The sequence below is a fragment of the Hyla sarda genome, chromosome 6 (assembly GCF_029499605.1).
Source record: "Hyla sarda isolate aHylSar1 chromosome 6, aHylSar1.hap1, whole genome shotgun sequence".
In the NCBI taxonomy this organism is placed as follows: Eukaryota; Metazoa; Chordata; class Amphibia; order Anura; family Hylidae; genus Hyla; species Hyla sarda.
The window spans coordinates 197122432-197266610 of record NC_079194.1 but is presented as its reverse complement, the minus strand read 5'-3'; the positions used below and the strand labels follow the sequence as shown (position 1 = coordinate 197266610).

At 40.7% G+C, this 144179-nt stretch overlaps 1 protein-coding gene across 3 annotated transcripts; it reads left to right on the top strand.

The window, feature by feature from the left end:
- Nucleotides 1-49353: 49353 nt before the first annotated feature.
- MAF (MAF bZIP transcription factor) lies at nucleotides 49354-123605 on the top strand. 3 transcript variants are annotated; one of them, XM_056526133.1, is made up of 3 exons: nucleotides 49354-51275; nucleotides 69991-70051; nucleotides 99667-99682. In XM_056526133.1, the coding sequence occupies exons 1-2, from the start codon at nucleotides 50203-50205 to the stop codon at nucleotides 70022-70024; spliced, it is 1107 nt and encodes a 368-aa protein (XP_056382108.1). In that variant the 5' UTR covers nucleotides 49354-50202; the 3' UTR covers nucleotides 70025-70051; nucleotides 99667-99682. The 3 variants fall into 3 exon arrangements, with proteins under 3 accessions (XP_056382108.1, XP_056382107.1, XP_056382109.1); XM_056526132.1 differs by lacking the exon at nucleotides 99667-99682 and adding an exon at nucleotides 122079-123605 and having other exon boundaries at nucleotides 49355-51275; XM_056526134.1 differs by lacking the exons at nucleotides 69991-70051; nucleotides 99667-99682 and adding an exon at nucleotides 53535-55264 and having other exon boundaries at nucleotides 49362-51275.
- The last annotated feature ends 20574 nt before the right edge of the window (nucleotides 123606-144179 follow it).

Sequence of the window (144179 nt, the reverse complement as noted above, 5' to 3'; positions counted from 1 at the left end):
TCCCTACAAAATGAATAAGGTTTAGCTCTGCATTATCTGGTTGTTGAGGAGCAGGATCTTAAAGGAGTTGTCCATTGAAATGTAATTTAACCCATATCCACAGAAGAGGGGATAAGTATCTAATTGCAGGGGGTGCCACCGATTTTACCATCCCCCCCCCCCTCGACTCTCAGTTAGAGCAGGTGTCACCGGAGATGCATGAGTGCTAGACTCTGGCATCTTTGACTCTCCCATACAAATGAAATATAGCACGGGCTCTCACTGAGAGCTGTGGACCTGTTGTGGAGATCGTGGGGAGTTACTTATTTCCTATCCTATAGATGCATACAGCTGGTGCGCCAATACTCTTGAATCCCAATCCAGTTGGCTAATTCTTAGTTCTTTATGATTAGAAATTAGCAAATCGAGTTTGGTCAAACAATACTCGGTTTTGCTAGAGCTTGGACTTCAGGGGGTTCGGTTTGGCAGAACCTGCTAAAATAACATCAGCCACATGGCAGAAAGTTGAAGGAGAAAGGATCATGTGATCTCAGGGAACCCCATAATGCCTTCCAAACAGCTCTCTTAGCCAATCAGGGGGCAGTAAAGGGGTGATTACAGAGCCACTATAAAAGCCTATGCACATAGCTTCAGCAGCCATTTTAGAGATAGCAGGCATTAGATTTCTGTGAGGGACACTAAGGCTATGTTTACACTGCCGTTGGGCTCCGTCTCGTTTTGGGTCTGTTACTCTCTGTTTTTTTTTGTGCACCAAATCTACCCAAAAGGTGTGGGAGCGCAACTGACACCACCAGGCTTCAACAGATACTATTGACTTACGGGGCTATTCACACGTACAGTATTCTGTGCAGATTTGATGTGCAGGATTTTATGCTGCAGATTCCAATGTAAACTGAATGACTGAATACAGCTTCAAATCCTGCACATCAAATCTGCACATCAATTCTGCACAGAATACTGTATGTGTGAATAAACCCTAAATGGGACATGCACTTTTTTTTTCTGCACTCAACTCCTGCAGTTCTGACTGACTAGCTGTCGGAGCTTCATTTACCACAGCACAATGGAGGCGTGGATGAGCCCTAAGCAGTGAACAGCACAGATAAGAATAGGAGCATATATATTAATTCTAGTAAAGAAGCACTGCGGAGAGGGTTCTGTATGTGTTCTGTCAGCACACAATCTGTTTTAATTAAAAGTAAAGTGTGCCAGTTTTTTTTTTTGCTTTACACTACTTGTGAAAAAGCAGTGCAAAAAGGTTTTGTGTCACTTTTGTGCTTTTTTGGATGCCAATCCTGTTATTACATCCGAAAAAAGAAATCATTTTTTACAGCTTGTAAAAAGCCATTGCTTCTTCACTTTCCAGGCACAAAACCCGTCACTTCTCCCAAAAAAGAGATGATTTTTGGGCTACCTGGAAAAAATACATTGCTTCTTTGGAAACCTTTGTGTGCATATAAATGAATGTACAAAAATGATCCATGTTTGGAGGCAGATGTCTGCTGCTGTTTATATGCACACAGCGGTATCGAAAGAAGCAGTAACTTTTTTCAAGTGGTCCAAAAATTATCTCTTTTTGGAGGGTATCTGCCTCCAAACAGAGATCATTTTTGGACCACTTGAAAAAAGTTACTGTTTCTTTCGATACCTCTGTGTGCATATAAATAGCAGCAGACATCTGCCTCCAAACATGGATCATTTTTGGACATTCATTTTAAAAAGCATAAAAAATATGTTAGTGAGGTGTGTTTTTTTTTAACCTCTTAGATCTGTTTACCTATAGACATGCATGTTGCTGTAACATTAAAATTAACTTTGCTTTAAAGCGGTACTCCACCCCTGGACATCTTTTACTCTATCCAAAAAATAGGGGATAAGATGTCTTATTGTGGAGGGTCCGGCTGCTGGGGCCCTTTTTGTTCAGAGCATTGGGTTCAGGTGGCCGTAGTCGTGATGTCGTGCCATGCCCCCGCCATTCATGTCTATGGGAGGGGGCATGATGAGCAACCACAGCTGTTACACTCCCACCCATAGACATGAATGGAGGATGCATGGCTTGATGCCAGGACCACGGCTGCCCTAACCCAGCTTATGGGGTGCTGTCCTGAGATCGTGAGGAATCCCAGAGGATGGGTCTCCCGCGATCAGGCATCTTATCCCTATGGTTTGGATAGGGAATAAGATGTCTAGGGGTGGAGAACCCCTTTAACCCCTTCCCGACCCATGACATACTATACATCATGGGTCGGTGAGCGGACATGGTGCAGGCCTGCTGGTTGGGTCCGGCCGTAACCGGGAGATGCCCACTGCTATCAGCAGCCGACATCTGCCGGAAATGACGGACATCGGAGATTGCTCCTATGTCCATCATTTAACTGGTTAACTACAGTGATCAATTCATATCACAGCATTTAAACATTAAATGCCACTATTTCCTGGTGTCTAGTGGTCCCATAACCCATGACCCCTCCCCCCCCAACCCCCCACGATTAACACGAGCTTCTAGGGAAGCTTGAGGCCTTACCTGGTCCTTGACATCTTCCCTGGCTTTGTGATTGTTAAAAGAGTAGTCCAGTACAGGAAAACGTATCCCCTATCCTAAGGGATAAATTTCAGATCGCGGGGGGTCCACCTGCTGAGACCCCCCACCATCTCCCGTGTGGGGCCCGGCTCTCCGGTCAGATAGCGTGTGTCAACCACCGCATGAAGTGGCGGCCCACACGCCCCTTCAATACAGCTGTATGGCAGAGATTGCCAAATAGGAGATTGCCGAAGGCTGCGCTCTGGCTCTCCCATAGAGTTGTATTAAGGGAGCGTAACAGCCATCGCTTTGTGTGGTGGTTGACACGCCCCCCCCCCCCTCCCACAGACTGCTGGGGCCTCATACAGGAGATCGCGGGGGGGGGGGGGGGGGGGGGGTGTTTCCAGCAGATGGACCACTCGCGATCTGAAACTTATCCCCTATCCTTGGGATACCGGATAAGTTTTCCTGTACTGGAGGCAGTAGCAACTGAGCACAGATTTCATGAATCAATGTAATGCAATGTAAGCTATGTAAATCATAAGCCATCTAATGATGGCTTATAATTGGCCACAAAAAAATGTGTAAAAAAAAGTGTTTTTAAAAATATAAACAAATCCCTTCCCTAATAAAAATTCAAATAACCCCCCTTTCTCATTTTTTAAATGAAACACTGTATTGCCGGGCTGTCCGGGCATGCTGGGAGTTGTAGTTTTGCAACATCTAGAGGTCCGCTGGTTGAAGATCACTGTCCTATACTTTACATTGTGTTCTAGAGTTTCCTCCTTTAAAATTGGGTGCATCTTATATGCTGGAGCGTCCTATATGGCGAAAAATACGGTAAGTTACAATAGACTCGACTAATATATGTTATTGTTCGGACCTATAGACTTATAGTTCTATCAATCTTATAAATTTATTATGGTTTCCAGATTTGCCTGTAAAACTGTTACATGTCGGCAACTTTTGGATATTTTTATCAAAAGGGAAAAAAAAAAAAGAAAAAATTAGGCTGGCGATCCTGATGACAGACATACTGACACCTAAAGCCCTGAACTAAGCATAAATAAATTTTAGTTTTGCCCAGATTGTTCCTTTAAAAATAATTTCCTTAATTCTAGACATTGATACAATATGTTCCCCTTTTTATCTACTACATACACTAGAACAGTGTTTTCCAGCAGCTGCAGCCCTTTTTGTACCTATCTTCCACAGACGGAAAAAAAAAAAAAATCAGCATAAGCCAAAAGGACAGAGTTGTCTGCTGTATTTAATCATCATTAAAGTTTTACAATCGTTTTCCCATTAAGGCAAAAATGCCAGTTCCCAGCACTTGTGTATGTTTTGCTTTCTGTATTTGATGTATTTTGTTTTCAGACTGTTCAATAATCAGTTATTATTCCCTGCTGGTAATGCTACTTCATTTGTATCTTAAAGGGGTTTATCTACGTTTTAAACTCGATTGACATGATCACATGACTTGACCATGGACATCATTACCTAACCATTACTACCTACCCATCACCTCCTGTCACTATCCAAGCTTTTAAAATGTTTTAGGGTATTCTGAAATTAACCCAAATATCAGAGTAGTGAAAAGTGCATCAGCTCACCTGGGCTTGTAGTGCACAACAATCCATTCACAGATATCAGCAAAAAACAGAGCGCTGGGCTAGCGCATACGATAAAAAAAAAAACATGATTTTAATTATTTAATTCCATATGCAAAGTCTTTAGCAAAATGTCAGCACCATATTATACACCAAAAGAGAAAAGAGATACACCATGCAGCGAACACCCAATTTTATATACTGTATTAACCAAACAATTTTATTACATATCCACAACCACCCCCCCCCCCCCCCCACGTTGTGTAGTGGCCTTTGTGCCTTTTAATTTGATTTAACTGTTTTGTCTAATGTGTAATGTAATTGTGGATGTGTAATAAAATATTCAGGTTTATATATCCCCTTAAGGACCCAGCCCAAATATACCTTAAGGACCCAGCCATTTTTTGAACATCTGACCACTGTCACTTCAAGCATTAATAACTCTGGGATGCTTTTACCTTTCATTCTGATTCCGAGATTGGTTTTTTCGTGACATATTCTACTTTATGTTAGTGGTAAAATTTTGTTGTTACTTTCATCATTTCTTGGTGAAAAATTCCAAAATTTGATGAAAAAATTGAAAATTTTGCATTTTTTTTTAACTTTGAAGCTCTCTGCTTATAAGGAAAATGGATATTCCAAATAAATTATACATTGATTCACATATACAATATGTCTACTTTATGTTTGCATAATAAAGTTAACATGTTTTTACTTTTGGAAGACATCAGAGGGCTTCAAAGTTCAGCAGCAATTTTCCAATTTTTCACAAAATTTTCAAAATCGGAATTTTTCAGGGGCCAGTTCAGGTTTGAAGTGGATTTGAAGGGCCTTCATATTAGAAATACCCTACAAATTACCCCATTATAAAAACTGCACCCCTCAAAGTATTCAAAATGACATTCAGTAAGTGGGTTAACCCTTTAGGTGTTTCACAAGAATAGCAGCAAAGTGAAGGAGAAAATTCAAAATCTTCATTTTTTACACTCACATGTTCTTTTAGACCCAGTTTTTGAATTTTTACAAGTGGTAATAGGAGAAAAAGCCCCCAAAATTTGTAACCCAATTTCTCTCGAGTAAGGAAATACCTCATATGTGTATGTCAAGTGTTCGGCGGGTGCAGAAGGGGGCACAGAAGGGAAGGAGCGACAATGGGATTTTGGAGAGTGAATTTTTCTGAAATGGTTTTTGGGGGGCATGTCACATTTAGAAAGCCACTATGGTGCCAGAACAGCAGAAAACACCACATGGCATGCCATTTTGGAAACTACACCCCTCAAGGCATGTAACAAGGGGTCCAGTTAGCCTTAACACCCCACAGGTGTCTGACACCTTTTCGTTAAAATCGGATGTGTAAAGGGAAAAAAAAAATCACACTAAAGTGCAGTTTTTCCCCCAAATTTACCATTTTTACAAAGGGGAATGGGAGAAAATGCCCCCCCCCCCCCAAATTTGTAACTCCATCTCTTCTGAGTATGGAAATACCCCATGTTAGGACGTAAAATGCTTTGTGGGCGAACTACAATGCTCAGAAGAGAAGGAGTCACATTTGGCTTTTTGAAAGCAACTTTTGCTGAAATGGTTTTTTTGGGGGCATGTCGCATTTAGGAAGCCCCTGTGGTGCCAGAACAGCAAAAAATACCCACATGGCATACTATTTTGGAAACTACACCCCTCAAGGAATGTAAAAAGGGGTCCGCTGAGCCTTAACACCCCACAGGTGTTTGACGACTTTTCGTTAAAGTTGGATGTGTAAATGAAAATATTTTTTTTTTTTACAAAAATGAAGTTTCTCCCCTAAATTTTACATTTTTACAAGGGGTAATAGGAAATGACCCCAAAAATTTGTAACCCCATTTCTTCTGAGTATGGAAATACCCCCTGTCAGGACGTAAAATGCTCTGCTGGCGAACTACAATGCTCAGAAGAGGAGGAGCGCCATTTAGCTTTTGGAAAGAGAATTTGTTTGGAATGGTAGTCAGGGGCCATGTGCGTTTACAAAGCCCCTCGTGGTGCCAGAATAGGGGACCCCGCCACATGTGACCCCATTTTGGAAACTACACCCCTCACAGAATTTAATAAGGGGTGCAGTGAGTATTTACACCCCACAGATCTTTGGAACAGTGGGCTGTGCAAATGAAAAATTTAATTTTTCATTTTTACGGACCACTGTTCCAAAAATCTGTCAGACACCTGTGGGGCGTAAATTCTCAATGTACCCCTTATTACATTACGTGAGGGGTGTAGTTTCCAAAATGGGGTCACATGTGTCGGGGGTCCATTGTTCTGGCACTATGGGGGCTTTGTAAACACATGTGGCCTTCAATTCCGGACAAATTTTCTCTACAAAATCACAATGCCGCTTCTTCTCCTCTGAGCATTGTTGTTCGCCCGCAGAGCACTTTAAATTCACATATGGGGTATGTTCTTACTCAGAAGAGATGGGGTTACACATTTGGGGGGGCTTTTTTCCTATTTTCCCTTGTGAAAATGAAAAATTTAGGGTAACACCAGCATTTTAGCGAAAAAATATAATTTTTTTTCATTTTCCCATCCAACTTTAATGAAAATTCGTCAAACACCTGTGGGGTGTTCAGGCTCACTATACCCCTTGTTACGTTCCGTGAGGGGTGTAGTTTCCAAAATGGGGTAACATGTGGGTATTTATATTTTTTTTGCGTTTGTCAGAACCGCTGTAAAATCAGCCACCCCTGTGCAAATCACCAATTTAGGCCTCAAATGTACATGGTGCGCTCTCACTCCTGAGCCTTCTTGTTTGCCCGCAGAGCATTTTACGCCCACATCTGGGGTATTTCCGTACTCAGAAGAAAATGCGTTACAAATTTTGGGGGTCATTTTTTCCTTTTACCGCTTGTGGAAATAAAAAGTATGGGGCAACACCAGCATGTTAGTGTAAACATTTGTTTTTTTTTTTACACTAACAGGGTGGTGTAGCCCCCAACTTTTCCTTTTCACAAGCGGTAAAAGGAAAAAAAGACCCCCAAAATTTGTAGTGCAAGTTCTCCCGAGTACGGCGATACCCTGTATATGGCCCTAAACTGTTTCCTTGAAATACGACAGGGCTCCGAAGTGAGAGAGCGCCATGGGCATTTGAGGACTAAATTAGGGATTGCATAGGGGTGGACATAGGGGTATTCTACACCAGTGATTCCCAAACAGGGTGCCTCCAGCTGTTGCTAAACTCCCAGCATGCCTGGACAGTCAGTGGCTGTCCAGAAATGCTGGGAGTTGTTGTTTTGCAACAGCTGGAGGCTCCGTTTTGGAAACCCTGCAGTACAAGATGTTTAAAAATTTTTATTGGGGGGGGACAGTGTAAGGGGGTGTATATGTAGTGTTTTACCCTTTATTATGTGTTAGTGTAGTGTTTTTAGGGTACATTCACACTGGCGTGTTATGGTGAATTTCCCGCTAGGAGTTTGCGCTGCGGCGAAAAATTTGCCGCAGCCCAAACTTGAAGCAGGAAATTTACATTCACATGGGGGGGCAAACCTCCAGCTGTTTCAAAACTACAACTCCCAGTATGTACTGACAGACCGTGCATGCTGGGAGTTGTACTTTTGCAACAGCTGGAGGCACACTGGTTGGAAAACCTTCCGTTAGGTTCTGTTACCTAACTCAGTATTTTCCAACCAGTGTGCCTCCAGCTGTTGCAAAACTACAACTCCCAGCATGTACTTATCACCGAAGGGCATACTGGGAGATGTAGTTATGCAACAGCTGGAGGTACCCAACTACAACTCCCAGCATGCCGAGACAGCTGTTTGCTTTCTGGGCATGCTGGGAATTGCAGTTTTGCAACATCTGGAGAGCTACAGTTTTTAGACCACTGCACAGTGATCTCCAAACTGTGGACCTCCAGATGTTGCAAAACTACAACTCCCAGCATGCCCAGACAACAAACAGCTATGTGGGCATGCTAGGAGTTGTAGTTTTGCAAGATCTGGAGGGATATAGTTTAGAGAACACTGTATAGTGGTCTCAAACTGCAGCCCTCCAGCTGTTGCAAAACTACAACTCCCAGCATGCACAAACAGCTGTCTGGTACGGGTCTGATGGTACGGGTCTGATGACCCCCCTGGGCATTTGCGCGGGGTGCCTGCTGATTGATATCAGCAGTGACCCCGGCCCGTTCCCCGCCCGGCGCGCGGCGGGGACCGAAATTCCCACGGGCGTATGGATACGCCCTGGGTCTTTAAGTACCAGGACGTCAAGGGGTATCCATACGCCCTAGGTCCTTAAGTGGATATACAAATTGGGTGTGCGCTGCATGGTGTATCTCTTTTCTCTGGTGTAGTGTGTGTGCATTGATACACATAGTGGCACCCCACAGTAGATTATTGTAGCTTGTAGCTTATTGTAGATTATTGTTTCTTATTTAGGATGCGAGGGTACCTAAAATCAGCAAAAGGTTGCCTTTTTTTTAATGGTGTTCACTGTTATAGGATACAAAGTGTTTTAGTTAAACAGTTTGGGCATTTCTATTTGTTTTGCAGTTTCATTTATTTATTTATTGTTTTTTTTTTTTTAAGGGACAATGGGGTATTTGGAATTTGTATCATATGACATTTGTTGTATATTTTTTAAATACTTTTAGTTATCCCCGAGACTTACACATGCAACAACTTGATCACTTATACAGTACACTGTAATACCTACAATCTCCCAATATCATATTACATCCTGCTTATCTGAGAAATACATAGATATTTTCTCTGTGTGTCCCAGGAGATCAGCCAACTTGTCTTTCTCCCCACTCCTTCATGTGTAAACAAACTGGCTGCAGCAGGAGCCTCCCCCTCTGCCCTATCTGGCAAATTATACCACCCATTAGATAGACAAGATACCAAATGGGCAGAACAGATTTAACAATAGTTGGTACAGAGGTTACAGTCACACCAAGGCAAGGCCCCGGTGACTAAATGAGCCCATCTGCCACATATAAATGAACCAGTTTAAAGGGGTAGTCCAGTGGTGAAAAACGTATCCCCTATCCTAAGTAAAGGGCCCCGGCTCGCTGGCCAGATAGCGCGTGTTGACCACCGCACTAAGCGGTGGCCGACACGCCCCCTCAACACAACTCTATGGCAGAGCTGGAGATTGCTGAAGGCAGTACTTCAACTCTGCCATAGTATTATTTAGGGGGCGTGTCAGCCGACGCTTTGTGCGGTGGTCAACACGCCCCCTTCCTCTGGGCTGTAGGGGCCCTGTACAGGAGATTGCGGGGGCCCCAGCGGTCAGACACCCCATGTTCTGAAACGTATCCCTTATCCTTAGGATAGGGGATATGTTTTTCACCACTGGACTACCCCTTTAAACTGGTGCATTTATATGTTCCAGTAGGCTCATTTAGTCACCAGGGCCTTTCCTTAGGATAGGGGATAAGTTTTTCACTACTGGATATCTCCTTTAATAAACCAGAATGCCAGATGAGGGGGGGGGGGGGGGGTGCACTGTAACAGATTCTGACTTTGGATGTTTGCCTCTGGGAGGCCATCCCATGATAAGTGCATTTATGAAGGAGTTGTCTGTAGGCACACATGACACATTTTGAAATGATAATATGATCCATTTGCTGGCAGCATTACAGACATTTCATAGAAAGATTGTGCAGCTATGGAAGCCAGGTGAAGTGTTAGCATATTCCAGGAGAGCTGTACACATGCTGCAGGGTGTCTGACTCCAGACATGCTGTAACGTGATAATGATCTTGTTGTGAATAATATGAGCGACATGATACGGCATGTAACCAGACATCTGACATTTATGTTAGCTCTTGTATGACGACATGGTGTGTTCAGTAGGAATTAATAGGGGATTATTTGTTTTTAGAAAGTAACATGTTTATTTAATAGCTCGCTGCTGCCTTACGCTCCGCACAGAGGATTATGCTGTAACATAGAATGGCATTATTCTGAAAGTACAGCTCGAAAATCACGTGACAGGGGGTGTCTGGTCTTTCAATTTTACAAACTTTGCTAAAACTCTTTCTGGCGATCAATAGTTCAGCCTTAAAGGGGTACTCCGGTGAAAACCTTTTTTCTTTTAAATCAACTGGTGGCAGAAAGTTAAACATACTTGTAAATTACTTCTATTAAAAAAATCTTAATCCTTCCTGTACTTATTAGCTGCTGAATACTACAGAGGAAATTCTTTTCTTTTTGGAATGCTCTCTGATGACATCACGAGCACAGTTCTCTCTGCTGACGTTATTATAATAATAACACTTTATTTTTTGTTGTCCTTAGTGGGATTTGAACCCAAGTCCCCAGCACTACAAGTCAGCAGTGCTAACCACTGAGCCACCATGCTGCCCTTTGCATACATCTGCTATGCATGGCTGCTAAAATGGACAGAGATGTCAGCAGAGAGCACTGTGCTCGTGATGTCATCAGTGTTCCAAAAAGAAAAGAATTTCCTCTGTAGCATTCAGCAGCTAATAAGTACTGGAAGGATTAAGATTTTTTAATAGAAGTAATTTACAAATATGTTTAACTTTCTGCCACCAGTTGATTTAAAAGAAAAAAGTTTTTCACCGCAGTACCCATTTATCTATTGAAACTTTCTAACATATTTGTGCCCAAATCATCATCTTTGTCAAAATCTCTTTTGCTGTGACTGCATTCAAATATTAGTCCAGATTTACTAAAACTAACATAGGGGGACATTTATCAAAGCATTTAGTAGTTTTTTTTTTTTGCTTAAAATTGTCACAAAAAAGTCGCATGTGCGACTATTCTATTTTTTGTGCGACTTTTTGATTGTGCAGTGTCCTAAGCAAAGCAAAAAAGAAACTTGCTTACCAAAGCAAAAAGTGACTTTTGACTTGCAGTGGTCAGAGATTTATCAAGTGCGAAAGTCGCAAAAAATTCACATCACATTAAAAAAACCTACTAAATTTACTCCTGCTCAGATGTGGAGCAGAAAAAGCCACTACCAAAGCAAAAAAAAAAATGTTCTTACGTGAAAGAAATTTATCAACAGGCTGAAACCAGGTGATAAATAAGTTGCACATAAGCAAAAAAAATTGTAAGAAAAAAAAAAAAAAAGGAATACATAAGCAAACATTGATAAATGTCCCCCATGGTGTAAAATTAGACTAGACAGTCTTAGAATGCGCCAGATTTACTAAAATGTGTCAGGCTGTTTGATACCCCTATCAGATTTAGCCTTAAAATCTGCCTGACATCTGACTGGAACCCAAGCCTTATTGATTTTAATGGGACATCATATGAGGATTTTATTTCCTCTTTAAGAATTGATATATTGATTCTGGATAAGAATCTAGTGTGGAATTATTCCCTTGCACTTGAAATTCTACCAATTCGGCTTTGACGAAGAATTGAAATGGATTTCGAGAGAATTTCTGGCAAAGAAAATAGGGAGATTTTGGTAAGGATTTTAACTATGATTTTTCTTCATCAATTCCTCTGGAAATTTTACGTGGCCATTTACACATTGTAAACATAGTTAAAAGCATACCTGTCATATTACAGGAAAAAAAAAAATCTTCCTTAAAGGACATCTGCAGCGGTACAAACACTTATCCCCTATCATCAAGATAGGGGATAAGTGTTTGATCGCGGGGGGTCCGAACGCTGGGGCCCCAGGCGATCTCCTGTACGGGGCCACGGCTCTCCCATGCAGGGGGCGTGCCAGCCGCAGCCTGACGTTGCGGCCGGCATGCCTCCTCCATACATCTCTATGAGAGAGGCGGGGAGGCAGCATTCGTGCCTCCCCGCATCCCCCATAGAACTGTATGGGGATGGGGAGGAGATGGGGCGTCACCGTCGACCTCTAGGTCGACGCTATGTCACCATGGGTGCTAATGGCGGCGCGCCGTTAGGGAGATCGAGGGGGGTCCCAGCGGTCGGACCCCCCGCGATCAAACACTTATCCCCTATCCTGTGGATAGGGGATAAGTGTAATTCCGCTGCAGTTGTCCTTTAAGTGTAACTCATTACCTGATTCAGATTCTTTACATGTTTTTTTATGTCTGTACTAGCTGAGTACCCGGCGTTGCCTGGTTTTTCCTTCCTAATCCTTGTTAAGGAGGAAAATCAACAGAGGAAGTTTTTGACTTCATATCCCGTCCTCATATATTGTTGTCATATCCCAACCCCATATCCCATCCTCATATCTCAATCTCATATCCCGTCCTCATATCCCTACCTCATATCCCATCCTCATAACCCGTCATCATATCTCAACCTCCTATCTCGACCTCATATCCCGTCCTCCTATCCCATCCTCCTATCTCAACCTCATATCCTGTCCTCATATCCCGACCTCATATCTCAACCTCCTATCCCGTCCTGCCATCTCGACCTCATATCCTGTCCTCATATCCTGACCGCATATCCCATCCTCCTATCCCGACCTCCTATCTCTACTTCTATCCCAACCTCCTATCCTGACCTCATATCCGATCCTCATACCCCGTCCTCATATTCCGAACTCCTATCTCGACCTCATTTCCCATCCTCGTATCTTGACCTCCTATATCGACCTCATTTCCCGTCCTCATATCTCGACCTCCTATCCCGACCCGCAATATGTGTACCAGGTATTATTGAAATATTTCCATCCGTAAGGAAGTTATGTGGGAACATACATTTCCCATTGATTTGCATGGGACTTGAAACAAAAAACACAACCTTCACAAATGGGGGTAGTAAAGGGTTAAATTAACTATCCCATATTTTAAGTGGACATATAAGTAACATGTTACCAAGTATTATCCAAATATCTCCAGCCATTTGGAAGTTATGCAGTAACATATATTTCCCATAGACGTGTATGGGACTTTAAACAGAAACCTCGACCCTAGCAAATGGGGGTGAGTAAGGGTTAAATTACCTATCCTATGTTTGCTGTTGACATATAAGTAACATGAGTGCCAAGTTTCATGTTAATATCTTTAGCTGTTTGAACATGATGCTGAAACATACACACACACACATACATACATACACACATTGGCCCTCATTTACTATTGCAAACCCGACATGTTTTGTCGGGTTGTGCCCCAGATTCTGTCGCATTGCGCCAGAAATTCTGTCTGTGCCAGATTTTGCTCCAGAATTTGCGCCAGAATTTGCGCCAGAATTGAAAAAACCCTGACTAACTCTCCATTTTGCTAAGAAAACCCGACAAGTGGGCATGACCACCGGGAAAAGGGGGTGTGGTCTCCAAAAGGGGGCGTGTTCCTGACATGTTCACAAAAACCCAACATATTTACTAAGGTTTCCACATAAAATGTGGTGGATTTGAGCTGAGGAAAACCAGACAGATCAGAGCATGTGTAAAAAAATCAAAGTGTAGGGAAAGTGGAAAATGTAGGGAAACCTTAGTAAATACCATGGAAAATAAATTGTAGGGAATTAAAACCCACAAAGAAACCTACACTCCACTCTTAGTAAATAAGGACCATTATTGAGTTTAATATCTATAGATTTGCCTCTCAAATCGCTCTGTTCTCATTCTAAGATTCACTGCTCAGGAAAGGACATGTCCCCATCAAGCACTGAGCCCGCCCTCACTCGTCATACGTTTACTTCCTTCCTGAGTATACTGTTAATGGCTGTTCAATAATATAATTGTGTGCATTATCAGCTGTGTTTTCATTGAACTCAATAACTGAGGGCAATAACTGCCCATCTTTTGTACATCAAAACAGCCAAAAAATTGGCAAAAAAATATGTTTGAACAAAGCCTAAAAAATTGCAGTGGCAGTAATTCTAAAAACTGCCATGGTAAAAGCCAGCCTAAGGCTAGGATTCCACTTGGGTTTTTTTCTGGCAGTTTTTGGAAAACTGCCACTGCAGTTTTTGAGCCAAAGTCAGAAGTGGATCCATAAGAGAGGAGAAGTATCAGTCCTTCCTTTATATGTCCTATTCCTTTTGAATACACTTCTGGCTTTGGCTCAAAAACTGCTGTGGCAGATATCCAAAAACTGCCAGAAAAAAAACTAGTGGAATCCTAGCCTTAAGAGTACGTTCACACAATTGTAACTCTCAGTAGGTTACCCACTGTAAAAAATTGACTGCAAATGACTTTACCATGCACCTTAACGGGTCTACCAGCAATCTGCAAATCTGAGAAACATAAAAATAGGAAAATGGATCTGAGCTGCAATAAAACACATAACCTAAGGACAGGTGTAGTGCTGTTTTGGGAGAAATCATCTCTGTATTCTAAGCCTGGATAACCCCTTTAAAAGAGCTCCAAATTCTGTAAATGCCTAGTCTTGAGTGGAAAAAGCTGTACCCAGTCTAGACTGATACATTTTACCTATACTGATCCATTGTGACAAAGACAAGAAAGAGATTTGTGCTGCTGATGAATGTAGCTCATGCAGGATTGTCCATACTGGATATATTTGCAGGTAATACTTAGCAGTGGAAACTATTAGGACTATATATTTAAGCCTCTAAAAATAACCAAAAATATTCCTTGTCAGTGACAGCATGCAAAGAACTTAAAGGGGTACTCCGCCCCTATGCATCTTATCCCCTATCCAAAGTATAGGGGATAAGATGTCTGATCACGTGGGTCCCGCCACTGGAGGCCCCCGCAATCTCAGCAGAGGCACCCCAGACATCCAGTGTACGGAGCAAACTTCACTCCTTGACGGATTATTGGCGATGCGTGGCGGAGGCTTGTGACATCATGGCACTGCCCTACTCGTGACATCAAGGCCATGCCCCCTCAATGCAAGTCTAGACTTGCAGAATTGCATTGAGGGGGCGTGGCCGTGACGTCACGAGCGGGGCCATGATGTCACAAGCCTCCGGCGCTGCACCCGACGCTGCAAGCGAATGCCGGGTGCAGCAGAGACCCACGCGATCTGACGTCTTATCCCCTATCCTTTGGTTAGGGGATAAGATGACTAGGGGCAGAGTACTCCTTTAGCAGTGATGAGGAATTAAAGGAGCATTCACAGGATATGGAATAAGTGTTATTGCAGGGGTCCGACTGCTGGGACTTCCCAGGATCTGAAGAACGGAGACCCCAGTCTTCTGTCACACCCCAGCTCCATTCATTGTCTAAGACAGCTGCTAGACATAGCTAAGTGCTATACTGATCGATGACCACTGCAATCAATCACTTGCCACAGTGGTCATGTGATGTATGAACTGACATCCTGATGAATCTTAAAATGGTCTGCTTTTCTTTCTTTCTTTTATTGCTTTCATTGGGTTTCCATTTCTTTTGGATAATAAAATTATATAAAAAGTGGAAGAACCCTGCAAACAGCTCCCTATATGTATTTCTCAAAAAAATAAAGGGAACACTAAGATAACACATCCTAGATCTGAATGAATGAACTAATCGCATGAAATACTTTCGTCTTTACATAGTTGAATGTGCGGACAACAAAATCACACAAAAATGATCAATGGAAATCAAATTTATCAACCCATGGAGGTCTGGATATGGAGTCACACTCAAAATCAAAGTGGAGAACCACAATACAGGCTGATCCAACTTTGATGTAATGTCCTTAAAACATGTCAAAATGAGGCTCAGTAGTGTGTGTGGCCTCCACATGCCCGTATGACCTCCCTACAACTCCTGGGCATTCTCCTGATGAGGTGGCCAACTCCTGGACAGTTTGTGGTGCAATGTGGCATTGGTGGATGGAGCGAGACATGATGTCCCAGATGTGCTTCAGATCGGATTCAGGTCTGGGGAACGGGCGGGCCAATCCATAGCATCAATGCCTTTCTCTTGCAGGAACTGCTGACACATGCCAGCCACATGAGGTCTAGCATTTTCTTGAATTAGAAGGAACCCAGGGCCAACCGCACCAGCATATGGTCTCACAAGGGGTCTGAGGATCTCATCTCGGTACCTATGGCAAGCACATGGAGAGCTGTGCGCTCCCCCCCAAAGAAATGCCATCTCACACCATTACTGACCCACAGCGAAACCAGTCATGCTGGAGGATGTTGCAGGCAGCAGAACGTTATCCACGGCGTCTCCAGACTCTGTCGCGTCTGTTACATGTGCTCAGTGTGAACCTGCTTTTATCTGTTAAGAGCACAGGGCGCCAGTGGTGAATTTGTCAATCTTGGTGTTCCCTGGTAAATGCCAAATGTCCTGCACGGTGTTGGGCTGTATGCACAACCCCCACCTGTGGACGTTGGGCCCTCATACCACCCCCATGGAGTCTTTTTCTGACCGTTTGAGTGGACACATGCACATTTGTGGCCTGCTGGAGGTCATTTTGCAGGGCTCTGGCAGTGCTCCTCCTGCTCCTCCTTGCAAAAAGGCGGAGGTAGTGGTCCTGCTCCTTGTTTGTTGCCCTCCTACGGCCTCCTCCACATCTCCTGATGTACTGGCCTGTCTCCTGGTAGCTCCTCCATGCTCTGGACACTACACTGACACACACAGCAAACCTTCTTGCCACAGCTCACATTGATGTGCCATCCTGGATGAGCTGCACTACCTCAGCCACTTGTGTGGGTTGTAGACTCTGTCTCATGCTACCACTAGAGTGAAAGCACCCAAAAGTGACCAAACATCAGCCAGGAAGCATATGAACTGAGAAGTGGTCTGTGGTCACCACCTGCAGAACTACTCCTTTATTGGGGATGTCTTGCTAATTGCCTATATTTTCCACCTGCTGTCTGTTCCATATGCACAACAGCATGTGAAATTGATTGTCAGTGTTGCTTCCTGAGTGGACAGTGGGATTTCACAGAAGTGTCATTGACTTGGAGTTACCTTGTGTTGTTTAAGTGTTCCCTTTATTTTTTTGAGCAGTGTATTTTCCTCATGGACCACTGTGTAAACAAGGGTTAAAGTGGGATACATACGACCCTGTCTGTGAATTACTGCATACAGCTGAATTTACTGAGGGAAGATGCCGCTTGCCTATTACTTCCCTGTAACATTAGTATTATATGTGGCCATCTAAATAAATGGCCCGTCCATGTCATATACGGATGGGACAAGTTTGTCAAAGCAAGAGGCTCTGCTTATTAGTATGTCTCTTCCCTGGGTCATAGGGGTGCTGACCGCGAGATCGATGTATCTTACAAGAGCATATGACCATCAAGATGAGACAACCCCTTTAACTGGAACCAAACCTGAATATTCTTTAAGTTTGTTCTTATGGCTCAATCCTTCGCTATTATCAGGAGAGGAAATGGCTAAAGATTTCTTTATGGCAAATTATTCATTTGTAAACCAGCTTTTTGCATAGAAGCCCCCGAAATCCTTGTCAGTGAATTGTCAAGAGCCGAATCCACCTTTAAGACATGATCAAAGGCACACTCATCTCGGCTTGAGTTAGGGATTCAGACAGCAGTCTATAGCTTCTCACATTCAGGAGTATTAATGAAGTTGCTCTAGGAGGTCTTAAAATCTTCCCGTAAAGCTCATTGTGTGACAGTTCCAAATCCTTGTCAGTCTTTGCATACTCCTCTCCTTCTTATCACTTCACTTTTCGGGACAAATCTGGGCTTATTTACCAAATAACGTTACATAATGCACATCGATGAGAACGTTTCATTGTCATGTCTGTAAGAAATATCTGGATAAACATCAAATTCTAAAAAGACGAGCAGCACTACATAGCCGCTTCTCTTCTATACCTGCAGAACAGTCTATTACACATCAATGTTGAACCAAGCTCCTTCTCCTGTGTCAATTGTCAGACTTGACTACCAAGACAAACCATGGTATTACTCCTTATGCCCCGTTTTTAAACCAGCTGTTTATTGTGCCCTATGTTGCAGCAAAAAAGAGAAGTATTCTGTGTCTGTGCCTTTATTTTGCGGGAGATGGGTTTCCAAGGTAAGAAGTTCTTATCAGTTGCAGCAGTCATTGTAATAGATATCTTAGCTGCTTCAGAACATCATAATACCTAAACCAGGGGTCAAGTCCCAGGAGAAAAAAGTGTAGGAACTCACCAAGATTTCCACTCAAGGGCTGGTCCTGAAAGACCTGTGGAAAAAGTGCAGGAACTCAGTTCCCACGCGTTCCTGCAGAACTTGAGCCCTGACCTAAACTAATGCAGAACAGAAATCTCCCAGTTGTGGAGAAACTGGGTGTATAAATTCGATACACTCCAAAGCAGTGTTATTCAAAGTGTGAAGTGCCTCCTAGTTGTTGGTAAGGCACAGTTGAGGTCCAGGGGGTTATGCCCTCATATGGGTCTGTAGGTGGAAAAAGAGATGGATTTTAAAAGGGGAGGAAGAAAAAACAAAAACACAAAAATGAAAATTGGCTGTGTCCTTAAAGGGGTACTCTGTTGCCCCAGCATCACGCCATGCCCCCTCCCATAGACTTGCATTGAGGGGGCATGGTGTGACATTTGAATAGGGTATAAGATGTCCAGGGGCGGAGTACCCCTTTAAGAGCTTAAAGGGTTATTCCAGGGGAAACATTTTTTTACATGTCAAATGGCTCCAGAAAGTTAAACAGATTTGTAAATTACTTCTATTAAAAAAATCTTATTCCTTCCAATAATTATCAGCTGCTGAAGTTGAGTTGTTCTTTTCTATCTGGCAACAGTGCTCTCTGCTGACATCTCTGCTTGTCTCGGAAACTGCACAGAATAGAACAGGTTTGCTATGGGGATTTGCTTCTACTCTGGACAGTTCCCTGGGCAGGTGTCATCAGAGAGCACTTAGACAAGAAAAGAACAACTCTACTTCATTAGCTCATAAGTACTGGAAGGATTAAGATTTTTTAATAGAAGTAATTTACATATATGTTTAAATTTCTGGAGCCAGTTGATATATATAAAAAAACGTTTTTTCCTAGATAACCCCTTTAACGACGCAGGACGTATATTTACATCCTGCGCCAGCTCCCGCGATATGAAGCGGGATCGCGCGGCGATCGCGCATCATATCGTGTCGGTCTCATCAACGGCCGGGACCCGCGGCTAATACCACACATCGCCGATCATGGCGATGTGCGGTATTAACTTTTTAGAAGCGGCGGTCAAAGCTGAAAGTGACCCGGCTGCTCAGTCGGGCTGTTCGGGACCGCCGCGGTGAATCGCGGCATCCCGAACAGCTTGCAGGACACGGGGAGGGCCCTTACCTGCCTCCTCGGGGTCCGATCGGCGAATGACTGCTCCGTGCCTGAGATCCAGGCAGGAGCAGTCAAGCGCAGATAACACTGATCACAGGCGTGTTAATACATGCCTGTGATCTGTGTAAAAGATCAGTGTATGCAGTGTTATAGGTCCCTATGTTAATAAAGGTCATTTAAACCCTTCCCTAATAAAAGTTTGAATCACCCCCCTTTTCCCATAAAAAAATATAAAACAGTGTAAAAAAATAAATAAATAAACATATGTGGTATCGCCGTGTGCGTAAATGTCCGAACTATAAAAATTTATCATTAACCGCACGGCCAATGGCGTACGCGCAAAAAAATTCCAAAGTCAAAAAAAGCGCATTTTTGGTCACTTTTTATAACATTCCAAAATGAATAAAAAGTGATCAAAAAGTCTGATCAAAACAAAAATAATACCGATAAAAACTTCAGATCACGGCGCAAAAAATGAGTCCTCATACCGCCCTGTACGTGGTAAAATAAAAAGTTATAGGGGTCAGAAGATGACATTTTTAAACGTATACATTTTCCTGCATGTAGTTATGATTTTTTCCAGAAGTGCGACAAAATCAAACCTATATAAGTAGGGTATCATTTTAACCGTATGGACCTACAGAATAATGATAAGGTGTAATTTTTACCGAAATATGCACTGCGTAGAAACGAAAGCCCCCAAAAGTTACAAAATGGCGTTTATTCTTTGATTTTGTCGCACAATGATTTTTTTTTCCGTTTTGCCGTGTATTTTTGGGTAAAATGACTAATGTCACTGCAAAGTAGAATTGGCGACGCAAAAAATAAGCCATAATATGGATTTTTAGGTGGAAAATTGAAAGGGTTATGATTTTTAAAAGGTAAGGAGGAAAAATCGAAAGCGCAAAAACTGAAAAGCCCTGAGTCCTTAAGGGGTTAATAGCGGATACAAATATGAACCTTATTTTGGAGTTTCCTTACATGATTAAAAACCCAAAAAGTTTTTAGGGGTTAAAAATTGTAAAGAAAACACCTGAATAGAAGAAATATTTTCTAGGAGCTGCTTTTGCAGAAAAGTAATGCAGCTGCTGTCTCAGTTTGCAGTATGTAGTAGTGGCGTGAACCCAGTCTAAGGTACCCACCCACATGGTTGTAGCTGTACAGCAAGAACAAGGGTTTGCTGTGGTCTGAGGCTCTTTTCACTTATCTTAAAGAAGCAGTTCTAAGAACATTGCCACAAGCCTGAATAAACCGGAACATGTGATCATGCCCCAAGGTGCAGAGAATCAACCACAAGCTGTAAAGAAACAACGAGACACCACGTTCCCTTCACTCTCTGATACAGATGAGTTTTTCTCAGAAATAAGGAGTCACGTATTGTCTATAGCCATTGCCTATGGTCTCTTAGGCAGAAGATCTGTAACATTTAGGCCAAGGGCAACCGGAGGAAAGTGGCATATGGCATGACTATCAATCCCATCATTGCCTTGTTGCCCAAAGTATAGTAACAAAGTAAGATCCGTATATTTCTGCCCAATAACCTTGACAATGTTGATGTCCTGGAACTGTACAATTTGCAGTAAGGCCCTAAACTACCATGTGCCATTTATAATACGCTTGTCTTCTTATGTAGCAGAGGGGCTTTTGGACCCCCATACGCAGCAGAGCCTGAAGGCATCTGCCATTTCATACTGATGCCCCTGATTTTAGGATTAGATTAGCTACCATATTTTTCACTGTATAAGACGCACTTTTCCTTCCCCAAAACTGGGGGGTGGGGGGAAAGTTGGTGCGTCTTATACGGCAAATACACATTAAAACCGGCGGTCCCTGCGGCCATCAACGGCCGGGACCCGTGGCTAATACAGGACATCACCGATCACGGTGATGCCCCATATTAACCCTTCAGATGCGGCGATCAAAGCTGACTGCCACGTCTGAAGCGAAAGTGACACTAACCTGGCTGCTCAGTTGGGCTGTTCGGGACCGCCATGGGGAAATCACAGCGTCCCAAACAGCTTACAGGACACCGGGAGGGACCTTACCTGCCTCCTCGGTGTCTGCTCCGTGCCGGGATCCATTGCATGGCCGGCGCTCTCCTTCGTCGTCATCACGTCGTCGCGCACGCCGTCCCGTCATCCAATAGGAGCGGCGTGCGTAGCAGCATGCATAGCGATATGATGGCGGCGATGGAGAGCAAGGATACCGGGCAGCAGAGACGTTCCGGAGCGACGGGGACACGGCGGACGCGGCGACAGCGATGGAGGGCGACATCCAGGGCAGCGGAGAAGAGCAGTGATGGGTCCGGAGCCGCAGGGACACGTGAGTATTACCTCCTATACCAGTGGTCTCCAACCTGCGGACCTCCAGATGTTGCAAAACTACAACTCCCAGCATGCCCGGACAGCCAACGGCTGAAGGTCCGCAGGTTAAAGATCACTGTCCTATACTTTACATTGTATTTGGTTCAGAAACTTTATTTTCTAAATTTTTATGCTTTAAAATTGGGTGCGTCTTATATGCCGGAGAGTCTTATATGACGACAAATACGGGTATATGGGGCTTTCTTATTAGCAATGCATTATATGTAAATATAGATTTTTTCATTCTGTTGCTCTACAGTTTTTATGGTTTTGGAGATATAAAATATTTCCGTATTGTGTGTTAGTCATTTATATGCCAGTACAGTAGCCAATGCACTACTAGTCCGATACTGCCTAGACTGGGCACAATTGTAACAAAGTCTCAGCTGTGACAAGTATCGTGCCAGAAAAGGTCTGTAAAACTAACAACAAGCCGGAACCTCCCCTAGACTTCATAGAAAAGCTTCGACTGGTGTGGCAAGAGAATAGTTAAGCCAATCGGCAGGGAAATGGTAGCTGGATCAGAGTTGCATGCCTCCAGGCTTGTATCATTTCCAAAACCATTATCTTGTTGGTACATGTTACTGACAGAGGTTTCTTTCTTTACTGTGGTTATGAAATTAAACACGGACCTGAAATAATAAAATAAAATGTTTTACAGCTTTATGGCTGTTTACAACTGTTCTGTGAGAGTCAGGAATTCACGTAAGGAACACTAAGGTGCTGCCATGGAATCCTTTGCACCTCTTTTTTTATTTTTTTTTATTTTTTTACCGACTGTGATAAGGAATTTTCCATGCTGTGAAATGACCTTCTATGCAGATAATTCCGTGGAGCCAGTCACTTCCATGTCAGGGTAACAAGGAGACATATATCTAATATTGGTCCGAGCCGCTCCGGCAAAGGAAAGGTCCTTCTTGTATTAATCTGGGAGCTCTCTACAAGGAGTTAAGGTTAATTATCAGCATTTACCAGATGCAAAATGCAGCCTGATGAATAATGTAACAAGGTCTTAAGGCGCGTGTTCTGTGGGTGCAAGGGCTGCGTGTGGGAAACTACTTGCTAAGGGTTTAACCATCTCGCATCCAGGCAAACACACTGAACATTCATTCATAGGCAACAATAGAACTGCTAGGCCGGGTTCACACATAATATTTTGATCAGCATTTTAAACTATTTTCGTCCTAATTTTAGTGTTTTTAGCCACAACCAGGAGTTGAACTGACACAGAAGAAACTTTAACCCCTTGGGGATTGCAACATTTTTCATTTTTGCACTTTCGTTTTTTCCTCCTCCCCTTCTTAAAATCATAACACTTTCAATTTTCCACCTACAGGCCCATATATGGGCTTGTTTTTTTTTTATCATTTCACCGCAAAATCTATGGCGAAACAAAAAAAAATATATTTGTGAGGCAAAATTGAAAAAAAACAAAAAAACATTTTGTTACTTTTGGGGGCTTTCAATTCCATGCGGTGCACTTTTCAGTAAAAATGACAACTCATATTTATTCTGTAGGTCCATACATGTTTCTTTTAAAGATGCCGCAATCAACTTTGATTGCGGCGTCTAAAGGGATATTGCTGGGCATCACCGTGATCGGTCATATCTGGTATTAGCCACGGGTCCCGGCGGCAGATAACCGCTGGAACCCCCCTGCTATGACCCGAGCTCAGCTCAAGAGGTTAATGGGAAGATTTGTATCTTTCCTTTCCCACTTCTGGTTTTGGCTAAAAATACTAAACATGTAAATACTAAATGTTAACTCAACTTAAAGGGGTACTCCACTGGAAAAAAATTATTATTTTTTTTAATCAATTGGTGCAAGAAAAATTAACTGATTTGTAAATGACTTATATTTAAAAATCTTAATCCTTCTAGTACTTATGAGCTGCTGTATGTTCGAGAGGAAGTTCTTTTCTTTTTGAATTTCTTTTCTGTCTGACTACAGTGCTCTCTGCTGACACCTCTGTCCATTTTAAGAACTGTCCAGAGTAGGAGCAAATCCCCATAGCAAACCTGGGGAGCATATAGCAGCTGATAACTGCTACTGGGTACTGGAAGTAATAGAAGTAAACAAACAAATCTGTTAACTTTCTGGAACCAGATGATTTAAAAAAGAAATGTTTTCCAGGGCAGTACCCCTTTAAAGGGTACCATGCACAGATACATAGTATGATTGAAAATAGGCACATGTTCATCAAGTTCAAACAGTTTTCAATAACTGAAATTGTCATTCAGCTGTCAGTTATCTCTCCTGGCCTCCCCATACACATGAACATTCACCCCATCCTAATGTTCATGTGTTCCCAGCTCTGACACCGACTTATCCCTCCAAAAACACAAGAGTCATCAGGCAGGAAAGATCTAGCACCTGATCCTAGCTATACACCTTATACTGTCACCCAAACCTTTCGGTGGCAGTTGATTCACCCTCCTTAAAGTGATACTCCGTCCCTAGACATCTTATCCTCTTTCCAAAGGATAGGGAATAAGATGTCTGATCACGGGGGTCCCGCCACTCGGAACCCCAGCAATCTTTCCTGCAGCACCTCGTGTCATCTGCTGCACGGAGCGAAGTTCGCTCAGTGCGTGATGAGGGACGATACAGGGGCCAGAGTATTGTGATATCCCTCCCCCGCTCCCTCGTGACATCACGCCCCGCCCCCTCAATGCAAGTCTATGGGAGGGGGCATGGCAGCAGTCACACTTGTTTTGAGGGGGTGGGGCGTGACATCACGAGGGGGCAGGGTCATGACGTCCCAATACTCCGGCCCCTGTATCGCCCGTCATCAGGCACGGAGCGAACTTTGCTCCGTGCAGCAGATGACAAGGGGTGCTGCAGGAGAGATCGCGGGGGCAATCAGACATCTTATTCCCTATCCTTTGCTTAGGGGATAAGATGTCTAGGGGCGGAGTACCCGTTTAAGTAAAAGGTATATGGGTACTCGAGGCGTCACACACACAACCATATTATGACTCTATACATCTCCTAGTTGTAGAGTATTGAAATTTGTGAGAATTTAGTATACCACCATATGTGTCCAATTAAAATTGTGTTGCTACACACTTTGCTGAAATGGCTTTATCATGAGCATAAGGCCTTAAAAGAGTGTTCCCATCTCAAGAACTTATCCCTCATTCTTCAGATAAAGAATAACAAGTTGATTGTGGGGATCTGACTGCTAGGACCCTAAATGGGCCTAAGAACAGATGTGAAATGTCCTTCATAAAAAATGTAGAGCACTGCACATGTACAACCAACACTCCCTTTATTCTCTAATGGACTTCCAAACATTGCAAAGCACTGAGCTTGGCAATGTTCAGAAGCCCCACAGAGAGGGATGGAGTGTTGGTCATGCAAACAAGTTGTTCTCTGTTCATTTCAGGGACAATTTTTTCTGTTCTCAGGACCAATTAGGGTCCTAGCAGTCAGACCCCATTATTAACTTCTTAATGACCACAAAAATGACCAGTGAATTTTTAAGCAGGTGCTTACTTCCATTTATTGCTCCATGTAAAAGGTGTTGACCAACTTGTACTTAACCAACTGGCACTTGTATTGGGCAGCTATTTGCCTGTATAAAAGACCCCTAAGGCTAAGTTTCCACTTGTTTTTTTTTCCTGCAGTTTTTGGATATCTGCCACTGCAGTTTTTGAGCCAAAAGTCAGAAGTGGATCCATAAGGGAAGAGAAGTGTAAGTCCTTCCTTTATATTTCCTATTCCTTTTGAATACACTTCTGGCTTTTCTCTCAAAAACTGCAGTGGCAGATATCCAAAAACTGCCAGTGAAAAAACCAAGTGGAAACTTAGCCTTAGGAATACTATACATCAGCCCCCCCCCCCCCCCAAAAAAAAAGAGAGAAGTACTGATAAGCATAAGCACTAATGCTATGTTCACATGGCAGACTTTCAGTGCTGAATTCCGCATAATAATTCATCATAACAAAGAATGAACATAGTGGCACTCACCAGATTCGTTGCTTATAGGTTACTTTTATTCCATAAGAAAGTGCAATGACATGGATGGCATCTGATCCAGCCGGACCGGGACGCCAGTGCGTTCGCTTGCTGGGTTACAATTGTTTCACGCTTGCGCGCTTCAACGGACTCTACCTCTCACCGCTTCCCTCACCTGTATATCACCACCTACACCAGGTGACGTCAGAGGCGGAAGGGATTACAACAAGCAAAGGTTTAAAAACAGTTACAAATAAAACTTATATTAAAACAAAAAACAGTTACAAGAAAGTACCCAAATCTATTCTATCATTAAGACCTGCATTGCCCTGCGCCCGTGTTTTTAAAATCCAGCGGGCCTCTAATTCACGTAACTCTTTTACTGTGTTCACTCCTTTTTGCTGTGTTAACCGTTTAATACCGTTTAATTTTCGCATAATAATTCTGCACAGAAATTCCGCAGCAGCAGAGTCTCATTGATTTCAGAGGGATTCTGCTGCACTGCGCATATGGCGGAAATCCCAATTTCGGAGTTCGCAGAAAGAATAGACACATCTATTCTTTCTGCGGAGTCCGCACAGAAATGCATTGCCGTCTATGAACGGCAAATTTCCGTGCGGTCCTAGCACCCATGTAAACATAGCCTAAAGGGATGTGCTCATCATACTTACAGCATTGTAGGTATCATACACACAGCACACAATAGTTTTCTAAAATCCATACTCTACGACACACACCTGCTTGCCCCCTAGGCAGTCACCCACTCCTCTTGCATTTTATCCCAGCCCTGTTAGTTACCCAGTCTGTAGAAAACACTATACATAGGAAGGGGCACTGGCAGTGTATGGGTTACTGATAACATGCCACGTGTCTCAAACTTGCAAACAAATGGAGTTTTGTTTGCCAAAGGTGGTCAAAGCTGGCAGGGTAAATAATTAACGAGTCATATGGGATTAATGCAGCCTGCCAGCCTTTGCTACATTACATAGTATTTTATATGCTCCGATCTGACTATTCGGCATCTTTGTCTTGGCATCAGTCATGTACTCCACTTGTGCCCAGTGCTGCCACAGCGTAATATTCCAGAGGCTTTCCCTTGCATCAGTGCACAGTAGAAACCTGCATTAACAAACAGCAGAGGTAACGGAATTAATACGGTATATTATGTTTTTGCTTAGGGTATATGGATATGGAGAGCAAGGCCTCTTGCTGGGTGGCACCCAGGCCCCTTTAGTATGGAATCATCAGTTAAAACACAGGGATAAGCTCATTTTCCACACACTAAAAACCGCAGCCATTAATGCCAAAGCTGCGATCTGGGATGCTCAGGTCTCTGGGATTAGCGAACTGCAATAGTCAGGATTTCCTGATTTACAGTTTCTTTTCCCACTTCTTTTCAAAGCTCCCCTCTATTTTTTTCCTTGGCATATTCCGAGAGGGATTTCTGAAACGCATTGTGCCTATGTTTATGCTAAGCTTTAAAAAAGCCAACTACATTTAAGTAATTCATGAGGTAAGTGAGTATTTATGCAAATGAGGTCAATATATATTCTCCAGCATAATACATTACATAAATATGAATACAAAATGCTCATTTATGAGGTAAATACAGGTAATGAAATCCATAAATTATCCCTAATAATACGGAGCACGGATCTTCAAAGGCACCAAGGCTTTAACTTCACTTGTCAAGACATTTAAAATAGGCAATCAATTAATTTCGCTTCAATTATCATACAGGTTATTTGGCTTCGAATTTAGGGACGACTAACAATCCGTCTTTTCTTCCCGCCAGTTACCCAGAGTCCTTTGCTGTCTATTTATCTTGCGTCATAAATCAGCAGTGAGATAAAATGTGGGAACATTGCAATTGTGGGTTCAATAGTACACGGAAGAGCTGCTAAGTATTTTCTCATTACGGCTGTCTGCTTCACAGCTTTGCTCTAATCTCTCAGCGCAGAGCAATATTCTGCAATGAAGAACTGATGCAGCAGAGCTGGCTTCATCCTTTCTGTATGGCAATATATATGTGGCTATTCACGGAAATGATGTGGCTACACAGGGTTAAATAAAAACATTCAGCTCTGCTACACCTTTACAATAAACTTAAAACAGAGATGGCAGAGAGTGAGTATAACCTGACATGATAGAATGTGCCGGGCACAGGCCTCAATAACTTTGCTAGAACTTAATACTTACAGTCAGGTCCATAAATATTGGGACATCAACACAATTCTAACATTTTTGGCTCTATACACCACCACAATGGATTTAAAATGAAACGAACAAGATGTGCTTTAAACTGCAGATTGTTAGCTTTAATTTGAGGGTATTTCCATCCAAATCAGAACGGTGTAGGAATTACAACAGTGTGCATATGTGCTTCCCACTTGCTAAGGGACCAAAAGTAATGGAACAGAATAATAATCATAAATCAAACTTTCAATTTTTTATATTTGGTTGCAAATCCTTTGCAGTCAATTACAGCCTGAAGTCTGGAACACATAGACATCACCAGACATTGCTGGGTTTCATCCCTGGTGATGCTCTGCCAGGCCTCTACTGCAACTGTCTTCAGTTCCTGCTTGTTCTTGGGACATTTTCCCTTCAGTTTTGTCTTCAGAAAGTGAAATGCATTCTCATATCTGATTCAGGTCAGGTGAATTGGTGGTTGCTTTTGCAGTAAGCTTTGGGTCATTGTACATCTGCACTGTGAAACACCGTCCAAAGAGTTCTGAAGCATTTTTATGAATATGAGCAGATAATATTGCCTGAAACACTTCAGAATTCCTCCTGCTGCTTTTGTCAGCAGTCACATCATCAATAAATACGAGAGAAGCAGTTCCATTGGCAGCCATACATGCCTACGCCATGACACTACCACCACCATACTTCACTGATGAGGTGTAAGCTTAGGATCATGTTCCTTTCCTTCTCCATACTCTCCTCATCACTCTGGTACAAGTTGATCTTTGTCTCATCTGTCCACATGATGTTGTTCCAAAACTGTGAAGGCTTTTTTAGATGTCGTTTGGCAAACTCTAATCTGGCCTTCCTGTTTTTGAGGGTCACCAATGGTTTCCATTTTGAGGTGAACCCTCTGTATTCACCCTGGTGAAGTCTTCTCTTGATTGTTGACTTTGACACACATACGCCTACCTCCTGGAGAGTGTTCTTGATCTGGCCAACTGTTGTGAAGGGGGTTTTCTTCACCAGGGAAAGAATTCTTCGGTCATCCTCCACAGTTGTTTTCTTTGGTCTTCCGGGTCTTTTGGTGTTTCTGAGCTCACAGGTGCATTCCTTCTTCTTAAGAATGTTCCAAACAGTTGTTTTGGCCAAGCCCAATGTTTTGGCTATTTCTCTGATGGGGTTGTTGTGTTTTTTCAGCCTAATGATGGCTTGCTTCACTGATAGTGACAGCTCTTTGGATCTTGAGAGTTGACATCAACAGATTCCAAATGCAAATAGCACACTTGAAATGAACTCTGGACCGTTTATCTACTCATTGAAATTGGGATAATGAGGGAATAACACACACCTGGACATGGAACAGCTGAGAAGCCAATTGTCCGATTACTTTTGGTCCCTTAGCAAGTGGGAGGCACATATGCAAACTGTCTTAATTCCTACACCGTTCACCTGATTTGGATGTAAATACCCTCAAATTAAAGCTGACAGTCTGGAGTTAAAGCATTTTGTTTGTTTCATTTCAATCCATTGTGGTGGTGTATAGAGCAAAAAATTTTAGAATTGTGTCGATGTCCCAATATTTATGGACCTGACTGTACGTAGTATTTAAAACAGTGACTCTAATGTCAAATAGAATTTTTAAAAGACTGTAAAAGTAGAAAACATCTCATACTGAATGCAGTGACTATATTTTTTTTCCAGTTACTTTGAGGGAATGTCTTCCCCGATTATTCCATTTCTTCATTCAGCCCAGACCACTATGACAACATCAGCTTCTGAGCCTCACTTTTTAGTATATCCGTACCTACAATACTAAGAAAATTGCTCATACAGTGTCCTGCATAAGTATTCTACATTTTGGATTTAGATGATTGGTTTTCTACTTTTTATCCTAGTATAACCACAGATATTCATTTATGGCATTGGCATTTTATGTAATGGACCAGCAAATAATAGTCCATCATTTGGAAGTAGGGGGGAAATGTTACATAATTTTTAATATTATTTACAAATAAAAATCGAAATAGTGTTGCGTGTGAAACCCAAAACAAAGATGTAATACGACCAATTGACTTCACAAGTCATATTTGTAAGGCGCAAAATTAGTTAATAGAGTCCCTGTCTGTAATTTAATGTCAGTACAAATACACTTGTTCTGTGAAGGCCTCAGAGTTTGTAAGAGAGCATTATTGAACAAGCAGCAGCATAAAGACCAAGGAGCTCATCAAACAGGACAGGGATAAAGTTGTGAAGAAGAACAAAGTAGGGTTAGGTTATAAAAAATATTCCAAGCTTAATACATCTCATAGAGCACCATAAAATACATAATCAGAAAAAGTTGAGGTAATATTGCACAGCCACAAACCTACCAAGACAAGGCCGTCCACCCAAGCTGACAGCCAGGCAAGGAGGAAATTAATCAGATAATATGTAAGTGGTTCCACACACTGCATAACAAATAATGGTACCTCATACGTTGCCCCCTAATGCTTTATTGCCACACACTGTATCCCCTGACTATATCACTGCATTAAAATATCATCTCTGTAAATAATAAGGACAAACTCCGCCTCCTGAAAACAGAGATACACTAGAATAAGTTAAAAAATTGTTCTACGCATTTTGTGCCCCCTAACTGAAAACTACTACTCATCCTTTTCCCTGAAAGAAACAGTACAATACACTATGAGCCCTGAATTAAATGATATTTTAAAAACTTTATCTACCCTCTGAAATAAAGAATAACATACACTGTGCCCCCTGACAGAAAGAATTATATATGGTACATTGTGCCCTCTGCAATAAAAGGGCTGCAAATGTAGATGTCCCAGGTGGGGCCTAGTCATGAGAAAACAATAGACCACCATTTCTACAAAAGAGAATAGCAGCATTACATATTACATGCACACAGTGTGGAGACTCAAAGGATGAATAATCAGACTACACAGGACTAAGTCACTGTTTAATGGATATTGAAATATTATATTATATATTGATTCGATACAAAGCATATGCAAAGCATATAGCTAGCATCCATTAGATACTGAGGCAGGTCATGGAAATCAGTGGTGAAGAGCTACTAGTAAATGTGGCAATAACATGCCAACAAGCCAAAGTGCCCTCAACAGGGAATTTAGATACAGAGCTAGGGTAGTGTAGTAATGCCTAGGCTTTGCACAAGGCCCTCAAGAAGTTGACATTTTGGTACCATTTTTATTATATAGATGAAGATGCAGGGTGTGACCATGATAAATAGGAATAATATTAAATGGGTATTCCGACTTTATACATCTTATTTTTGATTGCAGGGGTCCCGCCACTGGGGGCCCCCGTGATCTCGGTGCAGCCCCCAGCATTCTGTGCCGGGCACTGCCTCGGAGACATGGACGTGACACCATGACCAAGCCCCTACTGATGTCATGCCACGCACCCTCCATTCATGTCTTTGGGAGAGGACGTAAAGGCCATCACGGCCCCTCCCATAGACATGAATGAAGGGGGCGCGATGTCTCTAGGGGGCATGCCGTGACGACACGTCCCCGTCTCGGAGGTAGCGCCCGGCACAGAATGCCGGGAGCTGCACCGAGATCACGGGGGTCCCCATCGGCGGGATCCCTGCCATCATACATCTATGTATAAAGCTGGAATACCCTTTTTAATATCAATGAATTATAAATAGAGCAAAAATATAGCAAATAATATAGAAAATAAATACAAATAAGACATAAAAACATAGAAAGCAAAGCAATTAAAAAAAAGGTTTTCTGTTTAGGAAATACATTGAAATGTTCTGCCACATTTCCTTTTAGCAAATGATTTTGAGGAATTATTTTGTCAGATAGATCCATCCAGTATTGCAGTATGAGCATCTGTACCTGACCTCGTGGGAGCTGGCTTGCCTTTTAGTGCAATGAGTTGAAGATTTCTCAGTCATGAGTGTTGTGTGCCAGAGATGGTTATTCTGTTAATGGTTGTATACATTGTAATTAATGAAATTTGCCTCTCTCCCCAGTTAGTTAAATAAGACGTTTCCAGAGCAGGTCTCTATGGCTCAGCTCTTTACACCAGGGAAGAAGGATACAAAGACTCTCACAATAGAGTTGGCAATTAAAGTGCATCTAGTGCTTGTTCTCATTAATGCAGACAATTGGAAGAGATGGTGCTGGGATTGGGTGGGGGAAACAGATAACATAAATGGAAAAGATGGAAACAATCTTTAGCAATTAAAAGATATATTTAATGTGTAGGCCTAGTTTATAACATTGATTGCACAGAGTCTCCTTGGTGGCCACTACAGTTAAATGGTGGTGGAAGTCTTCTGATAAAACTGCTGGGTCTTTAAAAGGGAAGCATAGCTTGAACTATTCAAATGTCTTACCTATTATTCACTGAGTATTTACCCCCCTCCCCTTAGGTAGGACCCCAGTAGGTAGGATCCCCTGTAGGAAGGCCCACCTGTTGGTAGTCTGCCCCCCTTTTGGTAAGACCCCTGCTACTAGAACCCCCTGTTTGTAGGACCACTTATAGGTAGGGTTCATTAGGTAGGACCCCCTGAAGGTACTTTTCTCCTCGCAGGTAGTTTTCCCCCTGTAGGTAGGATCCTCTTTGAGGAACTCACTTATATAGTTCATTCTGTCTGCAGGCCCATTCTGTTAAATTGTAACTCTACTCTTCTTCCCCGTTCTCCAGTGTGCTGGTTGGCTTCCTGTTCATGTCATGGAGTCCTATGCAGGGCTCAAGTCCTGCAGGAACGCATGGGAACAGAGTTCCTGCACTTTTTCCACAGCAGGAACCCTATTCCCATTAGCAGGAGTCCTGCAGGACCAGCCCTTAAGTGGAAATCTTGAGTGAGTTCCCACACTTTTTTTCCCCAGGACTTGACCCCTGGTCCTATGGAATTGCAAGTGATGATTCCCAACACTCTGCTTCCTCCATAATGCTACACTGCACAGGTGCATGGAAGGAGGCAAAGTAACATGTATGCTCCTCATGTGTTCATATAGAATGAGTTATGCCTCAGTACAATCAGATATAGTGTCAAAAAGAAAAACATGTACAACTCTACAGAATGTGTTATTCCTATACAGTATATGAGTGTTATTGCACTGTTCAGGTAGATCAGCTCTGTAACACTAAACAAGCACATTAAGGGCTGCAATTACTATTGCATCTACTACTATAGATACAGATTTACTGATCTCCATTTAAGACATTTAAAATCTATGTATGCCTTCTGTTAGGGGATTATTTGAGATTATAGGGGGGAGAACCATCACCAGTACCTACAACTAATATATTTATGTTTTTATATGTTCATTGGGAGAAATGCATGTTAGTAAATTATAGTCATGTCCAATGATTATTGTAAGAAACACACAGGCGGAAAGTATATTGCATAGTAATTTTAATTAGTTGCATGTACAAACTAATCAAATTAGAATAAAGCACTCTTGATCCCTTTACTTGTGCTCAAGTAGGATCCCACTCCTTAGAATCATAGAGCAAAAAAACTTGGCACTCAAATGATGCGAATGTGAGGTTTATTTCATATGCAATCCAAAGTTTAAGATAACATTTTGGTCAAACATTGACCTTCATCAGATCTAGAAATACATGACAAAAAGCAATAAGTGCATGTAGGTGATATATCATAATACAGAAACAGTGCATGAAAACTTGGAGAAGTCAGAGTAGCATATAAGAAATGGATATGACATGAGGGCCGTATGGTGAATACACGTGATATAACTGGTATCTGGATCAAATAATAAGGAATAAAGAAAAACTGAAGCATCAATATACTGGTAGCCTGCTTTACAATACATCAATGGGGTAATAGGAGCTTAGGTGGTTGCATCTTCAAAAGATCACAGACCAAATCTTAGATGACATAGACTATTGAGGCCTGTAGAAGTATAGATAGTTACATATGCATAAGAACAACAAGCCAGATCGTAGGTGACATAGATTCGTGACATAGATAATTGAGGTCTGTTAGCGTATGGGGGTACAACATTGGACCCCATTGCCGTGCCCTATATCTGAAGGAAGAAAGAGTTTTGAAAAATAAAGAAATTGTTATATAGAATTTATTATTTTTTCCACGTCTTTTCCCTGTGCTTGTTTCTTCCTAGCACTACTACCTAGTCTACATTCTATCGCCTCGCCTTTTTTGCCAGATATCACTGCTCTCTTATCTTGCTCCTACTTCCCTTCTTTTGTTGCTTCATTCAAAAATGTTTCACTTTATTCCCCCTTTTTTCCACTCTTTTTTTTCCATCTTTATTCCCCTTTTCCATATTCCACTTTACTCTCCCTTTTATCTCCCCTCTATATTATTACATTTCTTTTTCTATCTTTTTTCTACCACCCTTTCTCTGTTGCCCTTTTCTGTTAACACGATCAGTATTTTGGCTTTTCCCTTCTACTTTATTGGTTGCCAATAGTCTCTTGCATATAGACCTATTATGTTTATTCCTCATTTGTTTTTCACTACATCATTGGTCTATTCCACAGTGTCTCTGATGTCATCACGCCACGGTGGAACACACCACATCCACTTCCAGACTCTCTTACCTACTCCATTTTTTATTTCCACCTTTTCTGTCACCTCTATATACTTCCACCGATACATGTCCCTCCCATTCCGCCTCCTATATTATCTTTTACTCTCTTTCCCCGTACATTACTCTCGGACCCGAATCGGAAGTGATGTTGGGCATCCGCGACGTCACTTCCGGTCGCTCCGTACATATGCTGGCACAATGCTCTTCACATCAGATGCTTCTAGCGACTAGGGTCGCGCTTCCGACATGCCACTGCCACTGCTTTAGGCCATTTCACATACTTTACTCCGCAGCAATCCAGGGTAAGATATGCGCTCATATGACATATGACTGTGATATTTGCTCCAATGTTTCAATGCTGGTATTTGCTCCTATGTTTCTATGCTGCTGTTATGATGTTCTACCCCACAGACCTCAATAATCTATGTCACGAATCTATGTCACCTATGATCTGGCTTGTTGTTCTTATGCATATGTAACTATCTATACTTCTACAGGCCTCAATAGTCTACGTCATCTAAGATTTGTTCTGTGTTCTTATGAAGATGCAACCACCTAAGCTCCTATTACACCATTGATGTATTGTAAAGCAGGCTACCAGTATATTGATGCTTTCGTTTTGCTTTATTCCTTATTATTTGATCCAGATACCAGTTATATCACATTGATTCACCATACGGCCCTCATGTCATCCATTTCTTATATGCAACTCTGACTTCTCCAAGTTTTCATGCACTGTTTCTGTATTATGATATATCACCTACATGTACTTATTGCTATGTTTGTCATGTATTTCTAGATCTGATGAAGGTCAATGTTTGACCTAAACGTTATTTTTACCTTTGGATTGCATATGAAATAAACCTCATATTCGCAAGTTTTTTTGTTCTATGTATGTATAAACTGTTTGACCAATATTTTATGGTGAAAATATCATTTGTATTTTTGTAAATTTATAATAACATTTGTTTAGACTGATCTATTTTGTTTGTTTTATATTTTTTATTGCATTATTTATTTTTGTAAAATAAATACAATAAAAATAACAAAATATTTGTGGAAAATGGTAAGTTAAAATCCCCTCCAATCAGCAGAGTGGCTGGGGTAGTTTTGTCAATTTTGCCAGAACTCTTGTGAGGAATAGAATTTGTGATGTGTTTGGGGCATATAGGTTACATAGGTCTATGGGTATATTGTAGAGTTTTCCTGAAATTATTATATATCTCCCACCTGGGTCTAGTAAGGTATCATAAATCTTGAGAGGACATGAGCGGGAAACAAGAATGGCAACACCCCCTCTTTTCTTATCTTGGATCGCTACAAATACCCGTTTAGCCCGTATCATCATGGTGCATCTTCTGTATAAAGGCAATATCTATTTTCTCTAAGGAGAAGACGGCATTTCACAGGTGTGTTCAGTCCCTTTACATTCAGGGTCATTAGACGCGCCATGATGATATATAGGGGTGGAATATATGTGTGTGAAGTAACACATACCATATGGTGTCATGTCTTGACTGTAAGGACGCTTCAAGGATGGCTGGGGTCAGGCAGGTCCAGAGGGCGGCAGGGAAGTTGATTCAGTGTCCTTGTCAGGCCAGTGTGAAGGTGTGAGGGTGTAGGAAAGACCAAGTTGGCTTTGTCATTCACCGTCAGGCGGGAGACAACACAAGGAGGGCCATTGACCTCATCGACATATTAAATAAGTCCAAGTCTTCAGGCCTTCTTTTGAGCCTAGATGCAGTGAAATCTTTTGACCGGCTTAGCTGGCCTTTCCTGCTGTCTACACTTCAGAATTATAGTATAAATGGTATAAATGGTCCCATCCTTACTGCTGTATCCCAATTATATACCTCATCTTCTGCACAGATCAAATTACCACATGCCACCCCTTCTAGATTCCAAATTTATAATGGTACACATCAGGGGTGCCCCATCTCACCACTCCTATTTGTGCTCAGTATGGAGCCATTAGCAGCCTCCATTCGGTATTGTCCTTATATACAAGATATAATGGTTAGGAATTGGTAATTCAAAATCTCGCTATTTGCGGACTATGTCCTTCTGACCATTCGCAACCCCTTAATATCCCTAAACAATCTCCATGTGACATTAACTGATTATGGGCATTTGTCAGGTTACAAGATCAACACTTCAAAAACAGAAGCCCTCCCAATTAATATCCCCCAACTGAGCTCATAAATTTAAAATAGTCTTTTCCCTATAAATGACAGGATATGTCCTTGGGTTACCTAGGAGTACGTCTTACCCCCACATACTCTTCCCTATATAAGCAGAATTTCCCACGTCTCTTTCAAAATATACAAACACTGTTACAAAAATGGGCCCCAATATCACTCTCTCTGTTAGGAAGAATAGCAGCTGTTAGAATGTCTATTCTACCAAAATTCCTGTATCTTGTAGAAGCTTTACCCGTCCACATTCCCAAAAATGCCATTAGAAAGTTCCAAGCTATGTTGCTTAAATTCATATGGAAGGGTGGGAGGCATAGGTTCTCAGCAGTTGTCCTATCTGCTAAAAAAAAACAGTTCGGAGGCCTGGCCATGCCTGATGTCTATAAATATTATCTGTCTGTGCACCTCCGGAGAATTCCCTCATGGACCCGATTTTTGGCGTATAACAGGTGGACTGAAGTCGAGACGTTATGGATTGCTCCTATACATCCATCATCTATGATATGGTCATCTACCCCTTGCACTATCACAAGGAACCTTCTAGGGTCAATGAGACTAACTATTAAAATCTGGAATGAGGCCTCCTCCACATATCCCCTTAAATCGCCGACATCTCTACTCACACCGATGTTGTTTAACCCTAATATCCCAGATAGCGATTACATCTGGACTATCTCCCCCTGGATCACGGTCAAGATATTTTATCTAGCCGACTTGGTTGACCCCATCACTCGAAAGCTTCTAACCCCACAATCTCTTGGTGATAAATTTCACATGACAAGAGAGTCCCTATCTCACTACCACACCATTCAGGAACATTTAGGGATTAACCCATCCAATCCCCCCTTCCCCCCTCCAACTCCCTTTGAATTTATTTGTTAATGAGACACCACCATGAGAGGTCTGATCTCAAGAATTTATGATATTCTAATATCTCCAGAGGACACGTCCCAACTACAATACCTGTATATGACAAAGTGGGAATCTTATATAGGGAAACCCCTCACCTTCACACAATGGCAGGTCATTTGGTCATGGGCAGCTAAGTCCTCAACTTGCATCACACATAAGGAGAACCAGGACAAAATTTTACTACATTGGTATCACATGCCTGAGATACTGCACTGCATCTTCCCACAACTTTCACCCTCTTGTTGGAGGTGTAATAGAGATATTGGTTCTATACCACAAATATTTTGGGATTGCTCAATTCTAAGACACTTTTGGCTGGAGGTGCAATCACTAGTTAGGAGGGTTATAGGGTCCCACATTCCACTGTCAGCAGAAACATATCTTCTAAACATCCCACTCAGCGGAATTAGTAACATTCATGCTCTTTTTACATATGCTCACTGCAGCCAAGTGTCTTGTGGCTCAATGGTGGAGGAAAACTAAAAGCCCCCCATTCCAGGTGCTACTAGATAAAATCGCAGATATACGGAGAATGGAAAATATGTCCACTATGGAGGAAAACAGACTGGATGCTTTCCAGACATTGTGGCGCCAGTGGGATGAATATGTAGAATCCCTGAGAGTGGTCTGAGGACCTTGAGGAGCTGGAGCCGAGCAGATACTTCATCTTTATTCTCTTTATCTTCCCTACTTACCTGTCTCTTTCTCTATATAACTTTCCCCCCTTTTCTCCCTTTAAAAACCTTCTACCTACTGCTTTTTATGTACATCATTTTATATCTTCTTCAATGCATGTTACCTGGATTATTGACCATCAGCTGAGGTGTAATAGATCCGTATTGTGAGGAACTCTAGAGATATTACTAGTACCCACTAATACCACTTCATAAAATCCTAGCTTCATTATTTATCGGATAACAGCTTCTATTTATGCTCAATGTCCCTGACGTGGGGCCTTCCCTGGATACTCACAGGGCCTACCTGAGAAAATCTGGACTTTACAACATCTTGACGGCCGGCTCTATGCAGATTACTATATTGTAACCTGGTCTTGTTAATATGTAGTGACCTTTGTTTATTATTCTACGCACTTATATTTTCTTTACTGTTAAATATCTTTTTTAAAGAAAAATTCTTAAAAAAAACTGTAAAAAAAACTATTAAATAAGTAAACGAATGAATTAATGAACTAACTAAACAGATAAATAAACACATTGAAAACACAAAACAACAATACATTAATTAATATAATTAAAACAATGATTAATTGGTTAAATCAACAATTATATATATATATATATATATATATATATATATATATATATATATATATGTGTATATATATATATATATATATATATATATATATATATATATATATGCTATATATACTTTACAAAATCCCCAATTTTTATATTTTTATATAGTTATTTTTCAATCTATCCTGTAAATGGAGAGTTACATCAGGCAATATTTAATCCTGTTAATAGTGTATATTGTTTGGGCTATCTCAGCACAGTAGTAAGAGTAGAACGTCTCCATTTGAGTGGGTATTTAATAATTCATTTACTGGTTAGGATAACCCAAAACATCAATACGTTCTCTACCCACTTCAGTTCCTTCCTCATTCCCCAGGAGGAATAAATATTCACAGCTTAAAGATACTGTCCTACCTATTAACATCCCCCATTACAGGCCCCACTATCAGGGTCCCTATTTGTTCTGAGGCCATCCGGAGGGACAGCAATCCATTTAAGCCGAGGTCGCCATTAAACCACTAGTCATTTTCCTAAAACTGTCTAAATTATTCTAGGAAATTTGACATCAGAAACCTTGCAGGTAGAACTGACAGATCTTGTTAAGGCAGAGAGTGTGACGAAGGAAACCTCAAGATAAGGATGGAGGAGGAATTGAGCCTTAGTCATAAAAAAAATGCAAATTGATATATTGAAGAAGTCACAAGTGCATTTCAGAGGGTGCTTTTAAGGTGCTTTTAGCTGCATCTGGTTTTTGTTAGGATACAATTAGGATTAGTGTTTTTACTTCAGTAAATACATCTTCAGGCTCAAGAGCAATTTAGAATGTTCTACATGAAATGGGTAATTTAAATGTATGTTGTGCTAGGGTAGGATTTTCCTGCAATCATCGGTGGATATTTCTCTCTTGACTGCACACAAATTGAAGGTTGAATGTGGTTTTTAAATATGTAACGGTACTGTATTCGGAAACCAAAGAGCCGAAGAAGGTTTATACTGCGACGGCTGATCAGACAGCAGTTGTACACAAGGGGTTAACTTTTGCTGTACCTTGGGATTGCTATACGTGTTTTTAAAGAAAGTCTAAACTGTATCTTGATGGAAGGGCAATCGGGGTTACAGTAGTTTGTAGTACTCTGGGGGAAAGCACAGAAAATATCTACTGAGGAATGGAAGCCTGTCCGAGGTGGAATGCACTATAATAATGCTTTGGAGAAAGATGCTATCTGCAGTCAGTGCTTGCTGCTCCTTCTTATGGTGTCTTCGACTTACCTGTCTGTTATGTACCATGGTATTCATGATCATATTATGGCTCCACATAAGTTTATTGACCCATAATACAGCAGCCATAGAAGTCTATGGGCCATACACTTTCATTGTCTCCAAACAGTGGCAGGTCAAGGGGTCAAGTCCTGGGGAAAAAAAGTGTAGGAACTCACCCAAGATTTCTCCTAAAGGGCTGGTCCTGCAGGATTCATGCTAATAGGAACAGTGTTCATGCTATGAAAAAGTGCAGGAACTCAGTTCCCATGCGTTTCTGAAGGACTTGAGATCTGGGCAGGTCTATATGATTTCTTCCATTAGCCATGTTAATAATAACAGCACCTTATTTCTCAGATGAGATGAGGCCCTTAAAAGGGGTACTCCACCCCTAGACATCTTATCCCCGATCCAAAGGATAGGGGATAAGATGTCTGATCGCGCCAGAGGCTCGTGACATCACAGGCGTGCCCTGCTGGTGATGTCACAGCCATGCCCCCTCAATGCAAGTCTATGGGAGAGGGCATGACGGCCGTCACGCCCCCTCCCATAGACTTGCATTGAGGGGGCATGACCGTGACATCATGAGGGGGCGTAACCGTGACATCACAAGCCTCCGCCCCGCATCACCAGTCATCCGGCACAGAGTGAAGTTTCTGGGGTGCCATACCCGCGATCAGACATCTTATCCCCTATCCTTTGGATAGCGAATAAGATGTCTGGGGGCAGAGTATCCCTTTAAGTTATGAGCTCCCTAACAGATAGAACATATGTTATCCCGGTTACGCCTAGAAACACCTACAATCTAGAAACACATAGAAACTATCAGCAAGCAGGCTTGTGTGCTTATTATTAGACAGGTACCGTACCTTATACCTTATAAAGCTTCAGAGCTCCAGGAGTGGGTTTACATCATAGTCTGACCATATGTGTCACATATATGTTGGCTTTTTGCCAAAATGGGATGCTGACATATACAGGCAAGTAGTGGCAGCAGATCATGCTTTTGAACCCTGCAAAGTAAATGTATATAGGTGAGAAGTGGCCCCCACCTGGTCACTAGCTGACTACTTACAGGCCAATAAAGGAAAGAGGACCGCTGCCAGTATGCACACGTACACATCAACAGCCCATTTTGGCATGATGCTAACATATAGATGACATGTATGCAGGGGTCAAGTCCTGGGAAAAAAAGTGTGGGAACTCACCCTAGGTTTCTACTTAAAGGGGCACTAGACATCTTATACCTAATCCAAAGGATAGGGGATAAGATGTCTGATCCCGGGGATCCCGCTGCTGGGGACCCCCAGCATCTCCCTGCTGCTCACAGCGTTTGTTTAGAGTGTTGGGTTCAGCGCCAGAGGCTCATGATGTCACGGTCACGGCCCCTCAATGCAAGTCTATGGGACAGCCGTCACGCCCCCTCCCATAGACTTGCATTGAGGGGGCATTACTGTGACATCATGAGCCTCTGCCCTGCATCACCAGTAATCCGGCACGTAGCAAAGTTCGCTCCGTGCACCGGATGTCTGGGGTGCAGCGGGACCCCTGCAATCAGAGATTTTATCCCCTATCCTTTGGATAGGGGATAACATGTCTAGGGGTGGAGTAACCCTTTATGGGCCGGTCCTGCAGGAATCTTGCTAATGGGAACTGCATTCCTGCTGTGGAAAAAGTGCAGGAACTCCGCTCCCATGAGTTCCTGCAGGACTTGAGCCCTGCATGTATGGTAAGTTTGTGATGTGGACCCACCGTAATGAAGGTTGTTTGGTTAGATTCCCCAAGAATTTGAGTACGGTATTTTTATTCTCACGACTTATATAGCACCTGCAAATTCCATAGCACTGTACAGAGATTAACATTCCCCTTCTATGTTAGTAGCCAAAATGAAGAGAATGAATTCCTAGGGTACTTCCTCCAATACAAGGTAAAGTGTCACATAAATCCTATGCAGAATTATGTCATAACCATACATATGTAGCAAAACTGAATTTGTCATCTAACTGTGTCTTTTGTAACAGCTCACTGAATTGTGTGGAAAACTGCACCTAATATATAATACATTCTTATAGTAGCAAACTCAGCTCTGCTACATCTACACAAGATAACATTAGATTTGTTGCTGCCATTCTTCGTATTATCTTGGCAAATGGAATTGGTTGTGCTTGGCAGTGCATAGCCTATTAAAGTCCAGTACAAAGGTCTCCGAACTGATCCTGCGGAGGCATTATTAACGCAAAATCTGTAATGTGGTCCCCAGTCTTCTATGTGGTGTTTATAATGCTGACCCTTCAGGCCCTCTCCGCATCACAGTTGGGTGTGACTGCTACCTCTGCTGCTATCCCCCTGTATAGTTTACCGGTTCCGCCATACCCTGACAAGCATGATGGGAGTTGTATTTTGACACCAGATGAAGGACCACGGTGCAGAGTAATATTTTGGTCAATACCCAAAAGTCCATAAGGTGACTGACTAATCTCTAATGTCTATGGACATCCTACAGCAGTGGTCTTCAACCTGCAGCCCTCCAGATGTTGCAAAACTGCAACTCCCAGCATGCCCGGACAGCCGTTGGCTGTCCGGGCATGCTGGGAGTTTTAGCTTCGCAACATCTGGAGGTCCGCAGGTTGGAGACCACTGTACTACGGTATTCCCCTGGGAGCTCTTATTTACAGCATAGTCCCCGAGTGGTGAGAGCAGTGCTCTTCTACTAGCAGGGGGATGGGCAGGCTGGATACAAATAGTAAAGTGTGCAGCGAAAGAGAGCAATGTACAAGAAGTAAGTTTAATATATGACTAAATGACAGAAGTTAGGTTTCTCAGAATTACTTCTCAGATAAACAACTTTATTGCAGGGCACTTAATCTTACTTACCAGCGACATCTCATTTATTACTAAAATTACAAGGAACTTTAATGCAATTGATATTGCCATTAATTCACCTCCAAATCATCGCTGGCAGCTCTAAAGCCGTGAGGCCTATTATTTTCATAGCACAATGTATATGGGGCCTAGAGGAGCAGGGACATGTGTTTGGGCAGTGCGGGGGTAGCTATAATACCCATCTCTGTGACTAAGGGGGGCATGACAAGTGGAGGACCCTGTAACAGATTTTCCATTGAGGTCCAGACCTTGAAGGTGCCCCTCTGAGTAGGGGTTAGTGCTGAATTTAAAGGGGTTATCCAGGAAAAAAAACTTTATATATATATATATAAATATATATATATATATATATATATATATATATATATATATACATGTATATGTATATCAACTGGCTCCAGAAAGTTAAACAGATTTGTAAATTACTTCTATTAAAAAATCTTAATCCTTTCAGTATCTATGAGCTTCTGAAGTTAAGGTTGTTCTTTTCTGTCTAAGTGTTCTCTGATGACACGTGTCTCGGGAAATGCCCAGTTTAGAAGAGGTTTGCTATGGGGATTTGCTTCTAAACTGGGAGGTTCCCGAGACACGTGTCATCAAAGAGCACTTAGACAGAAAAGTACAACTCAACTTCAGAAGCTCATAAGTACTGAAAGGATTAAGATATTTTAATAGAAGTAATATACAAATCTGTTTAACTTTCTGGAGCCAGATTTTGAAAACTATGCATGTATAGCAACTCCCTAATACAGCCATTGGCTGTCCAGGCATGCTGGGAGTTGTAGTTTTGCAACAGCTGGAGGCACACTAGTTGGGAAATACTGCCCTTATGTATAGATATTATTAGACTGTAGTATTATTGCATGTTAATCAATGCAGCTCATGGGTTAATTTCTACTGTTGTCCTGTAAGACCACCACACACCATTAAAAACCACCGGAATTTCTACCCATAGCACAGCAGGTGCAGACTGCCATAAAACAGCCATTGTGAACTGGATTGACAAGTCACAGGAAGAGAAACCAATAGGAATTAAAGAAGTTGTTTACTATAAGAAAAATATGGCTGTTTTCTTCCAAAAAAAAGTGCCACGTCTGTCTACAGGTTATCTATGGTACTGCAGCTCAGTCCCATTTACAAAGGCAACTGAGATCCAATTTTGTTTTGTTTCTGGTTGAAAACAGCCATGTTAGTTTAAAGGGGTACTCTGGCGCTAAGACATCTTATCCCCTATCCAAAGGATAGGGGATAAGATGCCTGATCGCGGTAGTCCCGCCGCTGGGGACCCCTGTGATCTTCCACGCCGCTCCCCGTCAAGCCCCCTCCATAGGCTTACATTGAGTGTGACGTCACACAGGGGCAGAGCCGTGATGTCACTATGCTCCGTCCCCGTGATCGCCAGTAATCAGACCCGGAGCGAGCACGCTCTGGGAGCTGATTCTAACGGGGTGCGGTGTGGTAGATCGCGGGGGTCCCCAGCGGTGGGACCCCCCCGCGATCAGGCATCTTATCCCCTATCCTTTGGATAGGGGATAAGATGTCTTAGCACCGGAGTACCCCTTTAATCTTAAACTTCTAAAATATACTTATCACTGGCTTCCACTTCTAGGGTGCCTCCAGCTGTTACAAAACTACAACTCCCAGCATGCTGGGACAGCCGGGCATACTGAGAGTTGTAATTTTACAACAACTGGAGGCGCCCTAGTAGGATAACACTGATCTAAAAAAAATGTTCTTGTACATAACATGAGCGGTTTTGACAATACATGATTTTATGGAATTGCCTTATGTGCGATATCTTAATATGTGAGAAGATTCACCTATGATTTCGTTTTATCTGCTATCACATGTGGAGGACGAGTTCAATGCATCTGTGGGATTACTATAAAATCGATAAATATATTATACTGATTCCTTTAATCCAGCATCTGTTAATACAGAAAGGCTGACAATCCTATGTGCTCGGTAGTGATGAGTGGCATAGTCCATATTCGAATTTGCGATATTTCATGAATATATGGACGAATATTAGTCATATATTCGCAAAATTCGCATATTCGTTTTATGCGTGATCACGTGATCACTGCATCCCTCTCTGCCCTTCGCATATGTGCATATTGGCGAATATTGAGCCCTCCCTTCTTTAATGGTATAGGGAACTAATGGGCTAGTGCAGTGGTCTCCAACCTACGGACCTCCAGATGTTGCAAAACTACATCTCCCAGCATGCCCGGACAACCGTTGGCTGTCCGGGCATGCTAGGAGTTGTAGTTTTGCAACATCTGGAGGTCCGCATTTTGGAGACCACTGCACTAGCCCATTAGTTCCCTATACCATTAAAGAAGGGAGTGCTCATTATTCGACAATATGCGCATATGCGAAGGGCAGAGAGGGATGCAGTGATCACGTGATGTGTACTGTGAACAAAGAAAAAAAAAGCGAATATTCGTAATTGCAAATATATGGTGCTATATTCGCAATATTCGTGAATTTCCAAATATGTGATATTCGTGATTAAAATTCAAATTTCGAATATTCGTGAGCAACACTAGTGCTCGGCTTCCAACACAGTTATACTGGTAGATTTTGAGCTTGTCTCCTAAAAGCTTTGTGTCCCTAAACAGATTTTCTATACTTTTCTGTCATTTTTATGTTTGATAATCCGGTGTAGTGCCATATTTTGTGTTTTGCTGTGGAATGTGTTACATGACGCAGCACTTTCAAGTGCTGGACTAAGACAGCTCCATTGGCTGACACGCGCACACTCGGCCCCTACCATTGGTTCCTGGGGGGGCGCATGTCACGTGACCACAAATATGCTGTCTCAAACACCGTTCCCTTCAGTATGAGTTCTGCTACCACAGCAATAGAATGTCTCCTGCTGTGATAGCCAAAGCGCTGCGGCTGTAATGTTATTCGTTCCCTGCTATGGGGACCGCATTATTTTTGTTGGTGCTTTAAAAATAAAACAGAAGAAATACCTACTTGCCTTGATCCCCAGCAGCTGGCATTCTGATGGTTCCTGGTCCCCAATGCTTCCCACTGCACCCCATGTCCTCTGACCTTCAAGGTCAACACATCACAGGAAATGGTAAGCAGTGGGGACCGGAAGCCATTGAAATGGCAGCTGCAGGAGATCGAGGCAGGTGAGTATGCTTTCTTTATTACAGCACCACACTGTTTTTCTTGGTTAGAATACCCCTTTACCTTTACTTTATTTATTTATACAGCTCAACTCTAAGCATCATAAAGGTATACCCCTTTCAGTGCAATCCCATTCAATTACAGGAATGCCACATTGGGAATGTGAGACAAATGTACCGTATTGTTTAGCCTTCCAAGTATTATATTGGAATATTGTGGATTTTGTAATGGCTTTATATTTACTGTATATAAGAATGCTATGAAAGCTGGGTGATGAACAACATGGCTGACATTACTGCCCCCGGAACTTCTATCCATCTTTCTAAGACAACTTTGCCTGGCAGCTCTACATCCCCATTTATGAGATTCCGAGACAGATTTGCCTTTCAAGGATCTAAGAAAGTTGGGTGAGAACATCAGTGAGTAATAAAATGGCATTCGTAGTTATGATGAAGATGGATCAGGATAAATGTTTGATGGGTGGGGGTCCCGGGGTTCGAATCCTAATGGGGGTGTCTAGCTCATGTATTGTGGCCATCTGATCATTTCTAGATCTCCAATAGATCTCAGTGGTCCGGTATGACATATGCATAAGTAACTCTTCAGCGGGAATCAGAGACTCCATCTACTTTTTCGGAAATAATTGGGGTCCCAGCAAGCTCCCATCAATCACTCAATCACATATGATAATAAAAATAAAATACTTATTGCATGTGTGCTCTACACACAGGATAACCCATCCTGACTTATGTCAATACAGAGCCCCCTCTGCCCCCAAATCCCAAAGCTGAACCTGCTTGACTTATGGACACTACTGAGACCAACTGTTTTAAAGTGCAGTCTGGAAAAAGATCAAATTATCCCACTATTGGCCAATAGGTGGCACTGTGGAGTTTCATAAAAGACAGTAAAGTCATTTTTCCTTCTTTTCAGTCTTCACGTTTGCTTTGTAAATCAGGACATCAGCAGCAAAGAAAACACAGAGAATGTGATCAAGTGAACGGATAAATAATAGGGCCAACCCTGTATGGACAGGCAGTACCTGTGACATAAATAACACTGTTAACCCCACATTTACCAGGAAAAAAAATGATATATATATAATGTAAATGTAATTCTAATGTTATATATTTCCCATTGTTTATGAATGATATTCACGTGTTTCATTAATGTCATGACAGGAAATTCAGTGTTAACCTTTGACAACTGACTATTGACAATAGTATTGATTGCTACCAACAAAAAGCAATATATTGCAATTTTCAGTAAAGAAAACATTTAGTGACATAAGGAAGGTCAATCCACAATCCCATATTGTATTAATGGAGGCCAGTTTGGCATATATCTGCATAATGCTAATTATAGGAGATATAATATTAACACGTGTAGAGACATTGCTGCTAGAGTAATGGTGGTAATACAAGGGTTAACCATAATATTAAATGATTAAAGATCAGAATACATAATGGATAGATAGATAGATAGATAGATAGATAGATAGATAGATAATTTCCTAACCAGACATGCTGGGAGTAGATAGATAGATAGATAGATAGATAGATAGATAGATATGAGATAGATAGATAGATAGATAGATAGATAGATAGATAGATAGATATGAGATAGATAGATAGATAGATAGATAGATAGATAGATATGAGATAGATAGATGGATAGATAGATATGAGATAAATAGATAGATAGATAGATAGATAGATAGATAGATAGATATGAGATAGATAGATAGATAGATAGATAGATAGATGGATAGATAGATATGAGATAAATAGATAGATAGATAGATAGATAGATAGATATGAGATAGATAGATAGATAGATAGATAGATCTGACTGTGCATGACTTGTGTATTGTGATAAAAGTCCCAGTTTTAAAATTTCTCAACTATCTGAAGTTCTGCAGTATAAGTGTGGATAGAAGAAGACAGATGGGTGGATAGATGGATAGATAGAGAATTGATAGATAGATAATTGATAGATAGATACATAGATAGATAGATAATAGATAGAGTAGATAGATAGATAGATATGCGATGATAGATAGATAGATAGATAGATAATTGATAGATAAAAGATAGATAGACAGACAGACAAATAGATAGATAGATAGATAGATAGTGTAGATGGATAATAGATAGATAGATAAATAGATAGATAGATATGAGATAGATAGATAGATAATAGATAGAGTAGATAGATAGATAAGAGATAAATAGATAGATATGCGATAGATAAATAGATAGATGATAGATAGGTATGAGAAAGATAGATAAATAGACAGATAGATGATAGATTGATAGATAGATAGATAGATAGATAGATAGATAGATAGATAGATAGATAGATATGAGATAGATAGATAATAAATAAATAGATAGAGATAGATAGATAGATAGACATGAGACAGATAGATAGATATGAGACAGATAGATAGATAGATAGATAGATAGATCAAACATGATTTTGGATTGTGATAAAAAACAAATAGCGCTCTAATCAGAAGTCGTGTGCCAAATGACAGCCTGAACACTTCTATCTGTATACATTGTACATTATATTCCATTACAGTTTGGAGTTATCCTATTTCCACATGGACTGACCTCAGGAGGGGCCTTGTTGTGTAGAGGAGGCTTTAGTTACTGTTTCTTGTCACGATTAAGTACAAAATAGTTAACTCAAATGTGAAAGTGCAAAGGGCACAGAGCTCCAGCAAGATTGATCAGGTTACAGTGTGGAAGAGTGCAGAGAGGGACAGGGAGGCAGCCGAGCCCTGTGCTCCCCCACCCTGCACCGTCCATGGAGCCCGCACCCTATACATCCACTGCTACAGAGCTTACATCTCATTACCCACAAGCTGCTCTACACCTTACATCAGAAAGGTGTGCACTACACTGTCTACCTAGTCACTGACTAATGTATATATATATATATATATATATATATATATATATACACACACACAGAGATGGATCTATAAGTATAGCAGGCGGCAAATGAGTTATAAAATAAGGCAGTATGTAGGGATGTTATATGACTGTATATATATATATATATATATATATATATATATATATATCTCCCACATGTTTATGTAAACAATCGCCCGCTGGAGTATATCCAGTATGTTTGTAAGTGAATCCTCTGCACTGTAGATGTAGCAGAGCTGACTGTGTCACTTGTAGACATATCCATCTAGACGCTATGGATACACTCAGGACTCCGTATACCAGTGTTTGCCAAACAGGGGGCCTGCAGCTGTTTCAAAACTACAACTCCCAGCATGCCCGGACAGCCTTTGGCTGTCCGAGCATGCTGGGAGTTGTAGTTTAGCAACAGCTGGAGGCACCCTGGTTGATAAACACTGCCGTATACAGACAACGGTGCTGACCCCTCACATAACTTCCACATCCCGCAGCAGCTTCTCCCCCCTCTCCTCTCAGGCTGTTCGGATGTTCCAGTTGGAACTGGGAGCAGAAGAGTTAACACATCTGTTCTGCACAGTAACCCTTTCCGTGCTCCAGCCAGAATGACAGTGACGCGTATAACGCCTAGTCCCTCTCTCTGGCAGTGAAGGGGTTAAAGTGTGAGCCTACACAGCCTTAGCCCCCAGCTAGAGAAAAAAAAGAAAAAAGCCGAAGCCGCTAGGGGCACCACAAAGAGTTAATCCAGGTCGGTCCCAGCTGACAGTCAGCTGATCGTCCGTGATTGACAGCCCCTCCTTCTCCTTCTTTTTGAAAGTTTTATATACTATTATGCTAATGAAGCCTGGGGATCCGCGCTCCCATTGGCCCGCCGTCCCCCGTCCATTCGCCATTGGGTCTGTGACGTCAGCGCAGCTATAAAACTCAGCAATGCTTTTAAAGTGAATGATCCTTGAAAATCCCCGGTCCTGCCTGACAGCGGTGCTCCCTCTCTTCTCTGTCTGCACTGGGTTCTGTCCCTGGGACTTCTTTGCAAAACTTTGAAGATGAAGTGTTAAAGAGCCGCCCCCCCAAAACTTGTGCGGTGCCCAGAAGAAGAAGACGAGAAGGCTGCGGAGCTGGTGCCGCGGGGGCACTGCCGAGGATATGCGCCAGGGTTAGCGCCAGGGTGCAGTGATCGGCGCAAACTCGGCGCAAGCTTTTCCGAGCGCAACTTGGGGGCAAAGCAAGCAAGCTGGCTCTCCCAGTGGTGCCAGTGCCCAGCCAGAGCAGCCTGGTGTCCCCTCTGCAGCCCGTGTGGAGGACTGTGCCCAGCAGCAGCAGCAGGAGGATGGCATCAGAACTGGCAATGAGCTCGTCCGACCTGCCCACCAGTCCCCTGGCCATGGAATATGTTAATGACTTCGATCTGATGAAGTTTGAAGTGAAAAAGGAACCGGTGGAGACCGATCGCATCATCAGCCAGTGCGGACGCCTGATCGCCGGGGGATCGCTGTCTTCCACCCCGATGAGCACGCCCTGCAGCTCGGTGCCCCCTTCCCCGAGTTTCTCAGCCCCCAGCCCCAGCTCCGGGAGTGACCAGAAGAGCCACCTGGAAGACTATTACTGGATGACCGGCTATCCCCAGCAGATCAACCCGGAGGCTTTGGGGTTCAGCCCGGAGGACGCTGTAGAAGCCCTGATCAGCAGTAACAGCACCACCCAGCACCCGCACCAGCAGCATCCGCAGCAGCAGCAGCAGCTCCAGGGCTACGATGGCTTTGCAAGGGGGCAGCAGTATGCATCCTCGGCTGGGATGCCCGGGGAAGACATGGGCTCTGCAGCTGCCGTGGTCTCTGCAGTCATAGCAGCTGCTGCAGCAGGGGGTGCCCACCACCATCATCACCACCACCACCATCCTGGAGGAGCAGCCGGGGTGCAGCCTGCAGGAGGAGGTGGAGGAGGCGGTGGAGGAAGCAGCAGCTCCCCAGCTTCTTCTTCATCGTCAGTGGTCGGGGGTCTGCACCAGCAGCCCCCCCACCACCATCACCACCACCACCACCACCTGCACTTTGAGGATCGCTTCTCCGATGAGCAGCTGGTCACCATGTCAGTGAGGGAGCTGAACCGGCAGCTGAGGGGGGTGAGCAAGGAGGAGGTGATCCGGCTGAAGCAGAAGAGGAGGACCCTGAAGAACAGGGGTTATGCACAGTCCTGCAGGTTCAAGAGGGTGCAGCAGAGGCACGTCCTGGAGTCCGAGAAGAACCAGCTGCTGCAGCAGGTGGAGCACCTCAAGCAGGAGATCTCCAGGCTCCTCCGGGAGAGGGACGCCTACAAGGAGAAGTATGAGAAGCTTCTGGGAAGTGGCTTCAGAGAAAACGGCTCCACCAACAGTGACAACCCCTCATCTCCGGAGTATTTCATGTAAGTCACAGCTCCTGGCATCACTTATCTGCTCTCTTACAAACTTGTGCCCCCCGACTCACCTACACTGCAGATGGTGCCCATCCAAGTAGTGAGGCATGGGATCTAAGTGCACATCTGGGGTCTAGGTAGGGGGGGACAACATGCCAAGCAGCATGGGGACTGTTCAGATGGGACTTGCAGCCAGACACCACTAAACTTGGGGGGGTCCTAGGAGACCTTGGTAGTTAGGACTTGTCAGAGCACTAGTTAGGGCATGCCTGGCATCACATACTACAGGGGTAGGACATGTCACCCTTTCAGGCTAGACCTTGGGTCATGCTCATAGAAAGTGCAACCAAATCTCTTCTAGATCTTTGGAGGACATGTCAGCTAAATAACACTCTGGACATGTGATGTCTTTAGGTGGAGATGGCAGTTTCCATCTTCTAGACTAAACTGGGGACCAAATTACAGAGACATATACTAGACATGGGGTCGTTGTAGGATCACTTGCCAAACTATTTATCCTACAAGGGCATGTCACACCATATACATTAATCATTGTTTCCCAACCACGGTGCCTCCAGCTGTTGCAAAACGACAACTCCCAGCATGCCCGGACAGCCTTCGGCTGTCCGGGCATGCAGGGAGTTGTCGTTTTGCAACAGCTGGAGGCACCCTGGTTGGGAAACACTGACATAACTAGTTTAAGGTTTACACTGTACCACCTTTTTCTACACTTGCTCTTTACAACCTTTGTTCCCTCATCTCTATCATGGGCAAAGGTTATCTTCTTTATTTTCATGTGTAATTGTAATCTATTGTACTGTCCTCATCTCCTCTATCCACATGTCTTGGGTGGTGGACTATTTGAGGCTTGGCCATACATAGGACTTGTATATTCTATTCTATGTATATTTTTCCCACCCGGAATTGTTTACATTCTACTTGTTTATAAATAACCCAATATATATGTTATAGATATGATTTGTTTCAAAAGACTAAAACGCGTGACTGCATGGTGGAATGTTATCTCCATTGATGCGTAGGATCTTCCATGGTCCTTCACACCATCTCAATAGTAGAATCATTTGGTCACTATGACCCAGTCATCCTATGTATGGCCAACTTTTTCGACCAACTTTTGTTAGTAAAATCATCCTCTTCCGAAGCTGCCTCAGGTTCTTTCTACCTATACCCCTTCCTTCTTCTGTAACTTAGGAGTAGTAGTGAACACTTTCACACCCTTTAACCCATCGTATTCATTTTCCATGTTCCATAGTGTATCCAAACTATTTCTATGTGCTTTTATTATGTTTGTTCCCCCTTGTATATTCTTTAGCATGCAGAAAAGTTTATTCCTTCATTTCAGTATACGGTTCATACAATCGCATGTTATATTTCTTCGCTCCTTGGTGCACAAAGTGATATGGGGAAGTTATAATCCATTACTCCCATGTTTAAATACTACAAGGAAGGGGGCTACACCTTGGTTTTGGTTTTCTCAGTACGGTAACCTTGGCAGCCCCCACTATATATATATATATATATATATATATATATATATATATATGTATATATATATATATATATTTAATAAAAATAGAAATATATATATACATTAAATTCATATGAAAACATATATATGTATACATTAAGTAAAAAAATATATAATATATACATGAAATAAAATAAAAAATAATATATATATATATATATATATAATTAATATGAAAAAAAAATATATATACATTAAATAAAAAAAATATATAAATATTAATATTATATATATATATATATATATATATATACATTAAATTTATATATATATACATGAAATAAAATAAAAATAATATATATATTTATATATATGAAATTAACATGAAAAAAAAATATATATATATATATACATTAAATACAAAAAAAAAATATATATATATATATATATACATTAAATTAATATATATATATATATGTATATATATATATATATATATATATATATATATATATATATGGCACTGTAGTTTTTTTTTTTATACCAGTGTTATATTGCTGCTTTATAGTTATATGCTTTATGTAGTTGTGATAAAGGTTATGGGGTTGTTTGGAGTAATGTGATGTAATATGGGAGATATGGAGGTTGCATGAACTTTTCTATGATCACTTTGCTCCCCATGCTTGCCTTGCACCCATGTAAGCCCAATGCACTCATATGAAGACTGCACTTTAAAATTTATCATCCACTTTATGCTTCCTATTTGTTTTGTTTTTAAGGTCATGAGTTTATGAGCTTGCTGTGTCAAAGCCAGAGAGAAAACAGAGAATTGTTGCCATCCCGAGTTCTTCATATGAGCTTGCAATAAAAAACAAAAAAAATGTGAATTTTTAGACTATTTCGCAGAATTTTGAGAGTTGCTGAACTAAAACAAAAATATGTAAGAGGAGATGATGATGATATAAAGCAACCTGCCAAAATGAAGCCTGCATCAAACTCCATATGACTTTATGGCCCAACATGAATGAGACTGGCCCGCCATTAAAATCCCATACTCATCTCATGCATTACGCTTGCTGTTGTGTCTTGGCAACAAAGAACTGTAATTGTTATAAGACTTTATGGAAAAGAGACATTATATTAATAAGAAGGCCCTGCATGCTGGACATGTATGGTATAATTATTATTTTTGTTTGTTTGTTTTTATTTTTTATTTTTTGCTTGGAAAAATGGACTTCTGGAAAATATGGCATGACATTCATTTTTTTTATGTGTTCTTCATCACTTTTTTGAGTTGCAAACAAAAAAGTGCAACCTAGTTCCCCCTTTGAATAAAGTTTGCATCCGCTATAAAACAAAAACTGCTTTTCAGAAATATGCAAAACGTCAATTTTATTATTATTTTATTATTATTTGAATGCACTGATTGCTTTCCTTCCAAGGTGACAGAATGGAATTTATGTGGCAGAATTAAGAATGATAAAAAAAAAAAAGAGAGAGAGAGATGTATTATAGAAGTAACTTGTCTTGGGACTAAATGCTGTGAGCTATTGACAGTCGAAAACAAATTTATTTTGTAAAAATAAGGCAAAACGAAAAAAAAAAAAACACCCTTTTTGCATTTGTTTTCTATCAAATGTGGAATGCTATGGGTTTGTAGTACATATTGTTCCTTTATTTTGTCAATTGCCCAGTTACATTGTATCCTTCAGATTTAGGAATGTCTTAGATTCATTGGAACGAGTTAGATCCGTTTTAGGTATAGAACATTTTTTTTTTTAATGAATGATGCACTAAGTTGCACTGAGATATTTTTTCAACGCATGTGCTTGCAACTTATATATAAGTTGGGTATATGTTAAACCCATGCTTTACCACTGACTGTATTAGAAAACCAAAGTATTAAAGGGGTTTGTAACCTTATGTATTTAAGGGGTATTTTCCATTAAAACAAAAAAAAAAAATGTTAATTTCTTTTTTATTTATCTTATTTTTATTTTCTCAGAATTGAAGTATTTGGGACTGAATTGCACTAAGATATAACCTGCAAGCATATAATTCAAATGCAAAACTGTTTAGAACGCTAATACAAAATGTATGCAGTTATAAACAAGGAGAAAACGGCATTACTGCACAGTTTAAAAACAATGCAGTTTTTCTTTTTATTTTTTTAATTTACAGTATAATATTGTGGTGCAGAACTGGATTTTCTGTAGCTTCACAAATTCCACAAGTCTTAAAGGCAATAACCAAGAAAGAAAGAAATATTATTATTATTATCAGGGACTGATAACATGTCTTTTACAAATAGTTACCATCATAGATTTTAAATATGTGTCAGCTATTATGTTATTTTTTTTTTCCTATCTATATTTTGCTGTGCAAAATTGTTTTATATTTTGAGTTACTAACGACGTGTTGTATTTTGTGCTCTGTCATTTCACTTCTATGGTCATATCAAAAGGAAAAAAAAATTATCTACCATAATAAACTGCAGTTTTTGATTCTGTATGGGTCTTGGATGTATGTTTTCTATAGGAGGTTGGTTGTAAATGTAGCAGGTAAAACAAAGCCATATTTACAATGGTGACTATTATAATCTATGCGGCTGGCTAGGTAGAATCCGTTATAGTTAGGTTTGGAAATCATATTATATATATATATAAATTTAGTTATTTATTTTTGAATTTCTTAAATATCCTCCAACTCATTTGTGTCTTGCTGTTCAGGAATGGTGTGCCACTCTCTGGCCACTTTCCTGACCTGGTCAGATAGCCCTGGTGTTTCCCTGTACTATACAATCAATTAAAAAAAAAATTTGTAAATTAAATGTATTTATTTAAAAAAAATAATAATAATCCTCTTGCGGGCCAAGCGCGCTGTGCCTCTAGTGTAGCTGGCAATTGTGTTAGTGATAGAATATTCAGTGACAATCTCGCAGCCTCTAATTGCAATAGTAATTAGTGTCATGATCGCCTGTCAATCTCCTGACGTAGCAGATCTTACCGGAGAATCATTTGGATTCCACGTTATTATTCTAGGATGTCCATGTCCAGTGTATTAGATCATTTTATATCATCACCCTAGAACCCCCAGTGTTTGTAAACCAGACGCCATTGGTCCTGGAATGATCCAAGAGCCAATGCCCTTTTGCACTTGACCCTTTGTAGTAGAGCGTTGTTTGGATAATGATTGCAGATCCATATTCTAGTTAATTTAGGTTCATATTCTAGTAAATCTTTAGTGGAAGGATAAACAGAGATGGGGGCTTTGGAGACATCTGTTCAGTGGATAGGACAGAACACTGAGAAATGTTTTCCCATATTATTGTTAGAAACATGCTGGCCCCTTTCAGCCTACTAATATGGAGAAGCAAGGGTTAAATGTTATAGTGTAGCTTTTTCTGCTCCTGGTCGGTGACATTTCTGATGTCCATACATAGAAGGGTAATGTAGGTATCCTGTTTTGCTGCAATAAAAGAAAGACGGCATTAACCCCTAAGTTACCACAGCAGAAGCAGTCGCCCTATACTGTTACCCGATGAGATTTATAAATGTAATATCAGTTATATATGTAAATTCTTCTATATTGAGAGTAAGATCATGTCTCTTGACATCTGTCTCCTCATCCCACAAGCTGTGTTTGAGTTTCCTCCACTGCAGTTTCTTATCTTAAGTACATGCAATTGTTAAATATCTTCCTTCCTCTAGTTGGTCTTACTTTTTAACCCTTCAGAAGTTCTTTGAAATAAGCAAAATACATATGTGGGTGCTTTGCTGCTTGTAGACGTATACACAATTGTACGATTGTATAGGTGTACTGTGTATAGCATCGAGATAGCTTACTCTGGATAGTATACACAAAGCATATGGTGGCATTTGGCATTATGATGTTGTAATGTTTCATTGTCATTGAGGATTCAGATTGCAGACTGTAGCAACTGAGATATAAGTCTATAGGGGGGCTTACCTAGAATGAACCTATTCAGTGTCCTTATACCAGTTGTGTTATATGGGAGGTGTGTATATATATATATATATATATATATATATATATATATATTGGGCTGTATATCTTGATGTGTTTTGCATAGGGCTTCAGAAAGTCATTATAGCACTTATGATGCAGACCCAAAGAGTTAACAGACAACAAATTCCACCCTGCTACATCTGCATATGTTATGAAATCCTTATAGATTTTTGCTACAGTTTTCAATCACACAATGCTACTTAGTGATGTCCCAACAGAGGACATGTCCTCAATGACAAAAGGGAGACGCTTAGTGTCATATGTAATGGCACACCATGTGTAATTCAGAAGTTCATATTACCGTCTGAATAGCCATACGGCAGATATGGGATCGATATGTTTTTGCGTATTATGTTGTAAATATCGTAACACATTTCCTGCCTTCTGCATTGTCACCTTGCTATTGCAGGTGTCCTAAGTTGTGGAGGGTAGAACAGTGTGGAATGGTTTTATCGTCACCGGTGATACTACCTATCGGTGATAGACACTAATTACATTTCACAGTTTTCCTAGCAAGCAATTAATACGTGACCCTTCCTAATGGTATGAAATCATTTAACTGTTTCCTGCTGTGCCGTAATAGTGTGGTGGCTGCGGTGTCTCCTTAGGGCCTTGTATTAGGGTACACTCAAAAGCGGCAGAATTGTCTATGGTTCAAAACTAGCGCATTCATGTGAATGAGGTTACTGTGACGAGCACATTGTCTTCTACCACAAATCTGCTGTGTGTGAATAGCCCCTTAGGGTTCCAGCTATGACTTTAGTGAGCTATTCTGATCAGGCAGGTGTAACAACAAGTCATATTCACGTGCGCACACACATATAGATGTGCGTATTGGTTTAACATAAACACTAGCACGCCTTTCGAAAATATCCTGCAAGACATCTGCTACTTACCACAGTATTTTGTCTGTAGCGTTTTAGCCTTTGATGTCAAATCATTCATAATATTTGAGAAATATATCCTTGAACGCAAATGCAGTATCAGATATTCCCCGCTTCCTGTACTGAGTTGGTAAATTATGTATAGGGTGCATTAGAATGATCTTTTCAGATGCCACAGATTGCTATGCTCTAAGTAAAGCGCCATTCGAAAGGAAATCCTTATAAAATAACTTAAAAGTTGTTAATTTTAACTCGTATTAAACAACACCTGCAGAGAAGGCCTGGAGAGCGTCCAAGATTATGCCACAGAAATAACATTTCTTATTTATTTTGTGCAAATAGACATATTTCTGAACACCAGGCAACTGCTCGGAAACAGTTTCGCACATTAAGGCAAAAGAAATAAATAAAAAAAGAAGAAAGAAAAGTGAACAGTTTTTTGTTTCTCTTGTAACTTTCTCTTTTTCTAAAGCAAAAAGAAAATCTAACTTTTACCATAATCCGACCAACACTATTATGTTTTATTTTTTTTGTATCCCTATTTTATTCATTTCTTAATTTTTTGGCATTTTATCTATTAATAATATAAGTGAATTATTTACTCATGCGCAAAAACGTGTTTTATTTAGCAATCTACGGAACGCTAAAAAGTTTTTTTATTTGTTGTAAATAAATTATTTGTCTCCCCCCATAAAATAAAAAACATCGTAGTGTAAAAAGAGATGAATATATTTTCCAGTATAAACCTGTTAATAGGAGTCGTAAATTAATTCAGTATTTATTTTATACTAGGAAGTAGCTGGCAAGCTCTCCACGATCCAGAGATTAATGTTAGCCAGATGACATGGAACGTGCAGAGAGATATGTAGCTGCCGAATCAGCCAGTCAGGTTGTTTAAAGGGGTACTCCAGCCCTAAGACATCTTATCCTCTATCCAAAGGATAGGGGATAAGATGCCTTATGGGACCCCCGCAATCTTTCATGCAGCACCCCGCGATCATCAGCCTCCGGAGCTAACATCGCTTCGGGTCTGATGAATCACGATCACAGGGCCGGAGTGTGGTGTTGTCACGGCTCCGCCCTGTGTGACATCATGCTCCGCCCCCTCAATGCAAGCATATGGGAGGGAGCGTGACAGCGGGGTACTGCATGAAAGATTGCAGGGGTCCCCAGCAGTGGGACCCCTGCGATCAGGCATCTTATCCCCTATCCTTTGTATATGGGATTAGATGTCTTAGGGTCGGAGTACCCCTTTAATGCTTCATTCAATACAAAATTCCCTCTCATCCTTTGTCTGATACACATATAGGTAGAGTTATTTCCCTTTTGTGTATAATTACTCTTATAAATCCATTAGAAAAATTGATAAGCAAATACATACAGCCACGTAGCCCCGGCCCCTGATAAGGAGCTCTCATTTATATAAGTTACATTGTATGTGCGGCCTAGAGATTTACAACAAGTGCTCCTCTTATCAAATGTAAATAATAGCTGGTGTTATATCATAGCGGAGGGCAATAAGAATACATACACTCAGGCGAACCCTTATCTACTACATTATAGAAAAAAAAACGTCCACATTGTACCTTCAATGCAAAACCAACATTAAAAGACTGGTGCAGCATTCAGTGTGGTATGTCGGTTTATTATAACAAGCTACAGCATTTTTTAGGGAACCCAAGTAAGTTATTATTATTATTAATATTATTTATCGCTGAATGCCATTTTTATTTGATACCACTACTGTTCAGAAAGGGCCATTACTTGACTGCTAGAACAAATTACGTGTTATTATGTTGAGTTTTGTCAGGTCAAGGCACAAAGGCAAGTCAGTGTTAATATTTGTTTAAATAGTTATTTCCGTATTATTTATTAATTAATTTATTTTTGTATGTATTCATTTTTGTATTTTGAATATCTCCTACCACATTCATTTTTGAAAACCCAGGATCAGGAAATTGAGGTATCTTGGTGTGCTGGCCTACAACATTGGCTGGGCCATGAACCTGCTTAAACTTCCTATATGAAAAGTCTATAGTTCACCTTGGACCTTTATGAGAAGGTTGAGGAAGAATGTAAGAAACAATGAACATACATCATCCTTTTACTTTTGCCTGTGCCGGTGCCAATAGTCCAAACCACTACCTCCTTTGCTAGGTCATGCCTTTTACGGTAGAATGTTTTTCCGTTTTACTATTTTCTTAGTACGCACTAGAGCCGTTTATAGTAGATTATTTCTCCGTCTTATTATTCTCTTAGTACTTTTGTACATTTTTGTATTTTTACTATATTTCATCATATTGAGCCCCAGAAACCCAGCGTAGGATAAGGACATCGGGGTAGCTCACTGATCTACATAATGACTGGGCCATAAACACACTTTAACTTACTATATCAAGATTTTACAGTTTGCATTGGACCTTTAAAAAGACTGCGAAAGAATCAGAAACTATGAGCGAACGGTGTTCCTCTGCTTTTGCCAGTGTGTATCAAGTGTCCACAGCACAAGCTTTTTAATGCATTACTCGATGATTCTTTAGAGAAGTTAGAAGGCTACCATGTTTAAACTGGATTTGTAATATTGAACTGATATTTTTTTATGTTACATCCACCCCTTTAAAAAATATTGGCTTCGTGGCTTCACCCCTTCCGTGTTTTTCATTGATGAAACTAGATATACCAATGTGGTAGAGACATAGCAGAGCTGAGTGTGATACTTGACATAGATCTTTGTATACGATATGTGATCTCACAATATGCAACCATTACCATTCTAGATATTCTGCATTTAAATCTAGTTAAAGCAACATCACAGAGTTAAGGAACATCAAAAATATAAATATTTTTTATTTATTTTTTTTAGTTTTTTTTTAAATGGCATTAAACAGACTTATATGTGCATGGTTTTAATTTTACTAGGCGTTCTCTTCAAGATACTTCTAGTATGTATTCATCCCTTGAGTGCGATTTTAATCTTAAAAGGAAATGGGGGTTAACACTGCACCCTGGCATTAGGCCTAGACTATACCTTAGAGAGGGACCACATAGCTCTATCTTAATCAGTAAATCACATTTCCTTTTAGTCTATGGCTGTTGACAGTGTATGGGGATATATATATATATATATATATATATATATATATATATTGCAGGCAGATGAGTCAAGTTGCAGAACTAGAAAATGCATGTGAGCTTTAATGCACAAAAAAGGCAACATGGGGCGATATGGGGGAAGGGGGGTCATGGCTGATCATATAGGGGAGAAAGGCTAATTTACAGTAAACTGGACGTAAGCAGAATTTAGCATATAATGAGATTTTCAGCAGGCAGGTCTACAAGGTGTTTTCCCCTGTTTAAAGATTCAATACACTTTCTTTGGATTATATCCTCACTGTCAGGCTGGCAGTTTTAGTAGGCTTGGCAAGGTCACGCTGTCACACACTAAAGAGCACATATGTTTCTTCATAATTATTCATCTGCAGACAACTTTCTCTTATAATTTAAAAAAGGAGAAGCGGCATTTACCCCTGCTCTCCTGCTTAGAGGTGGAACTGGCTATTTTATTTTTATTTGATTTATTTATTTAATTTTTTTTTTTTGCTACCAATTTAAATGTACCTGCAATAGCCTTTTTACTTTGCATTATATATCCTTGTAAAATTTAATTGCGCTGATGTTTTATGTATGGGGCGCGGATAGTTGAAGCACGTTAGTTCTTTAACAGGAAATTTACTTTTATTGTGATGTGATAATAAAAGTAACGGAGAAGGTTACCGCAATTTAGAATTGTATCACTTACGTTCTTAAAAGAAGAAAAATAAATAAATAATGCAAAGATTAAAATATAAAGGCAATGGGTTGGGGGGGGGGGGGGGGGCACACTAACACCAAATAAAAATCTTTATAACACACACACATATATATATATATATATATATATATATATATATATATATATATATATACATACACAGTCAAATAAGTAGAATGGCTGGACTACGTGAATTTTTTTCCCATTAAATTCTGTTTTCCTTTTAGAAAGTTTATTGGTATACAAAATGAAGAACAAGCGTATTAACCTTTTAGTGTGTAGTATACCGTACTTTATATTTTATACCCCAGTGGAGGTGAACTGTTTAAACTATATATATATATATATATATATATATATATATATATATATATATATATATAATGCTTTAAAAAAAAAATATATATATATATATATATGTTTAAATATTATTTTCCCTTTATTGTTATCAACAATACCCAGTGAAAACCCTTAACGCTTAAAAACATTTTATATATTTTTTGTATTTCATGCTTAAACTAGGACTCTAGACATCAGTATTGAGTATATATGGATACGTTTAATTACAATGACATTATAGTTATACAATGACATTATAGTTATACCTATAGGTGAACCTGTCCTAGGTATGGATGAAGTTGATAGAAGATACAATAGTTAGCATTTTTTTTTTTTTACTTTATTAAATAGAAAGTAGCTAGTACTAGTAGATTTGTTGCTGAAATTTCCACCAAAATGGAGTGGTTTTTTTACCAAGCACGTGTCCTATTCAGAAAAACCAGACCTGCCACACGTGGATATTTAAGAATAATATAAAAAAAAAAAAAAAAAAAAAAACTATAATGTTTTTTATTTGCTGTTTTCAAATTATCAATTTTTTTTAATAAAAAGCTTTTCTTACTAAACCAAAGTTAGCCTTATTATTATTATTATTTATTTATTATTATTATAATTTTTTTTTCTTTGCATAAAAGATGTCTTCATTGCAAAACTACCTCTAGCTGCAGTTCATCCTGATAAGTTGGGACACTGGAGATTTTTTTTCTCAATATTTTGCTGTTGAATTTGCCTATCATCTTTTTTAATTCTAGTAATAATTTTTAAAATAATTATAATACAATTCCTTTAGTTTGCCAAAAAAAAAAAGACATTTGGTAGAATTGGCAGGTGAACAGCTAGAATAGCTATAGACTCCTTTGGAGGAGCTGAATTTAAGGTTGTGAGATCACAATATTTTGATCCGGTAATCTGGAAATACCGTGTATCTATCTAGATGAGTATTTCCCAACCAGTGTGTCTCCAGCTATTGCAAAACTACAACTCCCAGTACGCCCGGACAGCCTTCGGCTGTCCGGGCATGCTGGGAGTTGCAGTTTTGCAACTGCTGGACACACTTTGGTTGAGATTAGATTATTGGAATTTTTAATTCTTCCTATGATTTATTTTCCAAAATTCTCCGACTCGCTTGACTTCAAAATTCTTGCCAAGTGTCTCTACCGTTGATATGTTTCCTATGAGATTTGCAAGTCTGCCCCCAGGTAGCTGATCCATAGCTCTCCAATGAACGCAGCCTATTACAGTTACACCTAGTCCGGAGGTAGCAATGTCATTCTGCCGAGGCATAGACCTGGATGTTCTCCCATTTAACCCTTCAGTTCCTGCTGCCTTGAAGGCCTCACTGGCAGCGAAAAAACGCAACCATAAAATGAGGAGAAGGTCTATGATGACTTCTTAATTAAATGCCTGATGCTAACTAGCTTCGGTTGGGGAATAGCTACTCTCATGAGGAACGTTGCGAGGAAATAACATCTTCCAGAGAGTGTAAGCGTGTTTGGATAGGATGGTAAGGTAATCGTCTCTATTCAGTCTTTCACACCACCTATTTGCTTTTCTCCCCCTAAAGGCCTGTAATCTGATTCAGTATATAATGAAGTTGCCGTATTGTACAACATTGCAGCATCTAGCTAAGATCGAGCTGATGCAAGTCTATCTCGGATCAGGATGCTTGAAAGAATTTGAGGTGGACAGTGAAGACATCTGGAATGTTCAACATCAAAAAACATATTTTATAGTGGCTCCATGGAGTGGTTTTACAGTAAATATCAAAAATGTATAGGGGGTCCCCAATTTTCACTATTATTATTTATTATTATTAATAATTTTATTTAATATTGTATTTAAAAAAATTTTTTTTTGGAATGGCCTTCTGATTATAAAATGACCATCTGAAAGGGATACCCAGCAATGTTCCGTTTTCCTGCAGCACTGCCACAGGGGAAATAAAGCATTTTACAGCCCTCAATAATATTAGCGGGCTATAAAATATGAATTTTAGGTCCTACAGAGTGAGATTGCATTTTTGTAACAGATTTGTAAATGACTTCTATTAAAAAATCTTAATCCTTCCAATAATTATCAGCTGCTGAAGTTGAGTTGTTCTTTTCTGTCTGGCAACTGTGCTCTCTGCTGATATCTCTGCTTGTGTCGGGAACTGCTGAGAGGTTTGCTGTGGGGATTTACTTCTACTCTGGACAGTTCCCGAGACAGGTGTCATCAGAGAGCACTAAGACAGAAAAGAACAACTCAACTTCAGCAGCTCATAAGTACTGAAAGGATTAAGATTCTTTAATTTAATTTACTAATCTGTTTAACTTTCTGGATCCAGTTGATATATAAAAAAAGTTTTTTCCTGGACAACCCCTTTAAGATGGTAACAATAGAGGTGCTATCCATTATTTGGTGATAACAAGGGGTGGTTGGCCTATTTGCTTAGTATCTGCCATTAAGGTATCCAGAAACTTTATTGGAACTTCAGTGTGACTAGCTGACTGTCTAAAGTGTATGGGGGGAGGGGTTCTGACTTTCTCCAATGATAATATCAAGAAAGTTGGATTTCAACTGCTAGCTAGCCTGTTGGTACAGGTGTGTAGTGCGGGTGACACCGATAATAACCATACATACTTTGTCCCGCTATCTTGCTCCATCTCTTCCAGCTGCTGGCCTGAGGCATGGGCAGAGCTTCCTAATGTCACTGCTGCTGTTTTTCTGCTGGTCCCTGCTGTTAGCAGGCCTAGGGAAACAGCAGAGGTGATGTCAGGAACCTCCCCCCATGCCCCAATCCCGCTGCTGGAACGGGACATATGGAGCAAGATAGCAAAGCCACAGATCGGGGACAGGTAGATATGGTTATCTTCTGTGTCACCTGCACTGCACGCCTGTACCAACAGGTTAGTGTGGTGACACTGATGACAGTTTTCCCTAAGAACTCACAAAGCTTCAACCATGTCAAATGTTCATGTTTATAAGTAGATCTGGAGATATTACTGTTGGTAACTATGGAAGGTGTATGACCACCTTACATTTCTTCAGGATTATTCTCCAGTTGCATTGAGCACATTTCAACTGGTTGGCGAGATTGGTAAGAAGACAACAGCCACTTAGTTGGGTAGTTTTCTACCCAACTATGATATTTTTGTAATGCCCATGGAAAAATTTTGGTCAGCAATGATAATAAATGAAAAGAAATAAAGACACCAGGTTCCTATACAAAAGTGGTGGCTGAATTAGTCCTCAAAATCTACCTCCTGTGCATGTTTTTCTTTTTTACAACCATCGTAATAGTAATTGTGGTGGCTATGACCTATGACCCTATTCTCAGTTTTTTTTTTTTTATAATTATACAAACTCCAGTTAAGAGATCACAGGGGTCTGATACATTGAACAGATGTCAATCCAGATTTATGTGGCAGCCAAAGCAGCTGGTCAGTCATCTCTGCTAACAACTATTCACCACAATATATATACAGTCACGATAATAACATTTCTGCCTTATGGTTGACTTGTCTAGAAAGTAATTCAGCTGAAACTTACAGGTGAAGCAGAGCTTGATATAGTAAAGCTGTGTTTGTCATTTGGAAGCACATGTGGAATTTATTTAGGACCAGCATTTTATATGCCAGCCTTAACAGAGAACGCCATAGCACAAGATGTGCTATTTGTATTAGGAGCCACTGGCCACTTAATAAATCTGGCACATTGGTGACTGTCCAAACACCCACTATGAAATCTATGCCAGCTATAATCTATGCCAGTTTCTGGTGTAAATTGTAATGAATGTGCCAGGCTCCAGGAAGCCATGCCTCTATATGCCCAGCCCTGCCCACTTAAAAAGTGGTGGGTTTGGTATTAAAGTGCAAAAAGACTTTTGCAAGTCAGAAAAGTAACAAATACACTTAACAGAAATTAGCTTATTATTACTAAAGGGACAATTAATTGACAGATTCTGTACTGCAACATCGGCCAAATTTTTTTTTCTTTAATACTTTTTACCATTGGCATTAGGAGACAATCAACCATGTAAACATATTGTACAAATGACTAGGGGGGAGATTCATCAAAACCTGTGGAGAGGAAAAGTTGACCAGTTGCCCATAGCAACCAATCAGATTGCTTGTTTCATTCTTAAATGCCTGTGAAAAATGAAAGAAGAAATCTGATTGGTTGCTATGGGCAACTGGTCAACTTTGCCTCTCCACAGGTTTTGATAAATCTCCCCCTAGGTCTTTACCACACACAATCTGAGGATAGGTGTGGCGCCATTTTTTAAATAAGTTAGCTCTGTTTTCCTATTCTTTTATAACCCCTTTAATGACAGGTAGCTGACACTCTCAATTATCTCTATGTAATGTGATCTGATGATATAATGTGTAAAGTCTTAAACAGAACATACTGTATTAATCTTGTCTATTATGAATGCACTGACAGTTCTTAGTGACTTGTGATTTACTTGTAGTAAAATAATAATAATAATAATAATAACAACAAAAACAATGTGGGATAAGTACACTCTTTCCTCTTCCCTCTCTATCGCTCTCTCTCCTTCTCTCTCTCTCTCTCTTTCTTTCTCTCTCTTTCTCTTTTCTCTCTCTCTCTCTCTCTTTCTCTTTCTTTCTCTTTCCCTCTCTCCTTCCCTCTCTCATTCTTTCTCTCTCTCTATCGCTCTCCCTCCTTTTCTCTCTCTCTCTCTTTCCTACTCTCTCTTTCTTTCTCTCTTTCTTTTCGCTCTCTTTCTCTCTCCCTCTCTCCTTCCCTCTCTTTCTTTCTTTCTTTCTTTCTTTCTCTTTCTCTCTCTCTATCGCTCTCCCTCCTTTTCTCTCTCTCTTTTTCTTTCACTCTCCCTCTCTCTCTCTCTCTCTCTCTCTCTCTCTCTCTCTCCTATCCCTCTCTCTTTCTTCTGGCTCTCTCTTTCTCTATCTCTTTCTCTCTCCCTCTCTCCTTCCCTCTCTCTTTCTTTCTCTTTATCTCTCTCTTTATTGCCCTCCTTCCTTTTCTCTCTCTCTCCCTCTCTCTCTCTTTCTCTTTCCATCTGTCCTTCCCTTTCTCTCTCCTTCCCTTTCTCTCTCTCTCCTTCCCTTTCTCTCTCGTGCTCTCTCAATATCTCTTTTTCCCACTCTCCTTCCCGTTCTCTCCTCTCTCTCTCTCTCTCTCTCTCTCTCTCTCCCCCCTCTCTCCTTCCCTTTCTTTCTTTCTTTCTTTCTCTCTCTCTCTCTCTATCGCTCCCCCTCCTTTTCTCTCTCTCTTTTTCTTTCTCTCTCTCTCTCTCTCCCTCCCTTCCTCTGTCTTTCTCTCTCTTTCTTCTTGCTCTCTCTTTCTCTCTCTCTCGATCTCTTTCTCTCTCCCTCTCTCCTTCCCTCTCTTTCTTTCTTTCTCTTTATTTCTCTCTTTATCGCCCTCCTTCCTTTTCTCTCTCCCTCTCTTTCTCTCTCTTTCCCTCTCTCCTTCCCTTTCTCTCTCTCCTTCCCTTTCTCTCTCTCTCGCTCTCTCACTCTTTCCCTTTCTCTCTCTCTCTCTCTCTCTCTCTCTCTTTCTCTCTCTTCTCCCCTCTCTTTCTCTTTCTCTCTCCCTCTCTCCTTCCCCTCTCTCTCTTTCTCTCTTTTTCCCTCTCTCCTTCCCTTTCTCTCTCCTCCCCCTCTCCCCATCTCTCTTTCCCTCTCTCTCCTTCATTTTCTCTCTCTTTCCCTCTCTCTCCTTCCCTTTCTCTCTCTCTTTCTCTCCCTTTCCCTCTCTCCTTCTTTTTCTCTCTCTCTCTTTCTTTTCTTCTCTCTTTTTCTCTTCTCTCTCTCTTTCTCTTTTCTCTCTCTCTCACTTCCTCTCTTTTCCCCCTCTCTCTCTCTTTCTCTCTCTTTCTTTCCCTTCCTCTTTTTTTTCCTCCCTCCCTTTCAATCTCTTTAATTTCTCTCACTGATGTCTCTCCTATAAAATGCCTCCAATGGTTGCTTTCAGTGTAGTAGCCTATACTGGAAGGAACCATTGGCAGTATATTTCAGGAGAGACATGAGTGAGAGAATTTAGAAAGATTGGAAAAAAGAAAAGAGTGAGAGAGTTGTTACATGTAAAGGAATGTATACTGCATACATACAAATTTTCTGCTGGTTGCCTCTGTATGAAATAGCTAAAAAAAAAGACATTCTGATGTATATATATTCCCAGCAAAGGTCTAAAAGACACTCCTTAGACCTCTGTTAGGTGAGTGGGGCCTATAAGTATGTTAATCTGCTAGGAGAACGTACAGCAAACAGATGCCATAGCTGTAGTGTGAACACAGCCCTTCTCCCTCTCTCTACCTCCCATACCTCTCTTCCATCTATTTCTCTTGTCTCCTTTGCTTCTGTCTCTTTCCAACATCTGTTTCTCTCTTCATTTGTACCATCTCTCTATAACATCTCTCTATATCTCTCTTTACTCCTATCACATATATCAAATGGGTCCATAGACTCCTATGGACCAACAAATGCTAAAAGGAGTGTCTTACTGGCATCTGCTGTGCAGGTATATGTATTTTATCACTGTATACGTGATACTTTTTAAAAACTTTTTTATTAGAATGGCAGCCTAGGGACTAATGTCTACAACAAGGGTGGCCAATACGAGGTCTCTTGCCTGGTAGTATTGCAGTGATTTTGGAGAGGGGAGAGGTTAAGCATTTCAAGATTTCGAGATCTCCCCAATATTGTTGGAATTAGAGCTGAATAAATGGAGAAAGTAGACTCCTCGGGAGTCTTTGACGTCTAGTAAAGTGAGAGACAAACTGCAACTCTTCGTCAACCTAAGGATAACAGGAGCAAACTAGGATTTTTTTTGGACTCTATTCAGGTGTGAAAATTGAATAGCGTTTTTTTTTTCCCTCCCTCATGAAACTGAATGCATTAATAACAGGATGGATTCATCCCTGCCATGAAAGTAGAGGTCATATTGAGGAAAATGACACCGAATGTCTAAAAATGTCATCTACTTTAAGAGATCCTGGGCACTGGGCCAAGAGTAGCATTTAAGGCAGCCCTGAACGTATGCTCCAAAAATAACACGCGCTAGGATCTGGAGAGAGGAAATCTTGAAGTGATACCTTAAGGTAGAGATAGAAATCATTTGCAGCCTATAGTTTCTCCATAAACATATTCATATGGCTTTAGTTTAATCAGCCGGAGGTGTTGTGGTCTTAATCAGAATGCAGCTTAGGAAGGTGTACTCCCAATATACAAGGCTTGTTCAACACTTATAGTGAGCGACATAAAATCTGACCAGGAAGTGTCCATAGCATCTTTCTGTTCAAGAATGACCTGTCGAATCGACCCTATGTAGGTCCATACTATATCATAGCTCTACCAGGTATATGTGTTCAGCCTTTTTTCATTAAATAAGAGAGCATTGCAGATAACAAATAAATAAATAAACAAATAAATAAATAGATGTTCAATGCATCAAAATATTAACTAGTTCCCAGAGTGCACATGTGCACTCTGGGAACTAGTTAATGTTTTGATGCATTGAACATCTATTTATTTATTTGTTTTTTTATTTAATTATTTATTTATCTATTTACCTAAGATAGTTTCTGCATAAATGTATTTAGGAGCAGTAAATTAATTAGCATATTTCTATCCACACTTGCAGCAGAATAATAGTGATATTTATAAAACAAACCATAGCACATTATCCATCTATTTCTAAGGCAAACTCACAGGAAACAGCACAGTACCGGTAAACCATTGTTTATATTTCTACATAAATCTATCTGTCCATTCATCCCTCCAATTTCCTATAATTAGTATTGGTATTAGTATTATCAGTATTATTTATACATTATTGTTTTAATTATTCTTTGTATAATAAATGCTTCATTCTTTAGTTGTTTTCCTAGTAATGCATTTTATTATTTTATTAACATGTTACTTTATGCTTTGCTTCCATTTAGTTGATGAGATTACTCAGCAAACATGATGCGTAACGCTTATGGAAATTGTCCCTTGTGAAGTCTTGTATAACAGCAGTCAGGGCAAGCAGTGAACCAGTTAATGTAGACCTATTCCATGCACAGTGCGTTGTATAAATGTTTTATAATACAAGACAAGATACAATCAGTGTATTTAGTTGCTGTAAGTGTGAGATCTCTCTCTATCTAAAGTTGTGAATATTCATGAACTCTTGTTTCTTTTGATATATCCGCTCGCCCAGGTACACTCGGGAATCCTCCACATCGGTGATGTGAAAATCGTTGATGCCTGAAGTTCAAAAGGTACGTGTTCACTTTACATTCTGAGCCAGAAAAGAGGAATATGTAAGAAGGGCACCTAGTACATGTCTCTCAACAAATAGCTATTGAATGCACTAAAGTGTTAGTCCGAGTGAAGGATAGAAAAGGTTCACAAACAGGAACTCAAGAGATAAGGCAGGGGGGGGGGGGGTCATCACTAAGGCAAATATCAAAGGAACTTTCATATAGAAAACGGGCCCTATATGTTTGTATTTAAAGCTGTTTGTTTACAGCATTGTTTATATATTTAAATTTTAGGTGTAGTTTTTGGAACAAAAAGAAATATGAGCAGATCTGTTAGCAGCTCCTACTTCTATCTTTAGAATCCAGATCCAGATTTGGGCATCAGTTTGTGTCTTTTGTGTTTTTGGTGCTTTATTTTCCTCTAATTTGATGGAATGTTAGGGTAAAGAAGAGCCACATCTAAACCTCTTATAACTTAGTGGTTAAGAAAAAAATAAAATAAAAAAGGGCAATAAATTCTGAATGTACTCCTGGATTTATGTATTAAGTTATATGCATCCCTTTTTGGCACTATGCATATGGGTTCAAAAAGTGGAATAGGCCTATAGAGGTTTCTCAGGAGGTGGATGGATGGAGTTAAGATAGGAAGGAAAGAAGGAAGAAAAAAGAAAGAAAGGGAATGAAGGATTGCCCTGTTTACATTGCACGTGAGCCTTCTGTAGGAGCGTTTTTTTTTTTATTATTTGTATACAGAATATACATGGTCTTACATGCCCAGTGGGATGTCTTTAAAAAAAAAAAAAAATGCATGTTGTGCTGTTTTTTCACTCATTCCCCCTGTAAAGAATAGCATAGTCAAATATGCTATTGTTTAAAGCAAAAAAAGGTATGCTGATGCATATCAGCCTGGTGTATGTCCGAAGGACACACTTTTGGTGGATGCAGGGTGAATGGGGCCCAATGGATACATTCAGTAAATGTCTCAGGAGCAGTCCCGGTGCATATGTGGAAGGAAGGAATGAAAGTAGGAGGGGGGGGGGGGGAGGGAAGGAATTAATTTTTTAAGTCTAAAATCTTGAAGATTTTCTGTGAAGCAATTGACCCAAATTTGCCCTTTATTTCCATATTTAAATGAAATAACTGAATAAAACCCTCACCATGACATATTCATTTTAGTATGAAAGCTAATATACAAATTCAGCATAGCTGATTTTTTTATATATCTATTTCATTTTGGGATCATAGTAATTCGGTGAGTTACGATAAGTACATTAAGTTTAACTGCATATCCTCCAAACGTAGCCTTATATATGATAACACAATTGATGGATAGATAGATAGATAGATTATTGTGTACTTTTAATTGATTCATGTTAAGAACATGCAATACTTACCTATCATTTTATATTATATGTAATATATGTTCCAGGATCCAAAAGTTAATCCCATATTGGTTAATAATAAGGACTAATTTTGGTAGTATTGTATATGTATTCTGATCCTGTAAATGTACAGAAGAGCTGAGGCTGATATTTGTATAATCTGATTTGATTATCTGGATATCTATCTGATTAGAGCCAGTGTAAACCTGGCCTAAACGGCATCTGGGGGCCCTAAAGATTTTAATGAAGCTTATCTATAATGGAGTCATGTCCAATATACATTGAAGCTGATATATATTGGAACAAAAATGTGTACCTTGCCTTGTGATGAAGGATTCCAGGATGCGTGGATACACTTGCATTATATATATATATATATATATATATATATATATATATGTATATATGTATATATATATATATATATATATATATATATATATATATATATATATATATTGTCTGTGACATTTTAAGTGCTGTGTGTATATATATATATATATATATATATATATATATCAACTTTAATGCTACAAAATAAGTGATGCTGAAGTTTGATGTTATGCTATTGTGTTGGCTGTTTTGGCTGGTAGTTCTTCTGATGTGAAGATTATGGTTCAATTTGCTTCTTTGGGATTGTTATAGGTATAAACAAACAAACTATCAAGGCAAGCGTATAGCGATCAAAGTTAATATGAATTTTACTAAACAATAATGCACAAAAGGACATACATTTAAAAGTCATAAAAAAATGCTGAGAAGTAGATGGAGTATTTAGCAGAATTCTGCTGATGGAACCAACTAACAAGCTGATGCTACGCACATAGCATACATATGTAATACATACAGGTTAGTGATACAGATGACAGTACTAAGAAAGGACCATAGTGATTACAGTGTATAAATAACAAATAAATTTAGCAAAGTGCATCACTGACCTGTGTGTATTACATATGTATGCTATGTGCAGCGTTTTTTATGACTTTTAAATGTATGTCCTTTTGTGCATTTATGTTTAGTAAAATTCATGTTAACTTTGATTGCTATACGCTTGCCTTGATGGTTTGTTTGTTCATATTCCCTATGGCGTAGATCTGTTACATTAGGGACGCATGGTCAAATTTGGATTGTTATAGATATGTTTTCTTTTTTTTTTCCCCTCCTAATGTATTTAGTTACTTTTGACTGTGCAAGGTAAATTATTGGAATGCTATTTTCCAAAAGTACTGCGGGCTTAGTTGTTTACGGGCACCTTCAAATGTTAATTGACACTCCTGGCAAGAAAAGGTGCCCAAACACTTTCAAACCTTCGTCTCTGAGATATTTTTCCAGGCTTATCCATACCCGTGCATGTTTGGCTCTGCGGGGTATTTTTTTTGTGCAAGAAAAGGGTTTTGCAGTGGTCGCACTCTTAAACTCGACTGTTGTGAAGGCTGTGGGTGTGATACCCTGTACTCACTCCTTGGGAAAAGAGTTTTGAATGGATAGCAACCTAGACCTGTATTGAAATGCATAAATGTAATAATTGCAAATGAGCATATGAATCAGGTAGTGTAGCAACATATAGATGACCAAGCCCTTTATCTCGCTACAGACTGCATGTCTGTGTTTTGCTTCTTCTGCATCAAATGTTTGCAATGGCGTCAGCATCACAGAAGATCGACATGTTGAAATCTAACAACCTCGATTCTTCTTTCTCCATCTTCTGTCAGGGAAGATTGAGGACAGGTTAGATAGTCATCAAGCAGATTTGTCTCTAGTAGGTGTGAGCACCTATAGACTAACAGTGAAAAACCGAAAGACATATTTAACCCCTTAAGGACCAAGGGCGTACAGGTACGCCTTTGCTCCCTGGTACTTAAGGACCAAGGGCGTACCTGTACGCCCGTGGGAATTTCGGTCCCCGCCGCGCGCCGGGCGGGGATCGCGCCGGGGTGACTGCTGATATCTATCAGCAGGCACCCCGCGCAAATGCCCAGGGGGGTCATTAGACCCCCCCATGTCGGCGATCGGCGCAAATCGCAAGTGAATTCACACTTGCGATTTGCGCCGATTCCGGGTCATACGGGTCTATGGTGACCCGGTAACCCGGAATAGAAGGGGGATCGCGGGTGTCCTAGACACCCACGATCCCCCTGTAGCGATAGGAGTGAGGTGGCAGAGTTGCCACCCCTCCTATCTCTGCTATTGGTGGTCTAGACGCGACCACCAATAGCAGATCAGGGGCGGAGGGGTTTACTTTCGGTTTCCCCGTCCTGCCCTCCCACAATAGGCGGGGCAGAACGGGGAAACCGACAGGGACCGGCGCCGAAGATCCACTTACCCATCGGCGACGGCAGCGGCGACGATCAGCGGCGGCAGCGGGCGACGATCGGCGGAAGAAGAGGACCGCGACGCAGCTCCCTGGATCCAACGGAAGCCGGTAAGTTACTTAGCAACATCTGGAGGGCTACAGTCTGAGACCACTATAGTGGTCTCTAAACTGTAACCCTCCAGATGTTGCAAAACTACAACTCCCAGCATGCCCAGAGAGCTGTTTAGGCTTGCTGGGAGTTGCAGTTTTGCAACAGCTGGAGGTCTACAGTTTGAGACCACTGCAAAGTGATCTCTATACTGTGCACCTCCAGATCTTGCAAAACTACAACTCCCAGCATGCCCAGACAGCAGTTTGCTGTCTGGGCATGCTGGGAGTTGTAGTTTTGCAACATCTGGAGGTCCACAGTTTGGAGACCACTATGCAGTGGTCTCTAAACTATAGCTCTACAGATGTTGCAAAACTGCAACTCCCAGCAAGCCTGAACAGCAAACAGCTGTCTCTGCATGCTGGGAGTTGTAGTTGCGATCCCTCCAGCTGTTGCATAACTACATCTCCCAGCATGCCTTTCGGCGATCAGTACATGCTGGGAGTTGAAGTTTTGCAACAGCTGGAGGCACACTGGTTGGAAAATACTGAGTTAGGTAACAGAACCTAACTGAAGGTTTTCCAACCAGTGTGCCTCCAGCTGTTGCAAAAGTACAACTCCCAGCATGCACGGTCTGTCAGTACATGCTACGAGTTGTAGTTTTGAAACAGCTGGAGGTTTGCCCCCCCATGTGAACGTACAGGGTACATTCACACTGGCGGGTTTACAGTAAGTTTTCTGCTTCAAGTTTGGGCTGTGGCAAATTTTTCACCGCAGCGCAAACTCCTAGCGGTAAATTCCCTGTAAACCCGCCAGTGTGAATGTACCCTAAAAACACTACACTACACTTACACATAATAAAGGGTAAAACACTACATATACACCCCCTTACACTGTCCCCCTAATAAAAAATAAAAAACGTATTGTACGGCAGTGTTTCCAAAACAGAGCCTCCAGCTGTTGCAAAACAACTACTCCCAGCATTTCCGGACAGCCACTGACTGTCCAGGCATGCTGGGAGTTTAGCAACAGCTGGAGGCACCCTGTTTGGGAATCACTGGCGTAGAATACCCCTATGTCCACCCCTGTGCAATCCCTAATTTAGTCCTCAAATGCGCATGGCGCTCTCTCACTTTGGAGCCCTGTCGTATTTCAAGGAAACAGTTTAGTGCCACATATGTGGTATCTCCGTACTCGGGAGAAATTGCGTTACTAATTTTGGGGGCTTTTTTTCCTTTTACCCCTTATGAAAAAGAAAAGTTGGGGTCTACACCAGCCTGTTAGTGTAAAAAAAAAATTTTTTTTACACTAACATGCTGGTGTTGTCCTTTACTTTTTATTTTCACGGGAGGTAAAAGGAAAAAAAGACCCCCAAAATTTGTAACGCAATTTCTCCTGAGTACGGAGATACCCCATATGTGGGCGTAAAATGCTCTGCGGGCGCACAACAAGGCTCAGGAGTGAGAGCGCACCATGTACATTTGAGGCCTAAATTGGTGATTTGCACAGGGGTGGCTGATTTTACAGTGGTTCTGACATAAACACAAAACAATAAATACAGACATGTGACCCCATTTTGGAAACGACACCCCTCACGGAACGTAACAAGGGGTATAGTGAGCCTGAACACCCCACAGGTGTTTGACAAATTTTCATTAAAGTTGGATGGGAAAGTGAAAAAAAAATATTTTTTTCACTAAAATGCTGGTGTCACCCTAAATTTTTCATTTTCACAAGGGAAAATAAAAAAAAAGCCCCCCAAAATTTGTAACCCAATTTTTTATGAGTAAGAGCATACCCCATATGTGGATGTAAAGTGCTCTATGGGTGCACTATAATGCTCAGAAGAGGAGGAGCGCCATTGGGATTTTGAAGAGAAAATTTTTCCGGAATTGAAGGCCACTTGTGTTTACAAAGACCCCATGGTACCAGAACAATGGACCCCCCCCATATGTGACCCCATTTTGGAAACTACACCCCTCATGTAATGTAATAAGGGGTACAGTGAGCATTTACGCCCCACAGGTGTCTGACAGATTTTTGGAACAGTGATCCGTGAAAATGAATAATGTAATTTTCCATTTGCACAGCCCACTGTCCCAAAGATTTGTCAAACGCCAGTGGGGTGTAAATGCTCACTGCACCACTTATTAAATTCTGTGAGGGGTGTAGTTTCCAAAATGGGGTCACATGTGGGGGGGTCCACTGTTCTGGCACCACGGGGGGCTTTGTAAATGCACATGGCCCCTGACTACCATTCCAAACGAATTCTCTTTCCAAAAGCTCAATGGTGCTCCTCCTCTTCTGAGCATTGTAGTTCGCACGTAGTGCACTTCAGGTCCACTTATGGGGTACCTCCATACTCAGAAGAGATGGAGTTACAAATTTTGGGGGGTATTTTCTGCTATTAACCCTTGCAAAAATGTGAAATTTGGGGGGAAACACACATTTTAGTGAAAAAAAAAATATATATTTTTTTACATATGCAAAAGTCGTGAAACCCGCGTGGGGTATTAAGGCTCACTTTATTCCTTGTTACGTTCCTCAAGGGGTCTAGTTTCCAAAATGGTATGCCATGTGTTTTTTTTTTGCTGTTCTGGCACCATAGGGGCTTCCTAAATGCAACATGCCCCCCGAGCAAAATTTGCTCTCAAAAAGTCAAATATCACTCCTTCTCTTCGGAGCATTGTAGTTCGCCCGTAATGCACTTCATGCCAACTTATGGGGTACCTCCATACTCAGAAGAGATGGAGTTACAAATTTTGGGGGGTATTTTCTGCTATTAACCCTTGCAAAAATGTGAAATTTGGGGGGAAACACACATTTTAGTGGGAAAAAAAATATTTTTTTTACATATGCAAAAGTCGTGAAACATCTGTGGGGTATTAAGGCTCACTTTATTCCTTGTTACGTTCCCCAAGGGGTCTAGTTTCCAAAATGGTATGCCATGTGGGTTATTTCTGCTGTTCTGGCACCATAGGGGCTTCCTAAATGCAACATGCCCCCCAAAAACCATTTCTGAAAAACGTACTCTCCAAAATCCCCTTGTCGCTCCTTCCCTTCTGAGCCCTCTACTGCGCCCGCTGAACACTTTACATAGACATATGAGGTATGTGCTTACTCGAGAGAAATTGGGCTACAAATATAAGTATACATTTTCTCCTTTTACCCCTTGTAAAAATTCAAAAATTGGGTTTACAAGAACATGCGAGTGTAAAAAATAAAGATTGTGAATTTTCTCCTTCACTTTTCTGCTATTCCTGTGAAACACCTAAAGGGTTAAAACACTTACTGATTGTCATTTTGAATACTTTGGGGGGTGTAGTTTTTATAATGGGGTCATTTGTGGGGTATTTCTAATGGGAAGACCCTTCAAATCCACTTCAAACCTGAACTGGTCTCTGAAAAAAAGCGAGGTTCAAAATTTTGTGAAAAATTGGAAAATTGCTGCTGAACTTTGAAGCCCTCTGGTGTCTTCCAAAAGTAAAAACACGTCAATTTTATGATGCAAACATAAAGTAGACATATTGTATATGTGAATAAAAATTTTTTTTATTTTGAATATCCATTTTCCTTACAAGCAGAGAGCTTCAAAGTTAGAAAAATGCAAAATTTTCAAATTTTTCATCAAATTTTGGGATTTTTCACCAAGAAAGGATGCAAGTTACCACAAAATTTTACCACTATGTTAAAGTAGAATATGTCACGAAAAAACAATCTCGGAATCAGATTGATAACTAAAAGCATTCCAGAGTTATTAATGTTTAAAGTGACAGTGGTCAGATGTGCAAAAAACGCTCTGGTCCTAAGGTGTAAAATGGCCTGGTCCTTAAGGGGTTAAAATATGTAAGCTGGCACGTAAAGCTAGGGACACACAAATCTAGACAAAGGAGGTTAAGGACACTTCTTGTAAGCATAGTATAGCATGGCCACAAAGGTAGGGACACTACTAGTGAGTAAGCCTGGCCACAAAGGGTTGTGTGACTCTCCTAGTTAGTAATCCTGGCTACTCAAGGTTAAGGGAAACTTTTAATTAGTAAGCCTTGCAACAAAGGGTTAATAGGTCCTTCTAGAGAGTAAGTCTAGCGACAAAGGGTTAAGGGACAATTTGAGTATGTAATCCTGGCCAAAAAGGGTTAAGAATCAATGAGAACGGCAAAAGGACCAATACATCAGGCGCTGTTCAGAGTTCCAGCAGGAAAGAAGTATATCCAAAGTGAGAATATGATACCATCAGGCACTATGTTTATTCAATTCAAAAACCAATGATATGTTTCGGAGGTACAGTCCTCCTTCCTCAGATTGGCATGATCTGGTTAGATGCCAATCTGAGGAAGGAGGACTGTACCTCCAAAATGCGTCATTGGTCTTTGAATTGAACAAACATAGTGCCTGATGGTACTTATATCATATTCTCGCTTTGAATATGCTTCTTCCCTGCTGGAACTCTGAACAGCGCCTGATGTATGGGTCCTTTTGCCGTTCTCATTGATTCTACAGACAGGACTGGATCTCCTACTCCTGTGACCTGCAGTTCTCTTCTGCCAGGAGCATATTTGTACCCCAAATTAGGGGTGATATCTGCTACAAGGTGAGAGGCAACCCACAAGGCTGACGTTGTTTGCTTTTTACCCCCATCTGGTTTCTTAGGTAATACACGAGGTGCGTTCCCTCTATTTCTTTCAATATATTTAAAAAGGGTTAAGGGGCACTTTTAGTTAGTAAGCCTGGCCACAAAGAGTTAAGTGAAACTTCTAGTAAGTAAGCTTGGCCACAAAGGGTTAAGGGACATTCCTAGTAAGTAAGCCTGGTGAAAAAGGGTTAAAGGACACTTCTAGTTGTTAAGCCGGGCCACAAAGGGTTAATAGGCCCTTCTAGTTAGTAAGCCTGACCACAAAGGTTTAAGGGACAATTCTAATATGTACGCCTGGCCACAAAGGGTTAAGGGGAACTTCTAAATAGTAAGCCTCACCACTGAAGGTTAATAGGCCATTCTAGTGAGTAAACCAGGCCATAAATGCTTGCTACAGAGGTTAAGGGACACTCCTAATGAGTAATCCTAGCCACAAATGGTTAAGAGACACTCCTAGTAAGTAAGCCTGGCCACAAGGGATTAATAGGCCCTTCTAGTTTGTAAGCCTGGCAACAAAGGGTTAAAGACAATTCTAGTAAATAATCCTGGCCACAAAAGGTTAAGGGACACTCTTAGTAAGTAAACTTGGCCACAAAAGTTTAAGTAAAACTTCTAAATAGTAAGCTGTGCCACAAAGGGTTAACAGTCCATTTTAGTAAGTAAGCCTGGCAACAAAGGGTTAATTGACACTTCTAGTTAGTAAGCCTGGCCACAAAAAGTTAAGGGACACTTCTACGTAGTAAGCCTGGCCACAAGGGCTTAAGGGACACTTCTAGTGACTAAGCCTGGCCATAAGGGATTAAGGGAAACTTCTAGCAAGTAAGCCAGGCCACAAGGTCTAAAGGGACACTACTGGTTAGTAAGCCTGTCCACAAAGGGTTAAGGGACACTTCTAGTGGAGTAAGCCTGGACACAAAGGGTTATGGGGACTTCTAGTGAGTAAGTCTGGCCACAAGGGCTTAAGGGACACTTCTAGTGAGCAAGCCCGGCAACAAAGGGTTAAGGGACACTTCTAGTAAGTAAGCCCAGTTACAAATTATTAAGGGACACTTCTAGTGACTAAACACAACGGGTTAAGGGATGCTTCTAGTAAGCCTAGCCACAAGGGGTTAAGGGACACTTCTAGTAAGCAAGCATGGTCACAAGGGGTTAAGGGACACTTTTAGTAGGTAAGCTTGGCCATAAAAGGCTAAGGGACACTTCTAAAACGTAAGCCTTGCCACAAAGGGTTAATAATAATAATTTTATTTATATAGCGCCTACAGATTCCGCAGCGCCATTCTAGTAAGTAATCCTTGCCACAAAGGGTTAAAGGACACTCCTAGTAAGTAGGCCTGGCCACAAATGGTTAATTGACACTTCTAGTTAGTAAGCCTGGCCAAAAATAGTTAAGGCACACTTCTAGTTAAAAAGACTGACCACAAGGGGTTAAGGGACACTTCTAGTAAGTAAGCCTGGCCACAAGGGGTTAAGGGACACTTCTAGTAGGTAAACCTGGCTACAAGGGGTTAAGGGACACTTCTAGTAAGTAAACCTGGCTACAAGGGTTTAAGAGACACTTCTAGTTTGTAAACTTGGCTACAATGGGTTAAGAGACACTTCTAGTAAGTAAGCCTGGTCACAAATGGTTAAGAGACACTTCTAGTAAGTAAGCCTGGTCACAAAGGGTTAAGAGACACTTCTAGTAAGTAAGCTTTGCCACAAGTGGTTAAGAGACACTTCTAGCAAGTAAGCCTGGCTACAAAGGGTTAAGGGACACTTCTAGTAAGTAAGCCTTGTCACAAAGGGTTAAGGGACACTTCTAGTAAGTAAGCTTGGCCACAAGGGGTTAAGGGACATGTCTAGCAAGTAAGCCTGGCTACAAAGGGTTAAGGGACACTTCTAGTAAGTAAGCCTGGTCACAAAGGGTTAAGAGAAACTTCTAGTTAGTAAGCCTGGCCACAAGTGGTTAAGAGACACTTCTAGCAAGTAAGCCTGGCTACAAAGGGTAAAGGGACACTTCTAGTAAGTAAGCCTGGTCACAAGGGGTTGAGGGACACTTCTAGTAAGTAAGCCTGACCACAAGGGGTTAAGGGACACTTCTAGTAAGTAAACCTGGCTACAAGGGGTTAAGAGACACTTCTAGTAAGTAAGCCTGGTCACAAAGGGTTAAGAGACACTTCTAGTAAGTAAGCCTGGCCACAAGTGGTTAAGAGACACTTCTAGCAAGTCAGCTTGGCTTCAAAGGGTTAAGAGACACTTCTAGTAAGTAAGCCTGGCCACAAGGGGTTAAGGGACACTTCTAGTAAGTAAATCTGGCTTCAAGGGGTTAAGGGACACTTCTAGTAAGTAAGCCTGGTCACAAAGGGTTAAGGGACACTTCTAGTGAGTAAGTCTGGCAACAAGTGGTTAAGGGACACTTCTAGTAAGTAAACCTGGCCACAAGGGGTTAAGGGACACTTCTAGTAAGTAAACCTGGCTAAAAGGGGTTAAGGGACACTTCTAGTAAGTAAGCCTGGTCACAAAGGGTTAAGGGACACTTCTAGTGAGTAAGTCTGGCAACAAGTGGTTAAGGGACACTTCTAGTAAGTAAACCTGGCCACAAGGGGTTAAGGGACACTTCTAGTAAGTAAACCTGGCTAAAAGGGGTTAAGGGACACTTCTAGTAAGTAAGCCTGGCTACGAGGGGTTAAGAGACACTTCTAGTAAGTAAACCTGGCTACAAGGGGTTAAGAGACACTTCTAATAAGTAAGCCTGGCCACAAAGGGTTAAGAGGCACTTCTAGTAAGTAAACCTGGCCACAAGTGATTAAGAGACACTTCTAGCAAGTAAGCCTGGCTACAAAGGGTTAAGGGACACTTCTAGTAAGTAAGCCTTGTCACAAAGGGTTAAGAGACACTTCTAATAAGTAAGCTTGGCCACAAGGGGTTAAGGGACATGTCTAGCAAGTAAACCTGGCTACAAAGGGTTAAGGGACACTTCTAGTAAGTAAGCCTGGTCACAAAGGGTTAAGGGACACTTCTAGTAAGTTAGTCTGGCCACAAGGGGTTAATGGACACTTCTAGGAAGTAAACTTGGCTACAAGGGGTTAAGAGACTTCTAGTAAGTAAGCCTGGTCACAAAGGGTTAAGGGACACTTCAAGTAAGTAAGCCTGGTTACAAAGGGTTAAGAGACACTTCTAGTAAGTAAGCTTGGCCACAAGGGGTTAAGGGACACAAGTCAGCCTGGCTTCAAAGGGTTAAGGGACACTTCTAGTAAGTAAGCCTGGCCATAAGGGGTTAAGGGACACTTTTAGTAAGTATGCCTGGCCACAAGGGGTTAAGGGACACTTCTAGTAAGTAAATCTGGCCTCAAGGGGTTAAGGGACACTTCTAGTAAGTAAGCCTGGTCACAAAGGGTTAAGGGACACTTCTAGTGAGTAAGCCTGGCAACAAGTGGTTAAGGGACACTTCTAGTAAGTAAGTCTGGCCACAAGGGGTTAAGGGACACTTCTAGTAAGTAAAGCTGGCTACGAGGGGTTAAGAGACACTTCTAGTAAGTAAACCTGGCTACAAGGGGTTAAGAGACACTTCTAGTAAGTAAGCCTGGCCACAAGTGGTTAAGAGACACTTCTAGCAAGTAAGCCTGGATACAAATGGTTAAGGGACACTTCTAGTAAGTAAGCCTGGTCACAAAGGGTTAAGGGACACTTCTAGTAAGTAAGCTTGGCCACAAGGGGTTAAGGGACATGTCTAGCAAGTAAGCCTTGCTACAAAGGGTTAAGGGACACTTTTAGTAAGTAAGCCTGGTCCCAAAGGGTTAAGAGACACTTCTAGTAAGTAAGCCTGGCTACAAAGGGTTAAGAGAAACTTCTAGTAAGTAAGCCTGGTCACAAAGGGTTAAGAGAAACTTCTAGTAAGTAAGCCTGGCCACAAGTGGTTAAGAGACACTTCTAGCAAGTAAGCCTGGCTACAAAGGGTTAAGAGAAACTTCTAGTAAGTAAGCCTGGTCACAAAGGGTTAAGAGAAACTTCTAGTAAGTAAGCCTGGTCACAAGGGGTTAAGGGACACGTCTAGTAAGTAAGCCTGGTCCCAAAGGGTTAAGAGACACTTCTAGTAAGTAAGCCTGGCTACAAAGGGTTAAGAGAAACTTCTAGTAAGTAAGCCTGGTCACAAAGGGTTAAGAGAAACTTCTAGTAAGTAAGCCTGGTCACAAGGGGTTAAGGGACACGTCTAGTAAGTAAGCCTGTCCACAAGGGGTTAAGGGACACTTCTAGTAAGAAAACCTGGCCACAAGGGGTTAAGGGACACTTCTAGTAAGTAAGCCTGGTCACAAAGGGTTAAGAGACACGTCTAGTAAGTGAGCCTGGCCACAAGTGGTTAAGGGACACTTCTTGCAAGTAAGCCTGGCTACAAAAGGGTTAAGGGGACACTTTTAGTAAGTAAGCTTGGCCACAAGGGGTTAAGGGACACTTCTAGCAAGTAAGCCTGGTCACAAAGGGTTAAGGGACACTTCTAGTAAGTAAGCTTGGCCACAAGGGGTTAAGGGACACTTCTTGCAAGTAAGCCTGGATACAAAGGGTTAAGGGACACTTCTAGTAAGTAAGCCTAGTCACAAAGGGTTAAGGGACACTTCTAGTAAGTAAGCTTGGCCACAAGGGGTTAAGGGACACTTCTAGCAAGTAAGCCTGGATACAAAGGGTTAAAGGAGAACTACGGGATTGAAAATTGTATCCCCTATCCTAAGGATAGGGGATAAGTTTCAGATCGCGGGGGGTCCGACCGTTGGTGCCCCCCACGATCTCCCGTATGGGGCCGCGGCTCTCTGCATAGAGAGCGCGTGTCGACCATTGCACGAGGCGGTGGCTGACACGCGCCCTCCATTTACTGCTATGGGAGAGCCGAAGCGCTGGCTTCGGCAATTTCCGGCTCTCGCATAGCAGTGTATGGAGGGGGCGTGTTGGCCGCTGCTTTGTGCGGTGGTCGACACGCGCTCTCTAACCAGAGAGCCGGGGCCGTCACGCCCCCTCCTATAGACATGCATTGAGGGGGCATGGGGCATGACGCCATCACGAGCGTGGCATGACTGTAACATCACGAGCCTCTGCATCGCCAGTCATTCGGCATGGAGCGAGGTTCGCTTCATGTGACAATTGTCTGAAGTGCCGCAGCCGAGATCGCGGGGGTCCCCTTTCTGGTAGTGGGTGGTGACCCATAAGTAAATCTCATGTTATGTGTTTAGGATGTCACTTATCCCAATGAGTAAATCAGTGAGTGACCCACCATTCTCTGCCTGGCACTGTGTCTCCTCCGACCTCCGTTTACATGGGTGAAATACTGGCAATTAGTATTGCCAATGAAAACCTTTTTACTTCCATTGGCCACACAATAAACCAGTGGTCTCACCGGCCCATTATGTTATTTTGTCCAGTCATTGTTCCCTAATTTATGTGGCCACAAAAGACTCCAGTTGAGTGTCAAAGAGGCCAAAACCGCTGTTTAGAATGAATGTAATAAAACAATTAAAATTCAAAGAAAAAAATAAAATTTTAGCTATCCAATGGGAATTAGGAGGTTAGTATTAGATGAAGCCCGTTTTCCCTCTTGTTACTGGTAGACTATGTCCTGTTCGACATACGTTCAACAGGAAGGCTCCACGAGGGATGACTTCATGGGAAGGCCTTGGAATCTCTTTTATTCTTATGGATTATAGTATATTTAGATGAGCAAAATGGGACAAACTAAGGATGTGTATAAATCAATTCGAAAAGTGAGTAAATTTTGTCCTTCATGTGACCTTGGGTATTTTGAAGCTGGTTTAGATGCTGATTTGTTGAAGGTTATCATGTGCCATTTATTATACTGTACTACTTTCTTTTTATGTGGCATATAGGCCTTTGACTCCTGGATAAACTGCTACCTCTGCATGGATTATAGTAAATAAGATTATGGAGCAAAGTTAGGGCCCCTTCCCCCCGTGTAATAGGTCCTGTGATCATCTGACGAACAAGCAAATTTGTCGACTCATTGGGTTGTTTTCACCTGTCAAAAATCACCGGAGGTCAACTTTACATCTTCCCTTGTAATGTAAAATTTTTCATTCAGTAACATTTTGAGGCTGTAGAATTAAGCGCAAGGACCTTTTTGTTTAGACCGTTTTGCCCCCAATGCTTCTACAGTCATGGACGTAAATGGTGACACCCCTAAAAAAAATTTAAGAAAATGAAGTATTTCTCACAGAAAAGGTGCAAAAAAAATTCACAAAGCACCTAGAAAATTTCTAAAACTACACCAGCCCAGACTTAGCTTGTTGAGTGAATATAGAAATTTCAGAAAATGTGACCTGCACAAAATGTATCATATGCCCTGCGACCATTTCATAAATTTGTTGCTCCTACACATTATCAGCACACAAAAAAAGGTGTCAAAAAATGCTTCACTTAGGCTAGGTTTCCACTTGTTTTTTCAGTTTTTTGCAAAAACGTCAATAAAAACTTCCATTTTGTCGCATGGCATTTTTTTGTGTGAAAAAAGCTGCGGCCAGATGTTAGCTGCAAGTCAATAGGGAACTGCAAAATGCCAAATCCACTTGGCGTTTTTCAGTTTGGCGTTTTTATAATCCTTTTGGCGTTTTTCAGCTATTTTTGGCTCCTTGGCAGTTTTTCAAAAACAACCTCTTGTTGAGACTTTGGAATTTTTTAAGGAAAATCTTGGCGTTTTCCTCCCATAGAAGTCTATGGGAATGAAAAAATGCCAAGAAAAACGCCATGTGGGTTTTAACTTTGGCATTTTTGCCAGCGTTTTTTATTCTTTTTTTTTTTATTCTTCTTTAGTGATCCAAAAAAGTGACGGAGATACATGTTTTTAAATAAAATTTCATAGGGTACCATTAAAAAAAATTATAAAAAAGATACAGTAGTGATGGAAAAAATTGTATTAAACGAAATTTATATTTTATAATTTTTTAAATTGGGATCAATTAATGTGTGCAGGCAGGGCACTAAAAATATAGCCGACAATAATAAAAATGTAGTGTGTGTGTGTGTTTTTCACTTTTTTCTTTTTACATTTTTTAGGTAGTACTACTACTCCCAGCATGGAACACACTATTCCATGATGGGAGTAGTAGTACCTGTACTAATTGAAAGATCGCCCGGGTTCCGTTGCGATCCTTCTGTATAATTTAAAGATGTGTCCGGCCGCTCTTCTGTGGTCCCCTGCACTGCCGTATATATATATACACCTATTCATATTTCCCACAGAATGCCGTGATTGGCCAGATGGTTCCAGCCAATCACAACTCTCTGTGGGAAATATGAATAGGTGTATATATACGTCAGTGCAGGGGACCATAGAAGAGCGGCCGCATCTATACATTATACAGGACAATCGCATCGAGTGTCAGAGGTGACGCTCGCTGCAATCTGTCTATTACTGCAGGTACTATAGCTCCCAGCATGGAGTGAGTAGTAGTACCTTCAGTTAAGTACAGATCACAGCGGGTTTCCCTCCTGACACCCGATGCAATCTTCCTATCTATTGCAGAGAGGCAAAGCTGCTCTATACAGCGCTCGCATCTCTGCACTATACTCCGGCCAGTGATATGAATAGAACATTGCTTATTCATATTTCCGTCTGAGAGCTGTGATTGGCTGCAACCATCCGGCCAATCACCACTCTGGGTGAAAATTTCTATTCACATCACTGGCCGGCCGGAGTATAGTGCAGAGATGCGAGCACTGTATAGAGCCGCTCCACATCTCTGCAATAGATAGGATGATCGCATCGGGTGTCAGGAGTTACACCCGGGGCGATCTTTCTATTAGTACAGGTATTACTACTCCCATCATGGAAATGTCTGTTCCATGCTGGGAGTTGTAGTACTACCTAAAATATTTTGAAAAATAGAGGGAAAACAAAAGTGAAACACACGCACACTTTATTAAAAATTAATTCAAACTTCCCTATAAAAAAAAAAAAATTTGTTAAATGCAATATTTTCCCATCCCTTTTGCGTCTTTTTTTTTTTTTTGGTATCCAACAAATGGACCAAAAATGCAATGGTTTGGTATTTTCTTGTTTCAGTGATTCCTTAGAAAGATGGACTTCCCACTGCATTCTCCCCGCCAGAGTATCAGCCTGAAAGTGATTTAGACTGGCTGTTCTGGTCCTTGACTACACATTTATTAAAGGCTCAAATTGAGATGAAACACTTACCAAGAGGATAAATCAGTTCTGTTCATACTGTTGATCAGGTGAACACTTTTCAAAACATTTATGCTAACTCATAGGTTAGATGTATGGTGGAGTGAGACAGAAGAGTTAAAATGATCTGCTTAAATGTCATCCAGGGGCAGCATAATAATGGAGGTGCAGCTGTGGAGTCCTTTCTATGTTACGCTCACTGATATAAAGATCTGAAGTTATATTATTATTAATGTTATTATTATAATAAGAACACCAACAACAATAATAATAATAACAGTACATTGAGATATTATTATTAATAATAATAATTACATATTGTTATATATTTTCAAAATGTCATGCACTGCCGTGAAGCAACCTCCCTTTCTGTTGCCCCCATCTAGGAGAGACCCATTACCCCCTTATCTCTGGATTCATGAACAGAATACCCAACTTTAGAACTGCTGGAAATTTTGTGACACTTAATCCACCGTAGAGTCCCTGTGGGTGCACTTTATGGACCTACATGTGTTACCATATGGTGCCATGGGGCACAGTCTGGACTCATTTTATACACATTGGCCCAGATTTATCAAAGAATATCTACGGTAGAGCTATTTTCCCACGTTTATTTGGGTGGTGGGTTTGACTAGCGTGCATCTTATTTATAAAGAAGGTGCAGCAGGATGATGAATTTTGCGCAGCTCTGCTGTGGTAGGAAAAGCTCTACCACATACACTTTATCTAGATGCTTGTGAGGGAGGGAAGTAGACACTTTCCCGGGTCCTGAATTTGGCAGGTTAGGTGTTTTTACTTAATTTCACAGGGCTGCCGGGATATTTTTACTTGCATTTTAGACGCTACAATCAAATTTGATTGCGGTGTCTAAGGGGTTAAAGCCGGGCATTACCATGGTCGGTGATGTCTGGCATTAGAGATAGGTCCTGGTGACAGATAACCACCAGGACCACCCAGCTATGACCCACGCTCAGCTCATAGAAGGAGAGTGGGATGCTGTCGTCCACAAGAGGTTAAAGGTTGAATTGCGGAAGGTAGAAGTGATTCTCACGCCTACTGGTAGGTGGTGTAGCTTTGCGCCTAAAAAAGTACCTTTGTACACAAAATAGCGACTTTTGACAAAAGTCGCAAATTATAAATATGTGACCACTGCATGGTCGAAAAGTTTCTATACGAGTTAATTTCTCTATACCAAAAATAGGAAATGAAAATGGTGTGGCTCATGTTTTGCTGCTTTTATTATGGACAGTTAAAGGGGTACTCCGGTGGAAATTTTTGAACAGGTGCCGGAAACAGGTGCCGGAAAGTTGAACAGATTTGTAATTACTTCTGTTAAAAAAAATCTTTATCCTTCCATTACTTATTAACTGCTATATACTACAGAGAAAGTTCCTTCATTTTTGGATTTTTTTTTCTCCACGGTGCTCTGTGCTGACACCTCTGTCCATTTCAGGAACTGTCCAGAGCAGGAGCAAATCCCCATAGCAAACCTCTCCTGCTCTGGACAGTTCCTGGTACCAACAGAGGTGTCAGCAGAGAGCACTGTAGACAGAAAAAAAAAGAAATCCAAAAGGAAAATAACTTTCTCTGTAGTATATAGCAGCTAATAAGTACTGGAAGGATAAAGATTATTTAATAGAAGTAATTAAAAAATCTGTTTAACTTTCTGGCACCAGTTGATTACAAAAATGTTTTTCCCACCGGAGTACCCCTTTAACTGTCCATAATAAAAGCAGCAATACACTTTCTCTGTGGTAGAAAGCAGCTAATAAGTACTGAACAGATAAAGATTTTTAAAAATAAGTAATTTACAAATCTGTTTTACTTTCTGGCACCAGCTGATTAAAAAAAAATATATTTTCCACCGGAGTACCCCTTTAATGTATGGTAGGAAAATTACAAGTAGAGCCAAGTATCTGAACATCACACTATAGTAGTGTTTCCCAACCAGGGTGCCTCCAGCTGTTGCAAAACTACAACTTTCAGCATGCCCGGACAGCCAAAGGCTGTCCGGGCATGCTTGGAGATGTAGTTTTGCAACAGCTGGAGGCACCCTGGTTGGGAAACAATGAGTTATGTATATGGTGTGACATGCCCTTGTAGGATAAATAGGTTGGCAAGTGATCCTACAAAGATGTCTTTGTAATTTGGTCCCCAGTTTAGTCTAGAAGATGGAAACTGCCATCTCCACCTAAAGACAACACATGTCCAGAGTGTTATTTAGCTGACATGTCCTCCAAAGATCTAGAGACTTTGGCTTTCCTGGAATGCTGGGAGTTGTAGTTTTGCAACAGCTGGAGGCACCCTGGTTGGGAAACCCTGCACTATAGTTTACTTGGTGAGGGTTCTACATTACTTTAGTGATAAGAGATGTCACCCTCAGCCACACCTACCATTCTGGGTTCCTTTTACATCTCTTTGGCTTAAAATAAAATATACATTAGCTATAAAACATTTTCTGAAGAAAAGGCTCATTTACTATGTGTAAGTCACATCTAGAATATTCATAAGAAAAATGCAAAATCCATCAAATCAACTGCAGTTTCTCAAATAATGGCAGTAGAGACTAAATAGATAGATGACAGCCACTGTTGGTGCCATCTGTACCCTTCTCTGTAGAGAAGATGTAGGCATCTAGGGGATAGTTTTAGTAGGTGCTGATTCCGTTCTGCTATATAAGAGGCCAGAGGTACTATGAATTGCTTATAATGGTTGGGTACACCCTCATAGATTTTGTATTGGGGCCTAGCGCCCCGGCCTTTGTATGTTCTGTATTAGTTAACCCCTTAAAGACCCCTTTTCTATTTTTGCATTTTCATTTTTTCCTTCTTACCTTTAAAAAATCATAATTCTTTCAATTTTGCACCTAAAAATCCATATGATGGCTTATTGGTTGTGCCAACAATTCTACTTTGTAATAACATCAATCATTTTACGCAAGAATCTACGGCAAAACGGGGAAAAAAATCATTGTGCGACAAAATTGAAGAAAAAACACCATTTTGTAAACTTTGGGGGCTTCCGTTTCTACGTAGTACATTTTTTCGGTAAAAATGACACCTTATCATTATTCTGTAGGACCATACGGTTAAAATGATACCCTACTTATATAGGTTTGATTTTGTCGTACTTCTGAAAAAAATCATAACTACATGCAGGAAAATGTATACGATTAAAATTGTCATCTTCTGACCCCTATAACTTTTCTATTTTTCTGCTTATGGGGCGTTATGAGGACTCATTTTTTGCGCCATGATCTGAAGTTTTTAGCGGTACTATTTTTGTATTGATCGACTTATTAATTGCTTTTTATTCATTTTTTCATGATATAAAAAGTGACCAAAAATACGCTATTTTGGACTTTGGAATTTTTTTGCACGTACGCCATTAACCGTGCGGTTTATTTAATGATATATTTTTATAATTCAGACATCTTAATTAAAATGATACCCTACGTATATAGGTTTGATTTTGTCGGACTTCTGAAAAAAATCATAACTACATGCAGGAAAATTTATACAATTAAAATTGTCATCTTCTGACCCCTATAACTTTCTTATTTTTCCAGGTATGGGGCGGTATGAGGGCTCATTTTTTGTGCCGTGATCTGAGGTTTTTAGCGGTACTATTTTTGTATTGATCGCTTTTTATAAATGTTTTCATGATATAAAAAGTGACCAAAAATACGCTATTTTGGACTTTGGAATATTTTTGCACGTACGCCATTAACCGTGCGGTTTAATTAATGATATATTTTTATAATTCTGACATTTATGCACGTGGCGATACCACATATGTTTATTTTTATTTACACAGTTTTTTTAAATGAGAAAAGGGGGGTGATTCAAACTTTTATTTGGGAAGGGGTTAAATGACCTTTATTAACTTTTTTTTCACTTTTTTTTGCAGTGTTATAGCTCCCATAGGGACCTATAACACTGCACACACTGATCTTTTACATTGATCAGTGGTTTCTCATAGGAAACCAGTGATCAATGATTCTGCCGCTTGACTGCTCATGCCTGGATCTCAGGCACTGAGCAGTCATTCGGCGATCAGACACCAGGAGGCAGGTAGGGACCCTCCGGCTGTCCTACAGCTTTTCGAGATGCTGCAATTTCACCGCGGTGATCCCCAACAACCCCCTGAGCTATTCGGCAATGTTTTACTTTTTATTTTAGATGTGGCGTTCAACTTTGAACACCGCGTTTAAAGTGTTAATAGCGCGCAGCACCACGATTAGTACCGCGCGCTATTAGCCACGGGTCCTGGCAATTGTTAGATGATGGGCCCAACCCGCTATGACGTTATAGAACTCAGGACATACAGGTACACCCTGAGTCCTTAAGGGGTTAAGGAGGACCTGTGACCAAGAAAAAAAAAAGAGATTATCATTAAATTGCTTAGGCTGCCCTTATGACATACCATTTCTCTTGATACACCCTCCTGTTCCTGAGAAATGCGAGTTTATAATTTGTTTGACAATTTAGGAAATCAGTCACATGACCATGACCTCAATTTTAATAATGGGAATGAATAAAGCCTACAATAAATTTGTGACTGAAGATGATTTTGAAGCGCAGCCAATAAAAGTTCCATTTATTCTTTGATTATTTTCTCTATTACATCCCTACTTGTCTATATGTCAGACATTGATTTATTGTGAGGATTTCAGCATTTCACTCTGTATATTTTGCTGTCTCAGAGGATAGGTTTCCAATACCAGCTTAAAAAACACTGCCACGTCACTTGTCAGAGAATAATAAAATGTATATTACCGCTTTACTATGGTTAAGACTTGTAGTTCTTGTTCCAGGTTGGGAATCCTGCCAAGGTTCAATGTTGTTACTTTTGTGACATTTTTCCAGGGACATTGCCATGTGGTCAGTGTTATTGTTGTACGAGTAACCTCAGCAGAAAGAATATATTTGACTTTTCTTTCTGTGGATGCCGGAATCAGAATTTTCTGCCACAAATGTTTCTTTTGCAGAAATTCAGCTATTTCAACAGTGCAGCAAAATTCCATCAAATCAATGGGACTCTGCTGCAGCTAAATGTCTGTGTGGAATATTCATGAAGAATTTCGCACAGACATTCTGCCATGTAAACATAGCCTTAGTCTCCACTTTGGCTCATATAGAAGTGGCCCAAACAACCCCCTCCCCATCTCATTGGACAGGCGTTACCATAAGGAGACGGCTTCCTGTGGCAAAGCCAAAAAAATTAGATAATGTCATTAAGTAGCTTAGGGTGGTGCCCTGATCACACATCTTTTTACAGTTTCTATGCCTGAGATATGAGGTTTATAGTTTGTCTGACAGTTCACAGAATTGGTTAGATAGGCGTAAACTTAATTTTAATAATGGGAGTGACTATCAGGTGATGAGAGGGATTATACAGTCAGGGGGTGTGAAAGTGTTCCACTGAAAGGCATATAGGCATAATATCCCCCCCCCTCCCCCCGACTGTATAATCTCACCCATCGTCTGATATTCACTCCATTGCTAAAATTAAGTTCACGCCCATTTGACTGATTACTTGAAATGTTAGACAAAATATACACCCTCATATCTCAGGATTGAAAGGGCATATTAAGAAACTGTAAGTTTCTTAAAGTTGCGTCATCAGGGCACCTTAAGCTATTTAATGTATACAGTGGTCCCTCTAGTTACAATATTAATTGGTTCCCAGGACAACCATTGTATGTTGAGACCATAACTCTATGGAAACCTGGTAATTGATTCCGAAGCCACCAAAATGTCATCCAAAAATAGGAAAAAGTGGAAGCTGTAAATCACTGTCTATGTAGAGGACATGAGCTTCTTCAGGGTCCTGTATAGTACACACAGTGTCCCAAAAAAGTAAAATGAAGCCACCCCTCATCTGCTGTCCAAAGGAACAGCTAACTGTGGCACAGGTAAGGAATAGTGCAGAACATGCAGTACCTCCCTGTACTGTAGGGGGCGCTACCAGACAGCCAGTCAGTGCATGCACTTCAGTAATACAGGTGTTTTACCAGTGAAATTCCCATTCTGATTGGTCAGTTCTTCCAGCCATTGACACATTTCTCAGATCTGGACTGTCCATAGCATTGTATGTTGAGTCTGGTTTCAAGTTACAATGGTCCAGAAAAGACCATTATATGTTGAAACTTTTGTTTGTTTGAGGCCATTGTAAAGTGAGGGATCACTGTACATATATTTTTAAACATATATTTACAGTCATGACCGTAAATGTTGTCATCCCTGAAATGTTTAAAGAAAATTAAGTATTTCTCACAGAATAGGATTGCAGTAACACATGTTTTGCTACACACATGTTTATTCCCTTTGTGTGTATTGGAACTAAACCAAAAAAGGGAGGAAAAAAAGCAAATTGGACATAATGTCACACCAAACTCCAAAAATGGGCTGGACAAAATTATTGGAAACCTTTCAAAATTTTGGAAAAAAAAAGATTGTTTCAAACATGTGATGCTCCTTTAAACTCACCTGGGGCAAGTAACAGGTGTGGGCAATATAAAAATCAAACCTGAAAGCAGATAAAAAGTAGAGAAGTTCACTTAGCCTTTGCATTGCGTGTCTGTGTGTGCATGGGCAACAGAAAGAGGAGAAGAGAAACGTCTGAGGACTTGAGAACCAAAATTGTGGAAAAATATCAACAATCTCAAGGTTACAAGTCCATCTCCAGAGTTCTAGATTTGCCTTTGTCCACAGTGCGTAGCATTATCAAGAAGTTTGCAACCCATGGCACTGTAGCTAATCTCCCTGGGTGTGGACAGAAGATAAAAATTGGTGAAAGGTGTCAATGCAGGATAGTCCGGATGGGGGATAAGCAGCCCCAAACAAATTCCAAAGATATTCAAGCTGTCCTGCAGGCTCAGGGAGCATCAGGGTCAGTGTTAACTATCCATCGACATTTAAATGAAATGAAACGCTATGGCAGGAGACCCAGGAGGACCCCACTGCTGACACAGAGACATAAAAAAGCAAGACTACATTTTGCCAAAATGAACTTGAGTAAACCAAAATGCTTCTGGGAAAACGTATTGTGGACAGATGAGACCAAGATAGAGCTTTTTGGTAAAGCACATCATTCTACTGTTTACCAAAAATGGAATGATGCCTACAAAGAAAAGAACACAGTACCTACAGTGAAATATGGTGGAGGTTCAATGAAGTTTTGTGGTTGTTTTGCTGCCTCTGGCACTGGGTGCCTTGAATGTGTGCAAGGCATCATGAAATCTGAGGATTACCAACGGATTTTGGGTCGCACTGTACAGCCCAGAGTCAGAAAGCTGGGTTTGCATCTAAGATCTTGGGTCTTCATGCAGGACAATGACTCCAAACATACATCAAAAAGCACCCAGAAATGAATGGCAACAAAACGCTGGAGAGTTCTGAAGTGGCAGCAATGCATCCAGATCTAAATCCCATTGAACACCTGTGGAGAGATCTTAGAATTGCTGTTGGGAAAAGCCGCCCTTCCAAAAAGAGAGACCTGGAGACCAGAGTTTGCAAAGGAAGAGTGGTCCAACATTCCGGCTGAGAGGTGTAAGAAGCTTATTGATGGTTATAGGAAGCGACTGATTTCAGTTATTTTTTCCAAAGGGTGTGCAAGCAAATATTTAGTTAAGGGTGCCAATAATTTTGTCCAGACCATTTTGGGAGTTTGGTGTGACATTATGTCCAATTAGCTTTTTTTCCTCCCTTTTTTGGTTTAGTTCCAATACACACAAAGGGAATAAACATGTGTATAGCAAAATATGCGTTACTGCAATACTTGTCTGTGAGAAATACTTCATTTTCTTGAAAAATTTCAGGGGTGCCAACATTTACGGCCATGACTGTATATGCTTAGTTTCATAGAACTTCAATAATTATAAGTGGATAGTCAAGGTTACTCGGACAATAACAACACTGACCACATGGCAATGTCCCTGGAAAAATGTCACAAAAGTAACAACATTGAACCTTGGCAGGATTCCCAACCTGGAACAAGAACTACAAGTCTTAACCATAGTAAAGCGGTAATATACATTTTATTATTCTCTGACAAGTGACGTGGCAGTGTTTTTTAAGCTGGTATTGGAAACCTATCCTCTGAGATAGCAAAATATACAGAGTGAAATGCTGAAATCCTCACAATAAATCAATGTCTGACATATAGACAAGTAGGGATGTAATAGAGAAAATAATCAAAGAATAAATGGAACTTTTATTGGCTGCGCTTCAAATCATCTTCAGTCACAAATTTATTGTAGGCTTTATGGACACATTGTGAATACAGACACAACACTGTGTATAGCTAAGGATAGATAATACCTATAATGCTCACATGCCCATGCTGGAGTCTGTAGTTCTACAATGAGTAACAGGCTTTATTTTTCTTAAAGAGGTGAGGCTATGCTCACACAGCGTACAATGAATTCTGTAAAATGCGTACCGTATATATTTTTAGTCTAATGTTGTGCACAATGAAGGTCAATGGAAAAGTGGCTGCCAGTGCACACACTGTCTTAAAAAAAAAATCTGTATTTCCATTGTGCATTATGCTAAATATTAGGCTAAAAATACTGACATATTTTACTCCTATTTTACAGAGGTGCAGATAAAATAGGACTTACTGTTTTTATTGTTTTAACCCCTTAAGGACCACGCCCATTTTAACCTTAAGGACCAGGCCAATTTTATTTTTGTGATTTTTTTTCCTCCTCACCTTCTAAAATCCATAACTCTTTTATATTTCCATCTACAGACCCATATAAGGGCTTGTTTTTTGCGTGACCAATTGTACTTTGTAATAAAACCTCATATTATCTTAAAATGTACGGCGAACCCAAAAAAGAATATTTTTTAGGGAGGAAATTTAAGTGAAAACCACAATTTTGCAAATTTTGGAGGGTTTTGTTTTCAGACTGCACACTTTACAGTAAAAATGACATGTGTTCTTTATTCTGTGGGTCAATACGATTAAAATGATACCCATGGCTAGATACTTTTATATTTTTGTACCGCTTGAAAAAAATCTAAAACATTTTGTACAAAATCAGTACTGTAGTCTAAAATCGCCCTATTTTGACCACCTATAACTTTTTCATTTTTCCGTATATAGGGCGGTTTGAGGGCTCATTTCTTGCACCGTCATCTGTACTTTTTATTGATACCACATTTGCATATATAAAACTTTTAGATCATTTTTTATAAATTTTTTTTAAATAAAATGTGACAAAAAAGCAGCATTTTTGGACTTTTAATTTCTTACGTTTACGCCATTCATTGTACGGGATTATTAACATTATATTTTGACAGTTCGGACATTTACGCATGCGGCGATACCAAATATGTTTATTAAAAAAATAATTTTACGCTTTTTCGGGGTAAAATGGGAAAAACTTAATTTTTATTGGGGGAGGGGGTTTTTCCCTTTTTTTTACTTTTTATTTTTAAATTTTTCAACTTTTTTTTACACTTTTTATGTCCCCATAGAGGACTATCTATAGCAATCATTTGATTGCTAATACTGTTCAGTGCTATGCATAGGACATAGCACCGATCAGTATTATCGGTGATCTTCTGCTCCTGTCTGCTCGATCTCAGACCAGAGCAGAAGACCCCGGGAGATGGCCGGAGCAAGGTTAGGGGACCTCCGGACGCCATGCTGGATGATCGGATTGCCGCGGCAGCGCTGCGGGCGATCCGATCATCCATTCAAAGTACCGCACTGCCGCAGATGCCGTGATATGTATTGCTCACACCATCTGAGGGGTTAATGGTGGACATCCACGTGATCACGGATGACGGCCATTACTGGCAGGTCCCTGGCCGCTGCTAGCAGCCGGAACCTGCAGTGTATGATGCGAGCACCATTCCTCGCGGTCATACACAGGACATAAATGTACGTCCTGGTGCACGAAGTCCGTGGTCATTAAGGGGTTAAAAAGAGAGAAAGGTCAATAAAGTGCATATGCAACGTCCGCCAATGAAGTGTTTTGAAATATCCTGTCAGTAGGTCCAGTAATGACTGTAATATAATATATATATATATATATATATATATATATATATATATATATATATGAAAAACTGTGCAAAATGATATAGTACAATATGCAAGTACTCAGTGTTGTAGATGATGAACAGGAGGGTGAATACCTACCTATTTGGAGGCTTGTGGGGTATGTACAGATGCAAAGAAGGGCTCTTAGCCGTAAAGTGCAAGCTGTGTCATATTGTTGTATTAGGGTCTGAAAATAAGGGAATATATGTTACTTAAGTATACAATATTGCAGATATAGCACACGCAGATAGGTAGGCTAAATATACCTGAAATAGCCTGCTCTAATTATCACAGTCTAATTATATATATAGATGATGTGAGGATGAAGAATCTATAAGAATTGAGGACATGTACAGAGACCTTATCAGCATTACGCACCTTGTTTTATGACCGGATTGTAAATAAATACAGGGTGAGTCCCCATGTTTTTGCTATATCTGCAATATTGTATACTTGAGTAACATATATTCCCCTATTTTCAGATCCTAATACAACAATATGGCACTGCTTGCACTTTACGGCTAAGAGCCCTTCTTTGCCTCTGTACATACCCCACAAGCCTCCGAATAGGTAGGTATTCATATTATAACGCACTGAAGAAGGAGTGAGGTGAAATTAGCTTCACTTTTATTTTGCAAAAACGTGAATAAATATTAAATAGTGAGATTTCACCTCACTCCTTCTTCAGTGCGTTATAATTAATTCTGTGAGGAAAATGTTTTGCTGTGTTATATACAGATCAGTGCAAGATAGGTCGGTATTCACCCTCCTGTTCATCATCTACAACACTGAGTACTTGCATACGTTTATTTTTTTCACCGCATTTTTTGAATTCTGCAGCCATTCTTTGCTTTTGTCTGAATGGATAGATAGATAGATAATATAGATAGATAAATAGATAGATAGAGACAAAATATAGATAATGGATATATAGATATTAGATACATACAGATTAGATGATAGATCAATAAATAGATGGATAGATATGAGATAGATAATAGATATGATATAGATAGATAGATAATACTCCCAGGAGAGCAGCACAACCAACAATGTAATCCAAGTAAATGGTGCACACTGTGTAGGAACCTTGGTGCCGGGATCCCAGCTCAAAATTATAGATAGATAGATAGATAGATAGATAGGAGATAGATAATAGATATAGATAGATAATAGATAGATAGATACTAGATAGATAGATAGATAGATATAGATAGATAACAGATATATATTAGATAGATAGATAGATAGATGCTAGATAGATAGATAGATGGGTAGATAAATAGTTAGATACTAGATAGATAGATAGATAGATATAGATAATAGATAGATACTAGATATATAGATAGATACTAGATAGAGTAGATAGATAGATACTAGATTGATAATAGATAGATATATATGAGATAGATAGATATGAGATAGATAATAGATAGATAGATACTAGATATATAGATAGATACTAGATAGATAGAGTATATAGATAGATAGATACTAGATAGATAGATATATAGATAGATAGATGGGTAGATACTAGATAGATAGATAGATAGATAGATAGATAGATAGATAGATAGATATAGATAGATAGATAGATAATAGATAGATACTAGATATATAGATAGATAGATAGATACTAGATAGAGTAGATAGATAGATACTAGATTGATAATAGATATATATATATGAGATAGATAGATATGAGATAGATAATAGATAGATAGATACTAGATATATAGATAGATACTAGATAGATAGAGTATATAGATAGATAGATACTAGATAGATAGATAGATAATTGATACATAGATAGATGCTAGATAGATATATAGATATGAGATAGATATGAGATAGATAAATAGATAGATAAATAAATAAATAGATAGATAGATATGAACTAGATACTAGATAGAAACAACGGTATAAAGAAAGTCATCTCACCACCCATGAGAACAATGTCCAATTGTGTTTCTTTTGTTTTGAGATATATATCTGATAGATAGATGGATACATAGATATGTGATAGATGGATAGATATAGTACAAAAATTAGTCTGCAGCACTACTTCTACATACGGTGTATGGTGCCAGCACCCCAAACTCGATCACAGTCCATCCAACATAGGAAACAATGGTGCAGCACTCCAAAGTTGCAAAGAAAAAAGTGGATTTAATGTCTGGCATCATAGCAGCAACGTTTCTGCTCCACACTGGAAGCTTTTTCAAGCTTAAAAAGGTTCCAGTGGGGAACTGAAACGTTGCTGCTATGATGCGAGACATTAAAACCACTTTTTTCTTTGCAACTTTGGAGTGCTGCACCATTGTTTCCTAGATAAATAGATAGAAAATATGGATGTATAGATATTAGATACATACAGATTAGATAGATGATAGGTAAATTATAGATAGATAAATGATAGATAGAGGATAGATAGATAAATGATAGATAGATAGATAGATAGATAGAGTAGATAGATACATAGATAGAGAATATGGATGTATATATATTAGATACATACAGATTAGATAGATGATAGGTAAATGATAGATAGATAAATGATAGATAGAGGATAGATAGATAAATTATAGATAGATAGATAAATAAATACATAGATAGAGTAGATAGATAAATAGATAGAGAATATGGATGTATAGATATTAGATACATACAGATTAGATAGATGATAGATAAATGATAGATAGATAGATAAATGATAGATAGATAGATAAATAAATAAATAGAGTAGATAGATAAATAGATAGATAAATAGATATATAGATAGATTTTTGTTTTCCTGTTTCATTTCCTTCTGGATAAAGCAATCCGTCGGCAGCCAATACTAGACTGACGGGCCCTTTTAATTGTCAGCCTGGTCTTCGAAGCATTTCATGATGATGCATTATGGTTTTCAGCGGCTGTAAGGCTAAATATAAGACGGAGATGGTGAATACATTGTAAGCACCTTTCTGATCCCACAAATTATGTCTCGTTAGGTTTGGCGCCGATTGAGCCACCTCAGTTACCGTCTGGCTGGATTGGGGAAGATGCATGTGGGCTTTGTGTCCTTTCTCAAACAATACAGCTCATTTACAGTGAAATGTTTATGCATGGTGCTTGTCAAGTGGCGTTTCTACAGGCTGCCTAACCCAGAGGTAACATATAAAGGCTTGTCTTCTCCTCTCGGGCCTGTTGTCACTGGCAGGGTCCCTCCCTTGTTAACTTGATAAATAATTTGACTAGGGGGAATCTGCTGGATTTTATGCACCCTGTCTATTTTCCACTCGATGAAAATAAATTTCCTCACTCTGAGGGCACTAAAATCCCAAACACACGGTATTTTCCCACTTTGCAGCCGGCGGTATAAAATATTTATTTCATCTTCTCTCTAATTTAATAAAAGACAGCAAATGCCTCACAATTAGTTTTGAATGAGGAGTTTTATCATGTACATTTTTATTCCTAAGATAATTTTCAGCTTGTTGTGTTTTATTGCCGCTTCTAAAGGTAGATGCATCAGGGTATATAAGTATTCACAGCCGATGCCGACGCTGGATTTTTTTTCTCTCTGTGCTTCTTTATGTTTTTACTTTCATAAACAATCAATGGCGAGGGAGACGTATTAACTCTTTGTAACCTTATGGGACATGGTTCCACATTACATAATATTGTATATAATAATAATAATAATGTCATATTGCCTTACCCATTATTATTGCATATTATATAAAACATTGATTTTAACTGTCAAATGCATTTAACAAAAGGCAAAACAATATAATCACAATTTTACAGCACAATTTTCTACTCTAATGTAAACTCCATAATATGAATCTATAGAAAATATGTTGGTCACTCCTTCCAGGTAAAGCCCACAAGTATTTTCTGCACTTTTCATAACTATCGAGGGCAAAGAAAACTTACACAGTTGTGCAAAAATATATGGTGTGCACCATCATTATTTTAAACTTTTTTTTATGGCAAAAAAATACCCAGTGCAAAGCAGTTGAACCCCCCCCCCCCATCCTAAGTCACCTTGGAGTACTGGTTCTGTATAAATACTCCTTGGCGAGTTCTAATATTCTTATAACATACAGTAGAGGAGAAAATATATGGAGCCAGTATATTATGTTTCTATACAAATGCAGCAGCAGTTAATTTGCAACTACACTGATTGTTTTTGTGGAATTTGCTATGGTCAAAGTACAGCTAGGCTAAATGTATACACTGTATATTTATTATGGGAACTGATCCCAACATATAACGGTTATTTTATCTTTCCTCCCCTCAATAGAGTTTCATACAACTCTTTCTAAAAATGCATTAGAATTGTTAAGTGTGAACCTGTCCGTATTTTTGTGCAGAAATAAATTACTTGTGCAGTCTTAGTTTAGCAATAAGGGAGCTGATAATTATAATAGATTTAAAGAATAACCTACTACTATATGGGCGCAGTGTGGGGGCCAAACTACTATATGGGTGTATATGGGGGCAGTGTGGGGGAGAATACTTACCATATGGGGAAGTGTGGGAGTCTAGCTTCCAAATGGGGGCAGTGTTGGGGTTCTAAGATAGGATTCATAAATAAAATAAACTATATACAGAAAAATAGTCCTCCAAACAGTGATCATATAGTCTGTCAAGGAAGTGCTACCACATCCACACTATCACACCTGAACTATGATATTGCCCCCTAGTGCATCAGTCCACAGTCTATGGCATAAAACAATCCGGTGCTCTGTGAGACAGAATGCAAACCAACTTAGTGTAGCTTGAAAAAAACTCGTAGTTCATGCTTCGTAGTTCATGCTTCATTCTTTTATTCCCGAAAGAGATGAAAATTCATGTCGGGAGGGGAGAAGAGACGGGACGACACCCGTTTCGTGACTACACACTGTGATCATATAGTAATAGATCCCAGCTCTACACAGGCTCTGCAGTCCATATAAGTGAACATATACACTTACATGTAGTAACTCACAGGTGATGTCTTCTCTGATCAAAGTGGGTCGCTTTCCTTTTCTTCTCTATCTGACCAAGGACATCATGAAGACTTCTCAAAGCCATGACTTAATACTCAAACAAGTTCAGCTCCTTATTTCAGCACCCACTTACCCCTGTATGAGCTCTCCATTTCTATTACAATACCCCAATATAGTAGTTAGGACCCCTTTGTTCCCTCTATACACTAGTATACAAAGGGGTCCTAACCACTATATGGGGGAATTGTAAAAAACTGCTAGACACACTCTATAAACTTTAAGACAAATCTTATCATGTTGCATATTCCCGGGGTTTGCATATTGTGGTACAGTTGTGTAATGTTGCCCTAGCTTATGATTTGTGATAGACACTAAACATAAACAAGCATATACAGCATCCAAACGGTATTTGAGTTTATGTTTTCTTGCATTTCTACACGACCTTGCATGATTTTGCCATTTTCTCCTTCCAGTCTGTACCCTTGCACCAGATTACTACACAGGGCTATTTGCATTAGATGAGGTGAAGTATGTACACTTCAGTCTATCATTTTAGATCCCCCAGGCTTCCACTCATGGTTACCTGTTTTTGGTTTCTCCTGAATTAAACCTGTTGTTTTATAGTGGCATTGGTTAGTAATTGACTTCCCAAAACACACCCCAGTGGTTTCCCTGAAGAGGAACTGGTGACAGAAATGCTTAAGGTTGAGACTGATTTATTTTTGGCCCTAGAATACAAGGTGATTGTATATTACATCATAAATCCATTCTACTCTTGTTATTTCATAGACTATGTTTAGGGGCGTTGGTGACTATGTTTGGTGGCTACACTATAGGCATACTTTGGCACAACACTAAACATAGCTTTTTCCTTTTTTTTTCCCATGAGAACATTTATACAATATACAATTTTATTTTGGGATCATCCTAATAATACCAGCCTGCCATAACCTATTCATCCCTGTTAGTGGTGGGTACCAGGGTAATAAGGTAGAGGGTTAATGCAATTTAGTTTACAGGCTTACACTAATCTCCAGTTTAGTAGTGGATGGTGTCTATTTACTATTTTTGGATTGACACTTTAAAAAAAAAAAATTGTCTTACAAAATAGTCCATATTCTTTTATTGACCTGTAAACAAAACAAAAAGAGAAGAAAAAACACATGTAATAAAAAAATACATACTTACATCCCCTCTCTCCAGCATTGTCTGCGCTTACTGCTTCAGAGATTCCTCGGTACAAAAAAAACAGAAGGGGCAACTGATTTTGGTGAATTATCCAGGTCATTTGGCATTCAGCAGTACAAGTGCAGTAGGTAAGCCAGTTCTGCGTAAACTAGCACTGGTATACCTTGTCTACAGTAGTTTACTTTGTCTACAGTATTAACACTAAGCTAGGAGTGTATAAAGCATACTCTAATAGTGCGCAAAGAAAACTATCTAAGAGTGCAGTGATATCCGTTAAAGGGGTACTCCGCCCCTGGCATCTTATCCCCTATCCAAAGGATAGGGGATAAGATGTTAGATCGCTGCGGTCCCGCTGCTGGGGACCCCGGGGATCGCCGCTGCGGCACCCCGCCATCATTGCTGCACAGAGCGAGTTTGCTCTGTGCGTAATGACGGGCGATACAGGGGCCGGAGCAGCGTGACGTCATGGCTCCGCCCCTCATGACATCACGGCCCGTCCCCTTAATGCAAGTCTATGGCAGGGGGCGTGACGACCGCCACGCCCCTTCCCATAGACTTGTATTGACGGGGCGGGGCGTGACGTCACGAGGGGCGGAGCTGTGATGTAACGATGCTCCGGCCCCTGTATTGCCCGTCATTACGTGCAGAGCGATCTCGCTCTGCGCTGTAATGATAGCGGGTGCTGCAGCAGCGATCACCGGGGTCCCCAGAAGCGGGACCCCGGCGATCTAACATCTTATCCCCTATCCTTTGGATAGGGGATAAGATGTCTAGGGGCGGAGTACCCATTTAAACACAGATATCCTTATACACTAATAGTGTAACACATTCTGCAACAGAAAAGGGGGTCCCCATGACAAGGTTGAAAAGGTCCGATGTTATTTTCTCTTCAGTACACTTTCTATGACCCCTGGACATTATTCCTCGTCTCTCTAAGGCTAGGTTCACACTACAGAATTTCTGATCAGAATTTCGGTCGGAAATTTAGGTGCAGCAGAATCCCATTGCTGGCATTCCACCACTGAAATTCCACTGACAAAAGAATGAAATTGATAATTCTTCAGGTGGAATCTGCTTCACAGACATAGCCGTCTAAGAGGATGGCAATGTCCGCGCGATCCTAGCAGTGGCACTTATCAGCCACTGATTTAGTAGGAGCTGGCCACACTCGGAATCACCGACTGGAATTTGTCTGGCTGGAGAGTCTCAGTGTGAACCTAGCCTTACAATTCAGTTCCAATGTAGAGGAGAGTAGTTCTTGCTTCTTAGTTGCAAAAATGACCCATGAAGAGCTGAATCATCTGCCTGTATGGCCTGTATGGCAATGTTTTCCATACAGTGTGTCTCCAGCTGTTGGAAAACTACAACTCCCAGCATGTTAGAAGTTGTAGTTTTGCAACAGCTGGAGACACACTGTTTGGAAAACACTGCTGCATGGTATGTTCGCCTTTAATACTGCCTGTATAATGTTGTTCCTATGATATCACAATTAAAGGAGAATTATCGTGCACAAAAATGTATCTTCTATTCAAAGGATAGGGGATAATTTTTATATTGTAGGGGTTCAACCGCTGGGACCGCCCACAATTTCCTGCATGGGAAACCAGCTCTGCCTGGGAACAGAGCGTGTTGAGCCCTGTACGAAACGTCAGCCAACACGGAGAGCCGAAGATATAGTGCTCGGCTATTTCCAGCTCCTACAGAGATACATGAAGGGGTGTGTCAGCCGTAGCTTTGTGCAGGGGTCGACACGCTCCAATACTGGGGAGAGCCAGGGTCCCAGTGGTTAGACCCCCCTCTGCACAATCAAAACTTATCCCCTAAAACTAGACTGAGACAGCCCCCCCTTCTTGACCAGACAAAGATTCACTCTTTTAGTGCATTTTTTTCTCATTCAAGTTATTTAAATAATTTCATGTTATTTATATACAAGTGTGTTTTATTGTGATATCTGTGGAAAATGTAGCAAAAAAAAAAAAAAGGCAGTGCTTCATTTTCACTAAGTCTGTGGCCTTTTTTTCCCCATTGACTTCAATTGTTTTGATTTCTATTTCTTATTCTGCTTAAAGAATGCATGTGTAAATATGTGTTGCAATTTTTGTGGCCACAATTAAAACGAAATATATATATAAATATATATATAAATATATATATATATATATATATAGATATATATATATATATATATATATATATATATATACAAAGCACACTATTTCTCGAGAAAATAAAGGCACAAAAACGGTATCATGAAACACCCCCCCAAAAAAAATAAAAAATAAAAAATGTTGCCATTTTTAAAAGAAATTTTTCAAGCAAAAGAAAAAAAAAAAAAAGCCACAAAAAAAGAGCATGTAAAGGCGGCCATTACCTGTCTCTGCCTTCTTGCTAAAGAGTTTGGTTGTGGCAGTAGCTGCACAATTTCCCTGCAACTGCAGACTTTGCAAGGACATTCGGGAACGTCCTTGCAGAGTCACTTAAATAAGGGAAATTGCCAACCTATTTGGTGTTTAACGCTATAGATGATAAATGTTATAACCAAAGTACTTATATTTATTATTGGAGTTATTATTATTATTATTATTATTATTGTTGTTTTAGATTGTTATATTATTATTATTATATTGATTATTATTGTTTTTGCCATTTTTTCTTCATCTATTTGTTCTACTCTCTCTCTTTCTATGCTGCTTTGCTCCAGTTTAGTGCATCATTTGTAAACCCTTAAAATGCAGGTCTGGCTGTCCTTTTGGGTCATCATAAAGCCATTTGGGCTGGAAATTGTGGCAGTAATGTGGACAGAAAAATGCTTCATACATTATTTTATTGGTATAACCCATTCTAACTATTACGGCACTAATGAATGTATTTCCTATACTTCTTTTTATCGCTACTGTGCATTAATAGATGCCTGCTTCATGTAAGGAGATCTCTCTGGTCTGATCGCTTATACAGGCACTGATACATTGTAGCAAGCAAGAAACATTTAGTGATGCCACTGTGTTAAGCTTTGGTCCCGGATTATTGTCCAGATTGCAAACATTGTAGACAACCATCACCTGTTAGAGGCATGTGGTCTGTATGGATTTTCAGTTACTGGATGTCAACAAGAATGTTCTAATTCACTGACAGCAAAAAGAGCTAATGAAAACAAAAGAAATCAAGACCCAAAAAATAGTATCAAGTTGTATTAAGGTTAAGAATGATATATATATATATATTTTTTTTTTTGGGGGGGGCTTAATGTGAGTAAATTTTTCACTCCCAACGTGAGTATGTGTGTATGTATGTATGTGTATATATATGTATGTATGTATGTGTGTATGTATGTGTGTATATATGTATGTATGTATGTATGTATGTATGTGTTTATGTATGTGTGTATGTATGTATGTATATATATGTATGTATGTATGTGTGTATGTATGTGTGTATGTATGTATTTATGTATATATATGTATGTATGTATGTATGTGTGTATGTATGTGTGTATGTATGTATATATGTATATATGTGTGTGTGTTTGTATGTGTGTATGTTCCACAAAAACATCCAAACGGCTAAAGATATTAACATGAAACTTGGCACACATGTTACTTATATGTCAACAACAAACATAGGATAGGTAATTTAACCCTTACTCACCCCCATTTGCCAGGGTCGGGATTTATGTTTAAAGTCCCATACAAGTCAATGGGAAATATATGTTACTGCATAACTTCCAAACGGCTGGAGATATTTCGATAATACTTGGTCACATGTTACTTATATGTCCACTTAAAATATAGGATAGTTAATTTAACCCTTAACTACCCCCATTTGTGACGGTCGGTGTTTTTGTTTAAAGTCCCATGCAAATCAATGGGAAATGTATGTTCCCACATAACTTCTGTACGGCTGGAGATATTTCATTACCTGGTACACATATTACGGGTCGGGATATGAGGACGGGATGGGAGGTCGGGATAGGAGGTCGAGATAGGAGGTACAGATAGGAGGTCCAGATAGGAGGACGGGATAGGAGAACAGGATAGGAGGATGACATAGGAGGTCGGGATAGGAGGTTGAGATGGGAGGACGGGAAAGAAGGACGGGATAGGAGGTCGGGATAGGAGGTCGAGATAGGAGGTCGAGATAGGAGGTTGGGATATGAGGACTGAATAGGAGGACGGGATATGAGGACGGGATAGGAGGTCGGGATAGGAGGATGGGATAGGAGGTCGGGATAGGAGGTCAAGATAGGAGGTCGAGATAGGAGGACAGGATATGAGGTCGAGATAGGAGGTCGGGATATGAGGACGGGATATGAAGACGGGATATGACAACAATATATGAGGACAGGGTATAAAGTCAAAAGCTTCCTCCTTTGTGGATTTTCCTCCCAAACAAGGATTAGGAAGGAAAAACCGGGCAACGCCGGGTACTCAGCTAGTGGCTGATAACAGAGAAAAATACATTACATTTAACTGCACAGCAAGTGGAAGCAATATTAAGCACCTAGCTGTATTTAAGGTTAATTCAATGCCATCACTTTATTTTAACCTCTTAAAGTCAGGAAAAGCAGAAGCTATTGACCAGCAGTGCCACTGGGCCCTGTACACCCAACTCCATTCCATTATAGTCCATAGAACTTAGTTGTATAATAACTAATGTATGCTGATCCATTAGGGATGCTATTTGGTAAGTTAAAGTGCACTTGTTGGTAAGCAGAAGTAAATAGAACTGCATTATGTCAAAAGTGTAGGAAAAAAACAACACCCCAGTGCATTATAAGAGCTCAAGACTTTTGGGGAGAAATAATACTAATTCTTAATTCTATATAGTATTTTTTATTTATTTATAGTCCTTATATTTTGTTGCATGAAACAATATTAATCAGGATATTATCTACATTAATAAATATCCTAATAACACATATCTGTACTCATACGCAAACAGTATGACAGGGGTCAGTAACCTGTGACTCTAAAACTAGCGACAGTTGTCAGGACACGCTGGTCGTTGTAGTTTTCTTAGAGGAAAAGAGAAGACGAAGAGCCACAGGCAGCTGTCACCCAAGACATCAGGTTGTGGTTCCCTAGTAGCTTTGGCTGCAGACAGTGATCTTACCTAAACTTAGCCATGTCTTGCTGTCTGATTATTTAGTGCAGAGCTATACTAGGACTTCTATAGAGGTGCATGAATGCCTCTGATTTCATATAGAGGAATACTGATCTGGCAAGCTAAGAGTGGGTTCCCATTACGTTTTCCCCCATACTGGAGCCCATACGGCAGGGGAGAGCTAAAAACTTGCGTTCCCGTATGCCTTTCTATGCCCTCCTGTATGTAATTAATTTCAATGAGCCGGCCGCAGTGAAACGTTCGGTCCGGTCGGCTCATTTTTGCCCTGTAAAACCAGACCTCAAACCGTGGCCGACCACGGTTTAAGGTGCCGGGAAAAAGCGCATACGGGGCAAAAATGAGCCGACCAGGCCGAACATTTAACTGCGGTCGGCTCATTGAAATTAATTACATACAGGAGCGCATAGAAAGGCATACGGGAGCGCAAGTTTTTAGCTCTCCCCTGCCGTATGCGCTCCCGTATTGGGGGGAAACGTAATGGGAACCCAGCCTAAATCAGACTTTCTATGTGTGAAGGTATTCTCCCCCCCCCCACAGGCATTGCTTTTAGAGGAGAACATCTCTGTATATACAGACTCGGATGGAGTCGACCGGGATGACACTGTATGGAGGCTGTACAGCTCTATACTTAGGAGTGGTACAGCCTAATGTCCTTCGTAGAGGATCCATGTACTGGGCTCTGCCATGTACATGAGCCCAGTACATGGAACAAGCCTATTAAATAACAAATTTTAATCCCCACAAAATTCACAGTTTCAAAGGCAGTATAGTATCCCCTGATGTGCCTGCAGCGATGACGTCACACATAATAATCACATGACTACAATGAAACAATTACCTCAGCAGTCCTGTGCCGTACATGCTTGTGATTGGCTGCAGTGTTATTATATGTGACATCATCACTAGGAATGAGCAAATCTAATCTGACGAATCCAAATTTGTTACGAATTTCAGGAAAAATTAGCTTTGCAACAAATGTGAATATTGCTGTGATTCGATCACACTAATCGCTTGATTAAACTCCATTTAGTGCAGCCCAATCTCCAGGGCATCTAAGATGGCGGCTCCACATGTCAGGACATGGGATAACGAATGCTGGGAAGGCGGGAAAAAGGGTAGGTGGGATGACCCTGAATCCCAACCTATCAGCAGCCAGCCACCCCTGTGATGTCACAGCCCTATATAATCGGCAGCCATCTTGCAGCCACTCACATCAGCATTCTATTGCAGAGAGAGAGGGACAGAGAGCAGTGTGTTGCAGAGAAAAGCATTTTTACACCAGCGATTCACCTGCTAGTAACATCAGCATTCTATTGCAGAGAGGGACAGAGAGCAGTGTGTGATGCACAGAAAACGATTTCTACAGCAACGATTCACCTCCCAGTCACATCAGCATTCTATTGCAGAGAGGGACAGAGAGCAGTGTGTTTCACAGAAAAGCATTTTTACAGCAGTGATTCCCCTCAAGCCCAAATCCATCCTAGAAGCACTGATAGGGAAAGGAGAGAGATTGAGAGAGAAAGTGCAATTTTGGGTGTATTACACAGAGACTGTGTGCTGCAGCACTGGTGTGTACAACAACTGAAAAGCTAATAGTAGCCAGCCAGTTAGGGTAAGCAGAGCACTAAAAGTCACAATCACCTGCTATTAGTGCCTAATACTGGGTGAGTAGCGGAGTGTATTGTCCTCTCTTAAGTGTAACCCATGCTTACATCTAAGTGGTGTACCATTTTGTTCCTGTTAAAGTCTTAAGGGCCTAGTTACAGTGAAAGGCCAGCCAAAAGTACACACCTGCTGCTGTTGTAGACAAATACTGTTTTAAGCGTAGTGGAGCGTATTGTACTCCCCTCATAAGTGCATACAATGTACTTACATCTACGTGATGTACAACTGTGTCATTCATCCACTATATGGTCTCCCCATGCTCCTGCTGCCTCCAGGCTGTGTCACTGTACCGCCATGTGGTCTCTTCATGCTGCTGGCATATTAAATAAAACTTTTTAGGTTCATGTATTTGAAATCTTCAATTTAAATGTAAAAAAAAAATGTAATCTTTTATTTGTGAGGCCCTATGGTCTTGTCAAGCTGTTATCACCTCCAGGCTGGGTTATTCAGCCACTAGATGGTCTCCTAATGCTGCCGCCACCTCCAGGCTGTGTCATTCAGTCACTATATGATCTCCTCATGCTGCTGCCACCTCCATGCTGTGTCATTCAGGCACTATATGGTCTCCTCATGCTGCAGCCACCTCCACGCTGTGCCATTCAGCCACTATATGGTCTCCTCACACTGATACCACCTCCAGGCACTGTCATTGTGCCACCCTGCGACAGTGATTCTTATAGATACGCCTCTAAACTGCACGTCATACTGAATAACAGTTTTATTTCACTAACCCAGCATACACCCTATGCGTATTACAGCATGGCAAAGTGTTCTACATTGAGTCTCTCTGTAGGCCAGAAATAGCCGTTTTTAATAGAGATTTGCCGCAAATAAAGTCCGATTTGCCAAATCTCTAATCATCACAACAGGTCCGCTGAGAAACACCAAAGTAGCAGCGCTGCTAAAGTTCGGAGGAATTTGAGGGTTTCTAAAACAGATTTATTTTGTAAAATAGCAATACTTTTTTTTTTTTTTTTTTTTAATAAACAGCACACTCTTTTTGTGTAAACATGTCACTTATTTTTACAGATGCAAAAAATATGTTTGCTTTTTCTTTTTTTAAACTGTGTGTACAGGCAACCACTTTCCCATAAACTTATATAGAGCACAATCATTTTGCATAAACGGACACTATTTTATGGAATGCATATATTTTGTATAAAATATGCCTGAAAAAAACTGTGTGAACATAGCCTTATAATGGGCTTCTGAACTTAAAGTGCAATTGTCACCTAGAATTGGCTTGTGAAGCTGCGCACACAGTGCACTTTGCGCAGTTTTTTAACGGCCGGAGAACTACATAGGGCCAGCCTGTGAATCAATCAACCGTGCAGTGTAAGCAGAGAGAGGTGGTGCAGCTCCGGAGCATAGTGGACCCCGGATCCCACCTCTCTAACTTTTGCACCAACACCAAAAGAAATTACAAAGGAGTTATTTGTGGGTATACAGCAGCCTGACTTATCTATGCAGGTATTTCTAAAATAAGCTTGTGAAGCCCTAGTGCACAGTGTGTGCAGCTTCCCAAGTCTATTCTAGGTGATAGTTGCATCAGACAGAAGTTGTCTTCATAAAAGAACTCCTATAAAGAGGATTTAAAACCAACTTCCCCATACCTTTGTTCATAAAGCTAAGGTGACCAGCAGTGACTTGATGCAGAATGGAGAGGTGACCGTTCACATGGTTCTCATCTTCACATTTTATAGAAATTAGACAAACAGCCAAGTAAGTTAGCAAAGTTTCTTTGGGTGGCAACCAAATATTATTTTTTTCAAGCCTTTTTTGCTCTCTAAAAAAACAAATCCACCAAATTATGGAAGGTAAGGAAATAGGAGATATATTGATGCCTAGGTGTAGATATCACTGGTGCAGTAGTAGAAGTAGCAAAGGGCGCTGGAGCCTTAAAGGAGAACTCTGGCTCTCTTAGTGAGGGGCACGTGTTGTCTACTGGTAGACATCATGCATTCCATTCATTACTATAGGAGCGCCGCTGATGACCAAGTGCTAGACTCGGGTCTTTTTCAGTGCTGTCAAACCCCCGCGATGAGCTGCTTATCCCTTACATTGTGGATAGAGGATAAGTAAATTTTCGCTGGAGATCTCCTTTAAGATAACTAAACGTCCACCTGCCATAAAACAAGACACCAGTATTTTAGGTGGGGGCCCTTTGAAAGGAAGCAGATATACTATTGGGTTGGGGAGAGGTTTAATAGAAATTTAACAGCTTGATAGAAAATAAATCTTATTTGTTGGTTCCTTTAGGTGATTTTAAGTGGAAATGTTCTTTAAGCTGTGCAAATGATAATGACAGATTTAATGTTTCAGAAGGAACATCTCCATCTCTGTGAACTCCTGCTGCTCATGTTGCTGGCAGGTGAAGGCTTTACGTAATGCTCTTGAATCTAGCACTGAGATACTATTTTGGAGAGGTCATTTTCAGAGTGAGTTACAGTGCTAAGTACGTCAGGAGAGGCAGCAGAGTTGGGATAGGATAGAATAACGAACTGGAGGTTAAGGAAGCGGCACTGAAAAATATAGCCACATACTGAGTTTACAAGCTGTGCTCCCAGCTGACCCTGTGTATCACCTTCCCCAGGGGTGAGGATGGTTGAGCCTCTCTATCTACAGAACCATCTATCCTATCTGCCGTGACCTTACAAGTGACACCAGACCCAAAATTAACCTCTTCAGACTTGTAGGGACCACAAGGTTATAACCTTTTATGCTACTCACTTTTTATAGCTTGAAAAAAGTGAAAACAAACCACTTTCTGAATGTAACCATATGTATTGCTGTTACTTCCCAACTTGTAATAGTTCTGATGGATTTTGAAGAGCCAGAACTATTACTCTGGAGCTGGGTATTTTGTTTCTCTTTATATCAGGGAAATTTATGAATTCATTTAAAACAATAAACCAACATACAAAATTTGAGCAGAATGAGAGTGATCTGAGCTTGTTGCGAAATCATAGACCTATAGCCATCCCCTACAGTATTGATACACTTGCATTTCCTGCTTTGTTTTTTGGTCTTGCACTTTAAGTAGTGTGCTAACTAACCAAAGAGTTTTGGGCCCTATGGCCCCTGGACACTGCTCCAGTGCCCAAATGATTAGTCCATTAGCGTGGCTTGGTTTTCATTATTTTTACTTAAGTAATCGCTTAAGCTAGAGGTTGCATGCACTAGAACTGTAACTTGGCTGTTGGGGGTGCAGAGGTCCCACCAGGGCCCTGATGCCTAAGGGTGACCCAAAACCCATCTGCCCTTTAAGAAACCAGTATTGTAATTGGCACATGGGGCCCTGTTGCATATTTTGCATTGGGGCCCAGAAGCTACAGACTACGTCCCTGTGTCTCGATAAAAGTATCCCAGGTTGGAAGGGCGGGGGCTCAAGCAAAAAGTATTGTTAAAAAAGCACTGAATATAAAATATTGTGTGAATATTGATTTGTAGACAATTTTGAAAGGGGGAGGGTAACATTTTTTTTTAAAGGGGTTCTCCAGTGCCTTGCCGGCCTTGTGGTCGTCGGTAATCAGACCTGGAGCGAACACGCTCCGGGGACTGATTACAAACGGGGTGCCGCGTGCAAGATCCCGGGGGTCCCCAGCGGCGGGACTCCCGTGATCAGGCATCTTATCCCCTATCCTTTGGATAGGGGATAAGATGTCTAAGCACCGGAGAACCCCTTTAATCAATGTTTTGTATTCTATCTTGACCAGTAAATAACCTAAAGGGTCATTTGCCATAGACATTAGTAGGTTAGGGACTCATCTCCCATAGGAGACCCTTAACATTGCTTGTTCCACACTAACCAACTGACGACCTGTCTTTTGATATCATACCATGCATTGGGATTAACACATTGAGAGCAGGGTTGCTAACCTGATATTTTTCTAGACAACTTTTCCAAAATCACAGACAATTTTTTTTATGGACATATTAGAAAGGGATAATACATTCTAAAAAATGAAGTGCTGTATGACTTGTGCTCAGAGCATTTTTATGGAAATATTTAGAGCATTTTCTGTGATTTGCAAAAGGCAAGGTTTCCACACAGGTTTTCTTCTGGCATTTCTTGGAATACTGCCATTGCAGTTCTTGAGCCAAAGCCAGAAGTGTATTCAAAAGGAATGGGAAATATAAAGGAAGGTCTGATACTTCTCCTTCCTGCTGGTTCCACTTCTGACTTTGACTCAAAAAACTGTAGTGACAGTTTCCCAAAAGACACCAGAAAAAAACCTGTTTGGAAACCTTGCCAAATGGGGATGGTTACAATAATAATAACTTGTACATGATCTTATAGCTTGAAAAAAAAAAAAAAAACACAAACAGATATGTCAAAAAAATTGTTTAAGACAATGAAAACAAAGCTTTTATTTTTACACACTGTCTAGTTCTTTTTGGACAGTTGGCAACCCTGAATAAGAGTCATTTATGACACCAGCTATGAGAGGTTTATGCATTTACACCTCTGTTGTCTATGATGAGATTTTTCCTTATAATACATAAAATGTAAATCTAGGATTTATTTAATAAAAAAGGCAAGACATTCTACTTGGTTGAAATTAGTCTGCCCCAATAGAGATAATATGGCTACTTCCTTTAGGATCCCGTTAGCTTTCACTGTGGAGATCAGTGGGAATCTTATATTCTTGTAGATGCTGCAGCCATATTGGCGGCCCTGAGTTGACCAGATCCTTTAACTTCACGCAATTTAATAGTTTCCTGGTAGCTCATATTGATGACTGTACACTGGGGTGAGGCGACGTCAATAAGGGAGATAGGTCATCCAATCAAGCTGTTTTATGTCTTGGACAAAAATCTTGGTGTTCTTTAGCATTATTTCTTTAGTGGTATTTTGTAGATTAAACAATCTGAAACTCTGGTTTCTCAGCAGGAACATAATTGTACTGTCCTTGGGTATATTTTTACAGAACAGAGTAGTCAGTAGTCACCTCGGTGACATCATTTTTTCTAGGGTAGTACTGATTCTTTATAATCCAATCCCATTTATTAACATTGTCACCTGACGCTGAACTCTTTCCAATTCCATTAAGCCTTTTTCAAAAGTCAAGTTCCAAAATTATATTCAAGGTGATTTCTTTCAGATGAGATGCCAATATCATGCCATCTATGAATACCAAGCCTTACAAACATTGTCCAACACTAGGACAGCATTCTCATAACCCCAGGTTCAAGCAGCATATTTAGAATTCTAATACACCTATAGCAGTATGTACATTTAAGAATGACTGGGCAATATTAAACTTAATTGGTAAATGGTAAATGTCAGACGACTAAAAAGTCAAAATTTTGTCACTAACTGCATGGATGGGGAGGACCTCTCAATCTTCAATTGTTAATATTTTATATGGAGTGAGAATATGCTATAGAAGGTTATGAGCTGAATGTATTGATTACAGTAAATGACTGGATATTGTTTAGGCAAGGAATCTGTTTGGTATTCTCTAGGGAAGCAGCTGAATCAATAATGTTTAGGACTATAGGGAGAAGAAGACTGATATCAGTTAAGGTTAAAGTGGGACCTGATCATTTAGTTTTCCGTGAACTATTTGGTGCTATAACATTTCTGCTTACATATTGACTACTAACCAGGTATATGTCTGTGCTTATTTTTAAATTAAGTTATATTTCTGACCTTTTTACCCAACGAGGGCCTAATATTCAGAATTCTGAAATATTTGTAAATTATTTATTTCCTACTAACTAGTGGTAGAACACACTGGGCCTCATTTACTAAGCTGAAACCGACCAGTTTTTGTCTGTTGATTTTGCCTGACACATGTCTGAAACATGTCTGCGCCAGTGTGCGACAGTCTGCGCCTTAAAAATCCGACAAACCCGAAAAAGGGGCGTGGTCTGCCGTAAAAGGGGGCGCGGTCGGGTAAATGGCTGGAAAAATGGACCTAGAAAAAGCTGGTCAGAAAATGTTCCCGTCTTTTCCCAAAAGTAAATAGAGAGGAATCCTGCATGTCTGAAACAACTTTTCCAACTAGTAAAAACCCGACAATCTAAGTAAATGAGGCCCACTGTGTTTGTAGGCAAGTGGCCTTTGGGCAAGTTGTAGCAGCTTAGTAGGATAGTGTCTAGTCACTACACTGCCATCCACTGACATAGTGGTCAGTACCTGGCAACAATGGCAACTTGTTTGATGGTCAAGGGTTCTTTTTGGTTCCCCTGTTGGAACACCTGTATCTGTTGATGAGTAAGAAAATGCACTGTTCTTAACCCCATGGACAGATGTTCTCTTTGGTGACATAAGAAGCTATCAAAAGTGGCCATGAGGTATATGAATGATGATCTTGTCTCATTATAGCAGGTTCTTTAGACCTCATGTCCATTCCCTGGTAACTGCGTACACATTGTTGGATTATTTAGAGTTTCACTTGTCAATTATTTGTCTCCACTCTCTCAAGAAGAAATAAATTACTATGAATCTTAGATAAATCTTAGATAAAAGTCAAGATAGAACTGTCATAAGACTTTATGTGCAAGATAAAAATGTAAAACCTGAGTAGTTCTTTGCTGACTGCCATTGGACAATCTGTGGTTTTATTTTTGTTCTTTTGCAAGATGTTGGATCATGAAGATTCATGATTATATAACATATCTTAACTAGGATACATGGTATTAAACATCTTTGGTATTAATGTTTGCATGTATACTTAAAGGGAAACTTTCAGTTTAATTATACTGTCCTCGCTGAGGTCATCATAACATAGCACAGTCATGCGCGGTTTCCAGTGGTCTGTTGCTTATTTCAATATATAGAGCCATAAAGGCGAACTGCAGGAGAGCTGTCACATTATTCTTGAGAAGTTGCTGGCCCTGCCTTCTCGCTTTAGATTGGCAGGTTTATCCCAATGCACAGTAATAGGAAGAAATCTTTAAGTCAATATTGGGTGGGGCCTTTTTTATTGCTGCTTCTTTAGCAAGTAAATTCTCCAATCCTGCTACAGTGGGGATCAAAAGTTTGGGCACCCCAGATAAAAATGTGTATTAATGTGCGTAAAGAAGCCAAGGAAAGATGGAAAAATCTCCAAAAGGCATCAAATTACAGATTAGACATTCTTATAATATGTCAACAAAAGTTAGATTTTATTTCCATCATTTACACTTCTAAGCAGTTGTCTTGAAATCTGAAACTGAAAATAGTTGACGCTCACAAAGCTGGAGAAGGCTATAGGAAGAGAGCAAAATATTTTCAGATGTCAATATCCTCTGTTTGGAATGTAATTGAGAAATGGCAGTCATCAGGAACAGTGGAAGTTAAAGCAAGATCTGGAAGACCAAGAAAAATATCAGAGAGAACAGCTCGCAGGATTGTGAGAAAAACAGTTCAAAACCCACGTTTGACCTCACAATCCCTCCAGAAAGATCTGGCAGACACTGGAGTTGTGGTACACTATTCCACTATCAAGAGATACTTATACAAATACGGTCTTCATGGAAGAGTCATCAGAAGAAAACCTCTTCTACGTCCTCACCACAAAAATCTGTGTTTGAACAAGCCTGATGCATTTTGGAAACAAGTTCTGTGGACCGGTGAGGTTAAAATTGACCTTTTTGGCCGGGATGAGCAAAGGTATGTTTGGAGAAGAAGGGGAACAGAATGTAATGAAAATAACCTCTGTCCAATTGTTAAGCATGGGGGTGGATCAATTATGCTTTGAGGTTGTATTGCAGCCAGTGGCACAGGGAGCATCTCACGAGTAGAAGGAAAAATGGATTCAATAACATTTTGGCAAATTTTGGATGCTAACTTGATGCCATCTGTGAAAAAGCTGAAGTTAAAGAGAGGATGGCTTCTACAAATGGATAATGATCCTAAACACACCTCGAAATCCACGGGGGATTACATCAAGAGGCGTAAACTGAAGGTTTTGCCATGGCCTTCACAATCTCCTGACCTCAACATAATTGAAAATCTATGGATAGACCTTAAAAGAGCAGTGCGTGACAGACAGCCCAGAAATTTCAAAGAGCTGGAAGACTTTTGTAAGGAAGAATGGGCAAAGATACCTCAAACAAGAATTGAAAGACTCTTGGCTGGCTACAAAAAGCATTTATAAGCTGTGATACTTGCCAAAGGGGGCAGTACAATATATTAACTCTGCAGGGTGTCAAAACTTTTGCAGGCGCTATTTTTTTGTTTTCTGTTATTTTGAAAGTGTAAATGATGGAAATAAAATCTAAGTTTAGTTGACATATTATAATAATGTCTACTCTGTAATTTGATGCCTTTTGGAGATTTTTCCATCTTTCCTTGGCTTCTTCATGCACATTAATACAAATTTTTACTGGGGTGCCCAAACTTTTGATCCCCACTGTATATGTATAGGATAAAGCAACAGACCACTAGAAACAGTGTGTGGTGTGTCCACTCGAAACAGTGGCCCTCATTTATCATTGGAAACCCAACAGTTTTTGTTGTTTCTTTTTTTTTGGCGCAAGATGTCTGCGACAAGGCGCAGACATTGTGCGACAAACTGCGACAAGCCTTTCCTACGAACCCGACTCAGGGATTTTGAAAGCCTAAAAAGGGGTGTTTCCCGACCAAAACCTTGGTTTCCCACTGATTTAATAAGAAACCCGACCCGAATTTTAGGGTTTCAGTGTCCTTTTTTTCCCACTGCTTCAAGCAGTGGGAAAAAGTGTTTGCCATTTCCCAAATTTTTGGACTGCGCCCAAAAAAATCCGACAGCGACAACGCTTGCGACAAATTAATAAATTGATAGGGAAAAAGATGGTCGGGTTAAAAGCCCCCCAAAAAACCAACCCGACTTTTTTGATAAATGAGGGCCAGTGTGTGGGTGGTGTCACAGCCTTCCCTGTGTGAGCCTGCATAGAAAAATAGCTGTCAGTTACACTGGGCTCCTAAACCTGTCAGCTTAAAGGGGTACTCCAATGTAAAACTTTTTTTTTTTAAATCAACTGGTGCCAGAAAGTTAAACAGATTTGTAAATTACTTATCTTAAAACATCTTAATCCTTCCAGTACTTATTAGCTGCTGAATACTACAGAGGAAATTATTTTATTTTTGGAATACAGAGCTCTCTGCTGATATCATGACCACAGTGCTCTCTGCTGACACCTCTGTCCATTTTAAGAACTGTCCATAGTAGGAGAAAATCCCCATAGAAAACATATGCTGCTCTGGACAGTTCCTAAAATTGACAGAGATGTCAGCAGAGAGCACTGTGTTCCAAAAAGAAAATAATTTGCTCTGTAGTATTCAGCAGCTAATAAGTACTGGAAGGATTACGATTTTTTTTAATAGATGTCATTTACAAATCTGTTAAACTTTCTGGCACCAGTTGATTTAAAAAAAAAAAAGTTTTCCACTGGAGTACCCCTTTAATAGTGGTGAGAGATATTTTGTAAACTTGTCCAACTGTAAACATCACTAAGGTCAGTAAGGAGATTTATCAAAACCTGTACAGAGAAAAATCAACCAATCAGATTGTTTATTTATTTATTTATTTTTAAAGGCCTCTGAAATATAAAAGAAGCAATATGATTGGTTGTTATAGGTAACTGGTTAACTTTTCCTCTGCATAGGTTTTGAAAAATGTCACTAAATCTTTGTAATGGCAGCCATACACTTTCAATAGATGTTAATTTGGGCAATAGATAAATCCTGACCTTCTCATGCACATGAACCTTTAGCTTGACTTAAGGGTAATCTGTCACCAAATGTGATTATTTTTAGAGGTTAAATAATTTGTTCAATTTTTTTTCATATATTTTTGGAAATGTTTTTAAAAAATTTACTTGTCACAAAATATGAAACATTAAATAATAACTCTCCCACTGTTGACCAGCAGAGGGAGCTAACATGAGGAATCTGGTGAAAGCAAAGAACTTGTCTGGCTGATGAAAATTTTACCTTGCCCATCTATCTTCCTCCATCTATGTGCAAAAGGAGAGGGGGAAGGGTTTTTGTAGTTTTTTTCAATTCCACTGTCACCATTTTGTTGATGTCTGAAGAGTGGTAAAAATTAGACTAGATGTCTCTAGGTAGGTCACTGCTCCTCAGGGACTTCAAGAAAAAGGTGCTGGCTCTACCTTTTGTTTCACCTAGTCTGTGCTATGCACATGTGCAGTAAGCAGTCAATACTTTTCTATGAGACACTCTCAGTCTTAAAGAGTACCTATCATGAACTCATCTGTCCCTAATCCCCCCCCCATCTGTTCCTGACTCTTCTTGACTCTAATCCTACCATTTTTTTTCTAAAACCCCTTTTTCTACCTTTATCAGTCCCTTCTTTGTTGCTCAGTTTGCTGCCCTCTGTGAGAGAGGAAGGGGAAGTGGCCCAGCAGGCGCAACGTCAGCTGAAGCCTGGCTGGGCTCACTTCCGCCCTTCTTCTTCGGTAGGTTGGACCAGGACATGTAAGGAGTCCCACAAAGAGGCTATAGTAATGGCAGCCCCCAGTACACACTTTATTAATAAATAACATTAAAACTACATTGTCCTAAAACTAATTTCATAAATAAAATGTTTTATCTTGATAGAATCATTTTATTTATTGAAAAAAAATAAAATGGTGACACATTCCCTTTAACATTCATGTGTTCTCTATGGGAGGGCAAGCCATAGCCAAACAGTTCTGGTGCTGGCTTATCTCTCCCAGAACAATAGGATCAGGTGGTAAAAATCCAACATCCTTCCCTCTACCTACATGATCTGTTGGTGGAGAGTCGGGAGACTGTAATACACTTTAACCCCTTAAGGACTGAGTGATTTCACGTTTTTGCATTTTCGTTTCTTCCTCCTTGCTTTAAAAAATCATAACCCTTTAAATTTTACACCTAAAAATCTGTATTATGGCTTATTTTTTGCGCCACCAATTCTATTTACAGTGACATAAGTCATTTTAACTGAAAAATCCACGGCGAAACGGAAAAAAAATTCATTGTGCGACAAACTTGAAGAAAAGATGCCATTTAGTAAATTTTGGGGGCTTCCGTTTCTACGCAGTCCATTTTTCGGTAAAAGTGACACCTTATCTTTATTCTGTAGGTCCATACGGTTAAAATTATACCCTAATTGTATAGGTTTGATTGTGCATTACTTCAGAAAAAAATCATAAGTACATGCAGGAAAATTTATACCTTTAAAATTGTCATTCTATGAGCCCTATAACTTTTTTATTTTTCTGCGTTCAGGGGGCTATGAGGGCTCATCTTTTGCGCCGTGATCTGAAGTTTTTAGCGGTACCATTTTTGTTCTAATCAGACTTTTTGATCCCTTTTTATTAACTTTTTTGTGGTATAAAAAGTGATCAAAAATGCGCTATTTTGGACTTTTGATTTTTTTTGCGTGTACGCCATTAAACGTGCAGTGTAAAAAGCGGTATATTTTTATAATTCGGACATTTCCGCACAAGGTGATACCACATATGTGTATTTTTATTTACACTGTTTTATTTTGTTACTAGGAAATGCCGGGGGATTCAAACTTTTAATTCAGAAGGGAATACCTGAAAGGGTTAACTTTTTTTTTACTCTTTTTTTTTTTGCAAGCTGAAAGGTGCGACCTATCAGCTTGCAATGGCTGATTTCATTCACAGACTGCTGCCTTGCCATTGCATGGCAACAATCAGTGAAATCGGTGATTGATTGCTCCAGCCTGTAACTCAGGCTGGGAGTAATCAATCGGAGCCCTGACGCCGCCAGAGAAGGTAAGAGACCTTCTTCACTCCGGGTAGCTGATCGGGGCCTCGCGATTTTATCACGATGACCCCGATCAGCCCGACAGAGCAGCCGGGAAGCATTTAGTTTCACTTTCGATGCGGTGCTCAGCTTTGAGCGCCGCATCGGAAGGGTTAATAGCGCGTGGCCGAACGATCGGGGCCGCAGGTACCGGACTTAGGACGTACTCATACGTCCTAACTCCTTAAGAGGTTAAAGTAGGGTCACATGTAGCGTATATGAAGCACATTTGATGTTGGGCAAAATCCACTGCATATTCTCCTATGAGCAGACACACAGGGCTACCCAACGGCAGCCCTGTGTGTGCAGTGAGGTTTGGAGTCACGCATTACAGTCACTTGGGCATGCTTGTCTCGCCTCCAAACCTCACTGAACACACAGGGCTGGCACTGGATAGCCCTGTGTGTCTGCTCATAGGAGAATACGCAACGTATTTCCCACTGTGCAGCAGATTTTCCACAGCATGAAATAGGCTGCGTATAACCTATGTTTGACCCTATCCTAAACAGTAGGCTGAACTTGTTGGAGCCGAAGCCGTTAGCGTGTGGCCGACTTTAGTGTAAGGTGTGTAGGCACCTTTACTTACTTTATTGGCTTAGATATCAGTTCAGCTTACAAAATTACCTGGACACTAACATAACGCTAACATAATATATGATATTTACAAATTTCAGCAACTTTGTTCTTAAATACTAAAGTTCTTTTTTTCCGTTTGCAGGTGAAGTAAAGTCAGTGCGCTTCAGTGAGCTTGCCCACTCTGCTCCTCTGGTGACTTCAGACCCTCCACAATTTCTCCCACAGAGGACTGCTGTTAATCTACTTTCCAATGGACTGGCAGAATTATGAACCTCATCATTGTACATACCATTGACACTGGTGGGACTTTTGGCTGCATGCTTTTCTTAGGATCTTTATAATGCTTTCTAATGACGACCACCCTATGTATGAAGTGCTTCTGGTCAATCATTACTCTCGATATGCAACAGGTATGGTGAAGGAGTCACCCATCCTTCACCTCACGGGCCAATGACTATTCCAGTGGATTCTGTCTTGAGAATGGATAGAACTACACTACATTGTTCCAAATGTCCTCAGGTGACCATGTGGCGTAAGCTTAACATGATGTAAACTCAAGCTTCTGACTGTAGGATATTTCCATATACAACTAACCCTCAGGATCTTTTACATTGCTGGTATTTCTTTCAGTCTACAGTTCAAAATCTCTCCCAGGATTTCCACCATAGACATGGAAAGTCATTGTACCAACAAACTCCTATTACACATTTTTATACTTTTCCAGTGGATCAAAATGCGATGGTTGACAAGTGACAGCGAAATGTCACAGCGACTACATTCAACAGTGAAAAGCAATGAAGCATTCTTTGTATATACTTCTGTACAAATTATCATTGTATATAAATATAAAAGTAATCAGCTTCCCTGCTGGGGGAGATTGAAAGTGTAAAGATGCCCCCAGGGCAAGGAAGAGGGGCTACGCATGGTACAGACATCTGTGCTGGTCCTTAGTATCCATCTGTGATGATAGGGGAAATCCTTATACAGTTTAATGTATAGAACTCAGTTCTCACCAGCATTTCATTGACTTCCATTGAACATTAATAATGTATAAAATTATATAATTTAGTATAGTTTCTTTAACTGATACCCTATTCATCATGTACATTAGATGCACAAGGTCATGTATACACTTCGTGCTGCCATAGTCTATTGCCCCAGATTAGTACCCTGCATGTTTATTCTACTTTGGCCAAATACCCTACCCCATGTTTTTGATTGGGTAAATATGGCTGGTAGACCTAAAAACTGAATACAATGCTGGGGAAAGGTGCCCCCAAAAGAGTGCAGCCCTAGGCATGTGCCTCCATAGCATTATATTATAGATTCAGCCCTGTAGGGGAAAAATATATAGTCTACTATTAGAGTATTACATCAGGAAACACATGTCAGTACCACCGCTCCATTGTCCCATTGAGAAATCGATATAAAGGAGGAGACATATATAAAATTTGGCTTGATGGAAAGAGGCCCTGTAACTCCTATTAACTCAATCCTAAACTTAGCTAGATGCAAAGAGGAGTTAGTCCCTCTGGTTACAGTGCCCGGCCCACAGCCCTAGTTTTATATCTGTTCTCCCATCAGTTGGATAATAATAAGACTTTTGTCTGTTTTTATTTTTATTATTCTTACCTTTCTTTTTAATTTTCAATAGATGCCAGGTTGCAAGTTAAAGGGACATTTCAACTGGCTCCGGAAAGTTAAACAGATTTGTAAATTACTTCTATTAAAAAATCTTAATCCTTCCAATAGTTATTAGCTTCTGAAGTTTTCTGTCTAATTGCTCAATGATGATGTCACGTCCCGGGAACTGTGCATGATGGGAGAATATCCCCATAATAACTGCACAGCCATCAGAGAGCAGTTAGACAGAAAACAACAACTCAATTTCAGAAGCTAATAACTATTGGAAGGATTAAGATTTTTTAATAGAAGTAATTTACAAATCTGTTTAACTTTCCGGAGCCAGTTGATGTATAGAAAAAAGTTTTGGCCTGGAATACCCCTTTAAGAATGTGGTGAATTCACACACATAGTAAAGAAATTTTGACGTTTTTTCAACTTTTTTTGAAAAAAATTATCAGCCATTTTTTTATGTTTATGAATGAAAAATGCCCAGAAATAAAATATGGCTGTTTTTTTTTTTACTGTGTGTGAATAAGACCTAACAAGAAAATCGGTGTAAATGGTGCATGTAGGGATGTTGCATAGGCTACAGAAAATATACCAAATTCAACAAAATTCTTTGCAAACTGTTGGAAGACAAAGCTTTATTACTTGTCTCAGATCAAACATTAGTGGTAGATTGCTATCATTAAGTCCCTATCTCCTTATTAAAACAAGCCCTGAATGTGAACCTAAAACACAAAGTATGCAAAGGTTAAAGGGGTACTCCACTGCTCAGCGTTTGGAACAAACTGTTCCGAATGCTGGAGCCGGAGCCGGGAGCTCGTGACGTCATAAGGGGGTGGGGCTATGACGTCACGAGCTCCCGGCGCCGGCTCCAGCATTCGGAACAGTTTGTTTTAAACGCTAAGCAGCGGAGTACCCTTTAAGCTTCCAATATAGATATGTACCCCCATGAGATAATCAGCGTTTTCCAACCAGATGGGCTAGTCTTCCCTCAACCCATGCATCAACAAGTCTTGGGCACTGATGATCATTTGGGTGCGTTCACACATGCATATTTTCTGCTGCAGATTAGCTGTAACAGTTTTTATTACCTATTGAAGACTATGGGCAGCAAAATCTGCAGCAGATCTGCAGCAAAAATATGCATGTGTAAACGTTCCCTTTCACTACTTTACTGGTCATCTTTCTCCTCTTACTCCTCTGGCCCAGTTGTTAGCCATCACAATTTCATCCTTGTTAAAGTAGCTCAGATCCTTATTCTTGCCCATTTTCCTCCTTCCAACATATAAATTTCAAGAACTGACTTTTCACTTGCTTCTTTTTGTTTCCCACCCCCTAAAAGGTATTATTGTCATTAGAAAATATTCACACACCAATGGCATGCTTTTTGTTTTTGTTTAGTCTATTTGCCAGATTTTCACAATTTGTATGCTTATCAGTCCATAGAGTACAAGTACACTATAGTCAGTCTAGGCAGCAATATATTCAACCGGGCATTAAAAAATAAAAAATTTACTTTAGGTTTACTGACCCTTTAACATATTGACTATACAGCATCTCAATATATACTGACATAATCAGATGATCCTATAATTAGGCAGTTACATTTGACATCATGGCAGAAGGGATGACCAGGGACAGTGCTGCTGACGCACAGAGTGCTGGATTTCCCAGTGTTTTCCAATGTCCTGGACTTGAAGTCAATTTGCTAGACGAGGTAGAATGAAGTACTGTCTAACAATTTCTGAGCATGACATGTCTGTTGCTTTAATATATATGCAATGTATACAAACCAATGATTACCTGATCATATAATGTAGAATTGAAGACTGTAGTAATGCTATATATTCCCATATGTACCAGGTTCTTAGGACCTCTAATGCTATTGAATAGAAGACATCCTAAAAGCATTAAGCATTGCCTTAACAGTTCGTACCCGCAGGATACATAGACATTTGCAATATTAAAATAGAAACACATTTTAACCTCATGAGAACTTAGTTACCAAGTGGCAACTTTAAAAAAAAAAAATTCTAAATTAAATGACTAAAATTAGAAGGAAAAAAAAAAACGTTCTGTCACCACTGTATATGCTTCAATGGAATGTGACGGAGAAGGAACGTAAGAATTTGGAATTAATCCAAAATTAAGGGAACACTACAGGCAAAAAGTGAGAATACATAAATGAAATGTACAAGTTTAGTGCTGACTAAACATTTCCTGTGTATCAGACATCTGCCAGAAAAAACTTTAATTGCTCTTCCTGTCTCTTCCGATTATTGCTTCCTTCTTATTACCTCTTCAGTCCTGCTCAGTATATGAAACTGAGACTGGTACAGAGGTGTAGCCCGTATTTTTTTACATGATGGCAATAACCATTTAAATGGGTTATTCAACAAAACTTTTTTTGTTCAGTAAATGTGCCCAGGCTGCCTGATAAAATTCTGTACTTACCTCCCCTGCTTCCCCACAGCCTTGTTATGACGGCACAGGTTAACTTCACTTTCCGGTGCTGCAGATGTCACAACATCTTGCTGATCAGCCAGTCACTGGCTAAGGTGGGACACCGCTGCAGTAGTCAGTGATTGGTTGTGCATCAATGTGACGTATTGTCTGCAGCTCTGGTAGGCAAAGTTCACTGGAGACCGGGTGCCATTACAATAAGGCTGCGGGGAAGCAAGGAGTGTAAGTACAGAATATTTTTATGTTGTCACACAGTCTGGACACAGTTATTGAAAACCTTTTTGCTGGAGAACCCTTTTAAGTCTAGTCCTCCCTGGTCAGAGCTAGAAAAGTGATAATAAATAAGTAATATGAGACAGACTGGTTGCTAGAGATGTACTGCCTGACAACCCATTGAATATCATAGGTGCTATGCAGCATATCCTAGCAATAAGACTATCACACAAAACTCATGAGTTCATCTTAAAGCTAGAATGCCGCTGTGCCGAAAGCAGGATGGGGATGGGGATAAGGAGCTAGGCAACAGCCACAAAATGTCCAAATTATTTATTTGAATTATAACCAAACAGCACCTAAAGAACCTGGTGGCATGCTGTTCTAGTTGTGATATCAAAAGTTACAGAGTTGTCAAAGAAAACTGTGAGTAACAGTGTGAATAGGGCTTAAATCACAGAAGTGTAGAAAATGCATTCATGTCTATTTCCTGTATTTGCGTCACTTCCATGCAGATTTGGTGGGCTACATTTTTTGACCAAACTCCATAGTCACTATCAATGGCTAAAAATATTTAAATTGCCAATTGTGGATGTCAAATTGTATTCAAATGTTCGAAAAAAACAAATAGAACTCTTCTATTTTTGTCCAGGCTCAATAAACCAGCTGAAGTCTAGTCTTCCAGTCCAGTTCATGTCCAACAAGATCAGTTTGATTTAACGTTATTTCATGGATTTTGAGATGTCACCAGATTGTTAAATGAATGTCCAGAAGTTATGTTGTTCTGTACTTTTCTTTGTTACAAATGATATCTCTTACAGGAACAATTATAAGTTTCTTACAAGACTTGAGTGGCACATTATTCTGCCCCTGAGTGACCTCTCCCGTCTTCCTTATTATAAGATACCACTGACCGGCTATGTTTGTGTAATATATTATTTAGTAATGGATACAATGATCTCTGTGTCTGGCACAAGGAAATGGATTTAATATTATACTTATGTTACCATGTTTAAATATAATTATTAATTTATCATGTATTTATTAAATTTTGTCTAGCAAAGTTCCACTTGCTCCATAAATATGTTTATTAATATCATTTGTCTTGTCTTTGTTTTTCTCAGGTGTTCTTTTCCATCTTATGCTGATTAACCTAAACGCTTCAAAATCACCTTGACCTGAAAAACACTGACTTCATAAGATTGCCTTGTACACAGACCCAGTTACTTGCTAGGCATTTTTCTCTTTAGTGTAACCTATATGTAAATACCCTGTAAGTCAATGCTTTACCCATTTAAAGGGGTACTTCACTGCCCAGCAGGGAACTAAATGTTCCGAATGCTGTTTTCGTACTGTGGGGATCAACCACGCCCCCTTGTGATGTCACAGCCACGCTCCCTCAATGCAAGTCTATGTCAGGGGGCGTGGCGACTGTCACTCCCCCTCCCTTAGACTTGCATTGAGGGGGCTTGTCAATGATATCATGAGGGGGCGTGGTAGTACCCCTTTAAGGGCCTTGGATAATTATTAGGGATAGGCAAACCCAGAGACAACAACTGTAGACAGCGTTGTGGAGTTCTTGCTCCTTCTCACTACAGTCCAGGGTACTTGATGACCAGGTGAGATGCCTGTGATGCAGCTCTTAAGAGACACATGTTTTCCTTATAGAGTTCCAGATGGTGCAGGAAGTCTTATAGACAATAGTCATTTTTTGGAATTCTATTCCCTAAGCAATCTGTGGTTAGGACTATATTATGTTATTAAGATGACCACTCAATGCCAGAAAGCCTGTACATTCTCTAGAGTACCATGTTGGTTTGTTCTATCAAATGAATCATAACTTGAATCTTCCAGAACTAAAGGTGATTTAAAACTCTTGGCCATAATACAAGATCTGTAATAGGGTCCCCTAAAACCATGTGTATTTTATAAGTGTGCCCTTGTGCAACTGTTATATCTGCACTGCACTCCATTTAGCCATGTACCTGCCTGGCCCACAGTGTGAAAGTGTACCAGAGCCATTCATGCAAAGCAGTCATAGTCCAGTCCTTAAGTTGGGTTCCAGTGACCAAAAGGGCTCTGTTGGTAGACATCGAGGGGTCTATATTACATTTGATGGGAAAACAATATTTGCCATTTCCTTCTTTAGGACTACAAAATGAATGGCCTTTCCATGGATAGTCCATCAGTAACAGAGCGTAAGAGGTCCAACTTCGGACACCCCAGCAAACAGCAGATTGAAGGGCTCCAGTGTTACACAGAATGCCACATTCCCTCCATTGTTTACCATGCACAGATGTATACTTTTGGTCGTGGATGTGCCTGGTATTACAGCTAAAAGCTGCTCAGTGCATTTTTAAAGAACAGGTCTGGTATTAAGCTGCAATACTAGGCACAGTCACTACTAGAAGTATGGAGCTCTAGCTGGTAAAAAATATTGGTAACATGGTGCTTGCCAAAGCATGGTCACCCTTGTAATAAGCAGATTTTTGGGGTGTTGGGAGTTGGACGCCACTGATTTAATATTGATGGTCTGTCCTAAGGACTTATAAATTGTGAAGTCCTGGTCAAACTATTTATGAATGAAGGCAACATACCACAATAATGTTAGCAGTACTAATGAAGACCACATTACAGTTGCTGAGATCACAACATTTAGTTTACTTTGGTGTTGAAAATAATATTCTGAAGAGAAATCCATTGCTGTCTTCCAAAGGGGTCCATGACATGAAAATGGTTATGAACCCCTGCAATAATATTTCTTCTACAGTGTTGCTACAAGAAAATCAAAGTGTCTAAAATGTGTCTATACTAGCGAAAGGTATTACAGAAAGGGTAGTCTTGGAGTTGATGCTTATGTAGATGGATAAGGCAAATTGTATGGTGGCACATGGAGTCTGCAATAGGTCATAGAGACACTATATTATCTATTGAAATTCTATTGTGGCAAAAATACGGGCTTCTACAACTTAGATCTTCAATGTGTGAGGCATTTAAGTAGATGATCCTTGTTTGTTGTTTAGGTTCATTCCATACCTCCTAAATATAACTACAATGATGTAGCTAGGCCATAACCCCTGAGTCAAAAGGGTGAGGGCCAAAATCCCACATTGTGGTGTAGGGCTCCTTTGAGCCATTATCAATTTTATTTTCAAACATTTTATGCTGTCCCTTCAGCCACAGGTTTGTTTGCTGCTATCCAAGTGAATAATAAAATAGACTATAAATGGAGGGGCAACATATCAAAGACAAAGCATGTGTGTTCATAAGCTTTTTACCAATCTTGAAGACTGTTTTTCATGCAAACATTTCTCCTCCGATAACTGATGTATAGATTTTATGAATAAAACTCTCATCAAATCTCCTAGCATTCAAGCGTTATTCTTTTATTTTAATGCTTATTTACGATTTTTCTACGTTTCTGTATAATGCAGGTACCTTGTTACAATCTTTCTTTTTAATGTCATGAATATTTCTTTTGAATTAGACTTGCACACCTCAGAAGATTGCTGTTATTATTGATTTTGCACATTTGTTAACGGTTTTACACCTTTGCAGCAAAAACATGGTATTTAAAAATAGCTTTTGCTGTGTTTCAATCATAGCTGCAAACAAATTGATCTATAAATCATATTGTGAATAGAAATGAGTCAATGAATCAAACATGAAAATAGAAAGACAGACAAATCAAATCTTCAAAAACCGGAGACCGGCTATGTGTCATATTAGATGCTTTTATTAATCAAGCGATTGTCACGCAGTGCCGGAGACCTGGCATAGCGCTAAAGAATCTCGGTGTCACCACACTAACAATCCCAAGGACTGTCATAACTAAAACTTACACAGAGAGAAAAATGTATGTGGCTTATGAAAGAGGGGGCCCTCAAAAGCTTTAGTTGGTTCACACTTGCCAAAATAAATGTGTTGGGATGGTTGACTTTTCCTTTCTTTTCTCTTGTAAGATAAAAGGAAAAGCATCTATTTATGTTATAATAGGGTGCTCCAAAAGAAAATATAGTACTGCCCCTCTGTATCTTGTTCATACAACACCTGAACACATCCAACTGATGTAGAGCTGGTTTACCTTCCTGGCGCATGGGAAAGAAACAAAGCCCCATATAAAACATAGGACTGCCCCTCACCTGGAGCTGGTTCATGCTAACACTTTCAGGAATACATTTCACAGTTAATAATTGTTACTATATAATGTTACTATAAAAATTTCAGATGAATTTCCAGATTGTTCTTCCTGCAATGTCTTCTGCTTCTGGTCTTAAAAAAATTTAACAATGTGACACAGGCGCTACAGGGTTATAACATCAGATTAAATGCATTTTATTGTACAGTACTGAGCATGTTGAAATGTTTACTGCTTAAATGGTTAATGCTGTATTAGGTAAGAGGAGTTCTATTCTAAGAATGAACATCCTAGGGCTTCACATCATTACAACCGCATTAGTCACATGTTGGGTCGCATGAAGGTCAAGATACTCCCCGAAATTCTGAATAAATGTTGAGATAATAGATAAGGGTTGACATGCTATTAAAAACTCTAAGCCTTGTTTTTCTTAAGTTAAACTTGTCAGTCTGTGGCTGTCAGCAGAGCCAACACCCGGGAAAAATAGATCGGTTTCTTAATTTTGAAAGAGGAGGAATATATGAGCATGTTTAAGTTATACTCCCTTAATCTCCAGAAAATTTACCAAAACAAGAACCCTGCAGGCCAGCCATGGGGAGTGGACCTGAGGAATTTCCTTAATACTTCCTGAGCTCGGAGCAGTATGCTATGGATATGTGAACATGTACAGTACATGAGATCTTTGAGAAATATGTTGTAGCCTTAGTGCTTCTGCAATATTCTAATATTCTTCAAGTATTGATTCCTCATGGGTTTTGATATATCTGGCTGCTACTGAGCATGAAATCTGCCCTGGTGAAACAATGATCACACAGGTACACTGCTTGTTACCTTCACACTACAATGGATTGGGCCATACGTTAAGGATTTGGTCTATGAAGGCAGTCACTTTGGATGACCATGCTATAAAATAAAGTAACAAATCTTTACCATCTTTACCTTCACAATTACTAAATGAACTTTAGCATCTGTAACCCAGTCCTCAAGGCCCACCAACAGTCCAGGATTAGAATTTTTCCCGTCTATTGCAATACAGTAACTGAAAAAGAAACCCGGAATGTTGGTGGGCTTTAAGGACTGGATTGGGGACCTTTGAACTATAGTACCCAACAATGGCCAAAAGCATTTGACATAGCAGATATCCGCCATCCGTCATCCTTATTTATGTAATGGCAGAAGATGCTCTGAATCAGTCTTTTTAGATATCCAATATCTAATATTTCTCGAGGTTGATCAAAGCTGTGATAAAGGCAACTGTGTCCAACAGATGGCTATGACAATTCATGGCAAAATTGTTATCCTCTAAACACTGAAGGTTGACATTCACTGATAGCAAACAGATATTTTAGAAACTTTGGAATGGACACAAAAATTTGTATAAGAAAATTGCAGGACTTCTTCTTAAACCATGAATAAGCTTTATTTGGTTGAAGCTGAAATACCCTTTTAACACGAGGAAGAATGAATCCATATAAGCAGATATTAGGATAATATAAAAAAAATTGGCTTGAATGTTAAAGCTGTTATTACATTAGCTAAAACGTGTGTAGGTAGCTACAACCCGACAATAGGGACAATAGTATTGTTGCCAGACGAGTACTAATGTGAAAAGGTTGTGTATCCCATACAACCTGCAAACAATGTATGTAGTGGGGGTACACTTTCCTCAAGTCTAGGCTTGATTAAAACCAATGTACAGGTGTATAAAAAATATATATGATTAAATAGATATATATACATATAGAATAATGTAGATCCAATGAGTTAGATTGAATTAAAACAATTTATTAATACAACAATAATGATATTTCTTGTGGTGTCCTTTGTTGGGCCCTTACATTGTACTTACCATGATAAGACTGGTAGTAGATGTACATAAAATATAGGCATAAAATGTATAAAAATAGGCATACAATGTATAAATAATAGGTGCTGGTATCCCAGTTAGGCAAATAATAGGTAGCGCTATAGGTGCATGCACAGAGATCGTGCTATGTCTTATGATCTGAGCAGCGATGTCTCTGTGTGGCTCGTATCTGATAGAGATATTGTGTGTGGCAGCGTGCTGGTAAATTAGTGAATTCAGTGCGCTCTGCGGCACTGGAGATTCCTTAAATGTGTTTCACTTCACCCTGATGGCACAGGGATAGAGATTAGTGAGTGGGATATAGATAGTCTGTTATTTGTAATCCTGTGGGTGCATGAAGCTGTGCTCTGCAGCTCATCTACCTCTATTGAAAAAGAGGTAGATGAATACCTCGAAATGCGTCTAGCCTCCACCACCTGTACACCAGTATTGGCAAACTCGACATCATCCATCGGACTGCAAAAACCATATCAGAGCACGCTCCCGGATTGCACGTGTCCAACCTGCCAGCGGACATCTCCCCGGTGAAAACCTATACCCGGTAACCACGCTCCAGGACATTGCTGGTCAGAGGCACAGTGTGCCAAACCCCTAAACCCACTCAAACTTTCCCTATGCCACTGGGGTAGAGTGGTCCACATTTTAGGGGCCTCCAGCGCTGCAGAGAACAGCTTCATGCACCCACAAGATTACAAATAACAGACTGACTATCTATATCCCAGTCGCTAATCTCTATCCCTGTGCAGTCAGGGTAGAGTGGGACACATATAAGGAATCTCCAGTGCCACAGAGCACACTGAATTCACTCACTTACCGGCAGGCTGCCACGTACAATATCTCTATCAGATACAAGCCACACAGAGACATCGCTGCTCAGATCATAAGACATCGTATTCCACCCAGCATAGCACGATCTCCGTTCATGCACCTATAGCTCTTCCTATTGTTTGCCAATGTGCATCTACTACCAGTCTTATCGTGGTAAGTCCAATGTAAGGGCCCTACAAAGGACACCACAAGAAATATCACTATTGTTGTATTAATAAATTGTTTTAATTCCATCTAACTCACTGGATCTACATTATTCTATATGTATATATATTTATATAATTATATATATTTTTATACACCTATACTTTGGTTTTAATCAAGCCCAGACTTGAGGAAAGTGCACCCCCACTACATACACTGTTATTACATTAGATAGCTTCCTAATAGAATGGATACATTGCAAAAGTATAGCTTTTTACTATTAAAGGCACTTCACAATCTGTGTCATATACTATATGGGCATGCAGATTTTATAGTTGCTACTTTTATAAAGTGGTCAACAAAATCAATAGAGCCAGCAATGAGTCCACCACACATGATAATCCACAGCAACTGTGTTGGCATTATTACATTTACTATTGCAGTCATTTTAACAGTGTCTACAGTATACTACTGTAAAAAATTCCCGGTATTGGTGAACTTGAAAAACAACATTGGCAGTTCTAAGTACTTACCAAAGAGGCAGTAGGGGCATTTTGTTACCGGGTTAAAGCTACCTTCACACTACCGTTGTCACATGGTATTGTGACGGCTGTCGGGGCAAAAAGCGGGAGAACAAATACAGCTTGCGACGTCTTTTTCTCCTGCTACTCCCGCTGAAAACCAGTGGCGCCCAACAGACCGCATTGACTATAATGGAGTCCATTGGGACCCGCTGTTGCCCGTTGCACCCAGTCATAATGATGGCCGTCAAACTCATGGCATGTAACTTATTAATATGTTTTATGAAGTCCTGTGGGTGGTCTTACTCAACAATCTGCCTGTATAAGCATGTACACAACAATAGGTGTCAACCACAGATTAGGACCACCCACTAGTCCAGTGGGCAGGGATTTCAAGGGATACTCAGCTACTTTAAAACATATGACTATCTGATCTCTGGGACCTTTGTGATCTCCAAAACAGAGCTTCATATCTTTCTGTGCATAGAGCAGCATGTTGACACCTGCTCTATGCACTATGAAAGCCAGAGATACACAAACGCTGTACTAGGGTATCTCCAGTGCTCTCATAAACAGTGTATGGAGTGTGTGCCAACCTGCAGCTCCTTACACAAAGAAAGTCAGGGTCCTGTCCTGGAGATCATGGGGGTACCAGAGGTCAGACCCCTCAAAATTAGACACCAATCCCCTACCCTTCAGAGTACCCCTTTAAATGAATAAAATATTCCAGATGTTTTCCTAAAAACATTATATGTATTAATCTTCTCAGCTCTTACTGCTGTATAACATAGTGCTGGTGGATCACATTGCATGTTCAGTATGATAGTTTTTATTTAAGAGTGAAGAGTTTCCTTCAGACGAGAAGCAAAGAGTAGCGAACACCTTTTTGCTATGCTATGCCAGCACTACATAAAGATTCTGTGCATATGCTGGAATGGAGCGTACGTTGCGCAGAATCAAATCAGTATTATTATTTTTATCTAATATCCGGATGACTTCTTTGTTTTCCTCTCTCCGTAGGAGAACATTTTCCAGGCTTCATAGGGCATTTTATTATGCATGAGTCTAGATATTAATGTGGGTAGATGTACAGAGTATCAGAAAACACACAATTACAATCAAATTAGGAAGCAGGGAGGCAGCGTGAGGGTTTTCTAGTTCACGCTGAATACATTATGTTCCTCTATAAGCTGGTTAGTGGATCCTGCTGTAGTGTAGATGGGAGCCATCCAGGTTTGTGCTGTAGGCTCAGTTCTACTTTGCAAATCAAGCGCAGAATTGGTCCCAGTTTTCTATAGTGTGAACTGATATATATCACACTGAACTTTATGTATTTTTAGTATTAATGCCCAGAAATATCAACATTTTATTATATTTTGATTTACAGGGGGAATGTATTATAGATCATCATACAGGGACATACAGTGGAGAAATGGACCGTCTTCCCAACCTGACTGTTTTCCCAATTTGTCTGAGCTTGTTTTACCGTCTTAATATTGGTAATGGTGCAAAGATATATTATGTAGTAACAACACAACAACAGTGCAGCACAAAGGGGGAGGTTTATCAAAACCTGTCCAGAGGGAAAGTTGCTGAGTTGCCCATAGCATGATTGGTTGCGACTTTTCCTCCCCCAAAGTTCTTACAGCCTAATACAAAATCTACAACAACTAGAATAGGATATAAAGTATCCCGCAAAACAGGATGACTCAGACATGATGACTAAAGTGATGTCACAGCTAATGGGTTAGGACCACATAGGTGTTACAGTACCAGGATAGTGGACGCAGCATCATCATGCATCAGCCGTGGTGCCGCTATACACAGTAAAACAGAACAGGAAGCACACAGTAGTGTTGTGTAGTGGTCATGCTGGGTTACTGCTGTTCAGCTCCCATTGAAGTGAATGACCACAGCGCAATATACAGTGCCATCTGCTTCCTCCTCTCTTTCACTGTTTATGGCAGCACTGTCTCTTTGGCAAATAGCAGATCAGTGGGAGTGCTTGGTGGCAGTACCCTAGCAATCTGATATTGATGATCTATTCTGTGGATAGGTGATAAATATGTTTAGCCTGGAAACTCCCTCTAAACACTGTACTACCAATAGGTATCTTCTAGTTTGGCATGTTTAATGGCAGTAGAAAAAAGTACATTCAGTATCTGTAATGCATTTCTTTGAACCAGGTATTTCAGATATATATATGTGGGAAGGCCGGAGTAGTTGGCCTGTGTTTGTGTGAGGGGGCGGGGTTACAACTATAAGAGCCCGCGGCGTCAGCACATCCCCACGGGTTCTTCGCATTAGGTTCCGATCAGCTGACCGGAAGTCGGGTGTCAGCGGCGTCGTCATTTCCAGTGAGTAGGCTGCCCTTGATCCCGGTCCCCGTATCCTCGCCGAGCAGCGCTCTGAGGAGCGGTAAGTAGCAAGCGGGGACCAGGAACAGGAGGCAGCCCCGGTCTTTTATTTGAGCACTGGTGGGGTTTCGCTGCCGCACGGTGTCGCAGGTCCCGGGTCAGCTTGTGGCGCCGTTCTCCGGGCGGGCGCATGAGATATATTAGCTGACTGCGAGAGGCAGCTGACGGCGCCGGGGAGCGGCGCATATTCAGGGTGTTCTCCGCTTGGTGTTGCAGGTCCCAGGTCTGCATGTGGCGCAGTTCTCCAGGGCAGACACATGATATGTGTGAGCTGGGGCTTGGCTATATTTCGTTGCCTCGGTATCTGTAGCTGTCTGTCACCTAGCACGTGGGCGTGGGTTAGCAATCACGTTAGGGACCTTGCAGGGAGTCTGTTATGCGCATCTCACGGGGGTGCACTGTTGCTTCAGAACTTCACTCGGCACTACACGGGGGGCTCAGTTGTGGGGCATCATCTTGAGGGTTTGGTACAGGGTTACCACTGTCAATCATCGGTAAGGGTGCCCTTTGCGTGCTCCAGGCACTTTTCAATGCTTAGGCACTTACACATGGCATATGGGTCACGGTGGTGGAGTAGCCTAGGCACAGGTTATCTGGGGCCTTTGGCACTGTAGTCACTACTGATTATCTATAGGATTCTCAAAACAAAAAAAACAAAAAAACTCAAGGTGGCACGAGGTGGGTAGGTTAGGGGTACAGGTAATGCTTACACTAGTCATCCAGCATGGTTCAGTTAGAGAGGGTCAGTCGCGCACGACACTCCCCGCACAAGCAGCGTCATAGCGTCGCCAGGTTCCTGGTTTGCTCATAGAGTCGTATACGTTCGGAGGCTCCTGTAATCATTTGTACTATCATGTCTAGGTTCGTGCACTTCAGTTGTCGTCCACTGCTGGGGTCTTCACATCGTGACGGTTTGTTGCTGTCGGGTAGAACTCCCTTGCGTTACAGGACAGTGTGTTGCGGTAGAATCACGTACTAGTGTTCTTCCGTGGTGGTAAGCATCTAGGGTAGGGTTTTGGGGTACTATTGACAGATTCAGATTGTCATTGTGTTTTCTATTACTAGGTTCATTGGTATCAGACTGGCTTCTCTAGTGCCAGTCTCGTACGTTGCTCGTGGTTGTGATTAGCGCATGTGTTCCAGTTCAGGTATTGACATTCACTGGTCGGGGTTACCCATTCGGTCATTGGGTTCACGTCCCAAACTGTCATTCGCTAGACCAGTCGGTTCGATGTATTTTGTATTTCAGCTATCCTGCTCGGGCTGGGTCAGTAGTCGACTGAACTCCTTATCCAGGGTTTGGCTATACGTGTTCAGTTATTAGGGTAGGTATATAGGGCTGAAAAGGGATAAGATGCATGTTACTTTCGGTCATGGTTTGTTCATTGTTATTAGGTTGTGTTGGCGTAAGGTCCGCTGATTCAGTTCCAGGCTAGTACGTGGGCTCGCAGGGCAGATCAGCTCTTTTCTCGGTACAGGTACGGGCAATCTTGGTTGGGTTACCCATCACGTCATTGGGTGCACGTCCCTAACTGTCGGCGGATAGGTAATGTTGGATTATGTTATTCTTTGTATTTGTTTCAGATTCAGCTTTGACTGTCAGTTGTCCAGTCGGTCGAGTTTAGTAGGGTACGGAGCTGCATGTCTTGGTAGTTGCCACGAGTTTCCGTTTTCGGGTAGGTACGGGTAGTCAGAGCCGTGGCAAGGGTAGCAATTTGGTTTGACTGGGTTTTCGACTTCTTTTCAGGTTGTGCACAGTCTCCAGTGGGCAGGTTCTTTGTGGTACATCCGTTCGTCCGTCCTGTAAGAGTTCCCAGATCACAGGTAGTTACGGTTATTACCCATCACGTCTTTGGGTAGTAAGGATAACAGGCGATAGCCCATCACGTCATTGGGCATTTCGAAGCTTGTCACGTTGTATTGGTCACTTGTCACCAGTTAAGGGTATGTTTCCACCAATGTCACCATGTCACGTATGGAGGTCTGACACGTCTTCAGGCCTCATCATCGTTTTCCAGGGTAATTAGGGCAGGTTAGGTTTCGTTGCGTGATTGGTGGTGCTAGAACGGGTGGAGGTTTCAGCTACACAATATCGGTCTGGCGGTAATTATCATTTCTTGTTGGTAGGGATGTCTCTTGCCTCTGATATTGAGGACTCCGGCTCCATCTTGGAGAACGTCGCTAGAACATCAGAACACGGTAGCGTGCAGTCACTACGTACTTGGACCATCCCTAAACTGACGGCCGAGCTTGTGCGGAGGGGCATTCCGTTTCCAGCTACGGCCCGGAAGGCTGAACTTTATCGCCTGTTAATCACGGAACCGGCGGGTTCTAGCGATCAAGCAGGGCCCAGCGGCGGGGGAGTATCTATGCAAACGTTGCATACATCCATCACCCAGCTACACACCTTGATTAACTCCCTCTCCTCCAGGATTGATAACTTAGAGAACCGGGTTAATTCTCCTTCAGTTACCACCGCCCAGCCGGTTCAGCAGTCGATCCCGGCCATGTCTGTTGGACTTAACGCAGTAGTTCCCAGCGTAGCTCCTGCCCACTTCATCCCGGCAAATTTGAAGAAGGATATCATTGAGGGTAAGGACGTCAACCTTGCCTCCCTTCTGATTGCCACGCATGACATTATTGAAAACAAGACAATTGCATGTGGTGAGGTATCGGTCCTCCTCAGAGCAAAGGATGTTAGACTTAGCAGGAAACTTTCCCTTGCTGAGTTTAGCATGGCCTTCGCCATATATACGGATATAATTTGCTCGGTCAAACCTGAGCGTCGCGAAGAGCTCGACATGTATCTCTTCAAAGTGACGGAGCTGTCTCACAAATATGGCGGATATACGTTTTACGACTATCATAAGTCGTTTTCCGCCAAAGTGGCCGCAGCGTTAGTTCAGTACAATTACACCATGAATTGGGCAGCCGTCGACACCGAAATTTTCTGCAACCATTTCGCAGGTTTGAAAGCCCCAGTTTGCGCCAAATGTCAGTCGATAGCTCATACGACGGAATGGTGCAGTAGCCACAATAACACGGACCAAGAGGCAGCTCCAGGAACATCCTCCTCCACTGTGCCTACGAGAGGTCCTAAGTTGTCGGGTTTTACTGACAAACTTGGTAGACCCATCCGATACTTAGGCAAATCCCAAATTTGCAATAATTACAATCATACTGTCTGCAATTACCACCAGTGCAGACTGCTGCACGTTTGTGCAGTCTGCTTCCGGGCACACCCGAAGACAGCATGCCCCCAAAAAGTCAGAGCATGACTAACAGTGGTGGAGGTATCGTTCATGCAGTTGTTTCTTCAGGAGCACCCGGACAGCCAGTTTGTGTCATATCTGATGTCAGGTCTAGTAGAAGGTTTTCACACTGGTTTGGTGGCTCTCCCCATTGCCACTTTTGAGTGTGAAAACTTGAGGTCAGCTGCTCGAAACCCGGCAGTAGTCGATCAGTTGATTGCCAACGAGGTTCATAAAGGGTTTGTGTTAGGCCCTTTTTGTGAATCACCGTTTGATGTCTGGAGAATTAATCCGATAGGCCTAGTAGTTGGCAAGTTCAATAATAAACAGCGTCTGATCTACGACTTGTCCGCTCCTTACTCGTCCTCCACTCCCAGTTTAAACTCTCTTGTTCCAGCAGAAGAGTTTGCTCTCAAGTATTCATCAATTGACGAGGCTATTGCAGTGATTCTTAGCATAGGGGGTGAGGCGTGGTTGTCTAAGGCAGACATTGCTGATGCCTTTAAACTCCTTCCGATTCATCCGGAGTTGTGGAAGTGGCACGGTCTGAAATGGCGTGGCCAATATTACTTTGCTGTCAAATTAACCTTCGGGTCCCGTAGCAGCCCCTGCATATTTGATAAGTTCGCCCAAGCTTTACATTGGATATTAGAACACAGGTTCGAATGCAATCATGTGATACATTATTTGGATGATTTCCTTTTAATTGAGAAAGGCGAAGCACGTCCCAGGGATCTAGGAGTCCTCCTGGCTTCGTTCAGTCAAATGCAAATTCCAGTGTCAGATAGGAAGGTGGAAGGTCCAAGCAAGTCGCTCACATTCCTCGGCATAGAATTGGACACTCAAGCCATGGAAGCCAGGCTGCCCGTGGATAAATTGTTCCGCATTAGAAAGATCATACACGACACCCTCATGTCACCCAGGGTAACGAAGGTCGAGCTCCAATCACTCCTTGGCATGCTGAACTTTGCGATGCGCATAATGCCACAAGGCAGGTCGTTCGTTTCCAGGTTGTTGGTTCTCATGGCTTCGGTCCCTGGTCAGAATGATGTGGTAATCTTGGATCAGCATGCCAGGGCAGATTTGCTCATGTGGGAGTCATTTCTCAGAGACTGGATTGGCAGGGCATTTTTTGTTCCTGGCGTTGATAATCTCTCACCGTTGATATTTTCGGACGCTTCGTCCTCCATTGGCTTTGCTGCCGTCTGGGGCAGCAAGTGTATGGCAGGAGAGTGGCCGGCCGAAGTATCTCGGTCTCCCGGGTTCTCCTCTAGCTCAGCATTATTTGAGCTCTATCCAATCGTGGCTGCGGCCAAAGTTTGGGGTCATCTGTGGCACAGGAAGACTGTGATGTTTGTTTCAGACAACGCAGCCACTGTAGAAATTCTGAGTAAAGGCAGGTCCAAGTCAGCCTTGATTATGTCCTTAGTCAGGAGATTAGTATGGTTGTCCTTGCAGCATCACTTCCGGTTCACCAGTTCACATATTCAAGGGGTTAGGAACACGGCCGCAGACGCTTTATCCAGACTGAATTTTCAACTCTTTTTCCAGATCATGCCAGAGGCAGACCCTCAAGGGGCTCCAGTGCCCATGCCTCAAGAACTGATCCTGGACTAACACTCTACTTGGAAGCCGCCAAACATCTCATCATCAAATCATTGGCCCCCAGCACTCTGAAGATGTATAACACGGGCTGGAGCACTTATAACACATTCTGTAACAATTTTCCTGAAGAAACTCCGCACTCTATCACTCTCCTACTTGGTTTCATCGGCTTTTGCCACTCTTCTTTGCACCTTGCTCACAACACAATCAGGTCTTACCTTGCCGGGGTTCAGCACCACATCACATTGGCACAACCACAGTTAGCATCTTTGTTCACGTCACACGCTGTCAAAGCCGCACTTAGGGGCGCTCTTAGGTGCGAGGGAGTGAAGACTCCTTCCCGGCAACCTCTGGCGGCCGAACTATTTAGAGATTTAGCTGACATTTTAGATAGATCACCATTTGGCTTCAGAGATAGTCTGTGTCTGAAAGCAGCTTTGTTTTTAGGTTACTACGGGTTCCTCAGACCCGGAGAATTCACTTGTAAGTCAGCTAGTAGCCCTTGCTTGACGTTGGGGCAATTAATACGGAGTTCGGATCACTACAAGCTAGAATTAAACTCTACTAAGACATCCCTACCAGGGCAAGTGGTTACCATCCGATACTTTGCAACCGATCACAGATGGTGTCCGGTGCATGTCCTAAGCGATCTTTTGGCCTCTCGTCCAGGAGCCAGTAGATCGCAGCCGCTGCTGTTGTTTCAAGGGGCTGCTCTCACCACGGCCCAATTCATCAAACACATACGTGCCTTAGTAAGAGGTTTAGGGGGTAATCCGGAAGTCGTATCTGGTCACTCCCTTCGTATTGGTGCCGCGTCATCTGCATCACGGCAGGGGGTACCAGCTCACATCATTCGCAAGTTAGGCCGGTGGAAATCCAGCACATATATGCGCTACATACCCAATCCTAAGGCCGAAATGTTGCGTGCTTTTCAGTCCTTGGTACTGTAATGTTGTTTGGTAATAAAGCGCTTTTGTTTCAAATTTTGCAGTTTTGCCCTCTATTTTATTCAGGTACACCTACACGCGGCAGTACATGGCACAACTCAGACTGCCTGTTAGCTAGTTCATCAGGTGATTAGTTTAGGTAGATACGCTACGTATTGAGTCCCCGAACACAAGTGGGAAGGCCGGCGTAGTTGGCCTGTGTTTGTGTGAGGGGGCGGGGTTACAACTATAAGAGCCCACGGCGTCAGCACATCCCCACGCCGCGGGTTCTTCGCATCCCACCCATGTAATTCCCCCCCCCCATTTTTCTTCTTTTATCCAGTCACGATTATTAGGTATGCCCTCTATTTTATTCAGGTACACCTACACGCGGCAGTACATGGCACAACTCAGACTGCCTGTTAGCTAGTTCATCAGGTGATTAGTTTAGGTAGGTACGCTACGCATTGAGTCCCCGAACACAAATATATATATATATATATATATATATATATATATATATATATATTTTTTTTTTATCCAAAACTGGTTTTACACATAAGATAGCTGTTATGGCTAAAAGGAAGTGGGGATCACTGGGGTCTCAGACCCATAAACCCCATTGGGCCCTGACACACCAGGTTGTTATGCTTTGTGGCATATACAAGAACTTGACACAGATGTCCAAGGGCCTGAAGACAAGAGAAGCTAAGATCAAGTAGAAGGGAAAAAAAAGGTAAGTACAGTAAAAGTAAGCAAAGGGGACCCCATTCAAATGTGAGACATGGGACATAGCACTTCTAGTTATGCCCCTGGGGTCCATAGCAACCTGAGTAAACACACCCTATGCCTGTCAACCTTAGAAACCCATTGTATCTGTCACCTCATGGGCCCTCATAGACCTGGATCCAGTCCTAGACCCATTTTTCTGCATATGTAGAATTGTGAACATCCAGAACAGATCACGTTCCCATGGAGCCCTCGCCAGTATCACAATCTGGGGTGCATACTATATAATTATGAAAACTAACAGTGAGCTAATATACCAGAAATACACTTATACAAGAGTTTCCATACATGTGATATTTCAGGGACACTTGTAGTCTTAGATCTATATGGCAGCATTAAGCAGTATAACAGTTAATAGCCGGTTGCGTACAACACATGTACTGGGATAACATCTAATGTTTTAAAGTTCTCTCAGCAGATACAGTAATGGGCGATCGGAAAGCAAAAACAATTAACTGAGCAAATTGCATTACACTTGCTACAAAGTACTTCACCTGACAGCACATCCATGGTAAGCATTAGCTAATGGTGCCGGGGTCCTGGGACAGCAAAGGAAAGTACATCTGTGCAATTTCACAGAATCCTCAGATATGAGTTTAGGGGAATGAAAGAAAAAAACTGGAATGGACTTGGCAGATGACCAATGGTTTTGCTGCCCTACAGAAACAAGCAACAGGGACAAAAATAGATCTACCTGACAGGTTTGCATTTCATTGGCTTCTTTGGAGCTACAGTGTTCTGCACAAGACCCTATAAATATGCAAATGAAGGGTGACCCTAAAGCTGCCGACTTAATAGTGTACTGGTTAAAGCAATGTGACGGGAAGGTAAAAGGCAAACAAATCATTGGGTCTCACCTGAACTATGAAACTGAACTACTTAAAAAGCTGCACATTATTATGTATGAAATGGTTTAGAAAAATAGATTTAAGAAAAAAAAAACATATATATAACGGGGAGGTAGGGTGAGAACTCTCACGTTTATGTGCATTATGTCAGTGAGGTTGGCTGCCCGATTCTTCCTTGAGCTATGATATGATCATGTTGTTTTTCTTGTCCAAAATGGACACATTCATCATACAGTATTGCGTGAACTTCAGGTTAAGTGATAGGATCTGATTAAACATACCTAACTACAGTATAGACTTCCTGTCTAAAGGTCAGTGTTATGGGGTACAGACATAATAGATGAATTGCAGCCAGACATGTTGACACTAGATGCACCAGACGACCGAAAGGTGAAGTTGGAAATAAGTAAAGGCCACAAGAAGTATGAGTGGATTGTTCATTTGGCCTTTCGCTTTTATCATCGGCTGCACATCCTTTGTTCACATGGGGACACGTGGGGCCAACCAATGATGATATTTAGGGACCACATATCCCTGCAATTAAACAATGAATGAGCAATTGCTTGTTTGTCGGTTGATCGCTATATTTTTTTCCTCAGAT

Excerpts from the sequence above, each read along its gene's own strand:
- MAF (XM_056526132.1), top strand. The coding sequence starts at position 50,203 with ATGGCATCAGAACTGGCAATGAGCTCGTCCGACCTGCCCACCAGTCCC. Across the intron at positions 51,276-69,990 it reads TCATCTCCGGAGTATTTCAT|GTACACTCGGGAATCCTCCA; the intron begins GTAAGTCACAGC and ends CCGCTCGCCCAG.